The sequence below is a fragment of the Camellia sinensis genome, chromosome 2, assembly GCF_055761805.1.
Source record: "Camellia sinensis isolate YWXY chromosome 2, ASM5576180v1, whole genome shotgun sequence".
Classification (NCBI taxonomy): domain Eukaryota; kingdom Viridiplantae; phylum Streptophyta; class Magnoliopsida; order Ericales; family Theaceae; genus Camellia; species Camellia sinensis.
This window is the reverse complement of record NC_138962.1, coordinates 132,062,747-132,206,925: the sequence shown is the minus strand read 5'-3', so window position 1 is coordinate 132,206,925 and position 144,179 is coordinate 132,062,747.

Sequence of the window (144,179 nt, the reverse complement as noted above, 5' to 3'; positions counted from 1 at the left end):
CCATTTACATCATGGATTTAACATTTATTCCATTTCTCTATTCCAAACATGTATCTAGGTTTATTATGAATAAAACCCCAACCTTTGTAAAATTACACAAAAGCCCCCAAACTTTCACAAAATTACCAAACCAACCCCAACATCTCAAAATACCAAAATTTAAAGACAAAATCCATAGAGAGGAGTAGGATATCCCTACCTCGAAGTTTAAGCCAAAAAGAAGATGAAGACTCGAAGATCAACTTGCTCCAAATCCAAACTTTTTCAGATTAGAACGAAGCTCTCAACGCCCTCTATCTTTTTAACAAAGGCCCTAGGCTAGATTCACACTCTAGGGAGATCAATTCTTAGAGAGAGTGTAAGTTTAGAGAGAGAGTGTGCCGGATCAAGGGTTTGAAAGAAAAAAAAGTGAAAAAGTGATGTTTCAAAACGCTACTGTCCGCTGATATAAAACACGCTCGCTCGAGCGAAGCCTTCGTCGCTCGAGCGACCAGACATAGAAAAATCTCGCTCGAGCCAAAAACTCAAAAGTGCGCTCGAGCGAAAGAATGCTCGCTCGAGCCAACAACTCAAACCCTCAGGTCTGTAACCAGCAACACGCTCGAGCGACAGACCTCTCGCTCGAGCGAAGAACAAACCAGACCGCTCGAGCCAAGAAAAGCTCGCTCGAGCCAAGAAACACAACTCTCAGGTCCAGAACCAGATGCAACACTCGCTCGAGCGAAGCCACCCTGGCTCGACCCACCAGACACGAACCTCACTCTCGCTCGAGCGACAAACTCCTCGCTCGAGCGAAGGTCTAAAAATCTGGGCAGCAACACTAGGCTCCCAAACACAACCAACCTGTAACAAACCTGTCCAACACATCTTATAACTCAATATACAAAGTAAAGAGGATGCAATCAGATAATAAACAACTACCAACATCCACGGACACATGTCCGCATCACTGTACAACAAGGGTAAACCCGGGATCACTATAACCTCCCCCCCTTAAAGAATTTCGTCCCCGAAATTAAGCACAAGTTTTCAAAAACAAGTTTTTCTCCATTTTAAACAATGTTACACTTTAACATTCAACATTTCGACCCATTACCGGTCATCCCATCCCTTTAACAAGAGACATATCACAATATGTAAACAACATATGTACTTTCAACATGCATCAACATTATGCACTATCTTTCCACTTTCAACAATATATTCATCACATATAGTGTCACATTCAACTTCCATATGAGGCAAGTTCCAAAACATACTTCCAATAAACCAAACATTCTCAATGTTTCACAACTTAAGACATATATAAAAGCTCTTAAGTTCAACAAATGCAAAAATTAAATACAAGATCACATATCAACAAACAAGTCCGGATATTTCTCTCGGACTTCCAACTCACGTTCCCAAGTGGCTTCCTCCACTCCGTGATGTTTCCACAAGACTTTCACCAAAGGAATGGTCTTGCCACGCAGGACCTGATCCCGCCTATCCAAGACCCGAACCGGTCTCTCCTCATACGAGGCATCCTCATCTACCTCTAAATCGGTCCAATCCAGCACATGTGATGGATCTGGCTCATACTTCCGAAGCATACTCACATGAAACACGTCATGCACTCCGGACAACTGCGGCGGTAAGGCTAACCGATAAGCAACCTCACCAATCCTCTCAAGGATCTCAAAAGGACCAATAAACCGAGGGGATAACTTCCCACTCTTCCCAAATCTCATCAGGCCTCGTCTAGGTGATATCTTCAGAAAGACATGATCACCTACCTCAAACGCCAAAGGCCTCCTCCTACGGTCGGCATAACTCTTTTGTCGACTCTGGGCTGTAACAAGCCTCCTACGGATAAGCTCAACTTTCTCCGTCGTCTCCCTAACCAACTTCGGACCCAACAAAGGTGCATCACCCACCTCGGCCCAACAAACTGGAGACCTACACGGTCGGCCATACAAGGCCTCAAACGGTGCCATACCGATGCTAGACTGAAAACTGTTGTTGTAGGCAAACTCTACCAATGGCAAGTGCCTCTCCCACGTCCCACTGAAATCAAGGACACAACCCCGAAGCATATCCTCGAGGATCTGAATAGTACGCTCGGACTGCCCGTCAGTCTGAGGATGATAAGCCGTACTAAAGGTCAACTTAGTGCCCAAGGCACTCTGCAAACTCTGCCACAACCTAGCAGTAAAACGAGGATCTCTATCTGAGACGATCGTCACTGGGACCCCGTGCAATCTCACTACGTCCCGAATATACAAATCGGCAAGATGATCCACCGAATCTCTCACACGCATAGGAATAAAGTGCGCCGACTTAGTCAACCGGTCTACAACCACCCAAATAGCATCACTACCCCGTTGAGTCCTCGGAAGACCTACAACGAAGTCCATAGTGACATGCTCCCACTTCCACTCGGCAATAGGCAAGGGTTGCAACAAACCCGCTGGCCTCTGATGCTCGGCCTTCACTTGCTGGCAAGTAAAGCACTTCGATACGAAAACAGCCACATCTCTCTTCATACCCCGCCACCAAAACTGGCGACCTAAATCCTGATACATCTTAGTACCTCCCGGATGCACCGCAAGGCGCGAATGATGAAACTCTCGGAGTACCTCCTCTCGGCAAGACTCCGGTACAAACAAACGGTCTCGGTATCTCACACTCAGGTCGGGATACACCGTCAAACCCTTCTCAACTGTCCCACTGGAGATCTTCTCTCGGAGGGATTCTACCTCAAAGTCACCTCTCTGTGCCTCTAACACTCTAGTCACAAGTGTAGGCTGCGCAACAACAGAAAACAAGGCCGCAGCCTCAACAGATTCGCCCAGTAGCAAATCAAACTCGCCAAGTGCTCCCAACATCTCCCATTCTCGGATGGCTATACTAGCTACATCACTAATGGATTTCCTACTAAGGGCATCGGCCACAACATTGGCCTTTCCCGGATGATAGTGCAACTCAAAATCATAATCCTCGATGAACTCCATCCACCTCCTCTGCCTCAAATTCAAGTCTCTCTGGGTAAACAGATACTTCAAACTCTTATGATCCGAGAATACCTCGAACCTCTCGCCATAAAAGTAATGCCTCCAGATTTTCAAGGCAAAGATCACAGCCGCTAACTCTAGGTCGTGTGTGGGGTAATTTTTCTCGTGTATTTTCAACTGACGTGAGCCATAAGCTACCACTTTCCCTTCTTGCATCAACACACAACCCAAACCCTCTCGTGAGGCATCACAATAAACCGCATAACCCAACCCTCTTTCCGGAATAATCAACACCGGAGCGGTGGTCAATCTAACTTTCAGCTCTTGGAACGACTTTTCACAAGTCTCACTCCACACAAACTTGACTCCCTTCCGAGTCAGTCTAGTCAACGGTGACGCTAGCCTGGAGAAATCTTTCACAAACCGACGGTAATACCCAGCCAATCCCAGAAAACTGCACATCTCAAACACACTCTTAGGCTGTGCCCAATCTTGCACTGCCTCTGTCACGCCCCCAAACCGCCCCTAGTAGTTTGGTGCCGTGATGGCCAGTAACCCGAGGTTACCGAAGGCCGTCTTACAAAAATCACACACAATCAGAGTATAAAACATGGGGCTTACAAGTGCGGAAGCAGTATATATACATACAGAATCTAAATAGTCCATGAGAGCAGTGTATAAGTCCACCGAAATGACATACATCTTTATAAAGTCTTACAATTTACATACAAGAAGGAAATGAAATACAAAACACATCTTGACCAAAAGGCTTCTCAAGCCGACATATGCCAAACAAACAAAGAAAACATAAGCCGAGAAGCATAATCTTCAAGACGATGCAAAACACAAATCCAAAATATGTCGGCTATGCGCCCCACACACGTCGGCATCACGCCTAGGCCTCAATGCCTTCTTGTTCGTCACCTACATATATATAGAGAGGGTGAGCTTGGATACTCAGTGAATGATACTAGAAATAAAGGTTTTGCATGATTGATATCCGAGATTTCTTTCAAACAATACATAGCATACTTTACAATCAAGAGGGAGATCAAGTTCATAGCCGGCCTTTCAAGTTCTTTGGATGTTAATAACATCTACTTATTTCAAGGGGTGATGACATATCAAGACAAGAGTGCAGTTGCATTATAGTCCCCTGCAACTAAGGACTTTCAAGACAAGCTGTGCTGCGAAAGTTTATAGTCCTCTAGCACTAAGGACTGTCAAGACAAGCTGTGCTGCGAAAGTTTATAGTCCTCTAGCACTAAGGACTGTCAAGACAAGCTGTGCTGCGAAAGTTTATAGTCCTCTAGCACTAAGGACTGTCAAGACAAGCTGTGCTGCGAAAGTTTAGAGTCCTCTAGCACTAAGGACTGTCAAGACATGCCATCAAAACAAGATAGTGGTTGATATACAAATAGGGATGGGCATCATGCTAAATCAAATACTTTTCATCAAACAAAGCGAAACGAGATTCATCAAAACAAGTTTAACATAGCTTTATTAAAAATACCACTCACATAGTTTCTTCACACGTCGGGGTCGAGACAAGCCCAAGTCCTACAACACATGGCAAAGCCTATTGAATGCGTTTTCAAACAAGTCTCTCATGTACACAAATGTTTTCGGAAAACATGCTGGGCACCAACCAGGTCTAGGCCGAGGTTCCACACCTCCTTGCCGAGGTGTGTTCCCCGAGGGCCACATGCAAGGAAAAGAGGTCGGGAAACTCTGGGTTTCCCTCTGCTGATGAACATGAAGAACATGAGTGTGAAAACATGAAAAAAATACGAATGTTTAATCATAATCTGCCATCACAAATCTGGGATTTTCGTGCTATGAGTTTGAAAACATGGACCTGGGTACCCGTAGTTGAAAATCATGCAAGAACAAACACAAAACTTGAGTCTAGGCGAAAAGCTTTCGGATCAAAACAAGACTTTCTTGAAGAACACATGAATGTCATTTTCTCTTTCTAGAATCGAGCTTCAAAACGATGCATGGCTTACAAATCATTTTCAATCATGCAATGCAATAACATAAACATAAAGAACATCATGAGCAGATCAAGAATCTAACCTTAGAACACGGATCTAACGGTTCGATCTCTAGGAATCGAGCTTGAAGATCTACTTCTCTCTCAAGAACTCTTCTCCCTCTTCTAGAGCTTCTCTCTCTCTACAAGGCAAGTTTATGATACCAAATGATAGTTTTCTATACCCGGTTCTGGGGTTAACCCTCTGCTGAGACACGTGGCGGCGACTGGTTGGGTTCATCCTGAAAAGGTGGCTGACAGGCCAGACAAAGCATGGTGGAAGGGTGTTCAACAAGCAAAGCGGTATGGGCTTTCTGACAGACTATGACATCGGCTAACAACAAGGCATATCTAACAAGCTACACGGAGTGGCACTCCGGCAAGGGGTGACATCGGCTAACAAAGACTTCGGCAACTAAGGTGACAATGACCTCGGCTAGGAAGGACAACACTTGACTAAGCTGTGCCACATCTTGGCCTAGATGCGCCACACCTCGGCCTAGGTCATACCACTTCCAGGACGAGATCACTTGGGTGCAAGGTAACATCTCGGCTAAAGTGGTCAAGGCAAGGACTGAGGTCGACAAGGGGTTTCAAGATACTAATACTAGACTAAGGATGACCTCGGCATTGGAATAACGTCGGCTAGCATAACTCAGGCAAGGCGTAACCTAAGTTTCACATCAAGGAAGGAATAAGACAAGCATACTACACTTAGACAAATCACAAGGCTTCAAATCAAGACATGGATCGCATTAGCTCAAGCGAAACAAATCACAACATACACATGCAAGCTAAACAAGTCATAATCATACCGATGCTCATGAACACGATGAGGACATAAAGTGTGGGTTCCTACAGTCTACCCTCCTTAAAGAAGTTTGGTCCCCAAACTTAAGTTACCTTGTCCTACGAATAACTCCGGGTAACGGATTCTTATCTCCTCTTCCTTTTCCCATGTGGCTTCCTCGCCATAATGTTTCTCCCATTCGATTTTCACCATTGATATCGACTTGTTTCTCAACTGCCTCACTTGTCTGTCGATAATTCTCATCGGCTTCTCTTCGTAGCCCAAGTCTTCATTAACTACAACCCCGGAGTAATCTATTACATGCAGTGGGTCTCGGATATATTTTCTCAGCATCGAAACATGGAACACGCTGTGGACTTGGCTCAAATCTGGCGGCAAAGCGAGTCTGTAAGCAACGGTGTTAACTTTCTCAAGAATTTCAAACGGCCCAATATATCGGGGTGCAAGTTTACCCTTCTTCCCAAATCTCGAAACTCCTGTCATCGGCGAGACCTTCAAAAATACATGATCCCCAATTTCAAATTCTAACTCCCTCCTTCTTTGGTCGGCATAACACTTCTGTCGACTCTGTGCAGTTTTAATCCTCTGCTGAATGAGTTTGATCTTTTCAGTTGTCATATGAACCAACTCGGGGCCAATTAGAGCTTTGTCTCCTACTTCAGTCCAACATATCGGCGATTTACACTCCCTTCCATACAAAGCTTCATACGGCGCCATGCCTATGCTGGCTTGATAACTGTTGTTGTACGCGAACTCTACTAATGGCAAATGCGATTCCCAACTTCCCTGGAAGTCCAACACGCACAGTCTGAGCATGTCTTCGAGTGTCTGAATCGTTCTTTCTGTCTGCCCGTCGGTCTGGGGGTGAAAGGCTGTGCTAAATCTCAACTCTGTTCCCAAGGCTCCTTGTAGACTCTGCCAAAATCTAGAAATGAACTTCGGGTCTCGGTCTGACACAATGGACATCGGCACACCATGAAGCCTAACGATCTCATTCATGTACAATTCGGCAAGTCGGTTGGCATTGAATGTAGTCTTGACCGGCAAAAAGTGAGCTGACTTAGTAAACCTGTCGACTATAACCCAAATGGAATCCATACCTCTGTGCGTCCTCGGCAAACCCACTACGAAATCCATGGAGATGTGCTCCCATTTCCACTCAGGAATTGACAAGGGTTGAAGAAGTCCTGCTGGTCTCTGGTGTTCTGCCTTCACTCGCTGACAACACAGACACTGAGATACAAACTCGGCTATCTCTCTTTTCATATTTGGCCACCAAAAGGTCCGCTTTACGTCCCGATACATCTTGGTGCTCCCTGGATGAATGGCAAATTTGGAACTATGGGCCTCTTGCAAAATCTTCCTTTTTAACTCTGGTACGTCGGCTACACACAACCTTCCTTCGAACCTAAGCACCTGATTTTCCACTGTGTAACCTGGCCTCGGCTTGGAGACGAATTCATCAATTACCCTTTTTAGGAACTTATCTTCCATCTGCCTGTTCTTCACTTCCTCAACGATGGTCGGTTCCCCTGAGACCGTTGCCAGACACGCCAAACTTCCGACTAGTTTCCTGCTTAATGCGTCGGCTACGGAGTTTGCCTTACCTGGGTGATACTGAATCTGCATGTCGTAGTCCTTCAACAGCTCGAGCCATCTTCTCTGCCTCATATTTAACTCTTTCTGGGTGAACAAGTATTTCAGACTCTTGTGGTCGGTGAAAACTTGGCAAGATGTTCCGTACAGGTAATGACGCCAGATCTTCAGAGCAAAAACCACGGCAGCTAACTCCAGGTCATGGGTAGGATAATTCTTTTCATTGGGCTTCAACTGACGAGACGCGTACGCTATGACTTTACCTTTTTGCATTAAAACTCAACCCAAACCTTTGTGTGAAGCATCGCTGTAAATCTGAAATTCTTCATTAGCTGATGGTAGTACCAGAACTGGTGCTGTAACTAACCTCGTCTTCAGCTCCTGGAAAGCTGATTCTCTTTCGTCAGTCCATTCATAAGCTGCTTCCTTCTTCGTTAGTTGTGTCAATGGCACTGCAATCCTCGAGAAATCCTTCACAAACTTTCTGTAATAACCTGCCAAACCCAGGAAACTACGAACCTCGGACACGTTAGTCGGCGTCGGCCAATTCACAACGGCTTCAATCTTACTGGGGTCAACTGATATACCGTCTTCATTAATCACATGTCCTAGAAATGAAATGCTGGAAAGCCAAAACTCGCATTTACTTAACTTGGCGTACAACTTCTTATTTCTCAAGGTCTGCAGGGCAAGTCTCAGATGATTCTCGTGCTCGCTCGCACTCCCGGAATAGATCAATATGTCGTCGATAAAAATAATGACAAACTCATCTAGGTGCGGCTTAAAGACTCTGTTCATCAAGTCCATGAATGCTGCTGGGGCATTGGTTACTCCGAAGGGCATTACCAAAAATTCGTAGTGGCCATATCTTGTTCGAAAAGCGGTTTTCTCAATGTCCTCGGCTTTAACCTTCAACTGGTGGTAGCCTGACCTAAGGTCAATCTTGGAAAAGACTCGTGCTCCTCGTAGTTGATCAAGCAAATCATCGATTCTTGGCAATGGGTATTTGTTCTTAATGGTCACCTTATTAAGTTCTCTGTAGTCAATGCAAAGACGAAGGGTGCCGTCCTTTTTCTTAACAAATAGAACGGGTGCTCCTCACGGTGAAGTGCTCGGCCTGACGAATCCCTTATCCAACAATTCCTGTGGTTGCGATTTCAGTTCTCTAAGTTCAGCTGGAGCCATTCTGTAGGGTGTTTTGGAGATAGGTTGTGTTCCTGGCAAGACGTCCACAGTAAACTCTATTTCTCTATCGACAAGGTGGCCAGGCAACTCATTCGGAAAGACGTCGGGGAATTCCTCAACAACGGGTATGTCGGCTAACTCAACATTTCCATTCAGATCACTTAGTATGCTGCATAAATAACCCTTACATCCTTTTTGGATCAACTTGTAGGCCTTCATGGATGAGATTAAGTAAGGTGGGGGTACTACTCCTTTACCCTGGAAAATGACCTCGGCTTGACTTGGGGTCTTCAATGTGACGTTCTTAGTAACACAATTAATGGATGCATGATTCGCCACCAACCAATCCATTCCCAATATAACATCGAAGTGAGTCACGTTTAATGGCATCAAATCAACTAACAATTCTACACTCTCAATCATAGCAATACACGCCCTATAAATGGATGTAACAATCATATTTCTCCCAGATGGAGTAGACACAGATAATACATAATCAAGGGGTTCTAATTCTCTATCCAACTTCTCGGCGAATATAGTGGACACAAATGAATGCGTAGAACCCGAATCAATCAATACGTATGCATCTTGAGAACAAATTGAGAGGGTACCTGACACTACCGCCTCGGCATTCTGGGCGTCTCCTGGTACTAATGCAAAAACTCTGCCTTGCCTCGCCTGTATTCCCCCGACGTTATTCTTCTGTGCAGAGCCTGAGGCGCTTCCATTCCTCCTCCCATCATCGGTCCTTGCTTTCGGGCAGTCCTTCACGCGATGGCCTATCTCGCCGCACTCATAACAAGCTCCTGTTGCCCAACGACAAACCCCGAAATGTAGCTTTCCACAACTCGCGCACATCGGCTTAACGTTACCCTCTTGATTGGAGTTGCTGGAATTGTCCGTACTCATCTTCTTCTTGGCATTGAACGGAACTCGGCGATTATCATAACTCTGTCTCTTCCTCTGACCCTCACCTGAACTCTGGTATCGGTTCAATTTAGCTTCAGCCAGGATGGCCTTGTCCAGTACTCCGGCGTACGTCGGCATATTGAGCATATTGACCCGATCTTGTATCGGTCCACGCAACCCACTTTCGAACTTCCTCGCTTTTCGGTACTCGTCGTCAACCATATGAGGCGCATATCTCGCTAGTTCAGTAAAGGCACGATCGTATTCTGCGACCGTCTTGTTCCCTTGGATCAGATTCTGAAACTCCGTGGTCTTTCGGTCTCGGATGCTGAGGGGGAAATGCTTGTTGTAGAACAACTCCAAAAATTTTGCCCAAGTCAAACCCGGATTGCTTTCTCGGACCATCATCCACCACCTACGAGCATCGTCGTCTAATGTGAATGCTGCCAGAGATACCTTCTGGGCGTCTGTACTGGGGAAAACTTCAAACAACTTCTCCATCTCTAAAACCCATGCCTCGGCTTTCATTGGTTCTATGCCTCCCTGAAATCTCGGCGGTTTCATCTTCTTGAACTCTCTGATTAGAGTTATCGTGTCATTCCCATACAAAGCTTGCTGCGGAGGCACTTGTGGCACTGGAGGAGGTGGAGCTGCATATCGGCCATTCGTCTGTTCGGCATGCATAGAAATGGTACCAGTATCCTGCGGCCTAGGTTGTCTCTGCTCACGAACCAAGCCTTCGACTAACCTTTCCAATCTCTCCAACCTGTCTTCCGATCGATCTCGGCCAACCGGGGGTCTACCTCTCCTCATGATGCTAGGGGAGGGGATGCAAGATGAGACTCTTAGAATAAAATGAATAGATGAACGTGTGTGCAAGTGAACATGATCATGCCGATGTAACAAAATGCTCATGCCGAGATAATGCACACCTTGTCAAGTAGCAAGCAACATGATGCAATCTTAACATTCTTCTAAGGGACATCCTATGCTCTTTAGGACTCAAAGTGTGTGAATAACGTACTACAAGGATCTTGTGCTCTGATACCATTCTGTCACGCCCCCAAACCGCCCCTAGTAGTTTGGTGCCGTGATGGCCAGTAACCCGAGGTTACCGAAGGCCGTCTTACAAAAATCACACACAATCAGAGTATAAAACATGGGGCTTACAAGTGCGGAAGCAGTATATATACATACAGAATCTAAATAGTCCATGAGAGCAGTGTATAAGTCCACCGAAATGACATACATCTTTATAAAGTCTTACAATTTACATACAAGAAGGAAATGAAATACAAAACACATCTTGACCAAAAGGCTTCTCAAGCCGACATATGCCAAACAAACAAAGAAAACATAAGCCGAGAAGCATAATCTTCAAGACGATGCAAAACACAAATCCAAAATATGTCGGCTATGCGCCCCACACACGTCGGCATCACGCCTAGGCCTCAATGCCTTCTTGTTCGTCACCTACATATATATAGAGAGGGTGAGCTTGGATACTCAGTGAATGATACTAGAAATAAAGGTTTTGCATGATTGATATCCGAGATTTCTTTCAAACAATACATAGCATACTTTACAATCAAGAGGGAGATCAAGTTCATAGCCGGCCTTTCAAGTTCTTTGGATGTTAATAACATCTACTTATTTCAAGGGGTGATGACATATCAAGACAAGAGTGCAGTTGCATTATAGTCCCCTGCAACTAAGGACTTTCAAGACAAGCTGTGCTGCGAAAGTTTATAGTCCTCTAGCACTAAGGACTGTCAAGACAAGCTGTGCTGCGAAAGTTTATAGTCCTCTAGCACTAAGGACTGTCAAGACAAGCTGTGCTGCGAAAGTTTATAGTCCTCTAGCACTAAGGACTGTCAAGACAAGCTGTGCTGCGAAAGTTTATAGTCCTCTAGCACTAAGGACTGTCAAGACAAGCTGTGCTGCGAAAGTTTAGAGTCCTCTAGCACTAAGGACTGTCAAGACATGCCATCAAAACAAGATAGTGGTTGATATACAAATAGGGATGGGCATCATGCTAAATCAAATACTTTTCATCAAACAAAGCGAAACGAGATTCATCAAAACAAGTTTAACATAGCTTTATTAAAAATACCACTCACATAGTTTCTTCACACGTCGGGGTCGAGACAAGCCCAAGTCCTACAACACATGGCAAAGCCTATTGAATGCGTTTTCAAACAAGTCTCTCATGTACACAAATGTTTTCGGAAAACATGCTGGGCACCAACCAGGTCTAGGCCGAGGTTCCACACCTCCTTGCCGAGGTGTGTTCCCCGAGGGCCACATGCAAGGAAAAGAGGTCGGGAAACTCTGGGTTTCCCTCTGCTGATGAACATGAAGAACATGAGTGTGAAAACATGAAAAAAATACGAATGTTTAATCATAATCTGCCATCACAAATCTGGGATTTTCGTGCTATGAGTTTGAAAACATGGACCTGGGTACCCGTAGTTGAAAATCATGCAAGAACAAACACAAAACTTGAGTCTAGGCGAAAAGCTTTCGGATCAAAACAAGACTTTCTTGAAGAACACATGAATGTCATTTTCTCTTTCTATAATCGAGCTTCAAAACGATGCATGGCTTACAAATCATTTTCAATCATGCAATGCAATAACATAAACATAAAGAACATCATGAGCAGATCAAGAATCTAACCTTAGAACACGGATCTAACGGTTCGATCTCTAGGAATCGAGCTTGAAGATCTACTTCTCTCTCAAGAACTCTTCTCCCTCTTCTAGAGCTTCTCTCTCTCTACAAGGCAAGTTTATGATACCAAATGATAGTTTTCTATACCCGGTTCTGGGGTTAACCCTCTGCTGAGACACGTGGCGGCGACTGGTTGGGTTCATCCTGAAAAGGTGGCTGACAGGCCAGACAAAGCATGGTGGAAGGGTGTTCAACAAGCAAAGCGGTATGGGCTTTCTGACAGACTATGACATCGGCTAACAACAAGGCATATCTAACAAGCTACACGGAGTGGCACTCCGGCAAGGGGTGACATCGGCTAACAAAGACTTCGGCAACTAAGGTGACAATGACCTCGGCTAGGAAGGACAACACTTGACTAAGCTGTGCCACATCTTGGCCTAGATGCGCCACACCTCGGCCTAGGTCATACCACTTCCAGGACGAGATCACTTGGGTGCAAGGTAACATCTCGGCTAAAGTGGTCAAGGCAAGGACTGAGGTCGACAAGGGGTTTCAAGATACTAATACTAGACTAAGGATGACCTCGGCATTGGAATAACGTCGGCTAGCATAACTCAGGCAAGGCGTAACCTAAGTTTCACATCAAGGAAGGAATAAGACAAGCATACTACACTTAGACAAATCACAAGGCTTCAAATCAAGACATGGATCGCATTAGCTCAAGCGAAACAAATCACAACATACACATGCAAGCTAAACAAGTCATAATCATACCGATGCTCATGAACACGATGAGGACATAAAGTGTGGGTTCCTACAGTCTACCCTCCTTAAAGAAGTTTGGTCCCCAAACTTAAGTTACCTTGTCCTACGAATAACTCCGGGTAACGGATTCTTATCTCCTCTTCCTTTTCCCATGTGGCTTCCTCGCCATAATGTTTCTCCCATTCGATTTTCACCATTGATATCGACTTGTTTCTCAACTGCCTCACTTGTCTGTCGATAATTCTCATCGGCTTCTCTTCGTAGCCCAAGTCTTCATTAACTACAACCCCGGAGTAATCTATTACATGCAGTGGGTCTCGGATATATTTTCTCAGCATCGAAACATGGAACACGCTGTGGACTTGGCTCAAATCTGGCGGCAAAGCGAGTCTGTAAGCAACGGTGTTAACTTTCTCAAGAATTTCAAACGGCCCAATATATCGGGGTGCAAGTTTACCCTTCTTCCCAAATCTCGAAACTCCTGTCATCGGCGAGACCTTCAAAAATACATGATCCCCAATTTCAAATTCTAACTCCCTCCTTCTTTGGTCGGCATAACACTTCTGTCGACTCTGTGCAGTTTTAATCCTCTGCTGAATGAGTTTGATCTTTTCAGTTGTCATATGAACCAACTCGGGGCCAATTAGAGCTTTGTCTCCTACTTCAGTCCAACATATCGGCGATTTACACTCCCTTCCATACAAAGCTTCATACGGCGCCATGCCTATGCTGGCTTGATAACTGTTGTTGTACGCGAACTCTACTAATGGCAAATGCGATTCCCAACTTCCCTGGAAGTCCAACACGCACAGTCTGAGCATGTCTTCGAGTGTCTGAATCGTTCTTTCTGTCTGCCCGTCGGTCTGGGGGTGAAAGGCTGTGCTAAATCTCAACTCTGTTCCCAAGGCTCCTTGTAGACTCTGCCAAAATCTAGAAATGAACTTCGGGTCTCGGTCTGACACAATGGACATCGGCACACCATGAAGCCTAACGATCTCATTCATGTACAATTCGGCAAGTCGGTTGGCATTGAATGTAGTCTTGACCGGCAAAAAGTGAGCTGACTTAGTAAACCTGTCGACTATAACCCAAATGGAATCCATACCTCTGTGCGTCCTCGGCAAACCCACTACGAAATCCATGGAGATGTGCTCCCATTTCCACTCAGGAATTGACAAGGGTTGAAGAAGTCCTGCTGGTCTCTGGTGTTCTGCCTTCACTCGCTGACAACACAGACACTGAGATACAAACTCGGCTATCTCTCTTTTCATATTTGGCCACCAAAAGGTCCGCTTTACGTCCCGATACATCTTGGTGCTCCCTGGATGAATGGCAAATTTGGAACTATGGGCCTCTTGCAAAATCTTCCTTTTTAACTCTGGTACGTCGGCTACACACAACCTTCCTTCGAACCTAAGCACCTGATTTTCCACTGTGTAACCTGGCCTCGGCTTGGAGACGAATTCATCAATTACCCTTTTTAGGAACTTATCTTCCATCTGCCTGTTCTTCACTTCCTCAACGATGGTCGGTTCCGCTGAGACCGTTGCCAGACACGCCAAACTTCCGACTAGTTTCCTGCTTAATGCGTCGGCTACGGAGTTTGCCTTACCTGGGTGATACTGAATCTGCATGTCGTAGTCCTTCAACAGCTCGAGCCATCTTCTCTGCCTCATATTTAACTCTTTCTGGGTGAACAAGTATTTCAGACTCTTGTGGTCGGTGAAAACTTGGCAAGATGTTCCGTACAGGTAATGACGCCAGATCTTCAGAGCAAAAACCACGGCAGCTAACTCCAGGTCATGGGTAGGATAATTCTTTTCATTGGGCTTCAACTGACGAGACGCGTACGCTATGACTTTACCTTTTTGCATTAAAACTCAACCCAAACCTTTGTGTGAAGCATCGCTGTAAATCTGAAATTCTTCATTAGCTGATGGTAGTACCAGAACTGGTGCTGTAACTAACCTCGTCTTCAGCTCCTGGAAAGCTGATTCTCTTTCGTCGGTCCATTCATAAGCTGCTTCCTTCTTCGTTAGTTGTGTCAATGGCACTGCAATCCTCGAGAAATCCTTCACAAACTTTCTGTAATAACCTGCCAAACCCAGGAAACTACGAACCTCGGACACGTTAGTCGGCGTCGGCCAATTCACAACGGCTTCAATCTTACTGGGGTCAACTGATATACCGTCTTCATTAATCACATGTCCTAGAAATGAAATGCTGGAAAGCCAAAACTCGCATTTACTTAACTTGGCGTACAACTTCTTATTTCTCAAGGTCTGCAGGGCAAGTCTCAGATGATTCTCGTGCTCGCTCGCACTCCCGGAATAGATCAATATGTCGTCGATAAAAATAATGACAAACTCATCTAGGTGCGGCTTAAAGACTCTGTTCATCAAGTCCATGAATGCTGCTGGGGCATTGGTTACTCCGAAGGGCATTACCAAAAATTCGTAGTGGCCATATCTTGTTCGAAAAGCGGTTTTCTCAATGTCCTCGGCTTTAACCTTCAACTGGTGGTAGCCTGACCTAAGGTCAATCTTGGAAAAGACTCGTGCTCCTCGTAGTTGATCAAGCAAATCATCGATTCTTGGCAATGGGTATTTGTTCTTAATGGTCACCTTATTAAGTTCTCTGTAGTCAATGCAAAGACGAAGGGTGCCGTCCTTTTTCTTAACAAATAGAACGGGTGCTCCTCACGGTGAAGTGCTCGGCCTGACGAATCCCTTATCCAACAATTCCTGTGGTTGCGATTTCAGTTCTCTAAGTTCAGCTGGAGCCATTCTGTAGGGTGTTTTGGAGATAGGTTGTGTTCCTGGCAAGACGTCCACAGTAAACTCTATTTCTCTATCGACAAGGTGGCCAGGCAACTCATTCGGAAAGACGTCGGGGAATTCCTCAACAACGGGTATGTCGGCTAACTCAACATTTCCATTCAGATCACTTAGTATGCTGCATAAATAACCCTTACATCCTTTTTGGATCAACTTGTAGGCCTTCATGGATGAGATTAAGTAAGGTGGGGGTACTACTCCTTTACCCTGGAAAATGACCTCGGCTTGACTTGGGGTCTTCAATGTGACGTTCTTAGTAACACAATTAATGGATGCATGATTCGCCACCAACCAATCCATTCCCAATATAACATCGAAGTGAGTCACGTTTAATGGCATCAAATCAACTAACAATTCTACACTCTCAATCATAGCAATACACGCCCTATAAATGGATGTAACAATCATATTTCTCCCAGATGGAGTAGACACAGATAATACATAATCAAGGGGTTCTAATTCTCTATCCAACTTCTCGGCGAATATAGTGGACACAAATGAATGCGTAGAACCCGAATCAATCAATACGTATGCATCTTGAGAACAAATTGAGAGGGTACCTGACACTACCGCCTCGGCATTCTGGGCGTCTCCTGGTACTAATGCAAAAACTCTGCCTTGCCTCGCCTGTATTCCCCCGACGTTATTCTTCTGTGCAGAGCCTGAGGCGCTTCCATTCCTCCTCCCATCATCGGTCCTTGCTTTCGGGCAGTCCTTCACGCGATGGCCTATCTCGCCGCACTCATAACAAGCTCCTGTTGCCCAACGACAAACCCCGAAATGTAGCTTTCCACAACTCGCGCACATCGGCTTAACGTTACCCTCTTGATTGGAGTTGCTGGAATTGTCCGTACTCATCTTCTTCTTGGCATTGAACGGAACTCGGCGATTATCATAACTCTGTCTCTTCCTCTGACCCTCACCTGAACTCTGGTATCGGTTCAATTTAGCTTCAGCCAGGATGGCCTTGTCCAGTACTCCGGCGTACGTCGGCATATTGAGCATATTGACCCGATCTTGTATCGGTCCACGCAACCCACTTTCGAACTTCCTCGCTTTTCGGTACTCGTCGTCAACCATATGAGGCGCATATCTCGCTAGTTCAGTAAAGGCACGATCGTATTCTGCGACCGTCTTGTTCCCTTGGATCAGATTCTGAAACTCCGTGGTCTTTCGGTCTCGGACGCTGAGGGGGAAATGCTTGTTGTAGAACAACTCCAAAAATTTTGCCCAAGTCAAACCCGGATTGCTTTCTCGGACCATCATCCACCACCTACGAGCATCGTCGTCTAATGTGAATGCTGCCAGAGATACCTTCTGGGCGTCTGTACTGGGGAAAACTTCAAACAACTTCTCCATCTCTAAAACCCATGCCTCGGCTTTCATTGGTTCTATGCCTCCCTGAAATCTCGGCGGTTTCATCTTCTTGAACTCTCTGATTAGAGTTATCGTGTCGTTCCCATACAAAGCTTGCTGCGGAGGCACTTGTGGCACTGGAGGAGGTGGAGCTGCATATCGGCCATTCGTCTGTTCGGCATGCATAGAAATGGTACCAGTATCCTGCGGCCTAGGTTGTCTCTGCTCACGAACCAAGCCTTCGACTAACCTTTCCAATCTCTCCAACCTGTCTTCCGATCGATCTCGGCCAACCGGGGGTCTACCTCTCCTCATGATGCTAGGGGAGGGGATGCAAGATGAGACTCTTAGAATAAAATGAATAGATGAACGTGTGTGCAAGTGAACATGATCATGCCGATGTAACAAAATGCTCATGCCGAGATAATGCACACCTTGTCAAGTAGCAAGCAACATGATGCAATCTTAACATTCTTCTAAGGGACATCCTATGCTCTTTAGGACTCAAAGTGTGTGAATAACGTACTACAAGGATCTTGTGCTCTGATACCATTCTGTCACGCCCCCAAACCGCCCCTAGTAGTTTGGTGCCGTGATGGCCAGTAACCCGAGGTTACCGAAGGCCGTCTTACAAAAATCACACACAATCAGAGTATAAAACATGGGGCTTACAAGTGCGGAAGCAGTATATATACATACAGAATCTAAATAGTCCATGAGAGCAGTGTATAAGTCCACCGAAATGACATACATCTTTATAAAGTCTTACAATTTACATACAAGAAGGAAATGAAATACAAAACACATCTTGACCAAAAGGCTTCTCAAGCCGACATATGCCAAACAAACAAAGAAAACATAAGCCGAGAAGCATAATCTTCAAGACGATGCAAAACACAAATCCAAAATATGTCGGCTATGCGCCCCACACACGTCGGCATCACGCCTAGGCCTCAATGCCTTCTTGTTCGTCACCTACATATATATAGAGAGGGTGAGCTTGGATACTCAGTGAATGATACTAGAAATAAAGGTTTTGCATGATTGATATCCGAGATTTCTTTCAAACAATACATAGCATACTTTACAATCAAGAGGGAGATCAAGTTCATAGCCGGCCTTTCAAGTTCTTTGGATGTTAATAACATCTACTTATTTCAAGGGGTGATGACATATCAAGACAAGAGTGCAGTTGCATTATAGTCCCCTGCAACTAAGGACTTTCAAGACAAGCTGTGCTGCGAAAGTTTATAGTCCTCTAGCACTAAGGACTGTCAAGACAAGCTGTGCTGCGAAAGTTTATAGTCCTCTAGCACTAAGGACTGTCAAGACAAGCTGTGCTGCGAAAGTTTATAGTCCTCTAGCACTAAGGACTGTCAAGACAAGCTGTGCTGCGAAAGTTTATAGTCCTCTAGCACTAAGGACTGTCAAGACAAGCTGTGCTGCGAAAGTTTAGAGTCCTCTAGCACTAAGGACTGTCAAGACATGCCATCAAAACAAGATAGTGGTTGATATACAAATAGGGATGGGCATCATGCTAAATCAAATACTTTTCATCAAACAAAGCGAAACGAGATTCATCAAAACAAGTTTAACATAGCTTTATTAAAAATACCACTCACATAGTTTCTTCACACGTCGGGGTCGAGACAAGCCCAAGTCCTACAACACATGGCAAAGCCTATTGAATGCGTTTTCAAACAAGTCTCTCATGTACACAAATGTTTTCGGAAAACATGCTGGGCACCAACCAGGTCTAGGCCGAGGTTCCACACCTCCTTGCCGAGGTGTGTTCCCGAGGGCCACATGCAAGGAAAAGAGGTCGGGAAACTCTGGGTTTCCCTCTGCTGATGAACATGAAGAACATGAGTGTGAAAACATGAAAAAAATACGAATGTTTAATCATAATCTGCCATCACAAATCTGGGATTTTCGTGCTATGAGTTTGAAAACATGGACCTGGGTACCCGTAGTTGAAAATCATGCAAGAACAAACACAAAACTTGAGTCTAGGCGAAAAGCTTTCGGATCAAAACAAGACTTTCTTGAAGAACACATGAATGTCATTTTCTCTTTCTAGAATCGAGCTTCAAAACGATGCATGGCTTACAAATCATTTTCAATCATGCAATGCAATAACATAAACATAAAGAACATCATGAGCAGATCAAGAATCTAACCTTAGAACACGGATCTAACGGTTCGATCTCTAGGAATCGAGCTTGAAGATCTACTTCTCTCTCAAGAACTCTTCTCCCTCTTCTAGAGCTTCTCTCTCTCTACAAGGCAAGTTTATGATACCAAATGATAGTTTTCTATACCCGGTTCTGGGGTTAACCCTCTGCTGAGACACGTGGCGGCGACTGGTTGGGTTCATCCTGAAAAGGTGGCTGACAGGCCAGACAAAGCATGGTGGAAGGGTGTTCAACAAGCAAAGCGGTATGGGCTTTCTGACAGACTATGACATCGGCTAACAACAAGGCATATCTAACAAGCTACACGGAGTGGCACTCCGGCAAGGGGTGACATCGGCTAACAAAGACTTCGGCAACTAAGGTGACAATGACCTCGGCTAGGAAGGACAACACTTGACTAAGCTGTGCCACATCTTGGCCTAGATGCGCCACACCTCGGCCTAGGTCATACCACTTCCAGGACGAGATCACTTGGGTGCAAGGTAACATCTCGGCTAAAGTGGTCAAGGCAAGGACTGAGGTCGACAAGGGGTTTCAAGATACTAATACTAGACTAAGGATGACCTCGGCATTGGAATAACGTCGGCTAGCATAACTCAGGCAAGGCGTAACCTAAGTTTCACATCAAGGAAGGAATAAGACAAGCATACTACACTTAGACAAATCACAAGGCTTCAAATCAAGACATGGATCGCATTAGCTCAAGCGAAACAAATCACAACATACACATGCAAGCTAAACAAGTCATAATCATACCGATGCTCATGAACACGATGAGGACATAAAGTGTGGGTTCCTACAGCCTCAACCTTGGATGTATCAACAGACACCCCTTCCCTGGATACCACGTGGCCTAAGAATTTGACTTCCCTCAGCCAGAACTCACACTTCCCAAACTTGGCATACAGCCTATGGGCTCTAAGTAACTCAAGCACCACTCTCAAGTGTTCCTCGTGCTCCTCCTTAGTAGGCGAATAGATAAGGATGTCGTCCACAAAGACGACCACAAATCGGTCTAAGAACTCCCGAAAAATCCGGTTCATCAAGTCCATAAAGACTGCCGGTGCATTGGTAAGCCCAAATGGCATCACCAGAAACTCATAATGGCCATACCGCGTACGGAATGCCGTTTTCGGAATATCCTCTTCCCTGACCCTCAACTGGTGGTAACCCGATCTCAAGTCTATCTTAGAGAAACAACGGGAACCCTTCAACTGGTCAAACAAATCATCTATACGGGGCATAGGATACTTATTCTTAACCGTAGCCCGATTCAACTTCCGATAGTCAATACACAATCTCAAGGTACCATCTTTCTTTTTAACAAAGAGGGCCGGTGCTCCCCACGGCGAAACACTAGGGCGAACAAAACCCTTATCTAGCAATTCCTGGAGCTGAACTTTCAACTCAACTAACTCTGCTGGAGCAAAATGGTAAGGTGCCATAGAAATCGGCGCCGTACCAGGCACTAAATCAATAGAGAACTCTATCTCTCGGTGAGGTGGCAAACTAACAAGATCTTCGGGAAAGACATCCGAATACTCACAAACCACCCTCGGCAACACAAGCTGGGTCTCACCACTCTCACCACTCTCAAAGCTGGCAAGTAGACTACTAAGCTCACTTCGCCCTCGCGAATCATACCCCGGTGGAAAAACACTACCAACCCGGTCTCCCAAGAAATGGAACCACTCCCCGCTCAAGGTACATAACGTGACCCTCTGGCGGTAGCAATCGATAACAGCCCGGTATGACGATAACCAGTCCATACCCAAAATAACATCAAAACCCTTCATGGGCATGACAACAAACGGAAAAGGAAGCCTATAGTCGGCGACCTCAATATCACATCCTCTAACACCCTGTGTCAGAATCAACTCACCACCCAAAGGCGATACTACACAAATAGGAGATGCTAACTGTGCTAACTCCAATTCCAAAACAGATGCAAATGCAGCAGGTACAAAAGAATGAGATGCACCCGTGTCTATCAACACATTAGCAACCGAGTTGCAAAACAGAAAAGTACCTCTCACAACCGATGGAGCCGGTACTAAATCCTGCGCGGTAATAGCATACACGCGCCCCGTAGGCCCCTGGTCTACCTGCTCACCTCTCGGAGCAAAAGACTGCTGCACAGACTGTGATGACGAAGCTCCCGGATTGGCCCTCGAGGCCTGCACAGACTGAGCTGGCTGATAACTCTGCGTCTGCCTAGAACCAGACGCCGCCGAAGTGGCACTCAACTGCGGGCAAAACCTCTTCAGGTGCCCAGGCTGTCCACACTGATAACAAGACAAGGGCTGCCCCCTGCCCAAACTCTGACTCTGCGGTCTAGCTGAAGAAGAAGCAGCTCTCTGACCCCCACCCTTCTGCGGGCAAACAGAAACCTTGTGACCCAACGGCCACACTTGTAACAGGTGAAATCCCCCTGACCACCTCTCCCGGAGCCTGCACTCGGCACTGGGAAGGTCGATCTAGCAACACCACCCTGCGACTGCTGAGGGTTAAAACCCCTCTGCCTCCTGCCATCACCCTGACTATCCTGGCTCCTCTTGGAACCTCTCTGCCCCTCATCCTCCTCCTGCATCATGAGCTCCATATGAGCTGCAGCGTCCACTAGATGTCTATACTCTCGGATATAAGACCCACCAATCCTCAACTTGAGGCCCGCCTCAACTTCCGCTCAAACTCATAGCAACGGCGTTCCTCAGACGCCACCAGTTCAGGTGCAAACCTGGACAGACTGGTAAAAGTAGCCTCAAACTCGGCCACTGACAAGCCCTGCTGATTAAGCCGGCTAAACTGATCCCTCAGCTTCTCCCTAGCTACTGCAGACAAAAACCTCTCCTGAAAAGCATTTATAAACGCCTCCCAAGTACCACCAACACGAGCCTTCTCGTATTTCCACCATTGACCCGCATCTCCCTTCAGTTGGAAGGATGCCAAGGTCACTTTCAGTGCTCCGTCCTCGATGCCAAGCATCTCGAACGTCTTACTCATTTGCTCTAGCCACTCATCAGCCTTCAGTGGCTCCTTTGGATCCCCGATAAACTCATCCGGATTAGACCGAAAAAACTCCCTCTTCAAGAAGGAAGGCCCTGCCTCAGCTGCCTGATTCCCAGCTCTAAGAATACCCAAAGCTCCTGCTATCTCTCTGGCTAAGGCACTCATGGCCTGCTGACCCACTGGCTCGGCCACATTGGCCTGACCAACTCCCTCCTGCACAGCCGGAATCTCCCCCGGTAACGGTGCTTCCTGCCTCGCAGGTCTACCACGCCTAGCACCTCTTCCTCGTCTTGACATCCTAATAAAGGTAACACAGAACGTTAGCACATTCACAAATGTGCCAAAACTAAACACCCACGTCCTAATGCATGGACAACTGTAATTCATTCCACGTAAGCACATAAACACATAAGCACTTACGAATTTCATTTCCGGATAATGATAGTCCCGAGGTGTTACTAGAGTTCCGGTTAGAAATAGCATTGATCAAGTGCTTTTCCAACAAGACTCCCAGAAACCCAAGGATCCAATCAACATCCTAGAAACTAAATCCCATACCCACATAGTCACATAAGCATGTTATCAAGTAAACACATAGCATATGATACTACTTCTAAGTCTCTATCAAGCGAGACAAACCCATTGTGATCCTAATCACTTCCCACGTACCCAAAGTATTCGAACCCGGTACGCTCTGATACCAAGTTGTAACGCCCTCAAAATAACAACATTAAACCCATCATAAAACACATGCATTTACATATAAACTAACCACATTCTTTTATACATTAAAGTTCCATTACATAAGTATTACATGTTAACATCAAACAAAATGCCCTACGGGCTTACAGCTTTCCAAGTTAACACTTGGTTACAACAAAAGGGTACTAACTCGTTTACACATTAAGCCCTTGGCTTGAAGTTACATGTAATACATCAAAAGTTAAGCGACAAAAATATGTCCGCCTCTTGCCTCCCAGCTATGTCCTTGGAGGTGGCATGCTTCCTGCACCTGAAAATGATATTCCCATATAGGGTGAGCCACAGCCCAGTAGAAATACACTAAACCAACCATGAACAATGACTAAAACATTAGCAATTGATAGATGGCCAACACTGATACATTCACATAAATCACATATTTATGTCATACGACTTATGAGTCCAAGTTACTTTTCATTTTCCCTTTTTCAACAGATAGGCATATAAACTCTATCCACATACTCAACAGATATGTATAACAACAATATCCACATTCTTAGATATGCCAATAAGCTGTATCCACATTCTACAACAGATATGTATAACCACAATATCCACAGATAAGCATAAAAGCTATATCCACACATCACAAAGATAAGCATATAAGCTCTATCTTCACTTCTTTAGACAAGCATATGAGCTGTATCTACGGAGTTCATCTCCTATCTTCTCCCAACACTAACCGGTTTAGAGGTACATCCCCTATCTTCCCCTAAACCGCGGAGTACATCCCCTATCTCCTCCTCTACACATAACGTATATAAACACATTGGTTCTATATACAATCACCCAATACATACAGTTAATGCATTCTATCAACCGTCAAGTTCCATGACACATTTCATTGATTAGTTTCGGTTTGCCTAATCAACATGCATTGTCTACAACAATCACGACTATCCTCCACCGATAGCCCAAAGCAGTTATTTCTAAACAGCAAATAAATGCACAATGGATATTCAATCAACATTTCATTTCCTTACTCCTCACAATTAATTATCCCAATTAATTAAACAATGTAATTAGGTCAATTCCCATAATTAACATTTCAACCCTTAGGTTCCATTTACATCATGGATTTAACATTTATTCCATTTCTCTATTCCAAACATGTATCTAGGTTTATTATGAATAAAACCCCAACCTTTGTAAAATTACACAAAAGCCCCCAAACTTTCACAAAATTACCAAACCAACCCCAACATCTCAAAATACCAAAATTTAAAGACAAAATCCATAGAGAGGAGTAGGATATCCCTACCTCGAAGTTTAAGCCAAAAAGGAGATGAAGACTCGAAGATCAACTTGCTCCAAATCCAAACTTTTTCAGATTAGAACGAAGCTCTCAACGCCCTCTATCTTTTTAACAAAGGCCCTAGGCTAGATTCACACTCTAGGGAGATCAATTCTTAGAGAGAGTGTAAGTTTAGAGAGAGAGTGTGCCGGATCAAGGGTTTGAAAGAAAAAAAAGTGAAAAAGTGATGTTTCAAAACGCTACTGTCCGCTGATATAAAACACGCTCGCTCGAGCGAAGCCTTCGTCGCTCGAGCGACCAGACACAGAAAAATCTCGCTCGAGCCAAAAACTCAAAAGTGCGCTCGAGCGAACAACTCAAACCCTCAGGTCTGTAACCAGCAACACGCTCGAGCGACAGACTTCTCGCTCGAGCGAAGAATTCTCGCTCGAGCGAAGAACAAACCAGACCGCTCGAGCCAAGAAAAGCTCGCTCGAGCCAAGAAACACAACTCTCAGGTCCAGAACCAGATGCAACACTCGCTCGAGCGAAGCCACCCTGGCTCGACCCACCAGACACGAACCTCACTCTCGCTCGAGCGACAAACTCCTCGCTCGAGCGAAGGTCTAAAAATCTGGGCAGCAACACTAGGCTCCCAAACACAACCAACCTGTAACAAACCTGTCCAACACATCCTATAACTCAATATACAAAGTAAAGAGGATGCAATCAGATCATAAACAACTACCAACATCCACGGACACATGTCCGCATCACTGTACAACAAGGGTAAACCCGGGATCACTATAAAATTTATCTGTAAATTACTAGGTAAATTCCCAGTAAATTACTAAGTTAATTATCGATAAGTTCTCAAAAAATCCTTGGTCAATTACTTAGTAAATTATTCTGTAAATTCCAAGAAAATAACACAGTAAATTATCTGTAAATTATTTAATAAATTCTAAGCAAATTACTGGGTAAATTCTCAATAAATTACTCCTTAAATTCTCAGTGAATTAATGAGTGAATTATTCAGTAATTTATCAGTAAATTACTCGATAAATTCTCTGTAAATTACTCAGTAAATTATTGGTAAATTCTCTGTTAATTACTCAGTAAATTACCAGTAAATTACTGAGTAAATTCTCACTAAATTACTCAGGAAATTTCTCAGTAAATTACACGTACAATTCTCTTTCAATTATTCAGCAAATTCTTAGTAATTTATCAGAAAGTTCTGAGTAAATTCTCAAAAAATTACAAGAATATTTTTTGTGAATTAATCAGTAGATTATGAGTAAATTACTCAATAAATTCTCAGAAAATTCTATATAAATTCTTGGTAAATTCAAAGTAATTTCTTAGCAAATTATTCAGCAAATTACTCCGGAAATTCGCAAATAAATTACTCGTTAAGTTTTCAATAAATTCTCTATAAATTACTTTGTAAATTATTTGTAAATTTTCAGTAAATTATTTAATAAATTCTAAATAAATTACCCAGAAAATTTTCAATAATTTCCAAGAAAATTCTGTATAAATTCTTGGTAAATTACTCATAAAATTATCAAAAAAAAATTCGTGAATAACTTTGTTAATTCTCAGTAAATTACTCAGTAAATTATTCGAACATTAATTAGTGAATTTCCTGTAAATTCTCAGTAAATTATTCAATAAATTCAAAGTAAATTACTTAGTAAATTCCCAATAAATTAATCCAGAAAGTCTAAGTAAATTATCAATAAATTCTTAGTAACATACTCAGTAAATTCTCAATAAATTACTTAGAAATTTCCAACTAAATTACCCAGTGAAGAACTTAACAATTTACCAGTAAATTTCTTAGTCAATTCGCAGTAAAATCTCAATAAATTACTCAGTAAATTATCGGTAGATTCTTAGTAAATTACTCAGTAAATTCCCAGAAAATTCTCATTACATTACTCAGTAAAATTCTCAATAAATTACACGCAAAATTCTCAGAAAATTATTCAGTAAATTCTTAGAAAATCCTGTGTAAATTCTTAGAAAATCATTAGAAATTTTTCTGTGAATTGCTCAGTAAATTATGAGTAAATTACTCTGTAAATTCTCAGAAAATTTTGTATAAATTCTTGGTAAATTACTCAGTAGATTCACAGAATTTTTTTTAAAAATTACTCTGTAAATTATTCGTTAAATTTTCAGTAAATTCTCTATAAATTACTCAGTTAATTATCGGTGAATTACTCAATAAATAAAAAACTAAATTACTCTGAAAATTCTCAATAAATTATGAGTAAATTACTCATTAAATTCACAGTAAATTCTCAATAAATTACTCAGCAAATTACCAGTAAAGTTATCGTAAATTCGCGGTAAATAACTCGGTAAATTCTCAGTAAATTGCTTCGTAAATGATTGGTAAGTTCGTAGAAAATTACTCAACAAATTCTCAATAAATTCTCAATAAACTCTTAGTAATTTACTGAGTAAATTCTAAATAAATTACAAAGTAAATTCATAGTAAATTATTCGGTGAATTTCTCACTAAATTTATCTGTAAATTACTAGGTAAATTCCCAGTAAATTACTAAGTTAATTATCGATAAGTTCTCAAAAAGTCCTTGGTCAATTACTTAGTAAATTATTCTGTAAATTCCAAGAAAATAACACAGTAAATTATCTGTAAATTATTTAATAAATTCTAAGCAAATTACTGGGTAAATTCTCAATAAATTACTCCTTAAATTCTCAGTAAATTAATGAGTGAATTATTCAGTAATTTATCAGTAAATTACTCGATAAATTCTCTGTAAATTACTCAGTAAATTATTGGTAAATTCTCTGTTAATTACTCAGTAAATTACCAGTAAAGTACTCAGTAAATTCTCACTAAATTTCTCAGGAAATTTCTCAGTAAATTACACGTAAAATTCTCTTTAAATTATTCAGCAAATTCTTAGTAATTTATCAGAAAGTTCTGAGTAAATTCTCAAAAAATTACAAGAATATTTTTTGTGAATTAATCAGTAGATTATGAGTAAATTACTCAATAAATTCTCAGAAAATTCTATATAAATTCTTGGTAAATTCAAAGTAATTTCTTAGCAAATTATTCAGCAAATTACTCCGTAAATTCGTAAATAAATTACTCGTTAAGTTTTCAATAAATTCTCTATAAATTACTCTGTAAATTATTTGTAAATTTTCAGTAAATTATTTAATAAATTCTAAATAAATTACCCAGAAAATTTTCAATAATTTCCAAGAAAATTCTGTATATATTCTTGGTAAATTACACATAAAATTATCCAAAAAAAAAATTGTGAATTACTTTGTCAATTCTCAGTAAATTATTCGAACATTAATTAGTGAATTTCCTGTAAATTCTCAGTAAATTATTCAATAAATTCAAAGTAAATTACTTAGTAAATTCCCAATAAATTAATCCAGAAAGTCTAAGTAAATTATCAATAAATTCTTAGTAACATACTCAGTAAATTCTCAATAAATTACTTAGAAATTTCCAACTAAATTACCCAGTGAAGAACTTAACAATTTACCAGTAAATTTCTTAGTCAATTCGCAGTAAAATCTCAATAAATTACTCAGTAAATTATCGGTAGATTCTTAGTAAATTACTCAGTAAATTCTCCGAAAATTCTCATTACATTTGTCACGACCCCAAACCGCCCCTAGTAGTTTGGTGCCGTGATGGCCAGTAATCCGTAATTACCGAAGGCCAACTTTTCAAAACTTAACACAATCAGAGTATGGATATAGGGGGCTCACAAATGCGGAAGCAATAAATCAAATACAAGTGGTCCATAAGAGCTGTGCGTAGATTAAAGCAGTGCCAAACATTTCCAATTAACTTTACAACTTGAATACAACAAGGAAAGGAAAATACATGTTACATCTTGATCAAAAGGCTTCTTGAGCCGGCATATACAAAATACAGCTATTACAAGTCAAGAAGCATGATTTTCAAGATTTGCCGACATGCAAAGCAGGGCATCGCCGACGTAAATACAAAAGTAAAGCCGACATAAGCACGAATCCAAAACAAGCATCCAAAACGATCTAGGCGTCGCCGCCGTCCTGATCAACACCTACATATATATAGAGGGGTGAGTACAAAACTCAGTGAATGATACTACTAATAAAGGTTTTGCATGAATAAAGCCGAGATCCTTCAAAACAAACACATCAACTTTAGCAAGACGAGGGATGAACCGTATTCATCAATCAAATATTACAAGTATCCAAAGATGTTTACTGACGTAGGCAAGGCAAGGGATGAACCGTATTCATCAGTCAAGTATCATAACATCGGCGAAGCAAGGGATGAACCGTATTCATCATTCAAGTGTCATAACATCGGCGAAGCAAGGGATGAACCGTATTCGTCATTCAAGTGTCATAACATCAGCGAAGCAAGGGATGAACCGTATTCATCATTCAAATATCATAACATCGGCGAAGCAAGGGATGAACCGTATTCATCATTCAAGTGTCATAACATCGGCGAAGCAAGGGATGAACCGTATTCATCATTCAAATATCATAACATCGGCGAAGCAAGGGATGAACCGTATTCATCATTCAAGTGTCATAACATCGGCGAAGCAAGGGATGAACCGTATTCATCATTCAAATATCATAACATCGGCGAAGCAAGGGATGAACCGTATTCATCATTCAAGTATCATAGGCTGTACGATCCGTAATTCGTTTGGTCAATAGTATTGCGAAAGTTTAGGGTCCTCCAATACAAGGGACTTGTGCACTTGGTACCGCGAAAGTTTAGAGTCCTCCAGCACAAGGGACTTGTGTTACTTAGGCCCGTAGCCCGATTTAACAAGGACCATATCCTTTTATACTTAGTACTGCGAAAGTTTAGAGTCCTCCAGCACAAGGGACTTGTGTTACTTAGGCCCGTAGCCCGATTTAACAAGGACCATATCCTTTTCAAAGATGGCATCAACAAGGAGTATACTTGACTCATCAAACAAGAGCTATTTATTCATGCTATCAAATACTTTTGTCAAAACAAGCAAGCAAGATTTATCAAAACAAGTATAACATAGCTTTATCAATAATACCACTCACCTAGTTCTTCAGGTGTAGACTCAAGCAAATATCAAGGACCTACAATCACATGGCAAGTCACATTCTCAAAGCAAGCTCCAAATACATGCAAATGATCTCGGCATTCTTGCCAGATCCAAGTCAAAGACAAAGCAAAACAAGCTGGGAGTTTAATCACTGCTCCCGCTCATAAAAACACACCGGGTACTGACCAGGACTAAGCCGAGGTCCCGTTAAACAAAGTCAGGAAAAACCTGGGTTTCCTTTGAAGAATATGAAGAACATGATCATTTGAAAGATGGATGCAAGTTCACAACTTGTTACAAAAATCTGAGTTTTCATGCCAAGAGTTCAAAATATATGGACCTGGGTACCTATCAAAGAAAGGCATGCAAGAACAAACACAAAACATGGTTTTCGTTCCAAACTCCTCGATCAAAAGAGACCTTTTTTTCAAGAACACATGGAAAACCATTTTCTCTTTCCAAACCAACTTCAAAACGATGCATGACATGCAAAACAGATCCGATCATGCAATGCAGCTAGATATTCAGCAAGAACAACCAAAGGAGATCAAGATTCTAACCTCAAAACTCGGATCTAACGGTTCAAGCCACAAAGATCAAGCTTGGAAGACTACTCTCACTCAAGAACTCTTCTTCCTCCTCTCTAGAGCTTCTCTCTCTAAAACAAAGATTTGAGACAAGAAATGATTTGTTTCAAGGTCTGTCGGCTGCCTTAACAAACAGCTCGGACACGTGGCATTAACGGGTTGGTTCAGCTCCAAAAAGGTGATTGATAGACAAGACAAGTCTCTGACAAAGCGTATGCAGCAAGTTCGGGTAAGACACATCGGCAACAAGATGACATCGGCTCAAAACAAGGATCTAGCAACAGGATAACAGAACATCGGCTAGGGAGGACGACACTTGACTAAGCTGTGCCACACCTTGGCCGGGGTGTGCCACATCTCGGCCTAGGCCATACCTGCCTGCGGACAAGGTTCAAGTGCGAAACATCTCGGCAAGGAATGCCCGAGGTGAAGATGGGGTTAAACAAGACCTCAAGATAGTTCTAAGTACAAAGGGTCAAAGGCGGACTAAGCTCAAGATGACCTCGACCACACACACTAAGCAGAGAACAAACTCATGCAAGCAACTTTAAGCAAATCAAGGCAAGACAAAACTTTCAAATTATCATAACAAGCAAGACCATGCAAGAATGTATGCAAGTATGACAAGAGTAAGGTGAGGGTTGTTACATCCTACCCCCCTTAAGGAAGTTTGGTCCCCAAACTTAGATTACCTTGCTCAGAAAACAACTCCGGATAACGGATTCTCATATCCTCTTCCTTTTCCCACGTGGCTTCTGTGCCATAATGCTCCTTCCACTCGACCTTTACCATCGGTATCAATCTGTTCCTCAATTGCCTCACTTGTCGATCAATAATTCTCGTTGGCTTCTCTTCGTAGCCCAAATCTTCATTAATTGTGATCTCGGAATGATCGATTACATGCAGTGGATCTCGGATGTATTTTCTCAACATTGAAACATGAAACACATTGTGGACTTGGCTCAAATCTGGCGGTAAAGCAAGTCTGTAGGCAACAGGATTAATTCTCTCAAGAATTTCAAATGGCCCAATATAGCGAGGTGCTAACTTACCTTTCCTTCCAAATCTGGAAACTCCTTTCATCGGTGAGATCTTCAGGAATACGTGATTCCCAACTTCGAACTCTAACTCATTCCTTCTCTGGTCGGCGTAGCTCTTTTGTCGGCTTTGGGCAGCCCTAATCCTCTGTTGGACAAGTTTAATCTTTTCTGTTGTCACCTGAATCAATTCGGGACCAAGCAAAGTTCTGTCCCCGACTTCGGTCCAACATATCGGCGACCTACATTTTCTTCCATACAAGGCTTCATACGGCGCCATGCCAATGCTAGCTTGATAACTGTTATTGTAAGCGAATTCTACTAAGGGCAAATGTGTACCCCAACTTCCTTGGAAGTCCAACACACAAAGTCTAAGCATATCTTCAAGCGTCTGAATGGTTCTCTCTGTCTGCCCATCTGTCTGGGGATGAAAGGCCGTACTAAATCTCAGCTCGGCTCCAAAGGCTCTCTGAAGACTCTGCCAAAATCTAGAAACAAATTTAGGATCTCGGTCTGAAACAATTGACATCGGCACTCCATGAAGTCTGACAATCTCGTTCACATATAGCAAAGCAAGTTGGTTAGCGTTGAAGGTAGTCTTAACGGGTAGAAAGTGTGCTGACTTAGTTAACCTATCCACAACAACCCAAATTGAATCCATACCCTTAGGTGTTTTCGGCAAACCAGTCACAAAATCCATGGAGATGTGCTCCCATTTCCACTCAGGAATCGGCAAAGGTTGAAGAAGTCCTGCTGGTCTTTGATGTTCTGCTTTCACTTGCTGGCAATGTAAACACTGGGACACGAATTCGGCTATTTCTCTCTTCATATTTGGCCACCAGAAGGTCTGCTTCACATCTTGATACATTTTGGTGTTCCCTGGATGGACAGCAAACTTAGAACCATGAGCTTCCTGCAAAATCTTTTTCTTCAGCTCTGGGATGTCGGCCACACATAACCTTCCTTCAAACTTGAGTACTTGGTTTTCGATGGTATACCCTGGTCTCGGCCTTGTGTCAATCTCCTCGGCTATTTTCTTGAGGAAGTTATCTTCCCTCTGACTTGTCTTTACTTCGTCAACAATAGTCGGCTCCACTGACATCACGGTTAAACACGCCAAATTTCCATCTGACTTCCTGCTCAAAGCGTCGGCTACACTGTTAGCTTTCCCGGGGTGATATTGAATTTGCATATCATAGTCCTTCAACAATTCAAGCCACAGTCTCTGTCTCAGATTCAATTCCTTCTGAGTGAATAGATACTTTAAACTCTTATGATCTGTAAAAACCTGACAAGTAGCTCCATACAAATAGTGACGCCAAATCTTCAAAGCAAATACTACGGCCGCCAATTCTAAGTCATGGGTAGGATAGTTTTTCTCATGAGGTTTCAACTGACGAGACGCATAAGCTATAACCTTACCCTTTTGCATTAGTACACAACCCAAACCCTTATGTGATGCATCACTATAGACGTGAAACTCTTCGTTACCTGATGGTAGTACTAGTACTGGTGCTGTAATTAACCTCGCCTTCAGTTCCTGGAAGGCTGACTCCCGATCTTTAGTCCATTCATACAGTGTTCCTTTCTGAGTCAGTTGCGTCAATGGAATTGCAATCCTGGAGAAATCTTTCACAAACTTTCTGTAATAACCTGCCAAACCCAGAAAACTACGAATCTCGGACACATTAGTCGGCCTCGGCCAATTTACTACGGCTTCAACTTTGCTAGGATCCACTGCAATACCTTCTTCATTAATCACATGACCCAAAAATGAGATGGTAGAAAGCCAAAACTCACACTTGTTAAACTTCGCATACAATTTCCGTTTTCTCAAAATCTGTAAGGCAAGTCTCAAATGGTTTTCATGTTCAACATTACTCTTGGAATAGATCAATATATCATCAATGAAAACAACTACAAATTCATCTAAGTATGGTTTGAAGATTCGGTTCATTAAATCCATGAATGCAGCAGGAGCATTAGTCACTCCAAAAGGCATTACTAAAAACTCGTAGTGGCCATATCTTGTTCGAAAAGCAGTCTTCTCAACATCTTCGGCTTTAACTTTAAGCTGATGGTAACCAGACCTAAGGTCGATCTTGGAAAAGACTCGTGCTCCTTGTAACTGATCAAGCAAATCATCAATTCTAGGTAACGGGTACTTGTTCTTAATGGTGACTTTATTGAGTTCTCTATAGTCAATACAAAGACGGAGTGTGCCATCCTTCTTCTTAACAAATAAAACAGGTGCTCCCCATGGTGAAGTGCTCGGCCTAATAAATCCCTTATCTAATAACTCTTGTAATTGCAGTTTCAATTCTCTAAGTTCAGCGGGGGCCATCCTATAAGGTGGTTTGGAGATCGGCTGCGTTCCCGATATAATATCGACAGTAAACTCTATTTCTCTATCGGTCAAGTGGCCAGGCAATTCGTCTGGAAAGACGTCGGAGAAATCTTTAGCAACTGGGATGTCGGCTAAACTAACATTTCCATTCGGATCACTCAGTACACTACACAAGTAGCCTCGACACCCTTTTTGAATCAACTTACAGGCCTTAATGGACGAAATCAAGTATGGTGGGGGCACTATCCCTTCACCCTGGAAAATAACCTCGGCTAGGTTTGGGGGTCTCAGTGTGACACTTTTCGAAACACAATTAATAGATGCATTGTTTGCAACTAACCAGTCCATTCCCAGTATAATATCAAAATGAGCTAGGTCTAGAGGCATCAGATGTACTAACAGTTCAACATTCTCAATCACAACAACACATGCTCTGTAAATGGATGCAACAAACATAGATCTCCCAGATGGAGTAGATACAGACAACACATAATCAAGGGGCTCTAGTTCTCTATTAATTTTCTCGGCAAACTTAGTAGATATAAACGAATGAGTAGAACCCGAGTCAATCAACACATAAGCATCTTGGGAGCAAATTAGTAAAATACCTGACACCACTGCCTCAGCATTCTGAGTGTCTCCTGGTACTAATGCAAACACTCTGCCCTGTCTCATCTGTCCTCTCCCAGCATTTCCCTTCTGAACGGAACCCGAGGTATTCTCTCCTTTCTTGTTGTTATCAGCCTTTGTCTTGGGGCAATCCCTCACATAATGGCCCACCTCGCCACATTCATAACAGGCTCCAGACGTTCGTCGACAGATCCCGAAATGCTGTTTTCCACAATCCGAACACATCGGTTTAGTACTCCCTTCCTGCCTTAGGTTACTAGTACTGCCCATGTTTGTTCTCTTCTTGGTGCCCAGCTGTCCTCGGCGATTGTCATAGTTCTGCCTTTTTCGCTGGTTTTCTCCCGAGCTCTGGTATCGGTTCAAATTAGCTTCGGCCTGAATGGCTTTGTCCAATACTTCAGCATAAGTTGGCATATCAAGCAAGTTGACCCGGTCTTGAATCGGTCCACGAAGCCCACACTCGAACTTCCTGGCCGTCATATATTCATCGTTGGTCATGTGAGGTACAAACCTTACCAATTCAGTAAAAGCGCGGTCATATTCCGCCACTGTTCTGTTGCCTTGCGTCAGAGTATGAAATTCGGTAGCCTTGCGGTTTCGAACACTTAGGGGAAAATGTTTCTTATAAAACAACTCTAAGAATCGGGTCCAGGTCAAATCTGGATTGCTCCCTCTAACCATCATCCACCACCTGCGGGCGTCATCATCCAATGTGAATGCTGCCAACGTCACTTTCTGTGCGTCGGTGCTAGGGAAGATCTCGAATAACTTTTCCATTTCCAACACCCATGCTTCAGCCTTCATCGGCTCTATACCCCCAGAGAACCTTGGCGGTCTCATTTTCTTGAACTCCCTGATCAAAGCTATCATGCCATCCCCATATAAGGCTGGTTGCGGGGGAACCTGCGGCACTGGAGGAGGTGGAGGTGGAGCTACATTTCGGCCGTTGGTCTGCTCGGCCTGAGTCGACGTAGCACTAGCGAACTGCTGTCTGGTTTGCCTCAACTCGCGGGCCAAACCTTCAACTAATCTTTCCAATCTGTCCATTCTATCTTCGGGCTGATCTCGGCCAAGTGGTGGTCTACCTCTCCTCATGATGCTATGAGTGTGCAAAGTATGATTTTAAAACAATTAAGCAAATAACCACATAGGCAAATAGCAAATAAGCATATCAAGACAATGCACACTTCACTCAAACAACAAATACCATGATGCAACCCTAACATCTTTCTAAGGGAAATCCTATGCTCTTCAGGACTCAAAGTGTGTGAATAACGTATACCGAGGAACTTGTGCTCTGATACCACTCTGTCACGACCCCAAACCGCCCCTAGTAGTTTGGTGCCGTGATGGCCAGTAATCCGTAATTACCGAAGGCCAACTTTTCAAAACTTAACACAATCAGAGTATGGATATAGGGGGCTCACAAATGCGGAAGCAATAAATCAAATACAAGTGGTCCATAAGAGCTGTGCGTAGATTAAAGCAGTGCCAAACATTTCCAATTAACTTTACAACTTGAATACAACAAGGAAAGGAAAATACATGTTACATCTTGATCAAAAGGCTTCTTGAGCCGGCATATACAAAATACAGCTATTACAAGTCAAGAAGCATGATTTTCAAGATTTGCCGACATGCAAAGCAGGGCATCGCCGACGTAAATACAAAAGTAAAGCCGACATAAGCACGAATCCAAAACAAGCATCCAAAACGATCTAGGCGTCGCCGCCGTCCTGATCAACACCTACATATATATAGAGGGGTGAGTACAAAACTCAGTGAATGATACTACTAATAAAGGTTTTGCATGAATAAAGCCGAGATCCTTCAAAACAAACACATCAACTTTAGCAAGACGAGGGATGAACCGTATTCATCAATCAAATATTACAAGTATCCAAAGATGTTTACTGACGTAGGCAAGGCAAGGGATGAACCGTATTCATCAGTCAAGTATCATAACATCGGCGAAGCAAGGGATGAACCGTATTCATCATTCAAGTGTCATAACATCGGCGAAGCAAGGGATGAACCGTATTCGTCATTCAAGTGTCATAACATCAGCGAAGCAAGGGATGAACCGTATTCATCATTCAAATATCATAACATCGGCGAAGCAAGGGATGAACCGTATTCATCATTCAAGTGTCATAACATCGGCGAAGCAAGGGATGAACCGTATTCATCATTCAAATATCATAACATCGGCGAAGCAAGGGATGAACCGTATTCATCATTCAAGTGTCATAACATCGGCGAAGCAAGGGATGAACCGTATTCATCATTCAAATATCATAACATCGGCGAAGCAAGGGATGAACCGTATTCATCATTCAAGTATCATAGGCTGTACGATCCGTAATTCGTTTGGTCAATAGTATTGCGAAAGTTTAGGGTCCTCCAATACAAGGGACTTGTGCACTTGGTACCGCGAAAGTTTAGAGTCCTCCAGCACAAGGGACTTGTGTTACTTAGGCCCGTAGCCCGATTTAACAAGGACCATATCCTTTTATACTTAGTACTGCGAAAGTTTAGAGTCCTCCAGCACAAGGGACTTGTGTTACTTAGGCCCGTAGCCCGATTTAACAAGGACCATATCCTTTTCAAAGATGGCATCAACAAGGAGTATACTTGACTCATCAAACAAGAGCTATTTATTCATGCTATCAAATACTTTTGTCAAAACAAGCAAGCAAGATTTATCAAAACAAGTATAACATAGCTTTATCAATAATACCACTCACCTAGTTCTTCAGGTGTAGACTCAAGCAAATATCAAGGACCTACAATCACATGGCAAGTCACATTCTCAAAGCAAGCTCCAAATACATGCAAATGATCTCGGCATTCTTGCCAGATCCAAGTCAAAGACAAAGCAAAACAAGCTGGGAGTTTAATCACTGCTCCCGCTCATAAAAACACACCGGGTACTGACCAGGACTAAGCCGAGGTCCCGTTAAACAAAGTCAGGAAAAACCTGGGTTTCCTTTGAAGAATATGAAGAACATGATCATTTGAAAGATGGATGCAAGTTCACAACTTGTTACAAAAATCTGAGTTTTCATGCCAAGAGTTCAAAATATATGGACCTGGGTACCTATCAAAGAAAGGCATGCATGAACAAACACAAAACATGGTTTTCGTTCCAAACTCCTCGATCAAAAGAGACCTTTTTTTCAAGAACACATGGAAAACCATTTTCTCTTTCCAAACCAACTTCAAAACGATGCATGACATGCAAAACAGATCCGATCATGCAATGCAGCTAGATATTCAGCAAGAACAACCAAAGGAGATCAAGATTCTAACCTCAAAACTCGGATCTAACGGTTCAAGCCACAAAGATCAAGCTTGGAAGACTACTCTCACTCAAGAACTCTTCTTCCTCCTCTCTAGAGCTTCTCTCTCTAAAACAAAGATTTGAGACAAGAAATGATTTGTTTCAAGGTCTGTCGGCTGCCTTAACAAACAGCTCGGACACGTGGCATTAACGGGTTGGTTCAGCTCCAAAAAGGTGATTGATAGACAAGACAAGTCTCTGACAAAGCGTATGCAGCAAGTTCGGGTAAGACACATCGGCAACAAGATGACATCGGCTCAAAACAAGGATCCAGCAACAGGATAACAGAACATCGGCTAGGGAGGACGACACTTGACTAAGCTGTGCCACACCTTGGCCGGGGTGTGCCACATCTCGGCCTAGGCCATACCTGCCTGCGGACAAGGTTCAAGTGCGAAACATCTCGGCAAGGAATGCCCGAGGTGAAGATGGGTTAAACAAGACCTCAAGATAGTTCTAAGTACAAAGGGTCAAAGGCGGACTAAGCTCAAGATGACCTCGACCACACACACTAAGCAGAGAACAAACTCATGCAAGCAACTTTAAGCAAATCAAGGCAAGACAAAACTTTCAAATTATCATAACAAGCAAGACCATGCAAGAATGTATGCAAGTATGACAAGAGTAAGGTGAGGGTTGTTACAACATTACTCAGTAAAATTCTCAATAAATTACACGCAAAATTCTCAGAAAATTATTCAGTAAATTCTTAGAAAATCCTGTGTAAATTCTTAGAAAATCATTAGAAATTTTTCTGTGAATTGCACAGTCAATTATGAGTAAATTACACTGTAAATTCTCAGAAAATTTTGTATAAATTCTTGGTAAATTACTCAGTAAATTCACAGAATTTTTTTAAAAAATTACTCAGCAAATTACTCTGTGAATTATTCGTTAAATTTTCAATAAATTCTCTATAAATTACTCAGTTAATTATCGGTGAATTACTCAATAAATAAAAAACTAAATTACTTTGAAAATTTTCAATAAATTCTAAGAAAATTCTCAATAAATTATGAGTAAATTACTCATTAAATTCACAGTAAATTCTCAATAAATTACTCAGCAAATTACCAGTAAAGTTATCGTAAATTCGCGGTAAATAACTCGGTAAATTCTCAGTAAATTGCTTCGTAAATAATTGGTAAGTTCGTAGAAAATTACTCAACAAATTCTCAGTAAATTCTCAATAAACTCTTAGTAATTTACTGAGTAAATTCTAAATAAATTACAAAGTAAATTCATAGTAAATTATTCGGTGAATTACTCACTAAATTTATCTGTAAATTACTAGGTAAATTCCCAGTAAATTACTAAGTTAATTATCGATAAGTTCTCAAAAAATCCTTGGTCAATTACTTAGTAAATTACTCTGTAAATTCCAAGAAAATAGCACAGTAAATTATCTGTAAATTATTTAATAAATTCTAAGCAAATTACTAGGTAAATTCTCAATAAATTACTCCTTAAATTCTCAGTAAATTAATGAGTGAATTATTCAGTAATTTATCAGTAAATTACTCGATAAATTCTCTGTAAATTACTCAGTAAATTATTGGTAAATTCTCTGTTAATTACTCAGTAAATTACCAGTAAAGTACTTAGTAAATTCTCACTAAATTTCTCAGGAAATTTCTCAGTAAATTACACGTAAAATTCTCTTTAAATTATTCAGCAAATTCTTAGTAATTTATCAGAAAGTTCTGAGTAAATTCTCAAAAAATTACAAGAATATTTTTTGTGAATTAATCAGTAGATTATGAGTAAATTACTCAATAAATTCTCAGAAAATTCTATATAAATTCTTGGTAAATTCAAAGTAATTTCTTAGCAAATTATTCAGCAAATTACTCCGTAAATTCGTAAATAAATTACTCGTTAAGTTTTCAATAAATTCTCTATAAATTACTCTGTAAATTATTTGTAAATTTTCAGTAAATTATTTAATAAATTCTAAATAAATTACCCAGAAAATTTTCAATAATTTCCAAGAAAATTATGTATAAATTCTTGGTAAATTACTCATAAAATTATCAAAAAACAATTCGTGAATAACTTTGTTAATTCTCAGTAAATTACTCAGTAAATTATTCAATAAATTCAAAGTAAATTACTTAGTAAATTCCCAATAAATTAATCTAGAAAGTCTAAGTAAATTATCAATAAATTCTTAGTAACATACTCAGTAAATTCTCAATAAATTACTTAGAAATTTCCAACTAAATTACCTGTAACAACCCTCACCTTACTCTTGTCATACTTGCATACGTTCATGCATGATCTTGTCTTGATATGTTATTTTGCTAGTTTTGCCTTGCCTTGTTTTGTTTAAGTATTACTTGCATGATTTTGTTCTTTGCTCGGCGTGTAGCCGAGGTCATCTCGAGAGTTGACCAACCCTAAACCTTTGTACTTTGAAATATTGTGGAACCGCTTGGTCGATACCCTCTTCACCTCGGGCACGTTGCCGAGATGTTTTGCACTTAGTGAACCTTGTCCGCAGGCAGGTATGGCCTAAGCCGAGATGTGGCACAGCTTAGTCAAGTGTCGTCCTCCCTAGCCGATGTCTTTGTCACCCTGTTGCCAAGGCTTTGACCTTAGCCGATGTTGTTATTTGCCGATGTGTCTCACCCAGCTTGCTGCATACGCTTTGTCAGAGACTTGTCTTATCTATCAATCACCTTTTCGAGTTAGGCCAACCCGCTAGCGCCACGTGTCCGAGTTGATTGTTAAGACAGCCGGCAGGCCTAGAAACAAATCATTTCTTTGTCTCAAATCTTTGCCTTTAGAGAGAGAAGCTCTAGAGAGAAGGAAGAGAAGTTCTTGAGTGAGAGTAAGTCTTCCAAGCTTGATTTTCGTGGTTTGATCCGTTGGATCCGAGTTTTGAGGTAAGAACCTTGACCTACTTTGATTGTTGATATTGATCATCTAGTTGCATTGCATGATCAGATCTGTTTTGCATGTCATGCATTGTTTTGAAGTCGGTTTCGGAAGAAAAAGACAGTGTTCATGTGTTTTGAAGAAAAGTCTCGTTTTGATCTGAAAGATTGGAACCAGAACCATGTTTTTGTGTTTATTCTTGCATGACCTTCTTGTATGGGTACCCAGGTCCATGTTTTGAACTCATGGCATGAAAACTCAGATTTTTGTAACAAGTTGTGAACTTGCATCCATCTTCCAAATGATCATGTTCTTCATATTCTTCAGGGGGAAACCCAGGTCTTCCCGGCTTTGTTTTGATGGAGCCCTCGGGACCACACCTCGGCAAGGAGGTGTGGGACCTCGGCAAAGACCTGGTTGGTACCCAGTCTGTTTTCATGAAACGGGGGCAATGTTTAAACCCCCAGCATGTTTTGCTTTGTTATTGATTCGGATCTGGTTAGGATGCCGAGATCATTTGCATGCATATGAAGCTTGTTTTGAGAATGTGATTTGCCATGTGATTGTAGGACCTTGATCCTTGCTTTGAGCCTGCATCCGAGGAAAACTATGTGAGTGGTGCTTTTAATAAAGCTATGTTATACTGTTTTTGATAAGTCTTGTCTTGCTTCGTTTTGATGAAAGTATTTGTTAAGCATGAATGAATAGCCTTGTTATGATGTTATTCTTGAAAAGTCCCTTGTACTGGAGGACTCTAAACTTTCGCAGTATCAAGTACAAAAGTCCCTCATGCTGGAGGACTCTAAACTTTCGCAGCACTAAGTATAAAAGGATACGGTCCTTTCTTGGGAGCACTAGAATGTTAAATCGGGCTACGGGCCTAAGTAACAAGTGCCATAATGTTAAATCGGGCTACGGGCCTAAGTAATGCAAGTCCCTTGTGTTGGAGGACTATAAACTTTCGCAGTACCTTCGACTAATCGATTACGGATCGTACAGCCCTTGTTTTGCCACTGTCGGTTTACTGCGTGGACTTGCTTGTTTTGATAAGCTCTTGATGTGTTCTGTCGATGTTAGTAAGCATCCCTTGAGACTTGTGAGATTTGATTGATGAATACGGTTCATCCCTTGTTTTGATAGAGCTTGATGTGTTTTGCCTTGAAGGAATCTCGGCTAATATTTGTATGGCTCTTGGCATGTCTCGTTTTGAAAGACTTCGGCTATATTCATGCAAAACCTTTATTTCTAGTACCATTCACTGAGTATTTGTGCTCACCCCTCTCTATATATATGTAGGTGATGAGCAGGACGTCGGCGACGCCTAGAATGTGTTTTTGAAAGCTTGTTTTGGATCCATGATTATGTCGGCGTTATTTTGTATTCACGTCGGCACTTCTTGAAAATTTTGCTTCTTGGCTTGTACTCACTGTATTTTGTATATGTCGGCTCGAGAAGCCTTTTGATCAAGTTGTAACACATATTTTGTTTTGTTGTATTCAAGTTGTAAGATGATTGACATTACATTGGATCTATGCACTGCTCTTATGGACTACTTGTATTTCGATTTATTGCTTCCGCATTTGAGAGCCCCGTTTATTATACTCTGATCTTGCTAAACTTTCGAAAGTTGGCCTTCGGTAATCCCTTCGGTAATCCCGGATTACTGGCCATCACGGCACCAAACTACTAGGGGCGGTTTGGGGTCATGACAGAATGGTATCAGAGCACAAGTTCCTCGGTATACGTTAATCACACACTTTGAGTCCTAAAGAGCATAGGATTTCCCTTAGAAAGATGTTAGGGTTGCATCATGGTATTTGGTATTTGAGCGAGGTGTGCATTGTCTTGATATACTTATTTGTTGCTTGCCTACGGGGTTATTTGCTTACTTGTTTTAAAGTCATACTTTGCATGCTCATAGCATCATGAGGAGAGGTAGACCTCCGATTGGTCGGGACCAGCCCGAAGACAGAATGGACAGACTGGAAAGATTAGTTGAAGGTTTGGCCCGCGAATTGAGGCAAACAAGATAGCAGTTCGCCAGTGCTACGTCGACCCAGGCCGAGTAGACCAACGGCCAAAATGTAGTCCCGCCTCCACCTCCTCCAGTGCCGCAAGTTCCCCCGCAACCAGCCTTATATGGGGATGGAACGATAGCTTTGATCCGGGAGTTCAAGAAAATGAAACCACCGAGATTCTCTGGGGGTATAGAGCCGATGAAGGTTGAGGCATGGGTTTTGGAAATGGAAAAATTGTTCGAGGTCTTCCCTAGCACCGACGCTCAGAAAGTGACGTTGGCAGCATTCACATTAGATGATGACGCTCGCAGGTGGTAGATGATGGTGAGAGAGAGCAATCCAGATCTGACCTGGACTCGATTCTTAGAGTTATTCTACAACAAACATTTTCCCCTAAGTGTTCGAAACTGGAAGGCTACCGAATTTCATACTTTGACGCAAGGCAACCGAACAGTGGCGGAATACGACCGCGCTTTTACTGAATTGGCGAGGTTTGTGCCTCACATGGCCAACGATGAATACATGAAGGCCAGGAAGTTCGAGTGTGGGCCTCGTGGACCGATTCAAGACCGAGTAAATTTACACAATATGCCAACTTATGCCGAAGTATTGGACAAAGCCATTCAGGCCGAAGCTAACCTAAGTCGATACCAGAGCTCGGGAGAGAACCACCGGAAGAGACAGAACTATGACAACCGCCGAGGACAGCTGGGCACCAAGAAGAAGACGAACATGGGTAGTGCTAGTAACCTAAGGTAGGAAGGTAATGCTAAACCGACATGCTCGGACTGTGGGAGGCAACATTTCAGGGTTTGTCGCCGGACGTCTGGAGCTTGTTATGAATGTGGCGAGATGGGCCATTTTGTGAGAGATTGCCCCAAGACAAAGGCTGATAACAACAAGAAAGGTGAAAATACTCGAACTCCGTTCAGAAGGGAAATGCCGGGAAAGGACAGATGAGACAGGGCAGAGTATTTGCGTTAGTACCAGGAGACACTCAGAATGCTGAAACAGTGGTGTCAGGTATACTCCTAATTTGCTCCCAAGATGCCTATGTGTTGATTGATTCGGGTTCTACTCATTCGTTTATATCTACTAAGTTTGTCGAGAAAATTGATAGAGAACTAGGGCCCCTTGATTACATGTTATCTGTGTCTACTCCATCTGGGAGATCTATGATTGTTGCATCCATCTATAAAGCATGTGTTGTTGTGATTGAGAATGTGGAATTATTAGTAGATTTAATGCCTCTAGACATAGCCCATTTTGATGTTATACTAGGAATGGATTGGTTGGTCACAAATCATGCATCTATTAACTGTGCTTCAAAAAGTGTCACATTGAGACCCCCCCAACCTAGCCGAGGTTATTTTCCAGGGTAAAGGGATAGTGCCCCCACCGTACTTGATTTCGTCCATTAAGGCCTATAAGTTAATTCAGAAGGGGTGCCGAGGCTACTTGTGTAGTATACTGAGTGATCAGAATGGAAATGTTAATTTAGCCGACATCCCAGTTGTTAATGAATTTTCCGACGTCTTCCCAGACGAATTGCCTGGCCACTTAACCGATAGAGAAATAGAGTTTACTGTTGACATCATGTCGGGAACGCAGCCGATCTCCAAAACACCTTATAGGATGGCCCCAGCTGAACTTAGAGAATTGAAACTGCAACTACAAGAATTGTTGGATAAGGGATTTATTAGGCCGAGCACTTCACCATGGGGAGCACCTGTTTTATTTGTTAAGAAAAAGGATGGCACACTCCGTCTTTGCATCGATTATAGAGAACTTAATAAAGTCACTATCAAGAACAAGTACCCATTACCTAGGATTGATGATCTGCTTGACCAATTACAAGGAGCCCAAGTCTTTTCTAAGATTGACCTTAGGTCTGGTTACCATCAGCTTAAAGTTAAAGCCGAAGATGTTGAGAAGACCGCTTTTCGGACAAGATATGGTCACTACGAGTTTTTAGTAATGCCTTTTGGAGTGACCAATGCCCCTGCTACATTTATGGATTTAATGAACAGAGTCTTCAAGCCATATTTGGATGAGTTTGTAGTTGTCTTCATTGATGATATACTGATCTATTCCAAGAGTAAAACTGAACATAAAAACCATTTGAGACTTGCCTTACAGATTTTGAGGGACCGGAAATTGTATGCTAAGTTTAACAAGTGTGAATTTTGGCTTTCTGCTATTTCATTTTTGGGTCATGTGATTAGTAAATAGGGTATCTCGGTTGATCCTAGCAAAATTGAAGCCGTAGTAAATTGGCCGAGGCCGACTAATGTATCCGAGGTTCGTAGTTTTCTGGGTTTGGCAGGTTATTATAGGAAATTTGTGAAGGATTTCTCAAGGATTGCAATTCCATTGACGCAATTGACTAAGAAGGGAGCACCGTATGAATGGACTAAAGATCGGGAATCAGCTTTCCAGGAACTGAAGACGAGGTTAGTTACAGCACTAGTACTCGTACTTCCATCAAGTAATGAAGAGTTTCATGTCTATAGTGATGCATCGCATAAGGGTTTGGGTTGTGTGTTAATGCAAGGGGGTAAGGTTATAGCTTATGCGTCTCGCCAGTTGAAACCCCATGAGAAGAACTATCCTACCCACGATTTAGAATTAGCGGCCGTGGTATTTGCTTTGAAGATTTGGCGTCATTATTTGTATGGAGCCTCTTGTCAGGTGTTTACAGACCATAAGAGTTTAAAGTACCTGTTCACTCAGAAGGAATTGAATTTGAGACAGAGAAGGTGGCTTGAGTTGTTGAAGGACTATGATATGCAAATTCAATATCACCCTGGTAAAGCTAACAGTGTAGCCGACGCTTTGAGCAGAAAGTCAGATGGAAATTTGGCGTGTTTGACCATGATAGCAGTAGAGCCGACTATTGTTGATGAGGTAAAGACAAGACAGATGGAGGATAAATTCTTCAGGAAAGTAGCCGAGGAGATCGTTACAAAGCCGAGATCAGGTTATACCATCGAGAATCAAGTGCTTAAGTTTGAAGGAAGGTTATGTGTGGCCGACATCCCAGAGTTGAAAAGGAAAATTTTGTAGGAAGCTCACGGTTCTAAGTTTGCTGTTCATCCAGGGAACACCAAAATGTATCAAGATGTGAAGCAGACCTTCTGGTGGCCAAACATGAAAAGAGAAATAGCCGAATTCGTGTCCCAGTGTTTGCATTGTCAACAAGTGAAAGCAGAACATCAAAGACCGGCAGGACTTCTTCAACCTTTACCGATTCCTGAGTGGAAATGGGAACACATCTCCATGGATTTTGTGATTGGTTTGCCGAAGACACCGAAAGGTATGGATTCGATTTGGGTTGTTGTTGATAGATTAACTAAATCAGCACACTTTTTACCTGTTAAGACTACCTTCAGCGCCGATCAACTTGCCTTGATATATGTGAACGAGATTGTCAGACTTCATGGAGTGCCGATGTCAATTGTGTCAGACCGAGATCCTAAATTTGTTTTTAGATTTTGGCAGAGTCTACAGAGGGCTTTCGGAGCCGAGCTGAGATTTAGTACAGCTTTTCATCCCCAGACGGATGGGCAGACAGAGAGGACTATTCAGACACTTGAAGATATGCTTAGACTTTGTGTATTGGACTTCCTAGGAAGTTGGGGAACACATTTTCCCTTAGTGGAATTCGCTTACAACAACAGTTATCAAGCTAGCCTTGGCATGGCGCCGTATGAAGCCTTGTACGGAAGAAAATGTAGGTCGCCGATATGTTGGACCGAAGTCGGAGACAGAGCTCTGCTTGGCCCCGAATTGATTCAAGTGACAACAGAGAAGATTAAACTTATCCAACAGAGGATTAAAATTGCCTAGAGCCGACAAAAGAGCTACGCCGACCAGAGAAGGAATGAGTTAGAATTCGAAGTTGGGAACCATGTATTCCTGAAAGTTTCACCAATGAAAGGAGTTTCCAGATTTGGAAAGAAGGGTAAATTAGCACCTCGGTATATTGGACCGTTTGAAATTCTTGAGAGAATTAACCCCGTTGCCTACAGACTTGCTTTGCCGCCAGATTTGAGCCAAGTCCACAATGCGTTTCATGTTTCGATGTTGAAGAAGTACGTCCGAGATCCACTGCATATAATTGATCATTCCGAGATTTCGGTTAATGAGGATTTGGGCTACGAGGAGAAGCCAATAAGGATTATTGACAGACAAGTGAGGCAGTTGAGAAACAAATTGATACCGATGATAAAGGTCGAATGGAAGGAACATTATGGCACAGAGGCCACGTGGGAAAAGGAAGAGGATGTGAGAATCCGTTATCCAGAATTGTTCCTGGAACGAGGTAATTTAAGTTTGGGGACCAAACTTCTTTAAGGGGGGTAGGATGTAACAACCCTCACCTTACTCTTGTCATACTTGCATACGTTCATGCATGATCTTGTCTTGATATGTTATTTTGCTAGTTTTGCCTTGCCTTGTTTTGTTTAAGTATTACTTGCATGATTTTGTTCTTTGCTCGGCGTGTAGCCGAGGTCATCTCGAGATTTGACCAACCCTAAACCTTTGTACTTTGAAATATTGTGGAACCGCTTGGTCGATACCCTCTTCACCTTGGGCACGTTGCCGAGATGTTTTGCACTTAGTGAACCTTGTCCGCAGGCAGGTATGGCCTAGGCCGAGATGTGGCACACCCCGGCCAAGGTGTGGCACAGCTTAGTCAAGTGTCGTCCTCCCTAGCCGATGTCTTTGTCACCCTGTTGCCAAGGCTTTGACCTTAGCCGATGTTGTTATTTGCCGATGTGTCTCACCCAACTTGCTGCATACGCTTTGTTAGAGACTTGTCTTATCTATCAATCACCTTTTCGAGTTAGGCCAACCCGCTAGCGCCACGTGTCCGAGCTGATTGTTAAGACAGCCGGCAGGCCTAGAAACAAATCATTTCTTTGTCTCAAATCTTTGCCTTTAGAGAGAGAAGCTCTAGAGAGAAGGAAGAGAAGTTCTTGAGTGAGAGTAAGTCTTCCAAGCTTGATTTTCGTGGTTTGATCCGTTGGATCCGAGTTTTGAGGTAAGAACCTTGACCTACTTTGATTGTTGATATTGATCATCTAGTTGCATTGCATGATCGGATCTGTTTTGCATGTCATGCATTGCTTTGAAGTCGGTTTCGGAAGAAAAAGATAGTGTTCATGTGTTTTGAAGAAAAGTCTCATTTTGATCCGAAAGATTGGAACCAGAACCATGTTTTTGTGTTTATTCTTGCATGACCTTCTTGTATGGGTACCCAGGTCCATGTTTTGAACTCATGGCATGAAAACTCAGATTTTTGTAACAAGTTGTGAACTTGCATCCATCTTCCAAATGATCATGTTCTTCATATTCTTCAGGGGGAAACCCAGGTTTTCCCGGCTTTGTTTTGATGGAGCCCTCGGGACCACACCTTGGCAAGGAGGTGTGGGACCTCGGCAAAGACCTGGTTGGTACCCAGTCTGTTTTCATGAAACGGGGGCAATGTTTAAACCCCCAGCATGTTTTGCTTTGTTATTGATTCGGATCTGGTTAGGATGCCGAGATCATTTGCATGCATATGAAGCTTGTTTTGAGAATGTGATTTGCCATGTGATTGTAGGACCTTGATCCTTGCTTTGAGCCTGCATCCGAGGAAAACTATGTGAGTGGTGCTTTTAATAAAGCTATGTTATACTGTTTTTGATAAGTCTTGTCTTGCTTCATTTTGATGAAAGTATTTGTTAAGCATGAATGAATAGCCTTGTTATGATGTTATTCTTGAAAAGTCCCTTGTACTGAAGGACTCTAAACTTTCGCAGTATCAAGTACAAAAGTCCCTCATGCTGGAGGACTCTAAACTTTCGCAGCACTAAGTATAAAAGGATACGGTCCTTTCTTGGGAGCACTAGAATGTTAAATTGGGCTACGGGCCTAAGTAACAAGTGCCATAATGTTAAATCGGGCTACGGGCCTAAGTAACGCAAGTCCCTTGTGCTGGAGGACTATAAACTTTCGCAGTACCTTTGACTAATCGATTACGGATCGTACAGCCCTTGTTTTGCCACTGTCGGTTTACCGCGTGGACTTTCTTGTTTTGATAAGCTCTTGATGTGTTCTGCCGATGTTAGTAAGCATCCCTTGAGACTTGTGAGATTTGATTGATGAATACGGTTCATCCCTTGTTTTGATAGAGCTTGATGTGTTTTGCCTTGAAGGAATCTCGGCTAATATTTGTATGGCTCTTGGCATGTCTCGTTTTGAAAGACTTCGGCTATATTCATGCAAAACCTTTATTTCTAGTACCATTCACTGAGTATTTGTGCTCACCCCTCTCTATATATATGTAGGTGATGAGCAGGACGTCGGCGACGCCTAGAATGTGTTTTTGAAAGCTTGTTTTGGATCCATGATTATGTCGGCGTTATTTTGTATTCACGTCGGCACTTCTTGAAAATTTTGCTTCTTGGCTTGTACTCACTGTATTTTGTATATGTCGGCTCGAGAAGCCTTTTGATCAAGTTGTAACACATATTTTGTTTTGTTGTATTCAAGTTGTAAGATGATTGACATTACATTGGATCTATGCACTGCTCTTATGGACTACTTGTATTTCGATTTATTGCTTCCGCATTTGAGAGCCCCGTTTATTATACTCTGATCTTGCTAAACTTTCGAAAGTTGGCCTTCGGTAATCCCTTCGGTAATCCCGGATTACTGGCCATCACGGCACCAAACTACTAGGGGCGGTTTGGGGTCGTGACATTACCCAGTGAAGAACTTAACAATTTACCAGTAAATTTCTTAGTCAATTTGCAGTAAAATCTCAATAAATTACTCAGTAAATTATAAGTAGATTCTTAATAAATTACTCAGTAAATTCCCAGAAAATTCTCATTACATTAGTCAGCAAAATTCTCAATAAATTACACGCAAAATTCTCAGAAAATTATTCAGTAAATTCTTAGAAAATCCATGTGTAAATTCTTAGAAAATCATTAGAAATTTTTCTATGAATTGCTCAGTAAATTATGAGTAAATTACTCTGTAAATTCTCAGAAAATTTTGTATAAATTCTTGGTAAATTACTCAGTAAATTCACAGAATTTTTTTAAAAAATTACTCAGCAAATTACTCTGTAAATTATTCGTTAAATTTTCAATAAATTCTCTATAAATTACTCAGTTAATTATCGGTGAATTACTTAATAAATAAAAAACTAAATTACTCTGAAAATTTTCAATAAATTCTAAGAAAATTCTCAATAAATTATGAGTAAATTACTCATTAAATTCACAGTAAATTCTCAATAAATTACTCAGCAAATTACCAGTAAAGTTATCGTAAATTCGCGGTAAATAAATCGGTAAATTCTCAGTAAATTGCTTCGTAAATGATTGGTAAGTTCGTAGAAAATTACTCAACAAATTCTCAGTAAATTCTCAATAAACTCTTAGTAATTTACTGAGTAAATTCTAAATAAATTACAAAGTAAATTCATAGTAAATTATTCGGTGAATTACTCACTAAATTTATCTGTAAATTACTAGGTAAATTCCCAGTAAATTACTAAGTTAATTATCGATAAGTTCTCAAAAAATTCTTGGTCAATTACTTAGTAAATTACTCAGTAAATTATTAGAAAATTACTTTGTAAATTCCAAGAAAATAACAAAGTAAATTATCTGTAAATTATTTAATAAATTCTAAGCAAATTATTGGGTAAATTCTCAATAAATTACTCCTTAAATTCTCAGTAAATTAATGAGTGAATTATTCAGTAATTTATCAGTAAATTACTCGATAAATTCTCAGTAAATTACTCAGTAAATAATTTGTAAATTCTCTGTTAATTACTCAGTAAATTACCAGTAAATTATTTAGTAAATTCTCACTAAATTACTCAGGAAATTTCTCAGTAAATTACCTGTAAAATTCTCTATAAATTATTCAGCAAATTCTTAGTAATTTATCAGAAAATTCAGAATAAATTCTCCAAAAATTACAAGAATATTTTTTGTGAATTAATCAGTAAATTATGAGTAAATTACTCAATAAATTCTGTGAAAATTCTATATAAATTCTTGATAAATTCAAAGTAATTTCTTAGCAAATTATTCAGCAAATTACTTCGTAAATTCGTAAATAAATTACTCGTTAAGTTTTCAATAAATTCTCTATAAATTACCCTGTAAATTATCTGTAAATTTTCAGTAAATTATTTAACAAATTCTAAATAAATTGCTCAGAAAATTGTCAATAATTTCCAAGAAAATTCTGTATAAATTCTTGGTAAATTACTCAGAAAATTATCAAAAAAAAAAATTCGTCAATTACTTTGTTAATTCTCAGTAAATTACTCAGTAAATTATTCGAACATTAATTAGTGAATTTCTTTTAAATTCTCAGTAAATTATTCAATAAATTCTAAGTACATTACTTAGTAAATTCTCAATAAATTAATCCAGAAAGTCTAAGTAAATTATCAATAAATTCTTAGTAACATACTCAGTAAATTCTCAATAAATTACTTAGAAATTTCCAACTAAATTACCCAGTGAAGAACTTAACAATTTATCAGTAAATTTCTTAGTCAATTCGCAGTAAAATCTCAACAAATTACTCAGTAAATTATCGGTAGATTCTTAGTAAATTACTCAGTAAATTCCCAGTAAATTCTCATTACATTAGTCAGTAAAATTCTCAATAAATTACACGCAAAATTCTCAAAAAATTATTCAGTAAATTCTTAGAAAATTCTGTTTAAATTCTTAGAAAATCATTAGAAATTTTTTTGTGAATTGCTCAGTAAATTATGAGTAAATTACTCTGTAAATTCTCATAAAATTTTGTATAAATTCTTGTTAAATTACTCAGTAAATTCACAGAATTTTTTTAAAAACTTACTCAGCAAATTACTCTGTAAATTATTCGTTAAATTTGCAATAAATTCTCTATAAATTACTCAGTTAATTATCGATGAATTACTCAATAAATAAAAAACTAAATTACTCTGAAAATTTTCAATAAATTCTAAGAAAATTCTCAATAAATTATGAGTAAATTACTCATTAAATTCACGAAAATTTCCAATAAATTACTCAGCAAATTACCATTAACGTTATAGTAAATTCGTGGTAAATAACTCGGTAAATTCTCAGTAAATTGCTTCGTAAATGATTGGTAAGTTCCTTGAAAATTACTCAACAAATTCTCAATAAACTCTTAGTAATTTACTGAGTAAATTCTATATAAATTACTAAGTAAATTCATAGTAAATTATTCGGTGAATTACTCACTAAATTTATCTGTAAATTACTAGGTAAATTCTCAGTAAATTACTCAGTTAATTATGGATAAGTTCTCAAAAAATCCTTGGTCAATTACTTAGTAAGTTACTCAGTAAATTATTAGAAACTTACTCTGTAAATTCCAAGAAAATAACACAGTAAATTATCTGTAAATTATTTAATAAATTCTAAGCAAATTACTGGGTAACTTCTCAATAAATTACTCCTTAAATTCTCAGAAAATTAATGAGTGAATTATTCAGTAATTTATAACTAAATTACTCGATAAATTCTTTGTAAATTACTCAGTAAATTATTGGTAAATTCTCTGTTAATTATTCAGTAAATTACCAGTAAGTTACACGTAAAATTCTCTATAAATTATTTTGCAAATTCTTAGTAATTTATCAGAAAATTCTGAGTAAATTCTCAAAAAATTACAAGAATATTTTTTGTGAATTAATCAGTAAATTATGAGTAAATTACTCAATAAATTCTCAGAAAATTCTATATAAATTCTTGGTAAATTCAAAATAATTTCTTAGCAAATGATTCAGCAAATTACTCCGTAAATTCGTAAATAAATTACTCGTTAAGTTTTCAATAAATTCTCTGTAAATTACTCTGTAAATTATCTCTAAATTTTCAGTAAATTATTTAATAAATTCTAAATAAATTACTCAGAAAATTTTCAATAATTTCCAAGAAAATTCTATATAAATTCCTGGTAAATTACTCATAAAATTATCAAAAAAAAATTCGTGAATTACTTTGTTAATTCTCAGTAAATTACTCAGTAAATTATTCGAACATTAATTAGTGAATTTCCTGTAAATTCTCAGTAAATTATTCAATAAATTCTAAGTAAATTACTTAGTAAATTCTCAATAAATTAATCCAGAAAGTCTAAGTAAATTATCAATAAATTCTTAGTAACTTACTTAGTAAATTCTCAATAAATTACTTAGAAATTTCCAACTAAATTACCCAGTGAAGAACTTAACAATTTACCAGTAAATTTCTTAATCAATTCGCAGTAAAATCTCAATAAATTACTCAGTAAATTATCGGTAGATTTTTAGTAAATTACTTAGTAAATTCCCAGTAAATTCTCATTATATTACTCAGTAAAATTCTCAATAAATTACACGCAAAATTCTCGAAAACTTATTCAGTAAATTCTTAGAAAATCATTAGAAATTTTTTTGTGAATTGCTCAGTAAATTATGAGTAAATTACTCTGTAATTTCTCAGAAAATTTTGTATAAATTCTTGGTAAATTACTCAGTAAATTCACGGAATTTTTTTAAAAAATTACTCAGCAAATTACTCTGTAAATTATTCGTTAAATTTTCGATAAATTCTCGATAAATTACTCAGTTAATTATCAGTGAATTACTCAATAAATAAAAAAGTAAATTACTCTGAAAATTTTCAATAAATTCTAAGAAAAGTCTCAATAAATTATGAGTAAATTACTCATTAAATTCACAGTAAATTCTCAATAAATTACTCAGCAAATTACCGTTAAAGTTATAGTAAATTCGTGGTAAATAACTCGGTAAATTCTCAGTAAATTGCTTCGTAAATGATTGGTAAGTTCCTAGAAAATTACTCAACAAATTCTCAGAAAATTCTCAATAAACTATTAGTAATTTACTGAGTAAATTCTAAATAAATTACTCAGTAAATTCATAGTAAATTATTCGCTGAATTACTCACTAAATTTATCTGTAAATTACTAGGTAAATTCCCAGTAAATTACTCAGTTAATTATCGATAAGTTCTCCAAAAATTCTTGGTCAATTACTTAGTAAATTACTCAGTAAATTATTAGAAAATTACTCTGTAAATTCCAAGAAAATAACACAGTAAATTATCTGTAAATTATTTAATAAATTCTAAGCAAATTACTGGGTAAATTCTCAATAAATTACTCCTTAAATTCTCAGTACATTAATGAGTGAATTATTCAGTAATTTATCAGTAAATTACTCGATAAATTCTCTGTAAATTACTCAGTAAATTATTGGTAAATTCTTTGTTAATTACTTAGTAAATTACCAGTAAATTACTTAGTAAATTCTCACTAAATTACTCAGGAAATTTCTCAGTAAATTACACGTAAAATTCTCTATAAATTATTCAGCAAATTCTTAGTAATTTATCAGAAAATTCTGAGTAAATTCTCAAAAAATTACAAGAATATTTTTTGTGAATTAATCAGTAAATTATGAGTAAATTACTCAATAAATTCTCAGAAAATTCTATATAAATTCTTGGTAAATTCAAAGTAATTTCTTAGCAAATTATTCAGCAAATTACTCCGTAAATTCGTAAATAAATTACTCGTTAAGTTTTCAATAAATTCTCTATAAATTACTCTGTAAATTATTTGTAAATTTTCAGTAAATTATTTAATAAATTCTAAATAAATTACCCAGAAAATTTTCAATAATTTCCAAGAAAATTATGTATAAATTCATGGTAAATTACTCATAAAATTATCAAAACAAAATTCGTGAATTACTTTGTTAATTCTCAGTAAATTACTCAGTAAATTATTCGAACATTAATTAGTGAATTTCCTGTAAATTCTCAGTAAATTATTCGAACATTAATTAGTGAATTTCCTGTAAATTCTGAGTAAATTATTCAATAAATTCTAAGTAAATTACTTAGTAAATTCTCAATAAATTAATCCAGAAAGTCTATGTAAATTATCAATAAATTCTTAGTAACTTACTCAGTAAATTCTCAATAAATTACTTAGAAATTTCCAACTAAATTACCCAGTGAAGAACTTAACAATTTACTAGTAAATTTTTTAGTTAATTCGCAGTAAAATCTCAATAAATTACTCAGTAAATTATCGGTAGATTCTTAGTAAATTACTCAGTAAATTCCCAGAAAATTCTCATTACATTACTCAGTAAAATTCTCAGTAAATTACACGCAAAATTCTCAGAAAATTATTCAGTAAATTCTTAGAAAATCGTTAGAAATTTTTTTGTGAATTGCTTAGTAAATTATGAGTAAATTACTCTGTAAATTCTCAAAAAAATTTGTATAAATTCTTGGTAAATTACTCAGTAAATTCACAGAATTTTTTAAAAAAATTACTAAGCAAATTACTCTGTAATTTATTAGTTAAATTTTCAACAAATTCTCTATAAATTACTCAGTTAATTATCGGTGAATTACTCAATAAATAAAAAAGTAAATCACTCTGAAAATTTTCAATAAATTCTAAGAAAATTCTCAATAAATTATGAGTAAATTGCTCATTAAATTCACAGTAAATTCTCAATAAATTACTCAGCAAATTACCATTAAAGTTATAGTAAATTCGTGGTAAATAACTCGGTAAATTCTTAGTAAATTGCTTCGTAAATGATTGGTAAGTTCCTAGAAAATTACTCAACAAATTCTCAGTAAATTCTCAGTAAATTCTCAATAAACTCTTAGAAAATTTATTGAGTAAACTCTAAATAAATTACTAAGTAAATTCATAGTAAATTACTCACTAAATTTATCTATAAATTACTAGGTAAATTCCCAGTAAATTACTAAGTTAATTATCGATAAGTTCTCAAAAAATCCTTGGTCAATTACTTAGTAAATTTCTCAGTAAATTATTAGAAAATTACTCTGTAAATTCCAAGAAAATAACACAGTAAATTATCTGTAAATTATTTAATAAATTCTAAGCAAATTACTGGTAAATTCTCAATAAATTACTCCTTAAATTCTCAGTAAATTAATGCGTGAATTATTCAGTAATTTATCAGTAAATTAGTTGATAAATTCTCTGTAAATTACTCAGTAAATTATTGGTAAATTCTCTGTTAATTACTCAGTAAATTACCAGTAAATTATTTAGTAAATTCTCAGTAAATTACTCAGGAAATTTCTCAGTAAATTACACGTAAAATTCTCTATAAATTATTCTGCAAATTCTTAGTAATTTATCAGAAAATTCTGAGTAAATTCTCAAAAAATTACAAGAATATTTTTTGTGAATTAATTAGTAAATTATGAGTAAATTACTCAAAAAATTCTCAAAAAATTCTATATAAATTCTTGGTAAATTCAAAGTAATTTCTTAGCAAATTATTCAGCAAATTACTCTGTAAATTCGTAAATAAATTACCCGTTAAGTTTTCAATAAATTCTCTATAAATTACTCTGTAACTTATCTGTAAATTTTCAGTAAATTATTTAATAAATTCTAAATAAATTACTCAGAAAATTTTCGATAATTTCCAAGAAAATTCTGTATAAATTCTTGGTAAATTACTCAAAAAATTATCAAAAAAAAATTGTGAATTACTTTGTTAATTCTCAGTAAATTACTCAGTAAATTATTCGAACATTAATTAGTGAATTTCCTGTAAATTCACAGTAAATTATTCAATAAATTCTAAGTAAATTACTTAGTAAATTCTCAATAAATTAATCCAGAAAGTCTATGTAAATTATCAATAAATTCTTAGTAACTTACTTAGTAAGTTCTCAATAAATTACTTAGAAATTTCCAACTAAATTATCCAGTGAAGAACTTAACAATTTACCAGTAAATTTCTTAGTCAATTCGCAGTAAAATCTCAATAAATTACTCAGTAAATTATCGGTAGATTCTTATTAAATTACTCAGTAAATTCTCATTACATTACTCAGTAAAATTCTCAATAAATTACACGCAAAATTCTCAGAAAATTATTCAGTAAATTCATAGAAAATCCTGTGTAAATTCTTAGAAAATCGTTAGAAAGTTTTTTGTGAATTGCTCAGTAAATTATGAGTAAATTACTCTGTAAATTCTCAGAAAATTTTGTATAAATTCTTGGTAAATTACTCAGTAAATTCACAGATTTTTTTAAAAAAAATTACTTAGCAAATTACTCAGTAAATTATTCATTAAATTTTTAATAAATTCTCTATAAATTACTCAGTTAATTATCGGTGAATTATTTAATGAATAAAAAAGTAAATTACTCTGAAAATTTTTAATAAAATCTAAGAAAATTCTCAATAAATTATGAGTAAATTACTCATTAAATTCTCAATAAATTACTCAGCAAATTACCATTAAAGTTATAGTAAATTCGTGGTAAATAACTCGGTAAATTCTCAATAAATTACTTCATAAATGATTGGTAAGTTCCTAGAAAATTACTGAACAAATTCTCAGTAAATTCTCAATAAACTCTTACTAATTTACTGAGTAAATTATAAATAAATTACTAAGTAAATTCATAGTAAATTACTCACTAAATTTATCTATAAATTACTAGGTAAATTCCCAGTAAATTACTAAGTTAATTATCGATAAGTTCTCAAAAAATCCTTGGTCAATTACTTAGTAAATTACTCAGTAAATTGTTAGAAAATTACTCTATAAATTCCAAGAAAATAACACAGTAAATTATCTGTAAATTATTTAATAAATTCTAAGCAAATTACTGGGTAAATTCTCAATAAATTACTCCTTAAATTCTCCGTAAATTAATGCGTGAATTATTCGATAATTTATCAGTAAATTACTTGATAAATTCTCTGTAAATTACTCAGTAAATTATTGCTAAATTCTCTGTTAATTACTCAGTAAATTACCAGTAAATTATTTAGTAAATTCTCACTAAATTACTAAGGAAATTTCTCAGTAAATTACACGTAAAATTCTCTATAAATTATTCATCAAATTCTTAGTAATTTATCAGAAAATTCTGCGTAAATTCTCAAAAAATTACAAGAATATTTTTTGTGAATTAATCAGTAAATTATGAGTAAATTACTCAATAAATTCTCAGAAAATTCTATATAAATTCTTGGTAAATTCAAAGTAATTTCTTAACAAATTATTCAGCAAATTACTCCGTAAATTCATAAATAAATTACCCGTTAAGTTTTCAATAAATTCTCTATAAATTACTCTGTAAATTATCTGTAAATTTTCAGTAAATTATTTAATAAATTCTAAATAAAATACTCAGAAAATTTTCAATAATTTCCAAGAAAATTCTGCATATATTCTTGGTAAATTACACATAAAATTATCAAAAAAAAAAATTGTGAATTACTTTGTCAATTCTCAGTAAATTATTCGAACATTAATTAGTGAATTTCCTGTAAATTCTAAGTAAATTACTTAGTAAATTCTCAATAAATTAATCCAGAAAGTCTATGTAAATTATCAATAAATTCTCAGTAACTTACTCAGTAAATTCCCAATAAATTACTTAGAAATTTCCAACTAAATTACCCAGTGAAGAACCTAACAATTTACCAGTAAATTTCTTAGTCAATTCGCAGTAAAATCTCAATAAATATAGCGATTCCGGGTTTACCCTTGTTGTATAGTGATCCGGACATGTGTCCGTGGATGTTGGTAGTTGTTTATTATCTTGTTTACATCCTTTCTTACTTTGTATTTGAGTTATAGGATGTGTTGAGCGGGTTTGTTACAGGTTGGTTGAGTTTAGAAACCAAAACTAGTTGCCCAGATTTTTGGCCTGTACGCTCGAGCGGAGGTGTTGGCGCTCGAGCGTAGATTACATCCATCCAGTATCTTGTTGTGCAGTGTTGTGAGCTCGAGCGTAGGGATTGGGAGCTCGAGCGGAGGCCTGGTTCTGCAAAAGTGCTGGGCGAGTGCATTCTGCGCTCGAGCGGGAGGTTGGCCGCTCGAGCGGAAGTCTGTGAGTGGCCGCTCGAGCGGGGTGTTTTACGCTCGAGCGGAAGACTGGGTTTAAGTCCCGAAATTGTGACTTTTCAAATCACTTTTTCACTTTCTCTTCTCTCTCTTACTTTTCCAAAAACACCATTGTTGAGTCTTTCTCTCTAGATACTACCTTCTCTCTAGGTTTTGATCTAGTAGGAGTGATTTACTCACCTTTGGCCTTTACAAAAAAGTTGTTGATCGTCGAGGGCTTCATTTTAATCTGAAAATCACGGGTTTTGGAGCACGTTAGGTTTTGTCGTCTTCTCCTTTGGGACTCCGAATTTGAGGTAGGGATAACCTACTCCTCTCTATGGGTTTTGTCTTTAAATTTTGGTATTTTGAGATGTTGGGCTTGGTTTGGTAATTTTGTGAAAGTTTGGGGCTTTTGTGCAATTATACAAAAGTTGGGGTTTTATTCATAATAAACCTAGATGCATGTTTAGCATGAAAAAAATGGAATGATTGCTGAATCATTGAAGAAAATGGGACCTAAGGGTTGAAATGGTAATTATGGAAAATGGCCTAATTACATTGATTAATTAATTGGGATAATTAATTGGTGAGAAATGAGGAAATGAAATGTTGATTGAATATCCATTTGCGCATTTATTTTCTGTTTTAGAAATAACTGCTTGGGGCTATCGGTGGAGGATAGTCGTGATTGTTGTAGACAATGTATGTTGATTAGGCAAACTGAAACTAATCAATGAAATGTGTTATGGAACTTGACAGTTGCTAGAATACATTAATTGTTTGTATTGTGTGATTGTATATAGAACCAATGTGTTTATATACGTTATGTGTAGAGGAGGAGATAGGGGATGTACTCCGCGGTTTAGGGGAAGATAGGGGATGGACCTCTAAACCGGATAGGTATTTGGAGGAGATAGGGGATGTACTCCGTAGACAGAGCTCATATGCTTGTCTAGAGAAGTGAAGATAGAGCTCATATGCTTATCTTTGTGAAGTGAAGTGTGGATACAGCTTGTATGCTTATCTGTGGATATTGTTGATATACATATCTGTTGTAGAGTGTGGATACAGCTTGTATGCTTATCGGTGGATATTGTTGATATACATATCTGTTGAGAATGTGGATATAGCTTTTATGCTTATCTGAATGTGAGATATAGTTTTTATACATATCTGTGGAAATGATGATAGAGCTAGTATGCTTATCTGTTGTTAAAAGGAAAATGAAAAGTAATTGGGACTTGTAAGTCATTGACATAAATATGTAATTTATGTGATTGTATCAGTGTTGACCAACTATCAATTGCTAATGTTTTAGTCATTGTCCATGGTTGGTTTAGTGTATTTCTACTGGGCTGTGGCTCACCCTATATGGGAATATCATTTTCAGGTACAGGAAGCATGCCACCTCCAAGGACATAGCTGGGAGGCTAGTGGCGGGCATAGTTTTGTCGTTTTACTTTTGATGTATTACATGTAATTTCAAGCCAAGGGCTTAATGTGTAAACGAGTTAGAACTCTTTGTTGTAACCAAGTGTTAACTTGGAAAGCTGTAAGCCCGTAGGGCATTTTGTTATGAGGTTAACATGTAATACTTATGTCTTGGAATTCTAATGAATGAAAGGAATGCGGTTAGTTTATATGTAAATGCATGTCTTATCTGATGGGTTTAATGTTATTATTTTGAGGGCGTTACAACTTGGTATCAGAGCGTACCGGGTTCGAATACTTTGGGTACGTGGGAAGTGATTAGGATCACAATGGGTTTGTCTCGCTTGATAGAGACTTAGATGTGGTATCATATGCTATGTGCTCAATTGATAACATGCTTATGTGACTATGTGGGTATGGGATTTAATTTCTAGGATGTTGATTGGATCCTTGAGTTTCTGGGAGTCTTGTTGGAAAAGCACTTGATCAATGCTATTTCTAACCGGAACTCTAGTAACGCCTCGGGACTATCATTATCCGGAAATGAAGTTCGTAAGTGCTTATGTGTTTATGTGCTTATGTGGAGTGAATTACAGTTGTCCATGCACTAGGACGTGAGTGTTTAGTTTCGGCACATTTATGAATGTGCTAACGTTCTGTGTTGCCTTTATTAGGATGTCAGGACGAGGAAGAGGTGCTAGGCGTGGTAGACCTGCGAGGCAGGAAGTACCGTTACAGGGTGAGATTCCGGCAGTGCAGGAGGGAGTTGGTCAGGCCACTGTGGCTGAGCCAGTAGGTCAGCAGGCTATGGGTGCCTTGGCCAGAGAGTTAGTAGGAGCTTTGGGTATTCTTAGGGCTGAGAATCAGGCAGCTGAGGCAGGGCCGTCCTTCTTGAAGAGGGAGTTCTTTCGGTGTAATCCGGACGAGTTTATCGGGGATCCTAAAGAGCCGCTTAAGGCAGATGAATGGCTCGAACAGACAACGAAGACGTTTGAGATGCTTGGCATCGAGGACGGAGCACTGAAAGTGACCTTGGCATCCTTTCAACTGAAAGGAGATGCGGGTCAATGGTGGAAGTACGAGAAAGCTCGTGTTGGTGGTACTTGGGAGGCGTTTGTGAATGCTTTTCAGGAGAGGTTTTTGTCTGCAGTAGCAAGGGAGAAGCTGAGGGATCAGTTTAGCCGGCTTAATCAGCAGGGCTTGTCAGTGGCCGAGTTTGAGGCTACTTTTACCAGTTTGTCTAGGTTTGCACCTGAACTGGTGGCGTCTGAGGAACGCCGTTGCTATGAGTTTGAGCGGAAGTTGAGGCGGGGCCTCAAGTTGAGAATTGGTGGGTCTTATATTCGAGAGTATAGACACCTGGTAGATGCTGCAGCTCATATGGAGCTTATGATGCAGGAGGAGGATGAGGGTCAGAGAGGCTCCAAGAGGAGCCAGGATAGTCAGGGTGATGGCAGGAGACAGAAGGGTTATAACCCTCAGCAGTCGCAGGGTGGTGTTGCTAGATCGACCTTCCCAGTGCCGAGTGCAGGCTCCGGGAGAGGTGGTCAGGGGGATTTCACCTGTTACAAGTGTGGCCAGCTGGGTCACAAGGTATCTGTGTGCCCGCAGAAGGGTGGGGGTCAGAAAGCTGCTTCTTCTTCAGCTAGACCGCAGAGTCAGAGTTTGGGCAGGGGGCAGCTCTTGACTTGTTATCAGTGTGGACAACCTGGGCACATGAAGAGGTTTTGCCCACAGTTGAGTGCCACTTCGGGAGCGTCTGGTTCTAGGCAGACGCAGGGTTTTCAGCCAGCTCAGTCTGTGCAGGCCTCGAGGGCCAATCCGGGAGCTTCGTCATCCCAGTCTGTGCAGCAGTCTTTTGCTCCGAGAGGTGAGCAGGTAGACCAGGGGCCTACGGGGCGCGTGTATGCTGTTACCACGCAGGATTTAGTACCGGCTCCATCAGTAGTGAGAGGTACTTTTCTGTTTTGCAACTCAGTTGCTAATGTGTTGATAGACACGGGTGCATCTCATTCTTTTGTATCTGCTGCATTTGCATCTGTTTTGAAATTGGAGTTAGCACAGTTAGCATCTCCTATTTGTGTGGTATCGCCTTTGGGTGGTGAGTTGATCCTGAAACAGGGTGTTAGAGGATGTGATATAGAGGTCGCCGATTATAGGCTTCCTTTTCCGTTTGTTGTCATGCCCATGAAGGGTTTTGATGTTATTTTGGGTATGGACTGGTTATCGTCATACCGGGCTGTTATTGATTGCTACCGCCAGAGGGTTACATTATGTACCTTGAGCGGGGAGTGGTTCCATTTCTTGGGAGACCGGGTTGGTAGTGTTTTGCCACCGGGGTATGATTCGCGAGGGCGAAGTGAGCTTAGTAGTCTACTTGCCAGCTTTGAGAGTGGTGAGAGTGGTGAGACCCAGGTTGTGTTACCGAGGGTGGTGTGTGAGTATTCGGATGTCTTTCCCGAAGATCTTGTTAGTTTGCCACCTCACCGAGAGATAGAGTTCTCTATTGATTTAGTGTCTGGTACGGCGCCGATTTCTATGGCACCTTACCGTTTCGCTCCAGCAGAGTTGGTTGAGTTGAAAGTTCAGCTCCAGGAATTGCTCGATAAGGGCTTTGTTCGCCCTAGTGTTTCACCGTGGGGAGCACCGGCCCTCTTTGTTAAAAAGAAAGATGGTGCCTTGAGATTGTGTATAGACTACCGGAAGTTGAATCGGGCTACGGTTAAGAATAAGTATCCTATGCCCCGTATAGATGATTTGTTTGACCAGTTGAAGAGTTCCCGTTGTTTCTCTAAGATAGACTTGAGATCGGGTTACCATCAGTTGAGGGTCAGGGAGGAAGATATTCCGAAGACGGCATTCCGTACGCGGTATGGCCATTATGAGTTTCTGGTGATGCCATTTGGGCTTACCAATGCACCGGCAGTCTTTATGGACTTGATGAACCGGATTTTCCGGGAGTTCTTAGACCGCTTTGTGGTTGTTTTTGTGGACGATATCCTTATCTATTCGTCATCTAAGGAGGAGCACGAGGAACACTTGAGAGTGGTGCTTGAGTTACTTAGAGCCCATAGGCTGTATGCCAAGTTTGGGAAGTGTGAGTTCTGGCTGAGGGAAGTCAAATTCTTAGGCCACGTGGTATCCGGGGAAGGGGTGTCTGTTGATACATCCAAGGTTGAGGCAGTGCAAGATTGGGCACAGCCTAAGAGTGTGTTTGAGATCCGCAGTTTTCTGGGATTAGCTGGGTATTACCGTCGGTTTGTGAAAGATTTCTCCAGGTTAGCGTCACCGTTGACTAGACTGACTCGAAAGGGAGTCAAGTTTGTGTGGAGTGAGACTTGTGAAAAGTCGTTCCAAGAGTTGAAAATTAGATTGACCACCGCTCCGGTGTTGATTATTCCGGAGAGAGGGTTGGGTTATGCGGTTTATTGTGATGCCTCACGAGAGGGTTTGGGTTGTGTGTTGATGCAAGAGGGAAAAGTGGTAGCTTATGGCTCACGTCAGTTGAAAATACACGAGAAGAATTACCCCACACACGACCTAGAGTTAGCAGCTGTGATCTTTGCCTTGAAAATCTGGAGGCACTACCTTTATGGTGAGAGGTTCGAGGTATTCTCGGATCATAAGAGTTTGAAGTATCTGTTTACACAGAGAGACTTGAATCTGAGGCAGAGGAGATGGATGGAGTTCATCGAGGATTATGATTTTGAGTTACATTATCATCCGGGAAAGGCCAATGTTGTGGCCGATGCCCTTAGTAGGAAGACCATTAGTGATGTAGCTTGTATAGCCATCCGGGAATGGGAGATGTTGGGAGCACTTGGCGAGTTTGATTTGCTACTGGGCGAATCTGTTGAGGCTGCGGCCTTGTTTTCTGTTGTTGCGCAGCCTACACTTATGATTAGAGTGTTAGAGGCACAGAGAGGTGACCTTGAGGTAGAATCCCTCCGAGAGAGGATCTCCAGTGGGAAAGTTGAGAAGGGTTTGACGGTGTATCCCGACCTGAGTGTGAGATACCGAGACCGTTTGTTTGTACCGGAGTCTTGCCGAGAGGAAGTACTCCGAGAGTTTCACCATTCGCGCCTTGCGGTGCATCCGGGAGGTACTAAGATGTATCAGGATTTGGGTCGCCAGTTTTGGTGGCGGGGTATGAAAAGAGATGTGGCTGTCTTCGTATCGAAATGCCTTACTTGCCAGCAAGTGAAGGCCGAGCATCAGAGGCCAGCGGGTTTGTTGCAACCCTTGCCTATTGCCGAGTGGAAGTGGGAGCATGTCACTATGGACTTCGTTGTAGGTCTTCCGAGGACTCAGCGGGGTAGTGATGCTATTTGGGTGGTTGTAGACCGGTTGACTAAGTCGGCGCACTTCATTCCTATGCGCGTGAGAGATTCGGTAGATCATCTTGCCGACTTGTATATTCGGGACGTAGTGAGATTGCACGGGGTCCCAGTGACGATTGTCTCAGATAGAGATCCTCGTTTTACTGCTAGGTTGTGGCAGAGTTTGCAGAGTGCACTGGGCACTAAGTTGACCTTTAGTACGGCTTATCATCCTCAGACTGACGGGCAGTCCGAGCGTACTATTCAGATCCTCGAGGATATGCTTCGGGGTTGTGTCCTGGACTTCAGTGGGACGTGGGAGAGGCACTTGCCATTGGTAGAGTTTGCCTACAACAACAGTTTTCAGTCTAGCATCGGTATGGCACCGTTTGAGGCCTTGTATGGCCGACCGTGTAGGTCTCCAGTTTGTTGGGCCGAGGTGGGTGATGCACCTTTGTTGGGTCCGGAGTTGGTTAGGGAGACGACGGAGAAAGTTGAGCTTATCCGTAAGAGGCTTGTTACAGCCCAGAGTCGACAAAAGAGTTATGCCGATCGTAGGAGGAGGCCTTTGGCGTTTGAGGTAGGTGATCATGTCTTTCTGAAGATATCACCTAGGCGAGGTCTGATGAGGTTTGGGAAGAGTGGGAAGTTGTCCCCTCGGTTTATTGGTCCTTTTGAGATCCTTGAGAGGATAGGTGAGGTTGCTTATCGGTTAGCCTTACCGCCGCAGTTGTCCGGAGTGCATGATGTGTTTCATGTGAGTATGCTTCGGAAGTATGAACCAGATCCATCACATGTGTTGGATTGGACTAATTTAGAGGTAGATGAGGATGCCTCGTATGAGGAGAGACCGGTTCGGGTCTTGGATAGGCGGGATCAGGTCCTGCGTGGCAAGACCATTCCTTTGGTGAAAGTCTTGTGGAAACATCACGGAGTGGAGGAAGCCACTTGGGAACGTGAGTTGGAAGTCCGTGAGAAATATCCGGACTTGTTTGTTGATATGTAATCTTGTATTTAAATTTTACATTTTGTTGAACTTAAGAGCTTTTATATATGTCTTAAGTTGTGAAACATTGAAAATGTTTTGGTTATTGGAAGTATGTTTTGCAACTTGCCTCATACGGAAGTTGAATGTGATACTATATGTGTTGAATATATTGTTGAAATTGGAAAGATAGTGCATAATGTTGATGCATGTTGATAATACATATGTGGTTTACATATTGTGATATGTCTCTTGTTAAAGGGATGGGATGACCGGTAATGGGTCGAATTGTTGAATGTTAAAGTGTAACATTGTTTAAAATGGAGAAAACTTGTTTTGAAAACTTGTGTTTAATTTCGGGGACGAAATTCTTTAAGGGGGGGAGGTTATAGCGATTCCGGGTTTACCCTTGTTGTATAGTGATCCGGACATGTGTCCGTGGATGTTGGTAGTTGTTTATTATCTTGTTTACATCCTTTCTTACTTTGTATTTGAGTTATAGGATGTGTTGAGCGGGTTTGTTACAGGTTGGTTGAGTTTAGAAACCAAAACTAGTTGCCCAGATTTTTGGCCTGTACGCTCGAGCGGAGGTGTTGGCGCTCGAGCGTAGATTACATCCATCCAGTATCTTGTTGTGCAGTGTTGTGAGCTCGAGCGTAGGGATTGGGAGCTCGAGCGGAGGCCTGGTTCTGCAAAAGTGCTGGGCGAGTGCATTCTGCGCTCGAGCGGGAGGTTGGCCGCTCGAGCGGAAGTCTGTGAGTGGCCGCTCGAGCGGGGTGTTTTACGCTCGAGCGGAAGACTGGGTTTAAGTCCCGAAATTGTGACTTTTCAAATCACTTTTTCACTTTCTCTTCTCTCTCTTACTTTTCCAAAAACACCATTGTTGAGTCTTTCTCTCTAGATACTACCTTCTCTCTAGGTTTTGATCTAGTAGGAGTGATTTACTCACCTTTGGCCTTTACAAAAAAGTTGTTGATCGTCGAGGGCTTCATTTTAATCTGAAAATCACGGGTTTTGGAGCACGTTAGGTTTTGTCGTCTTCTCCTTTGGGACTCCGAATTTGAGGTAGGGATAACCTACTCCTCTCTATGGGTTTTGTCTTTAAATTTTGGTATTTTGAGATGTTGGGCTTGGTTTGGTAATTTTGTGAAAGTTTGGGGCTTTTGTGCAATTATACAAAAGTTGGGGTTTTATTCATAATAAACCTAGATGCATGTTTAGCATGAAAAAAATGGAATGATTGCTGAATCATTGAAGAAAATGGGACCTAAGGGTTGAAATGGTAATTATGGAAAATGGCCTAATTACATTGATTAATTAATTGGGATAATTAATTGGTGAGAAATGAGGAAATGAAATGTTGATTGAATATCCATTTGCGCATTTATTTTCTGTTTTAGAAATAACTGCTTGGGGCTATCGGTGGAGGATAGTCGTGATTGTTGTAGACAATGTATGTTGATTAGGCAAACTGAAACTAATCAATGAAATGTGTTATGGAACTTGACAGTTGCTAGAATACATTAATTGTTTGTATTGTGTGATTGTATATAGAACCAATGTGTTTATATACGTTATGTGTAGAGGAGGAGATAGGGGATGTACTCCGCGGTTTAGGGGAAGATAGGGGATGGACCTCTAAACCGGATAGGTATTTGGAGGAGATAGGGGATGTACTCCGTAGACAGAGCTCATATGCTTGTCTAGAGAAGTGAAGATAGAGCTCATATGCTTATCTTTGTGAAGTGAAGTGTGGATACAGCTTGTATGCTTATCTGTGGATATTGTTGATATACATATCTGTTGTAGAGTGTGGATACAGCTTGTATGCTTATCGGTGGATATTGTTGATATACATATCTGTTGAGAATGTGGATATAGCTTTTATGCTTATCTGAATGTGAGATATAGTTTTTATACATATCTGTGGAAATGATGATAGAGCTAGTATGCTTATCTGTTGTTAAAAGGAAAATGAAAAGTAATTGGGACTTGTAAGTCATTGACATAAATATGTAATTTATGTGATTGTATCAGTGTTGACCAACTATCAATTGCTAATGTTTTAGTCATTGTCCATGGTTGGTTTAGTGTATTTCTACTGGGCTGTGGCTCACCCTATATGGGAATATCATTTTCAGGTACAGGAAGCATGCCACCTCCAAGGACATAGCTGGGAGGCTAGTGGCGGGCATAGTTTTGTCGTTTTACTTTTGATGTATTACATGTAATTTCAAGCCAAGGGCTTAATGTGTAAACGAGTTAGAACTCTTTGTTGTAACCAAGTGTTAACTTGGAAAGCTGTAAGCCCGTAGGGCATTTTGTTATGAGGTTAACATGTAATACTTATGTCTTGGAATTCTAATGAATGAAAGGAATGCGGTTAGTTTATATGTAAATGCATGTCTTATCTGATGGGTTTAATGTTATTATTTTGAGGGCGTTACAACTTGGTATCAGAGCGTACCGGGTTCGAATACTTTGGGTACGTGGGAAGTGATTAGGATCACAATGGGTTTGTCTCGCTTGATAGAGACTTAGATGTGGTATCATATGCTATGTGCTCAATTGATAACATGCTTATGTGACTATGTGGGTATGGGATTTAATTTCTAGGATGTTGATTGGATCCTTGAGTTTCTGGGAGTCTTGTTGGAAAAGCACTTGATCAATGCTATTTCTAACCGGAACTCTAGTAACGCCTCGGGACTATCATTATCCGGAAATGAAGTTCGTAAGTGCTTATGTGTTTATGTGCTTATGTGGAGTGAATTACAGTTGTCCATGCACTAGGACGTGAGTGTTTAGTTTCGGCACATTTATGAATGTGCTAACGTTCTGTGTTGCCTTTATTAGGATGTCAGGACGAGGAAGAGGTGCTAGGCGTGGTAGACCTGCGAGGCAGGAAGTACCGTTACAGGGTGAGATTCCGGCAGTGCAGGAGGGAGTTGGTCAGGCCACTGTGGCTGAGCCAGTAGGTCAGCAGGCTATGGGTGCCTTGGCCAGAGAGTTAGTAGGAGCTTTGGGTATTCTTAGGGCTGAGAATCAGGCAGCTGAGGCAGGGCCGTCCTTCTTGAAGAGGGAGTTCTTTCGGTGTAATCCGGACGAGTTTATCGGGGATCCTAAAGAGCCGCTTAAGGCAGATGAATGGCTCGAACAGACAACGAAGACGTTTGAGATGCTTGGCATCGAGGACGGAGCACTGAAAGTGACCTTGGCATCCTTTCAACTGAAAGGAGATGCGGGTCAATGGTGGAAGTACGAGAAAGCTCGTGTTGGTGGTACTTGGGAGGCGTTTGTGAATGCTTTTCAGGAGAGGTTTTTGTCTGCAGTAGCAAGGGAGAAGCTGAGGGATCAGTTTAGCCGGCTTAATCAGCAGGGCTTGTCAGTGGCCGAGTTTGAGGCTACTTTTACCAGTTTGTCTAGGTTTGCACCTGAACTGGTGGCGTCTGAGGAACGCCGTTGCTATGAGTTTGAGCGGAAGTTGAGGCGGGGCCTCAAGTTGAGAATTGGTGGGTCTTATATTCGAGAGTATAGACACCTGGTAGATGCTGCAGCTCATATGGAGCTTATGATGCAGGAGGAGGATGAGGGTCAGAGAGGCTCCAAGAGGAGCCAGGATAGTCAGGGTGATGGCAGGAGACAGAAGGGTTATAACCCTCAGCAGTCGCAGGGTGGTGTTGCTAGATCGACCTTCCCAGTGCCGAGTGCAGGCTCCGGGAGAGGTGGTCAGGGGGATTTCACCTGTTACAAGTGTGGCCAGCTGGGTCACAAGGTATCTGTGTGCCCGCAGAAGGGTGGGGGTCAGAAAGCTGCTTCTTCTTCAGCTAGACCGCAGAGTCAGAGTTTGGGCAGGGGGCAGCTCTTGACTTGTTATCAGTGTGGACAACCTGGGCACATGAAGAGGTTTTGCCCACAGTTGAGTGCCACTTCGGGAGCGTCTGGTTCTAGGCAGACGCAGGGTTTTCAGCCAGCTCAGTCTGTGCAGGCCTCGAGGGCCAATCCGGGAGCTTCGTCATCCCAGTCTGTGCAGCAGTCTTTTGCTCCGAGAGGTGAGCAGGTAGACCAGGGGCCTACGGGGCGCGTGTATGCTGTTACCACGCAGGATTTAGTACCGGCTCCATCAGTAGTGAGAGGTACTTTTCTGTTTTGCAACTCAGTTGCTAATGTGTTGATAGACACGGGTGCATCTCATTCTTTTGTATCTGCTGCATTTGCATCTGTTTTGAAATTGGAGTTAGCACAGTTAGCATCTCCTATTTGTGTGGTATCGCCTTTGGGTGGTGAGTTGATCCTGAAACAGGGTGTTAGAGGATGTGATATAGAGGTCGCCGATTATAGGCTTCCTTTTCCGTTTGTTGTCATGCCCATGAAGGGTTTTGATGTTATTTTGGGTATGGACTGGTTATCGTCATACCGGGCTGTTATTGATTGCTACCGCCAGAGGGTTACATTATGTACCTTGAGCGGGGAGTGGTTCCATTTCTTGGGAGACCGGGTTGGTAGTGTTTTGCCACCGGGGTATGATTCGCGAGGGCGAAGTGAGCTTAGTAGTCTACTTGCCAGCTTTGAGAGTGGTGAGAGTGGTGAGACCCAGGTTGTGTTACCGAGGGTGGTGTGTGAGTATTCGGATGTCTTTCCCGAAGATCTTGTTAGTTTGCCACCTCACCGAGAGATAGAGTTCTCTATTGATTTAGTGTCTGGTACGGCGCCGATTTCTATGGCACCTTACCGTTTCGCTCCAGCAGAGTTGGTTGAGTTGAAAGTTCAGCTCCAGGAATTGCTCGATAAGGGCTTTGTTCGCCCTAGTGTTTCACCGTGGGGAGCACCGGCCCTCTTTGTTAAAAAGAAAGATGGTGCCTTGAGATTGTGTATAGACTACCGGAAGTTGAATCGGGCTACGGTTAAGAATAAGTATCCTATGCCCCGTATAGATGATTTGTTTGACCAGTTGAAGAGTTCCCGTTGTTTCTCTAAGATAGACTTGAGATCGGGTTACCATCAGTTGAGGGTCAGGGAGGAAGATATTCCGAAGACGGCATTCCGTACGCGGTATGGCCATTATGAGTTTCTGGTGATGCCATTTGGGCTTACCAATGCACCGGCAGTCTTTATGGACTTGATGAACCGGATTTTCCGGGAGTTCTTAGACCGCTTTGTGGTTGTTTTTGTGGACGATATCCTTATCTATTCGTCATCTAAGGAGGAGCACGAGGAACACTTGAGAGTGGTGCTTGAGTTACTTAGAGCCCATAGGCTGTATGCCAAGTTTGGGAAGTGTGAGTTCTGGCTGAGGGAAGTCAAATTCTTAGGCCACGTGGTATCCGGGGAAGGGGTGTCTGTTGATACATCCAAGGTTGAGGCAGTGCAAGATTGGGCACAGCCTAAGAGTGTGTTTGAGATCCGCAGTTTTCTGGGATTAGCTGGGTATTACCGTCGGTTTGTGAAAGATTTCTCCAGGTTAGCGTCACCGTTGACTAGACTGACTCGAAAGGGAGTCAAGTTTGTGTGGAGTGAGACTTGTGAAAAGTCGTTCCAAGAGTTGAAAATTAGATTGACCACCGCTCCGGTGTTGATTATTCCGGAGAGAGGGTTGGGTTATGCGGTTTATTGTGATGCCTCACGAGAGGGTTTGGGTTGTGTGTTGATGCAAGAGGGAAAAGTGGTAGCTTATGGCTCACGTCAGTTGAAAATACACGAGAAGAATTACCCCACACACGACCTAGAGTTAGCAGCTGTGATCTTTGCCTTGAAAATCTGGAGGCACTACCTTTATGGTGAGAGGTTCGAGGTATTCTCGGATCATAAGAGTTTGAAGTATCTGTTTACACAGAGAGACTTGAATCTGAGGCAGAGGAGATGGATGGAGTTCATCGAGGATTATGATTTTGAGTTACATTATCATCCGGGAAAGGCCAATGTTGTGGCCGATGCCCTTAGTAGGAAGACCATTAGTGATGTAGCTTGTATAGCCATCCGGGAATGGGAGATGTTGGGAGCACTTGGCGAGTTTGATTTGCTACTGGGCGAATCTGTTGAGGCTGCGGCCTTGTTTTCTGTTGTTGCGCAGCCTACACTTATGATTAGAGTGTTAGAGGCACAGAGAGGTGACCTTGAGGTAGAATCCCTCCGAGAGAGGATCTCCAGTGGGAAAGTTGAGAAGGGTTTGACGGTGTATCCCGACCTGAGTGTGAGATACCGAGACCGTTTGTTTGTACCGGAGTCTTGCCGAGAGGAAGTACTCCGAGAGTTTCACCATTCGCGCCTTGCGGTGCATCCGGGAGGTACTAAGATGTATCAGGATTTGGGTCGCCAGTTTTGGTGGCGGGGTATGAAAAGAGATGTGGCTGTCTTCGTATCGAAATGCCTTACTTGCCAGCAAGTGAAGGCCGAGCATCAGAGGCCAGCGGGTTTGTTGCAACCCTTGCCTATTGCCGAGTGGAAGTGGGAGCATGTCACTATGGACTTCGTTGTAGGTCTTCCGAGGACTCAGCGGGGTAGTGATGCTATTTGGGTGGTTGTAGACCGGTTGACTAAGTCGGCGCACTTCATTCCTATGCGCGTGAGAGATTCGGTAGATCATCTTGCCGACTTGTATATTCGGGACGTAGTGAGATTGCACGGGGTCCCAGTGACGATTGTCTCAGATAGAGATCCTCGTTTTACTGCTAGGTTGTGGCAGAGTTTGCAGAGTGCACTGGGCACTAAGTTGACCTTTAGTACGGCTTATCATCCTCAGACTGACGGGCAGTCCGAGCGTACTATTCAGATCCTCGAGGATATGCTTCGGGGTTGTGTCCTGGACTTCAGTGGGACGTGGGAGAGGCACTTGCCATTGGTAGAGTTTGCCTACAACAACAGTTTTCAGTCTAGCATCGGTATGGCACCGTTTGAGGCCTTGTATGGCCGACCGTGTAGGTCTCCAGTTTGTTGGGCCGAGGTGGGTGATGCACCTTTGTTGGGTCCGGAGTTGGTTAGGGAGACGACGGAGAAAGTTGAGCTTATCCGTAAGAGGCTTGTTACAGCCCAGAGTCGACAAAAGAGTTATGCCGATCGTAGGAGGAGGCCTTTGGCGTTTGAGGTAGGTGATCATGTCTTTCTGAAGATATCACCTAGGCGAGGTCTGATGAGGTTTGGGAAGAGTGGGAAGTTGTCCCCTCGGTTTATTGGTCCTTTTGAGATCCTTGAGAGGATAGGTGAGGTTGCTTATCGGTTAGCCTTACCGCCGCAGTTGTCCGGAGTGCATGATGTGTTTCATGTGAGTATGCTTCGGAAGTATGAACCAGATCCATCACATGTGTTGGATTGGACTAATTTAGAGGTAGATGAGGATGCCTCGTATGAGGAGAGACCGGTTCGGGTCTTGGATAGGCGGGATCAGGTCCTGCGTGGCAAGACCATTCCTTTGGTGAAAGTCTTGTGGAAACATCACGGAGTGGAGGAAGCCACTTGGGAACGTGAGTTGGAAGTCCGTGAGAAATATCCGGACTTGTTTGTTGATATGTAATCTTGTATTTAAATTTTACATTTTGTTGAACTTAAGAGCTTTTATATATGTCTTAAGTTGTGAAACATTGAAAATGTTTTGGTTATTGGAAGTATGTTTTGCAACTTGCCTCATACGGAAGTTGAATGTGATACTATATGTGTTGAATATATTGTTGAAATTGGAAAGATAGTGCATAATGTTGATGCATGTTGATAATACATATGTGGTTTACATATTGTGATATGTCTCTTGTTAAAGGGATGGGATGACCGGTAATGGGTCGAATTGTTGAATGTTAAAGTGTAACATTGTTTAAAATGGAGAAAACTTGTTTTGAAAACTTGTGTTTAATTTCGGGGACGAAATTCTTTAAGGGGGGGAGGTTATAGCGATTCCGGGTTTACCCTTGTTGTATAGTGATCCGGACATGTGTCCGTGGATGTTGGTAGTTGTTTATTATCTTGTTTACATCCTTTCTTACTTTGTATTTGAGTTATAGGATGTGTTGAGCGGGTTTGTTACAGGTTGGTTGAGTTTAGAAACCAAAACTAGTTGCCCAGATTTTTGGCCTGTACGCTCGAGCGGAGGTGTTGGCGCTCGAGCGTAGATTACATCCATCCAGTATCTTGTTGTGCAGTGTTGTGAGCTCGAGCGTAGGGATTGGGAGCTCGAGCGGAGGCCTGGTTCTGCAAAAGTGCTGGGCGAGTGCATTCTGCGCTCGAGCGGGAGGTTGGCCGCTCGAGCGGAAGTCTGTGAGTGGCCGCTCGAGCGGGGTGTTTTACGCTCGAGCGGAAGACTGGGTTTAAGTCCCGAAATTGTGACTTTTCAAATCACTTTTTCACTTTCTCTTCTCTCTCTTACTTTTCCAAAAACACCATTGTTGAGTCTTTCTCTCTAGATACTACCTTCTCTCTAGGTTTTGATCTAGTAGGAGTGATTTACTCACCTTTGGCCTTTACAAAAAAGTTGTTGATCGTCGAGGGCTTCATTTTAATCTGAAAATCACGGGTTTTGGAGCACGTTAGGTTTTGTCGTCTTCTCCTTTGGGACTCCGAATTTGAGGTAGGGATAACCTACTCCTCTCTATGGGTTTTGTCTTTAAATTTTGGTATTTTGAGATGTTGGGCTTGGTTTGGTAATTTTGTGAAAGTTTGGGGCTTTTGTGCAATTATACAAAAGTTGGGGTTTTATTCATAATAAACCTAGATGCATGTTTAGCATGAAAAAAATGGAATGATTGCTGAATCATTGAAGAAAATGGGACCTAAGGGTTGAAATGGTAATTATGGAAAATGGCCTAATTACATTGATTAATTAATTGGGATAATTAATTGGTGAGAAATGAGGAAATGAAATGTTGATTGAATATCCATTTGCGCATTTATTTTCTGTTTTAGAAATAACTGCTTGGGGCTATCGGTGGAGGATAGTCGTGATTGTTGTAGACAATGTATGTTGATTAGGCAAACTGAAACTAATCAATGAAATGTGTTATGGAACTTGACAGTTGCTAGAATACATTAATTGTTTGTATTGTGTGATTGTATATAGAACCAATGTGTTTATATACGTTATGTGTAGAGGAGGAGATAGGGGATGTACTCCGCGGTTTAGGGGAAGATAGGGGATGGACCTCTAAACCGGATAGGTATTTGGAGGAGATAGGGGATGTACTCCGTAGACAGAGCTCATATGCTTGTCTAGAGAAGTGAAGATAGAGCTCATATGCTTATCTTTGTGAAGTGAAGTGTGGATACAGCTTGTATGCTTATCTGTGGATATTGTTGATATACATATCTGTTGTAGAGTGTGGATACAGCTTGTATGCTTATCGGTGGATATTGTTGATATACATATCTGTTGAGAATGTGGATATAGCTTTTATGCTTATCTGAATGTGAGATATAGTTTTTATACATATCTGTGGAAATGATGATAGAGCTAGTATGCTTATCTGTTGTTAAAAGGAAAATGAAAAGTAATTGGGACTTGTAAGTCATTGACATAAATATGTAATTTATGTGATTGTATCAGTGTTGACCAACTATCAATTGCTAATGTTTTAGTCATTGTCCATGGTTGGTTTAGTGTATTTCTACTGGGCTGTGGCTCACCCTATATGGGAATATCATTTTCAGGTACAGGAAGCATGCCACCTCCAAGGACATAGCTGGGAGGCTAGTGGCGGGCATAGTTTTGTCGTTTTACTTTTGATGTATTACATGTAATTTCAAGCCAAGGGCTTAATGTGTAAACGAGTTAGAACTCTTTGTTGTAACCAAGTGTTAACTTGGAAAGCTGTAAGCCCGTAGGGCATTTTGTTATGAGGTTAACATGTAATACTTATGTCTTGGAATTCTAATGAATGAAAGGAATGCGGTTAGTTTATATGTAAATGCATGTCTTATCTGATGGGTTTAATGTTATTATTTTGAGGGCGTTACAATAAATTACTCAGAAAATTATCGGTAGATTCTTAGTAAATTACTCAGCAAATTCCCAGTAAATTCTCATTACATTACTCAGTAAAATTCTCAATAAATTACACGCAAAATTCTCAGAAAATTATTCAGTAAATTCTTCGAAAATCCTGTGTAAATTCTTAGAAAATCGTTAGAAATTTTTTTGTGATTTGCTCAGTAAATTATGAGTAAATTACTCTGTAAATTCTCAGAAAATTTTGTATAAATTCTTGAAAAATTACTCAGTAAATTAAAAGAATTTTTTTAAAAAATTACCCAGCAAATTACTCTGTAAATTATTAGTTAAATTTTCAACAAATTCTCTATAAATTACTCAGTTAATTATCGGTGAATTACTCAATAAATAAAAAAGTAAATTACTCTGAAAATTTTCAATAAATTCTAAGAAAATTCTCAATAAATTATGAGTAAATTACTCATTAAATGCACAGTAAATTCTCAATAAATTACTCAGCAAATTACCATTAAAGTTATAGTAAATTCGTGGTAAATAACTCGGTAAATTCTCAGTAAATTGCTTCGTAAATGATTGGTAAGTTCCTAGAAAATTACTCAACAAATTCTCAGTAAATTCTCAATAAACTCTTAGTAATTTACTGAGTAAATTCTAAATAAATTACTAAGTAAATTCATAGTAAATTACTTACTAAATTTATCTATAAATTACTAGGTAAATTCCCAGTAAATTACTAAGTTAATTATCGATAAGTTCTCAAAAAATCCTTGGTCAATTACTTAGTAAATTACTCAGTAAATTCCAAGAAAATAACACAGTAAATTATCTGTAAATTATTTAATAAATTCTAAGCAAATTACTGGGTAAATTCTCAATAAATTACTCCTTAAATTCCCAGTAAATTAATGCGTGAATTATTCAGTAATTTATCAGTAAATTTGTCGATAAATTCTCTGTAAATTACTCAGTAAATTATTGGTAAATTCTCTGTTAATTACTCAGTAAATTGCCAGTAAATTATTTAGTAAATTCTCACTAAATTACTCAGGAAATTTCTCAGTAAATTACACGTAAAATTCTCTATAAATTATTCTGCAAATTATAAGTAATTTATTAGAAAATTCTGAGTAAATTCTCAAAAAATTACAAGAAAATTTTTTGTGAATTAATCAGTAAATTATGAGTAAATTACTCAATAAATTCTCTGAAAAATCTATATAAATTCTTGGTAATTTCAAAGTAATTTCTTAGCAAATGATTCAGCAAATTACTTCGTAAATTCGTAAATAAATTACTCGTTAAGTTTTCAATAAATTTTCTGTAAAATACTCGGTAAATTTTCAGTAAATTATTTAATAAATTCTAAATAAATTACTCATAAAATTTTCAATAATTTCCAAGAAAATTCTGTATAAATTCTTGGTAAATTACTCATAAAATTATCAGAAAAAAAATTCGTGAATTACTTTGTTAATTCTCAGTAAATTACTCAGTAAATTATTCGAACGTTAATTAGTGAATTTCCTGTAAATTCTCAGTAAATTATTCAATAAATTCTAAGTAAATTACTTAGTAAATTCTCAATAAATTAATCCAGAAAGTCTAAGTAAATTATCAATAAATTCTTAGTAACTTACTTAGTAAATTCTCAATAAATTACTTAGAAATTTCCAACTAAATTACCCAGTGAAGAACTTAACAATTTACCAGTAAATTTCTTAATCAATTCGCAGTAAAATCTCAATAAATTACTCAGTAAATTATCCGTAGATTCTTAGTAAATTACTTAGTAAATTCTCATTACATTACTTAGTAAAATTCTCAATAAATTACACGCAAAATTCTCAGAAACTTATTCAGTAAATTCTTAGAAAATCATTAGAAATTTTTTTGTGAATTGCTCAGTAAATTTTGTATAAATTCTTGGTAAATTACTCATTAAATTCACAGAATTTTTTTAAAAAATTACTCAGCAAATTACTCTGTAAATTATTAGTTAAATTTTCAACAAATTCTCTATAAATTACTCAGTTAATTGTCGGTGAATTACTCAATAAATAAAAAAGTAAATTACTCTGAAAATTTTCAATAAATTCTAAGAAAATTCTCAATAAATTATGAGTAAGTTACTCATTAAATTCACAGTAAATTCTCAATAAATTACTCAGCAAATTACCATTAAAGCTATAGTAAATTCGTGGTAAATAACTCTGTAAATTCTTAGTAAATTGCTTCGTAAATGATTGGTAAGTTCCTAGAAAATTACTCAACAAATTCTCAATAAACTCTTAGTAATTTACTGAGTAAATTCTAAATAAATTACTAAGTAAATTCATTGTAAATTGTTCGGTGAATTACTCACTAAATTTATCTGTAAATTTCTAGGTAAATTCCCAGTAAATTACTCAGTTAATCATCGATAAGTTCTCAATAAATCTGTGGTCAATTACTTAGTAAATTACTCGGTAAATTATTAGAAAATTACTCTGTAAATTCCAAGAAAATAACACAGTAAATTATCTGTAAATTATTTAATAAATTCTTAGGAAATTACTGGGTAAATTCTCAATAAATTAATCCTTAAATTCTCAGTAAATTAATGAGTGAATTATTCTGTAATTTATCAGTAAATTATTGGTAAATTCTCTGTTAATTACTCAGTAAATTACCAGTAAATTACTTAGTAAATTCTCACTAAATTACACAGCAAATTTCACAGTAAATTACACGTAAAATTCTCTCTAAATTATTCAGCAAATTCATAGTAATTTATCAGAAAATTCTGAGTAAATTCTCAAAAAATTACAAGAATATTTTTTGTGAATTAATCAGTAAATTATGAGTAAATTACTCAATAAATTCTCAGAAAATTCTATATAAATTCTTGGAAAATTCAAAGTAATTTCTTAGCAAATTATTCAGCAAATTACTCCGTAAATTCGTAAAAAAATTGCCCGTTAAGTTTTCAATAAATTATCTATAAATTACTCTGTAAATTATCTATAAATTTTCAGTAAATTATTTAATAAATTCTAAATAAATAACCCAGAAAATTTTCAATAATTTCCAAGAAAATTCTGTATAAATTCTGGGTAAATTACTCATAAAATTATCAGAAAAAAAATTCGTGAATAACTTTGTTAATTCTCAGTAAATTACTCAGTAAATTATTTGAATACTAATTAGTGAATTTCTTGTAAATTCTCAGTAAATTATTCAATAAATTCTAAGTAAATTGCTTAGTAAATTCTCAATAAATTAATCCAGAAAGTCTATGTAAATTATCAATAAATTCTTAGTAACTTACTCAGTAAATTCTCAATAAATTACTTAGAAATTTCCAACTAAATTACCCAATGAAGAACTTAACAATTTACCAGTAAATTTCTTAGTCAATTCGCAGTAAAATCTCAATAAATTACTCAGTAAATTATCGGTAGATTCTTAGTAAATTACTTAGTAAATTCCCAGTAAATTCTCATTACATTACTCAGTAAAATTCTCAATAAATTACACGCAAAATTCTCAGAAAATTATTCAGTAAATTCTTAGAAAATCCTGTGTAAATTCTTAGAAAATCATTAGAAATTTTTCTGTGAATTGCTCAGTAAATTATGAGTAAATTACTCTGTAAATTCTCAGAAAATTTTGTATAAATTCTTGGTAAATTACTTAGTAAATTCACAGAATTTTTTTAAAAAATTACTCAGCAAATTACTCTGTAAATTATTCGTTAAATTTTCAATAATTTCTCAATAAATTACTCAGTTAATTATCGGTGAATTACTCAATAAATAAAAAAGTAAATTACTCTGAAAATTTTCAGTAAATTCTAAGAAAATTCTCAATAAATTATGAGTAAATTACTCATTAAATTCACAGTAAATTCTCAATAATTACTCAGCAAATTACCATTAAAGCTATAGTAAATTTGTGGTAAATAACTCGGTAAATTCTCAGTAAATTGCTTCGTAAATGATTGGTAAATTCCTAGAAAATTACTCAACAAATTCTCAGTAAATTCTCAATAAACCCTTAGTAATTTACTGAGTAAATTCTAAATAAATTACAAAGTAAATTGATAGTAAATTATTCGGTGAATTACTCACTAAATTTATCTGTAAATTACTAGGTAAATTCCAAGTAAATTACTCAGTTAATTATCGATAAGTTCTCAAAAATCCTTGGTCAATTACTTAGTAAATTACTCGATAAATTATTAGAAAATTACTCTGTAAATTCCAAGAAAACAACACAGTAAATTACCTGTAAATTATTTATTAAATTCTAAGCAAATTACTGGGTAAATTCTCAATAAATTACACCTTAAATTCTCAGTAAAATAATGTGTGAATTATTCAGTAATTTAGCAGTAAATTACTCGATAAATTCTCTGTAAATTACTCAGTAAATTATTGGTAAATTCTCTGTTAATTACTCAGTAAATTATTGGTAAATTCTCACTAAATTACTCAGTAAATTACCAGTAAGTTACACGTAAAATTCTCTATAAATTATTCTGCAAATTCTTAGTAATTTATCAGAAAATTCTGAGTAAATTCTCAAAAAATTACAAGAATATTTTTTGTGACTTAATCAGTAAATTATGAGTAAATTACTCAATAAATTCTCTGAAAATTCTATATAAATTCTTGGTAATTTCAAAGTAATTTCTTAGCAAATGATTCAGCAAATTACTCCGTAAATTCGTAAATAAATTACTCGTTAAGTTTTCAATAAATTCTCTGTAAAATACTCTGTAATTATCTGTAAATGTTCAGTAAATTATTTAATAAATTCTAAATAAATTACTCAGAAAATTTTCAATAATTTCCAAGAAAATTCTATATAAGTTCCTGGTAAATTACTCATAAAATTATCCAAAAAACATTCGTGAATTACTTTGTTAATTCTCAGTAAATTACTCAGTAAATTATTCGAACATTAATTAGTGAATTTCCAGTAAATTCTCAGTAAATTATTCAATAAATTCTAAGTAAATTACTTAGTAAATTCTCAATAAATTAATCCAGAAAGTCTAAGTAAATTATCAATAAATTCTTAGTAACTTACTTAGTAAATTCTCAATAAATTACTTAGAAATTTCCAACTAAATTACCCAGTGAAGAACTTAACAATTTACCAGTAAATTTCTTAATCAATTCGCAGTAAAATCTCAATAAATTACTCAGTAAATTATCGGTAGATTCTTAGTAAATTGCTTAGTAAATTCCCAGTAAATTCTCATTATATTACTCAGTAAAATTCTCAATAAATTACACGCAAAATTCTCAGAAACTTATTCAGTAAATTCTTAGAAAATCCTGTGTAAATTCTTAGAAAATCATTAGAAATTTTTTTGTGATTTGCTCAGTAAATTATGAGTAAATTACTCTGTAAATTCTCAGAAAATTTTGTATAAATTCTTGGTAAATTACTCAGTAAATTCACAGAATTTTTTAAAAAAATTACCCAGCAAATTACTCTGTAAATTATTCGTTAAATTTTCAATAAATTCTCTATAAATTACTCAGTTAATTATCGGTGAATTACTCAACAAATAAAAAAGTAAATTACTCTGAAAATTTTCAATAAATTCTAAGAAAATTCTCAATAAATTATGAGTAAATTACTCATTAAATTCACAGTAAATTCTCAATAAATTACTCAGCAAATTACCATTAAAGTTGTAGTAAATTCGGGGTAAATAACTCGGTAAATTCTCAGTAAATTGCTTCGTAAATGATTAGTCAGTTCCTAGAAAATTACTCAACAAATTCTCAGTAAATTCTCAATAAACTCTTAGTAATTTACTGAGTAAATTCTAAATAAATTACTAAGTAAATTCATAATAAATTATTCGGTGAATTACTCACTAAATTTATCTGTAAATTACTAGGTAAATTCCCAGTAAATTACTCAGTTAATTATCGATAAGTTCTCAAAAAATCCTTGGTCAATTACTTAGTAAATTGCTCAGTAAATTATTAGAAAATTACTCTATAAATTCCAAGAAAATAACACAGTAAATTATCTGTAAATTATTTAATAAATTCTAAGCAAATTACTAGGTAAATTCTCAATAAATTACACTATAAATTCTCAGTAAATTAATGAGTGAATTATTCAGTAATTTTTAAGTAAATTACTCGATAAATTCTCTGTAAATAACTCAGTAAATTATTGGTAAATTCTCACTAAATTACTCAGTAAATTACCAGTAAATTACACGTAAAATTCTCTACAAATTATTCAGCAAATTATTAGTAATTTATCAGAAAATTCTGAGTAAATTCTAAAAAAATTACAAGAATATTTTTTGTGAATTAATCAGTAAATTATGAGTAAATTACTCAATAAATTCTCAGAAAATTCTATTTAAATTCTTGGTAAATTCAAAGTAATTTCTTAGTAAATTAGTCAGCAAATTACTCCGTAAATTCGTAAATAAATTACTCGTTAAGTTTTCAATAAATTCTCTATAAATTACTTTGTAAATTATCTGTAAATTTTTTGTAAATTATTTAATAAATTCTAAATAAATTACTCAGAAAATTTTCAATAATTTCTATAGCGATCCCGGGTTTATCCTTGTTGTACAGTGATCCGGACATGGGTCCGTGGATGTTGGTAGTTGTTTATTATCTTGTTTGCATCCTCTTTACTTCATATTTGAATTATAGGATGTGTTGGGCAGGTTTGTTACAGGTTGGTTGTGTTTGGGAGCCTAGTGTTGCTGCCCAGATTTTTGGACCTTCGCTCGAGCGAGGAGTTGGTCGCTCGAGCGAGAGTGAGGTTCGTGTCTGGTGGGTCGAGCCAGGGTGGATTCGCTCGAGCGAGTGTTGCGCCTAGTTCTGGACCTGAGAGTTGCCTTTCTTGGCTCGAGCGAGCTTCCTTCGCTCGAGCGGTCTGGGTTTTTCTTCGCTCGATCGAGAACTTCTTGGCTCGAGAGAGAGTTTTCTGTGTCTGGTCACTCGAGCGACCAAGTCTTCGCTCGAGCGAGAGTGTTTTATATCAGCGGACAGTAGCGATTTTAAACTTCACTTTTTCACTTTCTTTTTGATCCAAAACCTAGATCCGAGACCCTCTCTCTCTACACTTATATTCTCTCTAAGAATTGATCTCCCTAGAGTGTGAATCTAGCCTAGGGCCTTTGTTAAAAAGATAGAGGGCATTGAGAGCTTCCTTTTAATCTGAAAAAGTTGGGATTTGGAGCACATTGGTCTTCGAGTCTTCATCTCCTTTTTGGCTCAAACTTCGAGGTAGGGATATCCTACTCCTTTCTATGGATTTTGTCTCTAAATTTTGGTATTTTGAGATGTTGGGGTTGGTTTGGTAATTTTGTGAAAGTTTGGGGCTTTTGTGTGATTTTACAAAAGTTGGGGTTTTATTCATAATAAACCTAGATGCATGTTTGGCATAGGGGAATGGAATTGATGTTAAATCATTGATGAAAATGGGACCTAAGGGTTGAAATGTTAATTATGGGAATTGACCTAATTACATTGTTTAATTAATTGGGATAATTAATTGTGAGGAGTAAGGAAATGAAATGTTGATTGAATATCCATTGTGCATTTATTTTCTGTTTAGAAATAACTGCTTTGGGCTATCGGTGGAGGATAGTCGTGATTGTTGTAGACAATGCATGATGATTAGGCAAACTAAAACTAATCAATGAAATGTGTCATGGAACTTGACGGTTGATAGAATACATTAACTGTATATATTGAGTGATTGTATATAGAACCAATGTGTTTATATACGTTATGTGTAGAGGAGGAGATAGGGGATGTACTCCGCGGTTTAGGGGAAGATAGGGGATGTACCTCTAAACCGGATAGTGTTGGGAGAAGATAGGGGATGAACTCCGTAGATACAGCTCATATGCTTGTCTAGTAGTGAAGATAGAGCTTATATGCTTATCTTTGTGAAGTGTGGATATAGCTTTTATGCTTATCTGTGGATATTGTGGTTATACATATCTGTTGTAGAATGTGGATATAGCTTATATGCTTATCTGTGAATGTGGATATTGTTGTTATACATATCTGTTGAGTATGTGGATAGAGTTTATATGCCTATCTATTGAAAAAGGGGAAAATGAAAGGTAACTTGGACTCATAAGTCGCATGACATAAATATATGATTTATGTGATTGTATCAGTGTTGGCCATCTATCAATTGCTAATATTTTAGTCATTGTTCATGGTTGGTTTAGTGTATTTCTACTGGGCTGTGGCTCACCCTAAATGGGAATATCATTTTCAGGTGCAGGAAGCATGCCACCTCCAAGGACATAGCTTGGGAGGCTAGAGGAGGACTTAATGTTGTCGTTTTACTTTTTGGTGTATTACATGTAAATACAAGCCAAGGGCTTAATGTGTATGAGTTAGTGCTCTTTTGTTGTAACCAAGTATTAACTTGGAAAGCTGTAAGCCCGTAGGGCATTTTGTTTTGATGTTAACATGTAATACTAATGTAATGGAACTCTAATGAATAAGAGAATGTGGTTAGTTTATATATCAACGCATGTCTAAATTGTTGGGTTTATTGTTATTATTTTGAGGACGTTACAACTTGGTATCAGAGCGTACCAGGTTCGAATACTTTGGGTACGTGGGAAGTGATTAGTATCACAATGGGTTTGTCTCGCTTGATAGAGACTTAGATGTAGTATCATATGCTATGTGCTTACTTGATAACATGCTTATGTGACTATGTGGGTATGGGATTTAATTTCTAGGATGTTGATTGGATCCTTGGGTTTCTGTGAGTCTTGTTGGAAAAGCACTTGATCAATGCTGTTTCTAACCGGAACTCTAGTAACGCCTCGGGACTATCATTATCCGAAAATGAAATTCGTAAGTGCTTATGTGTTTATGTACTTACGTGGAGTGAATTACAGTTGTCCATGCATTAGGACGTGAGTGTTTAGTTTCGGCACATTTGTGAATGTGCTAACATTCTGTGTTACCTTTAATAGGATGTCAGGACGAGGAAGAGGTGCTAGGCGTGGTAGACCTGCGAGGCAGGAAGTACCGTTACAGGGTGAGATTCCGGCAGTGCAGGAGGGAGTTGGTCAGGCCAATGTAGCCGAGCCAGTGGGTCAGCAGGCTATGGGTGCCTTGGCCAGAGAGATAGCAGGAGCTTTGGGTATTCTTAGAGCTGGGAATCAGGCATCTGAGGCAGGGCCTTCTTTCTTGAAGAGGGAGTTCTTCCGGTCTAATCCGGATGAGTTTATTGGGGATCCGAAGGAGCCACTGAAGGCTGATGAGTGGCTAGAGCAAATGAGTAAGACGTTCAAGATGCTTGGCATCGAGGACGGAGCACTGAAAGTGACCTTGGCATCCTTCCAACTGAAGGGAGATGCGGGTCAATGGTGGAAGTACGAGAAGGCTCGTGTTGGTGGTACTTGGGAGGCGTTTGTGAATGCTTTTCAGGAGAGGTTTTTGTCTGCAGTAGCTAGGGAGAAGCTGAGGGATCAGTTTAGCCGGCTGAATCAGCAGGGCTTGTCAGTGGCCGAGTTTGAGGCTACCTTTACCAGTTTGTCCAGGTTTGCACCTGAACTGGTGGCGTCTGAGGAACGCCGTTGCTATGAGTTTGAGCGGAAGTTGAGGCGGGGCCTCAAGTTGAGAGTTGGTAGGTCTTACATCCGAGAGTATAGACACCTGGTAGATGCTGCAGCTCATATGGAGCTCATGATGCAGGAGGAGGATGAGGGGCAGAGAGGCTCCAAGAGGAGCCAGGATAGTCAGGGTGATGGCAGGAGGCAGAGGGGTTCTAACCCTCAGCAGTCGCAGGGTGGTGTTGCTAGATCGACCTTCCCAGTGCCGAGTGCAGGCTCAGGGAGAGGTGGTCAGGGGGATTTCACTTGTTACAAGTGTGGCCAGTTGGGTCACAAGGTTTCAGTTTGCCCGCTGAAGGGTGGGGGTCAGAGAGCTGCTTCTTCTTCAGCTAGACCGCAGAGTCAGAGTTTGGGCAGGGGGCAGCCCTTGTCTTGTTATCAGTGTGGACAGCCTGGGCACCTGAAGAGGTTTTGCCCGCAGTTGAGTGCCACTTCGGGAGCGTCTGGTTCTAGGCAGACGCAGGGTTTTCAACCAGCTCAGTCTGTGCAGGCCTCGAGGGCCAATCCGGGAGCTTCGTCATCCCAGTCTGTGCAGCAGTCTTTTGCTCCGAGAGGTGAGCAGGTAGACCAGGGGCCTACGGGGCGCGTGTATGCTATTACCGCGCAGGATTTAGTACCGGCTCCATCAGTGGTGAGAGGTACTTTTCTGTTTTGCAACTCGGTTGCTAATGTGTTGATAGACACGGGTGCATTTCATTCTTTTGTATCTGCTGCATTTGCATCGGTTTTGGAATTGGAGTTAGCACAGTTAGCATCTCCTATTTGTGTGGTATCGCCTTTGGGTGGTGAGTTGATCCTGAAACAGGGTGTTAGAGGATGTGATATAGAGGTCGCCGACTATAGGCTTCCTTTTCCGTTTGTTGTCATGCCTATGAAGGGTTTTGATGTTATTTTGGGTATGGACTGGCTATCGTCATACCGGGCAGTTATCGATTGCTACCGCCAGAGGGTCACATTATGTACCTTAAGCGGGGAGTGGTTCCATTTCTTGGGAGACCGGGTTGGTTGTGTTTTGCCACCGGGGTATGATTCGCGAGGGCGAAGTGAGCTTAGTAGTCTACTTGCTAGCTTGGGGAGTAGTGAGTGTGATGAGACACAGATTGTGTTGCCGAGGGTGGTTTGTGAGTATTCGGATGTCTTTCCCGAAGATCTTGTTAGTTTGCCGCCTTACCGTGAGATAGAGTTTTCTATTGATTTAGTGCCCGGCACGGCGCCGATTTCTATGGCACCTTACCGTTTTGCTCCAGCAGAGTTGGTTGAGTTGAAAGTTCAGCTCCAGGAATTGCTCGATAAGGGCTTTGTTCGCCCTAGTGTTTCGCCGTGGGGAGCGCCGGCCCTCTTTGTTAAAAAGAAAGATGGTGCCTTGAGATTGTGTATTGACTACCGGAAGTTGAATCGGGCTACGGTTAAGAATAAGTATCCTATGCCCCGTATAGATGATTTGTTTGACCAGTTGAAGGGTTCCCGTTGTTTCTCTAAGATAGACTTGAGATCGGGCTACCATCAGTTGAGGGTCAGGGAAGAGGATATTCCGAAAACGGCATTCCGTACGCGGTATGGCCATTATGAGTTTCTGGTGATGCCATTTGGGCTTACCAATGCACCGGCAGTCTTTATGGACTTGATGAACCGGATTTTCTGGGAGTTCTTAGATCGATTTGTGGTCGTCTTTGTGGACGACATCCTTATCTATTCGCCTTCAGAGGAGGAGCACGAGGAACACTTGAGAGTGGTGCTTGAGTTGCTTAGAGCCCATAGGCTGTATGCCAAGTTTGGGAAGTGTGAGTTCTGGCTGAGGGAAGTCAAATTCTTAGGCCACGTGGTATCCGGGGAAGGGGTGTCTGTTGATACATCCAAGGTTGAGGCAGTGCAAGATTGGGCACAGCCTAAGAGTGTGCTTGAGATCCGCAGTTTTCTGGGATTAGCTGGGTATTACCGTCGGTTTGTGAAAGATTTCTCCAGGTTAGCGTCACCGTTGACTAGACTGACTCGGAAGGGAGTCAAGTTTGTGTGGAGTGAGACTTGTGAAAAGTCGTTCCAAGAGCTGAAAGGTAGATTGACCACCGCTCCGGTGTTGATTATTCCGGAGAGAGGGTTGGGTTATGCGGTTTATTGCGATGCCTCACGAGAGGGTTTGGGTTGTGTGTTGATGCAAGAGGGGAAAGTAGTAGCTTATGGCTCACGTCAGTTGAAGATACACGAGAAGAATTACCCCACACACGACCTAGAGTTAGCAGCAGTGATCTTTGCCTTAAAAATTTGGAGGCACTACCTTTATGGTGAGAGGTTCGAGGTATTCTCGAATCATAAGAGTTTGAAGTATCTGTTTACACAGAGAGACTTGAATTTGAGGCAGAGGAGATGGATGGAGTTCATCGAGGATTATGATTTTGAGTTGCATTATCATCCGGGAAAGGCCAATGTCGTGGCCGATGCCCTTAGTAGGAAAACCATTAGTGATGTAGCTTGTATAGCCATCCGGGAATGGGAGATGTTGGGAGCACTTGGCGAGTTTGATTTGCTATTGGGCGAATCTGTTGAGGCTGCTGCCTTGTTTTCCGTTGTTGCGCAGCCTACTCTTATGACTAGAGTGTTAGAGGCACAGAGAGGTGACCTTGAGGCAGAATCCCTCCGAGAGAAGATCTCCAGTGGGAAAGTTGAGAAGGGTCTGACGGTGTATCCCGACTTGAGTGTGAGATACCGGAACCGTTTGTTTGTACCGGAGGCTCGCCGAGAGGAAGTACTCCGAGAGTTTCATCATTCGCGCCTTGCGGTGCATCCGGGAGGTGCTAAGATGTATCAGGACTTGGGTCGCCAGTTTTGGTGGCGGGGTATGAAAAGAGATGTGGCGGTTTTCGTATCGAAGTGCCTTACTTGCCAGCAAGTGAAGGCCGAGCATCAGAGGCCAGCGGGTTTGTTGCAACCCTTGCCTATTGCCGAGTGGAAGTGGGAGCATGTCACTATGGACTTCGTTGTAGGTCTTCCGAGGACTCAGCGGGGTAGTGATGCTATTTGGGTGGTTGTAGATCGGTTGACTAAATCGGCGCACTTTATTCCTATGCGCGTGAGAGATTCGGTTGATCATCTTGCCGACTTGTATATTCGGGACGTAGTGAGATTGCACGGGGTCCCAGTGACGATTGTCTCAGATAGAGATCCTCATTTTACTGCTAGGTTGTGGCAGAGTTTGCAGAGTGCCTTGGGCACTAAGTTGACTTTTAGTACGGCTTATCATCCTCAGACTGACGGGCAGTCCGAGCGTACTATTCAGATCCTTGAGGATATGCTTCGGGGTTGTGTCCTGGATTTCAGTGGGACGTGGGAGAGGCACTTGCCATTGGTAGAATTTGCCTACAACAACAGTTTTCAGTCTAGCATCGGTATGGCACCGTTTGAGGCCTTGTATGGCCGACCGTGTAGGTCTCCAGTTTGTTGGGCCGAGGTGGGTGATGCACCTTTGTTGGGTCCGGAGTTGGTTAGGGAGACGACGGAGAAAGTTGAGCTTATCCGTAAGAGGCTTGTTACAGCCCAGAGTCGGCAGAAATCTTATGCTGACCGTAGGAGGAGGCCCTTGGCGTTTGAGGTAGGTGATCATGTCTTTCTGAAGATATCACCTAGGCGAGGCCTGATGAGGTTTGGGAAGAGTGGGAAGTTATCCCCTCGGTTTATTGGTCCTTTTGAGATCCTTGAGAGGATTGGCGAGGTTGCTTATCGGTTAGCCTTACCGCCGCAGTTGTCCGGAGTGCATGACGTGTTTCATGTGAGTATGCTTCGGAAGTATGAGCCAGATCCATCACATGTGTTGGATTGGACCGATTTAGAGGTAGATGAGGATGCCTCGTATGAGGAGAGACCGGTTCGGGTCTTGGATAGGCGGGATCAGGTCCTGCGTGGCAAGACCATTCCTTTGGTGAAAGTCTTGTGGAAACATCACGGAGTGGAGGAGGCCACTTGGGAACGTGAGTTGGGAGTCCGTGAGAAATATCCGGACTTGTTTGTTGATATGTGATCTTGTATTTAAATTTTGCATTTTATTGAACTTAAGAGCTTTTATATATGTCTTAAGTTGTGAAACATTGGAAATGTTTGGTTTATTGGAAGTATGTTTTGGAACTTGCCTCATATGGAAGTTAGATGTGACATTATATATGTTGATTATATTGTTGAAATTGGAAAGATAATGCATAATGTTGATGCATGTTGAAAATACATATGTGATTTACATATTGTGATATGTCTCTTGTTAAAGGGATGCGATGACCGGTAATGGGTCGAATTGTTGAATGTTAAATTGTAACATTGTTTAAAATGGAGAACAAACTTGTTTTTGAAACCTGTGCTTAATTTCGGGGACGAAATTCTTTAAGGGGGGGAGGTTATAGCGATCCCGGGTTTATCCTTGTTGTACAGTGATCTGGACATGGGTCCGTGGATGTTGGTAGTTGTTTATTATCTTGTTTGCATCCTCTTTACTTCATATTTGAATTATAGGATGTGTTGGGCAGGTTTGTTACAGGTTGGTTGTGTTTGGGAGCCTAGTGTTGCTGCCCAGATTTTTGGACCTTCGCTCGAGCGAGGAGTTGGTCGCTCGAGCGAGAGTGAGGTTCGTGTCTGGTGGGTCGAGCCAGGGTGGATTCGCTCGAGCGAGTGTTGCATCTGGTTCTGGACCTGAGAGTTGCCTTTCTTGGCTCGAGCGAGCTTCCTTCGCTCGAGCGGTCTGGGTTTTTCTTCGCTCGATCGAGAACTTCTTGGCTCGAGCGAGAGTTTTCTGTGTCTGGTCACTCGAGCGACCAAGTCTTCGCTCGAGCGAGAGTGTTTTATATCAGCGGACAGTAGCGATTTTAAACTTCACTTTTTCACTTTCTTTTTGATCCAAAACCTAGATCCGAGACCCTCTCTCTCTACACTTATATTCTCTCTAAGAATTGATCTCCCTAGAGTGTGAATCTAGCCTAGGGCCTTTGTTAAAAAGATAGAGGGCATTGAGAGCTTCCTTTTAATCTGAAAAAGTTGGGATTTGGAGCACGTTGGTCTTCGAGTCTTCATCTCCTTTTTGGCTCAAACTTCGAGGTAGGGATATCCTACTCCTCTCTATGGATTTTGTCTCTAAATTTTGGTATTTTGAGATGTTGGGGTTGGTTTGGTAATTTTGTGAAAGTTTGGGGCTTTTGTGTGATTTTACAAAAGTTGGGGTTTTATTCATAATAAACCTAGATGCATGTTTGGCATAGGGGAATGGAATTGATGTTAAATCATTGATGAAAATGGGACCTAAGGGTTGAAATGTTAATTATGGGAATTGACCTAATTACATTGTTTAATTAATTGAGATAATTAATTGTGAGGAGTAAGGAAATGAAATGTTGATTGAATATCCATTGTGCATTTATTTTCTGTTTAGAAATAACTGCTTTGGGCTATCGGTGGAGGATAGTCGTGATTGTTGTAGACAATGCATGATGATTAGGCAAACTAAAACTAATCAATGAAATGTGTCATGGAACTTGACGGTTGATAGAATACATTAACTGTATGTATTGAGTGATTGTATATAGAACCAATGTGTTTATATACGTTATGTGTAGAGGAGGAGATAGGGGATGTACTCCGCGGTTTAGGGGAAGATAGGGGATGTACCTCTAAACCGGATAGTGTTGGGAGAAGATAGGGGATGAACTCCGTAGATACAGCTCATATGCTTGTCTAGTAGTGAAGATAGAGCTTATATGCTTATCTTTGTGAAGTGTGGATATAGCTTTTATGCTTATCTGTGGATATTGTGGTTATACATATCTGTTGTAGAATGTGGATATAGCTTATATGCTTATCTGTGAATGTGGATATTGTTGTTATACATATCTGTTGAGTATGTGGATAGAGTTTATATGCCTATCTATTGAAAAAGGGGAAAATGAAAGGTAACTTGGACTCATAAGTCGCATGACATAAATATATGATTTATGTGATTGTATCAGTGTTGGCCATCTATCAATTGCTAATATTTTAGTCATTGTTCATGGTTGGTTTAGTGTATTTCTACTGGGCTGTGGCTCACCCTAAATGGGAATATCATTTTCAGGTGCAGGAAGCATGCCACCTCCAAGGACATAGCTTGGGAGGCTAGAGGAGGACTTAATGTTGTCGTTTTACTTTTTGGTGTATTACATGTAAATACAAGCCAAGGGCTTAATGTGTATGAGTTAGTGCTCTTTTGTTGTAACCAAGTATTAACTTGGAAAGCTGTAAGCCCGTAGGGCATTTTGTTTTGATGTTAACATGTAATACTAATGTAATGGAACTCTAATGAATAAGAGAATGTGGTTAGTTTATATATCAACGCATGTCTAAATTGTTGGGTTTATTGTTATTATTTTGAGGACGTTACAACTTGGTATCAGAGCGTACCGGGTTCGAATACTTTGGGTACGTGGGAAGTGATTAGTATCACAATGGGTTTGTCTCGCTTGATAGAGACTTAGATGTAGTATCATATGCTATGTGCTTACTTGATAACATGCTTATGTGACTATGTGGGTATGGGATTTAATTTCTAGGATGTTGATTGGATCCTTGGGTTTCTGTGAGTCTTGTTGGAAAAGCACTTGATCAATGCTGTTTCTAACCGGAACTCTAGTAACGCCTCGGGACTATCATTATCCGAAAATGAAATTCGTAAGTGCTTATGTGTTTATGTACTTACGTGGAGTGAATTACAGTTGTCCATGCATTAGGACGTGAGTGTTTAGTTTCGGCACATTTGTGAATGTGCTAACATTCTGTGTTACCTTTAATAGGATGTCAGGACGAGGAAGAGGTGCTAGGCGTGGTAGACCTGCGAGGCAGGAAGTACCGTTACAGGGTGAGATTCCGGCAGTGCAGGAGGGAGTTGGTCAGGCCAATGTAGCCGAGCCAGTGGGTCAGCAGGCTATGGGTGCCTTGGCCAGAGAGATAGCAGGAGCTTTGGGTATTCTTAGAGCTGGGAATCAGGCATCTGAGGCAGGGCCTTCTTTCTTGAAGAGGGAGTTCTTCCGGTCTAATCCGGATGAGTTTATTGGGGATCCGAAGGAGCCACTGAAGGCTGATGAGTGGCTAGAGCAAATGAGTAAGACGTTCAAGATGCTTGGCATCGAGGACGGAGCACTGAAAGTGACCTTGGCATCCTTCCAACTGAAGGGAGATGCGGGTCAATGGTGGAAGTACGAGAAGGCTCGTGTTGGTGGTACTTGGGAGGCGTTTGTGAATGCTTTTCAGGAGAGGTTTTTGTCTGCAGTAGCTAGGGAGAAGCTGAGGGATCAGTTTAGCCGGCTGAATCAGCAGGGCTTGTCAGTGGCCGAGTTTGAGGCTACCTTTACCAGTTTGTCCAGGTTTGCACCTGAACTGGTGGCGTCTGAGGAACGCCGTTGCTATGAGTTTGAGCGGAAGTTGAGGCGGGGCCTCAAGTTGAGAGTTGGTAGGTCTTACATCCGAGAGTATAGACACCTGGTAGATGCTGCAGCTCATATGGAGCTCATGATGCAGGAGGAGGATGAGGGGCAGAGAGGCTCCAAGAGGAGCCAGGATAGTCAGGGTGATGGCAGGAGGCAGAGGGGTTCTAACCCTCAGCAGTCGCAGGGTGGTGTTGCTAGATCGACCTTCCCAGTGCCGAGTGCAGGCTCAGGGAGAGGTGGTCAGGGGGATTTCACTTGTTACAAGTGTGGCCAGTTGGGTCACAAGGTTTCAGTTTGCCCGCTGAAGGGTGGGGGTCAGAGAGCTGCTTCTTCTTCAGCTAGACCGCAGAGTCAGAGTTTGGGCAGGGGGCAGCCCTTGTCTTGTTATCAGTGTGGACAGCCTGGGCACCTGAAGAGGTTTTGCCCGCAGTTGAGTGCCACTTCGGGAGCGTCTGGTTCTAGGCAGACGCAGGGTTTTCAACCAGCTCAGTCTGTGCAGGCCTCGAGGGCCAATCCGGGAGCTTCGTCATCCCAGTCTGTGCAGCAGTCTTTTGCTCCGAGAGGTGAGCAGGTAGACCAGGGGCCTACGGGGCGCGTGTATGCTATTACCGCGCAGGATTTAGTACCGGCTCCATCAGTGGTGAGAGGTACTTTTCTGTTTTGCAACTCGGTTGCTAATGTGTTGATAGACACGGGTGCATTTCATTCTTTTGTATCTGCTGCATTTGCATCGGTTTTGGAATTGGAGTTAGCACAGTTAGCATCTCCTATTTGTGTGGTATCGCCTTTGGGTGGTGAGTTGATCCTGAAACAGGGTGTTAGAGGATGTGATATAGAGGTCGCCGACTATAGGCTTCCTTTTCCGTTTGTTGTCATGCCTATGAAGGGTTTTGATGTTATTTTGGGTATGGACTGGCTATCGTCATACCGGGCAGTTATCGATTGCTACCGCCAGAGGGTCACATTATGTACCTTAAGCGGGGAGTGGTTCCATTTCTTGGGAGACCGGGTTGGTTGTGTTTTGCCACCGGGGTATGATTCGCGAGGGCGAAGTGAGCTTAGTAGTCTACTTGCTAGCTTGGGGAGTAGTGAGTGTGATGAGACACAGATTGTGTTGCCGAGGGTGGTTTGTGAGTATTCGGATGTCTTTCCCGAAGATCTTGTTAGTTTGCCGCCTTACCGTGAGATAGAGTTTTCTATTGATTTAGTGCCCGGCACGGCGCCGATTTCTATGGCACCTTACCGTTTTGCTCCAGCAGAGTTGGTTGAGTTGAAAGTTCAGCTCCAGGAATTGCTCGATAAGGGCTTTGTTCGCCCTAGTGTTTCGCCGTGGGGAGCGCCGGCCCTCTTTGTTAAAAAGAAAGATGGTGCCTTGAGATTGTGTATTGACTACCGGAAGTTGAATCGGGCTACGGTTAAGAATAAGTATCCTATGCCCCGTATAGATGATTTGTTTGACCAGTTGAAGGGTTCCCGTTGTTTCTCTAAGATAGACTTGAGATCGGGCTACCATCAGTTGAGGGTCAGGGAAGAGGATATTCCGAAAACGGCATTCCGTACGCGGTATGGCCATTATGAGTTTCTGGTGATGCCATTTGGGCTTACCAATGCACCGGCAGTCTTTATGGACTTGATGAACCGGATTTTCTGGGAGTTCTTAGATCGATTTGTGGTCGTCTTTGTGGACGACATCCTTATCTATTCGCCTTCAGAGGAGGAGCACGAGGAACACTTGAGAGTGGTGCTTGAGTTGCTTAGAGCCCATAGGCTGTATGCCAAGTTTGGGAAGTGTGAGTTCTGGCTGAGGGAAGTCAAATTCTTAGGCCACGTGGTATCCGGGGAAGGGGTGTCTGTTGATACATCCAAGGTTGAGGCAGTGCAAGATTGGGCACAGCCTAAGAGTGTGCTTGAGATCCGCAGTTTTCTGGGATTAGCTGGGTATTACCGTCGGTTTGTGAAAGATTTCTCCAGGTTAGCGTCACCGTTGACTAGACTGACTCGGAAGGGAGTCAAGTTTGTGTGGAGTGAGACTTGTGAAAAGTCGTTCCAAGAGCTGAAAGGTAGATTGACCACCGCTCCGGTGTTGATTATTCCGGAGAGAGGGTTGGGTTATGCGGTTTATTGCGATGCCTCACGAGAGGGTTTGGGTTGTGTGTTGATGCAAGAGGGGAAAGTAGTAGCTTATGGCTCACGTCAGTTGAAGATACACGAGAAGAATTACCCCACACACGACCTAGAGTTAGCAGCAGTGATCTTTGCCTTAAAAATTTGGAGGCACTACCTTTATGGTGAGAGGTTCGAGGTATTCTCGAATCATAAGAGTTTGAAGTATCTGTTTACACAGAGAGACTTGAATTTGAGGCAGAGGAGATGGATGGAGTTCATCGAGGATTATGATTTTGAGTTGCATTATCATCCGGGAAAGGCCAATGTCGTGGCCGATGCCCTTAGTAGGAAAACCATTAGTGATGTAGCTTGTATAGCCATCCGGGAATGGGAGATGTTGGGAGCACTTGGCGAGTTTGATTTGCTATTGGGCGAATCTGTTGAGGCTGCTGCCTTGTTTTCCGTTGTTGCGCAGCCTACTCTTATGACTAGAGTGTTAGAGGCACAGAGAGGTGACCTTGAGGCAGAATCCCTCCGAGAGAAGATCTCCAGTGGGAAAGTTGAGAAGGGTCTGACGGTGTATCCCGACTTGAGTGTGAGATACCGGAACCGTTTGTTTGTACCGGAGGCTCGCCGAGAGGAAGTACTCCGAGAGTTTCATCATTCGCGCCTTGCGGTGCATCCGGGAGGTGCTAAGATGTATCAGGACTTGGGTCGCCAGTTTTGGTGGCGGGGTATGAAAAGAGATGTGGCGGTTTTCGTATCGAAGTGCCTTACTTGCCAGCAAGTGAAGGCCGAGCATCAGAGGCCAGCGGGTTTGTTGCAACCCTTGCCTATTGCCGAGTGGAAGTGGGAGCATGTCACTATGGACTTCGTTGTAGGTCTTCCGAGGACTCAGCGGGGTAGTGATGCTATTTGGGTGGTTGTAGATCGGTTGACTAAATCGGCGCACTTTATTCCTATGCGCGTGAGAGATTCGGTTGATCATCTTGCCGACTTGTATATTCGGGACGTAGTGAGATTGCACGGGGTCCCAGTGACGATTGTCTCAGATAGAGATCCTCATTTTACTGCTAGGTTGTGGCAGAGTTTGCAGAGTGCCTTGGGCACTAAGTTGACTTTTAGTACGGCTTATCATCCTCAGACTGACGGGCAGTCCGAGCGTACTATTCAGATCCTTGAGGATATGCTTCGGGGTTGTGTCCTGGATTTCAGTGGGACGTGGGAGAGGCACTTGCCATTGGTAGAATTTGCCTACAACAACAGTTTTCAGTCTAGCATCGGTATGGCACCGTTTGAGGCCTTGTATGGCCGACCGTGTAGGTCTCCAGTTTGTTGGGCCGAGGTGGGTGATGCACCTTTGTTGGGTCCGGAGTTGGTTAGGGAGACGACGGAGAAAGTTGAGCTTATCCGTAAGAGGCTTGTTACAGCCCAGAGTCGGCAGAAATCTTATGCTGACCGTAGGAGGAGGCCCTTGGCGTTTGAGGTAGGTGATCATGTCTTTCTGAAGATATCACCTAGGCGAGGCCTGATGAGGTTTGGGAAGAGTGGGAAGTTATCCCCTCGGTTTATTGGTCCTTTTGAGATCCTTGAGAGGATTGGCGAGGTTGCTTATCGGTTAGCCTTACCGCCGCAGTTGTCCGGAGTGCATGACGTGTTTCATGTGAGTATGCTTCGGAAGTATGAGCCAGATCCATCACATGTGTTGGATTGGACCGATTTAGAGGTAGATGAGGATGCCTCGTATGAGGAGAGACCGGTTCGGGTCTTGGATAGGCGGGATCAGGTCCTGCGTGGCAAGACCATTCCTTTGGTGAAAGTCTTGTGGAAACATCACGGAGTGGAGGAGGCCACTTGGGAACGTGAGTTGGGAGTCCGTGAGAAATATCCGGACTTGTTTGTTGATATGTGATCTTGTATTTAAATTTTGCATTTTATTGAACTTAAGAGCTTTTATATATGTCTTAAGTTGTGAAACATTGGAAATGTTTGGTTTATTGGAAGTATGTTTTGGAACTTGCCTCATATGGAAGTTAGATGTGACATTATATATGTTGATTATATTGTTGAAATTGGAAAGATAATGCATAATGTTGATGCATGTTGAAAATACATATGTGATTTACATATTGTGATATGTCTCTTGTTAAAGGGATGCGATGACCGGTAATGGGTCGAATTGTTGAATGTTAAATTGTAACATTGTTTAAAATGGAGAACAAACTTGTTTTTGAAACCTGTGCTTAATTTCGGGGACGAAATTCTTTAAGGGGGGGAGGTTATAGCGATCCCGGGTTTATCCTTGTTGTACAGTGATCTGGACATGGGTCCGTGGATGTTGGTAGTTGTTTATTATCTTGTTTGCATCCTCTTTACTTCATATTTGAATTATAGGATGTGTTGGGCAGGTTTGTTACAGGTTGGTTGTGTTTGGGAGCCTAGTGTTGCTGCCCAGATTTTTGGACCTTCGCTCGAGCGAGGAGTTGGTCGCTCGAGCGAGAGTGAGGTTCGTGTCTGGTGGGTCGAGCCAGGGTGGATTCGCTCGAGCGAGTGTTGCATCTGGTTCTGGACCTGAGAGTTGCCTTTCTTGGCTCGAGCGAGCTTCCTTCGCTCGAGCGGTCTGGGTTTTTCTTCGCTCGATCGAGAACTTCTTGGCTCGAGCGAGAGTTTTCTGTGTCTGGTCACTCGAGCGACCAAGTCTTCGCTCGAGCGAGAGTGTTTTATATCAGCGGACAGTAGCGATTTTAAACTTCACTTTTTCACTTTCTTTTTGATCCAAAACCTAGATCCGAGACCCTCTCTCTCTACACTTATATTCTCTCTAAGAATTGATCTCCCTAGAGTGTGAATCTAGCCTAGGGCCTTTGTTAAAAAGATAGAGGGCATTGAGAGCTTCCTTTTAATCTGAAAAAGTTGGGATTTGGAGCACGTTGGTCTTCGAGTCTTCATCTCCTTTTTGGCTCAAACTTCGAGGTAGGGATATCCTACTCCTCTCTATGGATTTTGTCTCTAAATTTTGGTATTTTGAGATGTTGGGGTTGGTTTGGTAATTTTGTGAAAGTTTGGGGCTTTTGTGTGATTTTACAAAAGTTGGGGTTTTATTCATAATAAACCTAGATGCATGTTTGGCATAGGGGAATGGAATTGATGTTAAATCATTGATGAAAATGGGACCTAAGGGTTGAAATGTTAATTATGGGAATTGACCTAATTACATTGTTTAATTAATTGAGATAATTAATTGTGAGGAGTAAGGAAATGAAATGTTGATTGAATATCCATTGTGCATTTATTTTCTGTTTAGAAATAACTGCTTTGGGCTATCGGTGGAGGATAGTCGTGATTGTTGTAGACAATGCATGATGATTAGGCAAACTAAAACTAATCAATGAAATGTGTCATGGAACTTGACGGTTGATAGAATACATTAACTGTATGTATTGAGTGATTGTATATAGAACCAATGTGTTTATATACGTTATGTGTAGAGGAGGAGATAGGGGATGTACTCCGCGGTTTAGGGGAAGATAGGGGATGTACCTCTAAACCGGATAGTGTTGGGAGAAGATAGGGGATGAACTCCGTAGATACAGCTCATATGCTTGTCTAGTAGTGAAGATAGAGCTTATATGCTTATCTTTGTGAAGTGTGGATATAGCTTTTATGCTTATCTGTGGATATTGTGGTTATACATATCTGTTGTAGAATGTGGATATAGCTTATATGCTTATCTGTGAATGTGGATATTGTTGTTATACATATCTGTTGAGTATGTGGATAGAGTTTATATGCCTATCTATTGAAAAAGGGGAAAATGAAAGGTAACTTGGACTCATAAGTCGCATGACATAAATATATGATTTATGTGATTGTATCAGTGTTGGCCATCTATCAATTGCTAATATTTTAGTCATTGTTCATGGTTGGTTTAGTGTATTTCTACTGGGCTGTGGCTCACCCTATATGGGAATATCATTTTCAGGTGCAAGAAGCATGCCACCTCCAAGGACATAGCTTGGGAGGCTAGAGGAGGACTTAATGTTGTCGTTTTACTTTTTGGTGTATTACATGTAAATACAAGCCAAGGGCTTAATGTGTATGAGTTAGTACTCTTTTGTTGTAACCAAGTATTAACTTGGAAAGCTGTAAGCCCGTAGGGCATTTTGTTTTGATGTTAACATGTAATACTAATGTAATGGAACTCTAATGAATAAGAGAATGTGGTTAGTTTATATATCAACGCATGTCTAAATTGTTGGGTTTATTGTTATTATTTTGAGGACGTTACAATTTCCAAGAAAATTCTGTATAAATTCTTGGTAAATTACTCATAAAATTATCAAAAAAAAATTCGTGAATTACTTTTTTAATTCTAGGTAAATTACTCAGTAAATTTTTCGAACATTAATTAGTGAATTTCCTGTAAATTCTCAGTAAATTATTCAATAAATTCTAAGTACATTACTTAGTAAATTCTTAATAAATTAATCTAGAAAGTCTAAGTAAATTATCAATAAATTCTTAGTAACTTACTCAGTAAATTCTCAATAAATTACTTAAAAATTTCTAACTAAATTACCCAGTGAAGAACTTAACAATTTATCAGTAAATTTCTTAGTCAATTCGCAGTAAAATCTCAATAAATTACTCAGTAAATTATCGGTAGATTCTTAGTAAATTACTCAATAAATTCTCATTACATTACTCAGTAAAATTCTCAGAAAATTATTCAGTAAATTCTTAGAAAATTCTGTGTAAGTTCTTAGAAAATCAATAGAAATTTTTTTGTGAATTGCTCAGTAAATTATGAGTAAATTACTCTGTAAATTCTCAAAAAATTTTGTCTAAATTCTTGGTAAATTACTCAGTAAATTCACATAATTTTTTAAAAAAATTACCTAGCAAATTACTCTGTAAATTATTCGTTAAATTTTTAATAAATTCTCTATAAATTACTCAGTTAATTATCGGTGAATTACTCAACAAATAAAAAAGTAAATTACACTGAAAATTTTCAATAAATTCAAAGAAAATTCTCAATAAATTATGAGTAAATTACTCATTAAATTCACAGTAAATTCTCAATAAATTACTCAGCAAATTACCATTAAAGCTATAGTAAATTCGTGGTAAATAACTCGGTAAATTCTCAGTAAATTGCTTCGTAAATGATTGGTAAGTTCCTAGAAAATTACTCAACAAATTCTCAGTAAATTCTCAATAAACTCTTAGTAATTTACTGAGTAAATGCTAAATAAATTACTAAGTAAATTGATAGTACATTATTCGGTGAATTACTCACTAAATTTATCTGTAAATTACTAGGTAAATTCTCAGTAAATTACTCAGTTAATTATCGATAAGTTCTCAAAAAATCCTTGGTCAATTATTTAGTAAATTACTCAGTAAATTATAAGAAAATTACTCTGTAAATTCCAAGAAAATAACACAGTAAATTATCTGTAAATTATTTAATAAATTCTACGCAAATTACTGGGTAAATTCTCAATAAATTACTCCTTAAATTCTCAGTAAATTAATTAGTGAATTATTCAGTAATTTATCAGTAAATTACTCGATAAATTCTCTGTAAATTACTCAGTAAATTATTGGTAAATTCTCTGTTAATTACTCAGTAAATTACCAGTAAGTTACACGTAAAATTCTCAATGAATTATTCTGCAAATTCTTAGTAATTTATCAGAAAATTCTGAGTAAATTCTCAAAAAATTACAAGAATATTTTTTGTGACTTAATCAGTAAATTATGAGTAAATTACTCAATAAATTCTCTGAAAATTCTATATAAATTCTTGGTAATTTCAAAGTAATTTCTTAGCAAATGATTCAGTAAATTACTCCGTAAATTCGTAAATAAATTACTCGTTAAGTTTTCAATAAATTCTCTGTAAAATACTCTGTAAATTATCTGTAAATTTTCAGTAAATTATTTAATAAATTCTAAATAAATTACTCAGAAAATTTTCAATAATTTCCAAGAAAATTCTATAAAAATTCCTGGTAAATTACTCATAAAATTATCCAAACAAAATTCGTGAATTACTTTGTTAATTCTCAGTAAATTACTTAGTAAATTATTCGAACATTAATTAGTGAATTTCCCGTAAATTCTCAGTAAATTATTCAATAAATTCTAAGTAAATTACTTAGTAAATTCTCAATAAATTAATTCAGAAACTCTAAGTAAATTATCAATAAATTCTTAGGAACTTACTTAGTAAATTCTCAATAAATTACTTAGAAATTTCCAACTAAATTACCCAGTGAAGAACTTAACAGTTTACCGGTAAATTTCTTAATCAATTCGCAGTAAAATCTCAATAAATTACTCAGTAAATTATCGGTAGATTCTTAGTAAATTGCTTAGTAAATTCGCAGTAAATTCTCATTACACTACTCAGTAAAATTCTCAATAAATTACACGCAAAATTCTCAGAAAATTATTCAGTAAATTCTTAGAAAATTCTATGTAAATTCTTAGAAAATCATTAGAAATTTTTTAGTGAATTGCTCAGTAAATTATGAGTAAATTACTCTGTAAATTCTCAGAAAATTTTGTATAAATTCTTGGTAAATTACTTAGTAAATTCACAGAATTTTTTAAAAAAATTACTCAGCAAATTACTCAGTAAATTATTCGTTAAATTTTCAATAAATTTTCTATAAATTACTCAGTTAATTATCGGTGAATTACTCAATAAATAAAAAAGTAAATTACTCTGAAAATTTTCAGTAAATTCTAAGAAAATTCTCAATAAATTATGAGTAATTTACTCATTAAATTCACAGTAAATTCTCAATAAATTACTCAGCAAATTACCATTAAAGCTATAGTAAATTCGTGGTAAATAACTCGGTAAATTCTCAGTAAATTGCTTCGTAAATGATTGGTAAGTTCTTAGAAAATTACTCAACAAATTCTCAGTAAATTCTCAATAAACCCTTAGTAATTTACTAAGTAAATTCTAAATAAATTACTAAGTAAATTGATAGTAAATTATTCGGTGAATTACTCACTAAATTTATCTGTAAATTACTAGGTAAATTCCTAGTAAATTACTCAGTTAATTATCGATAAGTTCTCAAAAAATCCTTGGTCAATTACTTAGTAAATTACTCAGTAAATTATTAGAAAATTACTCTGTAAATTCCAAGAAAATAACACAGTAAATTATCTGTAAATTATTTAATAAATTCTAAGCAAATTACTGGGTAAATTCTCAATAAATTACTCCTTAAATTCTCAGTAAATTAAGGAGTGAATTATTCAGTAATTTATCAGTAAATTACTCGATAAATTCTCTGTAAATTACTCAGTATATTATTGGTAAATTCTCTGTTAATTACTCAGTAAATTATTGGTAAATTCTCACTAAATTACTCAGTAAATTACCAGTAAGTTACATGTAAAATTCTTTATAAATTATTCTGCAAATTCTTAGTAATTTATCAGAAAATTCTGAGTAAATTCTCAAAAAATTACAAGAATATTTTTTGTGAATTAATCAGTAAATTATGAGTAAATTACTCAATAAATTCTCTGAAAATTGTATATAAATTCTTGGTAATTTCAAAGTAATTTCTTAGCAAATGATTCAGCAAATTACTCCGTAAATTCGTAAATAAATTACTCGTTAAGTTTTCAATAAATTCTCTATAAAATACTCTGTAAATTATCTGTAAATTTTCAGTAAATTATTTAATAAATTCTAAATAAATTACTCAGAAAATTTTCAATAATTTCCAAGAAAATTCTATATAAATTCCTGGTAAATTACTCATAAAATTATCAAAAAAAAATTCGTGAATTACTTTGTTAATTCTCAGTAAATTACTTAGTAAATTATTCGAACATTAATTAGTGAATTTCCTGTAAATTCTCAGTAAATTATTCAATAAATTCTAAGTAAATTACTTAGTAAATTCTCAATAAATTAATCCAGAAAGTCTAAGTAAATTATCAATAAATTCTTAGTAACTTACTTAGTAAATTCTCAATAAATTACTTAGAAATTTCCAACTAAATTACCCAGTGAAGAACTTAACAATTTACCAGTAAATTTCTTAATCAATTCGCAGTAAAATCTCAATAAATTACTCAGTAAATTATCGGTAGATTCTTAGTAAATTACTTAGTAAATTCCCAGTAAATTCTCATTACATTACTCAGTAACATTCTCAATAAATTACACGCAAAATTCTCGGAAACTTATTCAGTAAATTCTTAGAAAATCCTATGTAAATTCTTAGAAAATCATTAGAAATTTTTTTGTGAATTGCTCAGTAAATTATGAGTAAATTACTCTGTAAATTCTCAGAAAATTTTGTATAAATTCTTGGTAAATTACTTATTAAATTCACAGAATTTTTTTTAAAAATTACTTAGCAAATTACCCTGTAAATTATTAGTTAAATTTTCAACAAATTCTCTATAAATTACTCAGTTAATTATCGGTGAATTACTCAATAAATAAAAAAGTAAATTACTCTGAAAATTTTCAATAAATTCTAAGAAAATTCTCAATAAATTATGAGTAAATTACTCATTAAATTCACAGTAAATTTTCAATAAATTACTCAGCAAATTACCATTAAAGCTATAGTAAATTTGTCACGCCCCCAAACCGCCCCTAGTGGTTTGATGCCGTGATGGCCAGTGACTCGAGGTTACCGAAGGCCGGCTTACAAAAGATCACACACAATCAGAGTATGAAATAAGGGGCTCGCAAGTGCGGAAGCAATATATATACAAAAGTCTGAGTAGTCCATGAGAGCCGTGCATAAGTTCAATGGAATGACATACATTTTTTTCAACAAGTCTTAAAACTTAAATACAATAAGGAAATGAGTTACAAAAATACATCTTGACCAAAAGGCTTCTCAAGCCAACATATACAAATTACACATGACACAAAGCTAAGAAGCATTATCTTCAAGACGTCACAAAATGCAAATCCAAAACACGTCGGCACAGCACTCAAAACACATCTAGGCCTCAATGCCTTCTTGCTCATCACCTACATATATATAGAGAGGGTGAGCTTGGATACTCAGTGAATGATATTAGAAATAAAGGTTTTGCATGATTAATATCCGAGATTCCTTCAAAAAGCATACATAGCATATTTTACAAGCAAGGGGAAAAATCAAGTTCGTTGCCGGTCTTTCAAATTCCTTGGATGTTAATAACATCTACATATTACAAGTGCGATGACATATCAAGACAAGAGTGCAGTTGCATTATAGTCCCCTGCAACTAAGGACTTTCAAGACAAGAGTGCAGTTGCATTATAGTCTCCTGCAACTAAGGACTTTCAAGACATGTCATCAAAACAAGATAGTGTTCGATATACAAATAGGGATAGTCATTCATGCTAAATCAAATACTTTTCGTCAAACAAAGCAAAACGAGATTTATCGAAACAAGTATAACATAGCTTTATTAAAAACACCACTCACATAGCTCTTCAAACGTCGGGATCGAGACAAGTCCAAGTCCTACGAACACATGGCAAGGCCTATTGAATGCACTTTCAAACAAGCTTCATATGTATACAAATGATTTCGGAAAACATGCTGGGCACTAACCAGGTCTAGGCCGAGGTTCCACACCTCCTTGCCGAGGTGTGTCCCCGAGGGCCACATGCAAGAGAAAGAGGTCGGGAAATTCTGGGTTTCCCTCTGTTGATGAACATGAAGAACATGAGTACGAAAACATGAAGAACATGAATGTTCATTTACAACCTGTTAGTGACGAAATCTGGGATTTTCATGCTACGAGTTTGAAAACATGGACCTGGGCACCCGTACTTGAAGTTCTTGCGGAAATAAACACAACAACATGATTTTCTATGCAAGCTTTCGGATCAAAACAAGACTTTTTCTTCAAGAACGTATGAACATCATTTTCTCTTTCTAAAATTGGTTTCAAATCAATGCATGACATGCAGAATGGGTTCGATCATGCAATGCAACTAGATAAACACAAGGAACAACAAAAGTAAGTCAAGGATCTAACCTCAGTACACGAATCTAACGCTTCGATCTCTCGGAATCAAGCTTGAAGACTTACTTCTCACTCTAAAACTCCTTCTTTCTCCTAGAGCTTCTCTCTCTAAAAGGCAAGGTTAAGATACCAAATGATGAGTGTTCTCACTCGGTTCTGGGCTTAATCCCTCTGTTGGGACACGTGGCAGCGACTGGTTGGGTTTTCCCTGCAAAGGTGGCTGACAGACCAGACAAAGCATGGGGAAAGGGTGTTCAACAAGTAAAGCGGTATGGGCTCTCTGACGAGGCAATGACGTCGGCTAATAACAAGGCGTATCTAACAAGCTACACGGAACGGTACTCCGGCAAGGGGTGACATCGGCTAACAAAGGGCTTTGGCAACTAAGGTGACAGTGACCTCGGCTAGGAAAGACGACACTTGACTAAGCTGTGCCACATCTTGGCCTAGATGTGCCACACCTCGGTCTAGGTCGCACCACTCCAGGACGAGATCACTTGGGCGTAAAGGTAACATCTCGGCCAGTGCGTCAAAGCAAGGATGATGGTCAACAAAAGGGGTTCCAAGATACTTCTAGGCTGAGGATGACCTCGGCTCGGAATGGTCTAGGCGTAACATAACCTAGGCTTGGAATAACGTCGGCTAATCACAACTTGGGCAAGGCGTGGCCTAGGTTTCACATCAAGGAAGGGGCACGGCAAGCACACAACACTTAGACAATTCACAAAGGTATCGAAACAAGGCATGGATCTCACTCACTTAAGCAGAACAAGTCACAAACATACACATGCAACTTAACAAGCCATTATCATACAGATGCTTATGAACACGATTAAGACATAAAATGTGGGTTCTTACAAAATTCGTGGTAAATAACTCGGTAAATTCTCAGTAAATTGCTTCGTAAATGATTGGTAAGTTCCTAGAAAATTACTCAACAAATTCTCAGTAAATTCTCAATAAACTCTTAGTAATTTACTAAGTAAATTCTAAATAAATTACTAAGTAAATTCATAGTAAATTATTTGGTGAATTACTCACTAAATTTATCTGTAAATTACTAGGTAAATTCCCAGTAAATTACTAAGTTAATTATCAATAAGTTCTCAAAAAATCCTTGGTCAATTACTTAGTAAATTACTCAGTAAATTATTAGAAAATTACTCTGTAAATTCCAAGAATATAACACAGTAAATTATCTGTAAATTATTTAATATATTCTAAGCAAATTACTGGGTAAATTCTCAATAAATTACTCCTGAAATTCTCAGTAAATTAATGCGCGAATTATTCAGTAATTTATCAGCAAATTACTCGAGAAATTCTCTGTAAATTACTCAGTAAATTCTCTGTTAATTACTTAGTAAATTACCAGTAAATTACTTAGTAAATTCTCACTAAATTACTCACGAAATTTCTCACTAAATTACACGTAAAATTCTGTATAAATTATTCAGCAAATTCTTAGTAATTTATCAAAAAATTCTAAGTAAATTCCCAAAAAATTACAAGAATATTTTTTCTGCATTAATCAGTAAATTACGAGTAAATTACCCAATAAATTCTCCAAAAATTCTATATAAATTCTCGGTAAATTCAAAGTAATTTCTTAGTAAATTATTCAGCAAATTACTCCGTAAATTCGTAAATAAATTACTCGTTAAGTTTTCAATAAATTCTCTATAAATTACTTTGTAAATTATCTGTAAATTTTTAGTAAATTATTTAACAAATTCTAAATAAATTACTCAGAAAATTTTCAATAATTTCCAAGAAAATTCTGTATAAATTCTTGGTAAATTACTCATAAAATTATCAAAAATAAAATTCGTAAATTACTTTGTTAATTCTCAGTAAATTACTCAGTAAATTATTCGAACATTAATTAGTGAATTTCTTCTAAATTCTCAGTAAATTATTCAATAAATTCTAAGTGTAACGCCCTCAAAATAATAGCTTTAAACCCATTAAATAAGACATGCATTGATATTCAAAAGCTCCACATTCTTTCATTTAACAGAGTTTCATTACAAAAAGTATTACATGTTCACAACAAAAGCAAATGCCCTATGGGCTTACAGCTTTCCAAGTTAACACTTGGTTACAACAAAAGAGTACTAACTCAAACACGTTAAGCCCTTGGCTTGAATTTACATGTAATACATCAAGTAAAACAACAAAAGGTCCGCCTCTGGCCTCCCAAGCTACGTCTTTGGAGGTGGCATGCTACCTGTACCTGAAAATGATATTCCCATATAGGGTGAGCCACAGCCCAGTAGAAATACACTAAACCAACCATGAACAATGACTAAAAGATTAGCAACTGTTAGACGGTCAACACTGACACTTCCATTTACATCTCCCTACGTTTCCATGACAGCCAAGTCTATGTTACAATTCACTTTTCGTTTTTGTTCAACTTTGAGTTTGAAAACAAGGCTCAGTACTCTGGCCAGAACGTTTGATGAGATTATAGTTCATCACTAGAACACTTTCGAAATCCAAGGTGGATACACATTATGGTGTTGTATCAATAACACATAAACTACTCCCATACTTCGCAAACAATGATGATATACATTTTAGTGCTATATCAAATCAAACAAACTTTTCAACAGATAAGCATATGAGCTGTATCAACACTTCAACCGATAAGCATATGAGCTGTATCAACACTTCAACAACCGGTTTAGAGGTACATCCCCCATCTTCCCCTAAACCATTAACCGGTTTAGAGGTACATCCCCCATCTTCCCCTAAACCGTGGAGTACATCCCCTATCTCCTCCCATACACAAGTAATGCATATAAACACAGAATCACATATGCAATCAATCAATACATAAAATTAATGTATTCTATCAACCGACATGCTCTATGACACATCCAATTGATTAGTTTTAGTTTGCCTAATCATCAAGCATTGTCTACAACAATCAACACTACCCTCCACCGGTAGCCCAAAGCAATTATTTCTAAGCAGGAAATAAATGCACAATGGATATTCAATCGACATTTCAATTTGGTGAGTGATAAATAATTCAACTACACCCTTTAACCCCATGCACTCCCAATCTCAACAATTCCATTTCATTTCCTCATTTCCCACAATTAATTATCTCAATTAATTAAACAATGTAATTAGGTCATTTTCCATAATTACCATTACCACCCTTAGGTCCCATTTTCATCAATGATTCAACATTTATTCCATTTCTCTATACCAAACATGCATCTAGGTTTATTACAAATAAAACCCCAACTTTTGTAAAATAACACAAAAGGCCCAAACTTTCACAAAATTACCAAACCAACCCCAACATCTCAAATTACCAAAATTTAAAGACAAAATCCATAGAGAGGAGTAGGATATCCCTACCTCAAATCAGAGCTCCAAGGGAGAAGATGAGTAATACTCAGAAGTGCTCCAAATCCCAAATTTCTCAGATCTTAACAAAGCCCTCGACGATCAACACACTTCTTACAAAGGCCCAAGGTGAGGAAAACACTCTAGGTAGATCAATCCTAAGAGAGAAGTTCGGTTTTAGAGTGAGGTGCTCTCCAATGGAGGTTTTGAAAAAGTAAGAGAGAGAAAGGAAAACAAAAAGTGATCAAAAAGGTGGTTTCACGAACTGATATAAAAGCAGGTCCGCTCGAGCGTACAACACCCCGCTCGAGCGTACAGACACAGGTTCACGCTCGAGCGTCCAAAGATCCGCTCGAGCGCCGAGTGCACTCTCCCAGAATTTTCTGCAGACGACCAAAATGCTGAGAGAAGGAAATTCACGCTCGAGCGTCCAAACTGCCGCTCGAGCGGAGAGACCAAAACCTGGGCAAAATTTCTAAGTTTTAAAACACGACCCACTTATTCCCAACCTGCCCAACACAACCCAAAATTCTAATTAAAAGAGTAAGGGAAAGAAATGAGGATAAGATAACAACGAATCTACGGAACCGAGTCCGGATTATAGTTAAACAACAACAGGAAATATCGGGACCGCTATAACCTCCCCCCCTTAAAGAATTTCGTCCCCGAAATTAAGGGTACGCCAAAACACAAGGCCAACTGATAACAGAGCATTCAACAATCGAGCCCCAAGGAAAGAAATTACTTTCAAAACAAGCCTCCGACTCACTCTACCAAGGAAAAGACCAACCAAGGGAACACATTCTTTACAACCACACCTTAGGTACGCAAGCCTCAACAAACCAAACCTCCCCCGAAACAATTCACCAACAACCGACTAGCATTCCAAGCTAAGTCACTACTCAACAACACGACCAAAGCAAATCTTTAGAGTAGATAATAAGAAAACATTTTCTTGTTCAGGAGGCATTTCCCAAAGATGTTTAAATTTTCAACGTTAACGTTCCAGGATGAATCTTGTATTTTCCATACGAAAACTAAAAAGCTTTGTAAACATTTTTCACAAATACGCTGTTACCCAAAACGCAGAGTTATCCACAGTTTATTTGCCCAAAAGAGTAATCTGGAATTCTTAAAAAGAAAATCCTTGAATTTAATCAACTTTTCAACAACGCATTTAGATGACCCCAAACACTAGGAAAATTTTGTTTTCCATTTCTTTCCAAATTAACACTATCAACAACCATCACTCACGTAGTGATGACACAACCAACACGGAACACAACATTTCTATAATGATAATTAATAGAAATAACAACCGTACTATCAACACATAAGGTATAAGAAATTCATGGTTTTGCAATTTTATCCCGCCTCCCTTTACTTAACCACTTTATAATCATAAACACGGCTCAGAAACACACAAATGATACACATTATAGTGCTGTATCAACATCAAACTAGACACCATACATTCATAATGTATAAAAAGCCAATCATTCACAATGATCAATCAATACATATATTAGATGTATTATTCCAACCGTCAGACTCAACGACAAAACATGTTCGATTAATTTCAGTTTTCCTTAATCAACATACGGAGTCTACAACGAACGAGACTAAACTCAAGGTGACCAATGCCACCCCAACACCCGATACCGACAAGCTGACTAGTCAACTCAATAAACTCTACACTCAGTAATCCACACACTGATGTGCTACTCAGACCACTAACCCCAACCACAGAGTTCTCTACACGAACCACAAATTTTGGAATCTCATCGGATTTCCTAAAATTTAACCGCCTCAACATCGCGTCTAAGGGAATCACCATCCCCCGCCATGGTTATCTAGCAAGCCTGCTCACTTCCTTGACCGAAGACCGACATGGTCAACCTCAATCACAACATCCCGAATACGAAGGACTACTTTGACCCACGCTATACTCATTACTTTAGAACAAGAATTGCTCTTAATTCAAAGAATGCTGGCAGCATCCACTCATAACCCACACCCAACAATGGATAACCAATCACAATATGAACACTACCCCTATACAACCAAGGGGGTCACCACGGACTCACTATCTAGCAAGGCCCAACACACGAACCAGCATACAGGTACCACTCCCACTAACTCGAGATACAAATCTCACGTTCCCTCGAACATTCTCATATAGTCTTGCCAACACCGCGCAACTCTCGAAACCATCCCATCTAACACATTCAACCGTACTAGGCAAAACCTCCTTATTTTGCAAGCCCTCTTACTCCTACACCGAATCCTCCAATAACTCATAGGGTCCACTCGTTACTCTATATCTTACTTGTCACTCATCTCGAGAGTACCATCAAGAGGCCCGGCCTCCGTGCTAAACCACTAGTCCACACTACCGCTAGGCAACCATCATGAACCAAACCCCGACACCGTCACAAGTCGCCGATAGGGCTTCCAAAGATTCACTCTTCTAACTTTCCAGAGGGGTAAAAGTCCTCGCCTCCCTCGTCATTAACCCACATCTTCATCTGCAAACACCATACCACTGTGACTCCACCCACGGGTCACACTCTAACCATGGGCTATATACCCAATTAACGCTTCTAATAATATCCTCTGACTTGACCAGTGCTAAGGTACGAACTTATCACATTCAATCCAAATAAAGAAATTTGAAAACTTAGGGAGACATCCATTATACTACAGCCCGAGGTATAGTACCAGCTACTCACAACACATCGCTCCCGATACAACAATCACAACCTTATATAGAGACTGACATCCCTTCACTTGAAACGGCCAATCAGTACACCTGCAATCTTGACAACGTTACTTACCACGAAGGTACGAGTCCAACCTTGACAAAATTATGTGCCATGCCCCCGTAGGACACCATATTAAATACGTGTTACATCTAGTATTAATCGTACACTTCACATCCTCTCAAGTTCACTCGACAGTAGATCAAAAGCTATACCACGCACAAAACTTTAAATGGGTAGTACCCATGTAATTCCACACACTCGGCAAGTAAAACAGTTCTCGCGCCAATATTACCTTGGCTAGGATACGTACCCCTCGGTGGTTCTTCCAAATTTTGAAAACATGGCTCTCTAGCCCTCATCCTCCCCAAATCAAATCACAAGCATAAATATTTTTTTTATTATAACAACTTATACGTTAATAAAATTTTAGAGCTACGACATGCTCCAATTCACCCACTCTAGGGAAATTAACAAACAAAGCATATATGTATATATAGATAAACAAACAGATTGGTTACACAACGGAACCCAATGATCACAAAACAATAATCCACTGATTACAAAACGGATTAGTCAAAACAAAACCATCCCATCAGTATTACTACTACTACCGTCCCTTGTTGGACCGCCGAAGTTGGTCATCCCCGAACATAAGGCAACCTACGAGCTTACAAGTCACGGACAAGAACCACTGGTATGCCCCCTCTGCCCACACCTGGAACAACTACAAACTTCCCTAGCTGGGGCTTGGGAACTCGACTCTACCGAGGCCCTCGCAATCTGGCCTGCTAGTCCCCCAAAACGATACTGTTCCTGCCCAGTCGAAAGAAACTGAGCCTGGCTAGGTTGCAAAACCCCTAAAGAAGCTCCCGACTGAGTACAAAAACGTCGAATATGACCCGGCTGATTACACACCCAACAGGTAGGTGGTGCCTGAGCACGAGATTGGTTCAGAATCTGGGCTGATGAAGACCCCAACAACTGCCTCCCCACTGAGCATTTAATCGGTCCAAAACCCGGCTGGTTGGATGATCCTGGTGGTACAACTACTGGTTGAACTGCTAACCCCACCCCTTTCTTCTGTGGGCAAACCGAAACCCTGTGGCCCAGCAGACCACATCTGAAACAAATGATGCCCCTCTGCTTATTTTCCCCCGAACCTAAATCTGACACTGGAAGGGCAGTTCTAGCCCGTCCTTCCTGTTGCGAGTTTAAAACCCTCTGCCTCTTAAAAGGCCTACCAACACCCTGAGTCACAGGAGTCGCCGAGATGGCTTCCTCCCCACTCTGCCCCATTGCTAGCACTGCAGCCTCTACATGGGCGGCCGCCTCAACAAGCGCCCTATATCTTTTATGCCAAGACCCCGCTATCCTTACACGGATGTCGTCACGCAGCTTACTCTCAAACTCGAAACAACGTAAGTACTCCGTCTCCACCAATTCTGGAGCAAACCTCGACAGATTAGCAAACCATCTTTCGAACCGCACTAAAGGTGTAGTACCTTGGCGTAATTCCACAAATTGTTTCCGCAGCTCTTCCTGAGCGGAAGGAGGGAAATCGCAACTTCCTCGCCTAGGCATCCTAGTAAAAGTAACGGAGACACGTTAGCACACTCATACATGTGCCGAAGCTAAACACTTACATCCTAACACATGGATAACTGTAATTCACTCCACATAAGCACATAAACATGTAAGCACTTACGAATTTCATTTCCAGATAATGATAGTCCCGAGGCGTTACTAGAGTTCCGATCAGAAACAGCATTGATCAAGTGCCTTTCCAACAGGACTCCCAGAAACCCAAGGATCCAATCAACATCCAAGAAACTACATTCCATACCCAAATAGCCACATAAACATGTTATCACAAAAGTACATAACATTACGTCTAAGTCTCTAACAAGCGAGAGAAACCCATTGTGATACTAATCACTTCCCACGTACCCAAAGTATTCGAACCCGGTACGCTCTGATACCAAGTTGTAACGCCCTCAAAATAATAGCTTTAAACCCATTAAATAAGACATGCATTGATATTCAAAAGCTCCACATTCTTTCATTTAACAGAGTTTCATTACAAAAAGTATTACATGTTCACAACAAAAGCAAATGCCCTATGGGCTTACAGCTTTCCAAGTTAACACTTGGTTACAACAAAAGAGTACTAACTCAAACACGTTAAGCCCTTGGCTTGAATTTACATGTAATACATCAAGTAAAACAACAAAAGGTCCGCCTCTGGCCTCCCAAGCTACGTCTTTGGAGGTGGCATGCTACCTGTACCTGAAAATGATATTCCCATATAGGGTGAGCCACAGCCCAGTAGAAATACACTAAACCAACCATGAACAATGACTAAAAGATTAGCAACTGTTAGACGGTCAACACTGACACTTCCATTTACATCTCCCTACGTTTCCATGACAGCCAAGTCTATGTTACAATTCACTTTTCGTTTTTGTTCAACTTTGAGTTTGAAAACAAGGCTCAGTACTCTGGCCAGAACGTTTGATGAGATTATAGTTCATCACTAGAACACTTTCGAAATCCAAGGTGGATACACATTATGGTGTTGTATCAATAACACATAAACTACTCCCATACTTCGCAAACAATGATGATATACATTTTAGTGCTATATCAAATCAAACAAACTTTTCAACAGATAAGCATATGAGCTGTATCAACACTTCAACCGATAAGCATATGAGCTGTATCAACACTTCAACAACCGGTTTAGAGGTACATCCCCCATCTTCCCCTAAACCATTAACCGGTTTAGAGGTACATCCCCCATCTTCCCCTAAACCGTGGAGTACATCCCCTATCTCCTCCCATACACAAGTAATGCATATAAACACAGAATCACATATGCAATCAATCAATACATAAAATTAATGTATTCTATCAACCGACATGCTCTATGACACATCCAATTGATTAGTTTTAGTTTGCCTAATCATCAAGCATTGTCTACAACAATCAACACTACCCTCCACCGGTAGCCCAAAGCAATTATTTCTAAGCAGGAAATAAATGCACAATGGATATTCAATCGACATTTCAATTTGGTGAGTGATAAATAATTCAACTACACCCTTTAACCCCATGCACTCCCAATCTCAACAATTCCATTTCATTTCCTCATTTCCCACAATTAATTATCTCAATTAATTAAACAATGTAATTAGGTCATTTTCCATAATTACCATTACCACCCTTAGGTCCCATTTTCATCAATGATTCAACATTTATTCCATTTCTCTATACCAAACATGCATCTAGGTTTATTACAAATAAAACCCCAACTTTTGTAAAATAACACAAAAGGCCCAAACTTTCACAAAATTACCAAACCAACCCCAACATCTCAAATTACCAAAATTTAAAGACAAAATCCATAGAGAGGAGTAGGATATCCCTACCTCAAATCAGAGCTCCAAGGGAGAAGATGAGTAATACTCAGAAGTGCTCCAAATCCCAAATTTCTCAGATCTTAACAAAGCCCTCGACGATCAACACACTTCTTACAAAGGCCCAAGGTGAGGAAAACACTCTAGGTAGATCAATCCTAAGAGAGAAGTTCGGTTTTAGAGTGAGGTGCTCTCCAATGGAGGTTTTGAAAAAGTAAGAGAGAGAAAGGAAAACAAAAAGTGATCAAAAAGGTGGTTTCACGAACTGATATAAAAGCAGGTCCGCTCGAGCGTACAACACCCCGCTCGAGCGTACAGACACAGGTTCACGCTCGAGCGTCCAAAGATCCGCTCGAGCGCCGAGTGCACTCTCCCAGAATTTTCTGCAGACGACCAAAATGCTGAGAGAAGGAAATTCACGCTCGAGCGTCCAAACTGCCGCTCGAGCGGAGAGACCAAAACCTGGGCAAAATTTCTAAGTTTTAAAACACGACCCACTTATTCCCAACCTGCCCAACACAACCCAAAATTCTAATTAAAAGAGTAAGGGAAAGAAATGAGGATAAGATAACAACGAATCTACGGAACCGAGTCCGGATTATAGTTAAACAACAACAGGAAATATCGGGACCGCTATACTAAGTAAATTACTTAGTAAATTCTCAATAAATTAATCCAGAAAGTCTAAGTAAATTATCAATAAATTCTTAGTAACTTACTCAGTAAATTCTCAATAAATTACATAGAAATTTCCAACTAAATTACCCAGTGAAGAACTTAACAATTTATCAGTAAATTTCATAGTCAATTCGCAGTAAAATCTCAATAAATTACTCAGTAAATTATCGGTAGATTCTTAGTAAATTACTCAATAAATTCCCAGTAAATTCTCATTACATTACTTAGTAAAATTCTCAATAAATTACATGCAAAATTCTCAGAAAATTATTCAGTAAATTCTCAGAAAATTCTGTGTAAATTCTTAGAAAATCATTAGAAATTTTTTTGTGAATTACTCAGTAAATTATAAGTAAATTACTCTGTAAATTCTCAGAAAATTTTGTATAAATTCTTGGTAAATTACTCAGTAAATTCACAGAATTTTTTAAAAAAATTACCCAGCAAATTACTATGTATATTATTCGTTAAATTTTCAATAAATTCTCTATAAATTACTCAGTTAATTATCAGTGAATTACTCAATAAATAAAAAAGTAAATTACTCTGAAAATTTTCAATAAATTCTAAGAAAATTCTCAATAAATTATGAGTAAATTACTCATTAAATTCACAGTAAATTCTCAACAAATTACGCAGCAAATTACCATTAAAGTTATAGTAAATTCGTGGTAAATAACTCGGTAAATTCTCAGTAAATTGCTTCGTAAATGATTGGTAAGTTCCTAGAAAATTACTCAACAAATTCTCAGTAAATTCTCAATAAACTCTTAGTAATTTACTGAGTAAATTCTAAATAAATTACAAAGTACATTCATAGTAAATTATTCGGTGAATTACACACTAAATTTATCTGTAAATTACTAGGTAAATTCCCCGCAAATTACTCAGTTAATTATCGATAAGTTCTCAAAAAATTCTTGGTCAATTACTTAGTAAATTACTCAGTAAATTATTAGAAAATTACTCTGTAAATTCCAAGAAAATAACACAGTAAATTATCTGTAAATTATTTAATAAATTACTAAGCAAATTACTGGGTAACTTCTCAATAAATTACTCCTTAAATTCTCAGTAAATTAATGAGTGAATTATTCAGTAATTTTTAAGTAAATTATTGGTAAATTCTCTGTAAATTACTCAGTAAATTATTGGTAAATTCTCTGTTAATTACTCAGTAAATTATTTAGTAAATTTTCACTAAATTACTCAGGAAATTTCTCAGTAAATTACACTTAAAATTCTCTATAAATTATTCAGCAAATTCTTAGTAATTTATCAGAAAATTCTGAGTAAATTCTCATAAAATTACAAGAATATTTTTTGTGAATTAATCAGTAAATTATGAGTACATTACTCAATAAATTCTCAGAAAATTCTATATAAATTCTTGGTAAATTCAAAGTAATTTCTTAGTAAATTATTCAGCAAATTACTTTGTAAATTCGTAAATAAATTACTCGTTAAGTTTTCAATAAATTCTCTATAAATTACTTTGTAAATTATCTGTAAATTTTTAGTAAATTATTTAATAAATTCTAAATAAATTACTCAGAAAATTTTCAATAATTTCCAAGAAAATTCTGTATAAATTCTTGGTAAATTACTCATAAAATTATCAAAAAAAAATTCGTAAATTACTTTGTTAATTCTCAGTAAATTATTCGAACATTAATTAGTGAATTTTCTGTAAATTCTCAGTAAATTATTCAATAAATTCTAAGTAAATTACTTAGTAAATTCTCAATAAATTAATCCAGAAAATCTAAGTAAATTATCAATAAATTCTTAGTAACTTACTTAGTAAATTCACAATAAATTACATAGAAATTTCCAACTAAATTACCCAGGGAAGAACTTAACAATTTATCGGTAAATTTCTTAGTCAATTCGCAGTAAAATCTCAATAAATTACTCAGTAAATTATCGGTAGATTCTTAGTAAATTACTCAATAAATTCCCAGTAAATTCTCATTACATTACTTAGTAAAATTCTCATTAAATTATTCAGTAAATTCTTAGAAAATTCTGTGTAAATTCTTAGAAAATCATTAGAAATTTTTTTGTGAATTGCTCAGTAAATTATGAGTAAATTACTCTGTAAATTCTCAGAAAATTTTGTATAAATTCTTGGTAAATTACTCAGTAAATTCACAGAATTTTTTTAAAAAATTACTCAGCAAATTACTCTGTATATTATTCGTTAAATTTTCAAGAAATTCTCTATAAATTACTCAGTTAATTATCGGTGAATTACTCAATAAATAAAAAAGTAAATTACTTTGAAAATTTTCAATAAATTCTAAGAAAATTCTCAATAAATTATGAGTAAATTACTCATTAAATTCACAGTAAATTCTCAATAAATTACTCAGCAAATTACCATTAAAGTTATAGTAAATTCGTAGTAAATAACTCGGTAAATTCTCAGTAGATTGCTTCGTAAATGATTGGTAAGTTCCTAGAAAATTACTCAACAAATTCTCAGTAAATTCTCAATAAACTCTTAGTAATTTAATGAGTAAATTCTAAATAAATTACTAAGTAAATTATTCGGTGAATTACTCACTAAATTTATCTGTAAATTACTAGGTAAATTCCCAGCAAATTACCCAGTTAATTATCGATAAGTTCTCAAAAAATTCTTGGTCAATTACTTAGTAAATTACTCAATAAATTATTAGAAAATTACTCTGTAAATTCCAAGAAAATGACACAGTAAATTATCTGTAAATTATTTAATAAATTCTAAGCAAATTACTGTGTAACTTCTCAATAAATTACTCCTTAAATTCTCAGTAAATTAATGAGTGAATTATTCAGTAATTTTTAAGTAAATTATTGGTAAATTTCTGTAAATTACTCAGTAAATTATTGGTAAATTCTCAGTTAATTACTCAGTAAATTATTTAGTAAATTCCCACTAAATTACTCGAGAAATTTCTCAGTAAATTACACTTGAAATTCTTTATAAATTATTCAGCAAATTCTTAGTAATTTAACAGAAAATTCTGAGTAAATTCTCATAAAATTACAAGAATATTTTTTGTGAATTAATCAGTAAATTATGAGTACATTACTCAATAAATTCTCAGAAAATTCTATATAAATTCTCGGTAAATTCAAAGTAATTTCTTAGTAAATTATTCAGCAAATTACTCCGTAAATTCGTAAATAAATTACTCGTTAAGTTTTCAATAAATTCTATTTAAATTACTTTGTAAATTATCTGTAAATTTTCAGTAAATTATTTAATAAATTCTGTATAAATTCTTAGTAAATTACTCATAAAATTATCAAAAAAAAATCGTGAATTACTTTATTAATTCTTAGTAAATTATTCGAACATTAATTAGTGAATTTCCTATAAATTCTCAGTAAATTATTCAATAAATTCTAAATAAATTACTTAGTAAATTCTCAATAAATTAATCCAGAAAGTCTAAGTAAATTATCATTAAATTCTTAGTAACTTACTCAGTAAATTCTCAATAAATTGCTTAGAAATTTCCAACTAAATTACCCAGTGAAGAACTTAACAATTTATCAGTCAATTTCTTAGTCAATTCGCAGTAAAATCTCAATAAATTACTCAGTAAATTATCGGTAGATTCTTAGTAAATTACTCAGTAAATTCTCATTGCATTACTTAGTAAAATTCTCAAAAAATTACACGCAAAATTCTCGGAAAATTATTCAGTAAATTCTTAGAAAATCCTGTGTAAATTCTTAGAAAATCATTAGAAATTTTTTTGTGAATTGCTCAGTAAATTATGAGTAAATTACTCTGTAAATTCTCAGAAAATTTTGTATAAATTCTTGGTAAATTACTTAGTAAATTCACAGAATTTTAAAAAAAAATTACTCAGAAAATTACTCTGTAAATTATTCGTTAAATTTTCAATAAATTCTCTATAAATTACTCAGTTAATTATCGGTGAATTACTCAATAAATAAAAAAGTAAATTACTCTGAAAATTTTCAATAAATTCTAAGAAAATTCTCAATAAATTATGAGTAAATTACTCATTAAATTCATAGTAAATTCTCAACAAATTACTCAGCAAATTACCATTAAAGTTATAGTAAATTCGTGGTAAATAACTCGGTAAATTCTCAGTAAATTGCTTCGTAAATGGTTGGTAAGTTCCTAGAAAATTACTCAACAAATTCTTAGTAAATTCTAAATAAATTACTAAGTAAATTCATAGTAAATTATTCGGTGAATTACTCACTAAATATATCTGTAAATTACGAGGTAAATTCCCAGCAAATTACTCAGTTAATTATCGATAAGTTCTCAAAAAATTCTTTGTCAATTACTTAGTAAATTACTCAGTAAATTATTAGAAAATTACTCTGTAAATTCCAGGAAAATAACACAGTAAATTATATTTAAATTATTTAATAAATTCTAAGCAAATTACTGGGTAAATTCTCAATAAATTACTCCTTAAATTCTAAGTAAATTAATGAGTGAATTATTCAGTAATTTATAAGTAAACTACTCGATAAATTCTCTGTTAATTACTCAGCAAATTATTTAGTAAATTCTAACTAAATTACTAAGGAAATTTCTCAGTAAATTACACGTAAAATTCTCTATAAATTATTCAGCAAATTCTTAGTAATTTATCAGAAAATTCTGAGTAAATTCTCAAAAAATTACAAGAATATTTTTTGTGAATTAATTAGTAAATTATGAGTAAATTACTCAATAAATTCTCAGAAAATTTTATATAAATTCTGGGTAAATTCAAAGTAATTTCTTAGTAAATTATTCAGCAAATTACACCGTAAATTCGTAAATAAATTACTCGTTAAGTTTTCAATAAATTCTCTTTAAATTACTTTGTAAATTATCTGTAAATTTTCAGTAAATTATTTAATAAATTCTGTATAAATTCTTGGTAAATTACTCATAAAATTATCAAAAAAAAAATTCGTGAATTACTTTGTTAATGTTTAGTAAATTATTCGAACATTAATTAGTGAATTTCCTGTAAATTCTCAGTAAATTATTCAATAAATTATAAGTAAATTACTTAGTAAATTCTCAATAAATTAATCCAGAAAGTCTAAGTAAATTATCAATAAATTCTTAGTAACTTACTCAGTAAATTCTCAATAAATTACTTAGAAATTTCCAACTAAATTACCCAGTGAAGAACTTAACAATTTATCAGTAAATTTCATAGTCAATTCGCAGTAAAATCTCAATAAATTACTCAGTAAATTATCGGTAGATTCTTAGTAAATTACTCAGTAAATTCTCATTACATTACTTAACAAAATTCTCAATAAATTACACGCAAAATTCTCGGAAAATTATTCAGTAAATTCTCAATAAATTATTTAGAAATTTCCAACTAAATTGCCCAGTGAAGAACTTAACAATTTATCAGTAAATTTCTTAGTCAATTCCCAGTAAAATCTCAGTAAATTACTCAGTAAATTTTCAGTAAATTCTCATTACATTACTTAGTGAAATTCTCAATATATTACAAGCAAAATTCTCAGAAAATTATTCAGTAAATTCTTAGAAAATCTTGTGTAAATTCTTAGAAAATCATTAGAATTTTTTTGTGAATTGCTCAGTAAATTATAAGTAAATTACTCTGTAATTTCTCAGAAAATTTTGTATAAATTCTTGGTAAATTACTCAGTAAATTCACAGAATTTTTTTAAAAAATTACTCAGCAAATTACTCTGTAAATTATTCGTTAAATTTTCAATAAATTCTCTATAAATTACTGAGTTAATTATCGGTGAATTACTCATTAAATAAAAAAGTAAATTACTCTGAAAATTTTCAATAAATTCTAAAAAAATTCTCGATAAATTATGAGTAAATTACTCATTAAATTCACAATAAATTCTAAATAAATTACTTAGCAAATTACCATTAAAGTAATAGTAAATTCGTGGTAAATAACTCGGTAAATTCTCTGTAAATTGCTTCGTAAATGATTGGTAAGTTCCGAGAAAATTACTCAACAAATTCTCAGCAAATTCTCAATAAACTCTAAGTAATTTACAGAGTAAATTCTAAATGAATTACTAAGCAAATTCATAGTAAATTATTCGGTGAATTACTCATTAAATTTATCTGTAAATTACTAGGTAAATTCCCAGTAAATTACTCAGTTAATTATCGATAAGTTCTCAAAAAATCCTTGATCAATTACTTAGTAAATTACACAGTAAATTATTAGAAAATTACTCTGTAAATTCCAAGAAAATAACACAGTAAATTATCTGCAAATTATTTAATAAATTCTAAGCAAATTGCTGGGTAAATTCTCAATAAATTACACCTTAAATTCTAAGTAAATTAATGAGTGAAATATTCAGTAATTTATCAGTAAATTACTCGATAAATTCTCTGTAAATTACTCAGTAAATTATTTGTAAATTCTCTATTAATTACTCAATAAATTACCAGTAAATTATTTAGTAGATTCTCACTAAATTACTCAGGAAATTTCTCAGTAAATTAGACGTAAAGTTCTCTATAAATTATTCAGCAAATTCTTAGTAATTGAACAGAAAATTCTAAATAAATTGTCATAAAATTACAAGAATATTTTTTGTGAATTAATCAGTAAATTATGAGTACATTACTCAATAAATTCTCAGAAAATTCTATATAAATTCTTGGTAAATTCAAAGTAATTTCTTAGTAAATTATTCAGCAAATTACTCCGTAAATTCGTAAATAAATTACTCGTTAAGTTTTCAATAAATTCTCCATAAATTACTTTGTAAATTATTTGTAAATTTTTAATAAATTATTTAATAAATTCTAAATAAATTACTCAGAAAATTTTGAATAATTTCCAAGAAAATTCTGTATAAATTCTTGGTAAATTTCTCATAAAATTATCAAAAAAAAAAATTCGTGAATTACTTTGTTAATTCTCAGTAAATTACTCAGTAAATTATTTGAACATTAATTAGTGAATTTCCTGTAAATTCTCAGTAAATTATTCAATAAATTCTAAGTAAATTACTTAGTAAATTCTCAACAAATTAATCCAGAAAGTCTAAGTAAATTATCAATAAATTCTTAGTAAGTTACTCAGAAAATTCTCAATAAATTACTTAGAAATTTCCAACTAAATTACCCAGTGAAGAACTTAACAATTTACCAGTAAATTTCTTAGACAATTCGCAGTAAAATCTCAATAAAGTACTCAGTAAATTATCGGTAGATTCTTAGTAAATTACTCAGTAAATTCTCATTACATTACTCAGTAAAATTCTCAATAAATTACACGCAAAATTCTCAAAAAATTATTTAGTAAATTCTTAGAAAATCCTGGGTAAATTCTTAGAAAATCATTAGAAATTTTTTTGTGAATTGCTCAGTAAATTATGAGTAAATTACTCTGTAAATTCTCAGAAAATTTTGTATAAATTCTTGGTAAATTACTCAGTAAATTCACAGAATTTTTTTAAAAAATTACTCAGCAAATTACTCTATAAATTATTCGTTAAATTTTCAATAAATTCTCTATAAATTACTGAGTTAATTATCGGTGAATTACTCATTAAATAAAAAAGTAAATTACTCGAAACATTTTCAATAAATTCTAAAAAAATTCTCGATAAATTATGAGTAAATTACTCATTAAATTCACAGTAAATTCTCAATAAATTACTCGGCAAATTACCATTAAAGTTAAAGTAAATTCGTGGTAAATAACTCGGTAAATTCTCAGTAAATTGCTTCGTAAATGATTGGTAAGTTTCGAGAAAATTACTCAACAAATTCTTAGCAAATTCTCAACAAACTCTTAGTAATTTACTGAGTAAATTCTAAATGAATTACTAAGCAAATTCATAGTAAATTATTCAGTGAATTACTCACTAAATTTATCTGTAAATTACAAGGTAAATTCCCTGTAAATTAGTCAGTTAATTATCGATAAGTTCTCAAAAAATCCTTGGTCAATTACTTAGTAAATTACTCAGTAAATTACCCTGTAAATTCCAACAAAATAACACAGTAAATTATCTGCAAATTATTTAATAAATTCTAAGCAAATTACTGGGTAAATTCTCAATAAATTTCTCCTTAAATTCTCAGTAAATTAATGAGTGAATTATTCAGTCATTTATCAGTAAATTACTCGATAAATTCTCTGTAAATTACTCAGTAAATTATTGGTAAATTCTCTGTTAATTACTCAGTAAATTACCAGTAAATTACTTAGTAAATTCTCACTAAATTACTCCGGAAATTTCTCACTAAATTACACGTAAAATTCTCTATAAATTATTCAGCAAATTCTTAGTAATTTATCACAAAATTCTGACTAACTTCCCAAAAAATTACAAGAATATTTTTTCTGCATTAATCAGTAAATTATGAGTAAATTACTCAATAAATTCTCCAAAAATTCTATATAAATTCTCGGTAAATTCAAAGTAATTTCTTAGTAAATTATTCAGCAAATTACTCCGTAAATTCGTAAATAAATTACTCGTTAAGTTTTCAATAAATTCTCTATAAATTACTTTGTAAATTATCTGCAAATTTTCAGTAAATTATTTAATAAATTCTAAATAAATTACTCAGAAAATTTTCAATAATTTCCAAGAAAATTCTGCTTAAATTCTTGGTAAATTGCTCAGTAAATTCTCAAAAAAAAATTCGTGAATTACTTTGTTAATTCTCAGTAAATTACTCAGTAAATTATTCGAACATTAATTAGTGAATTTCCTGTAAATTCTCAGTAAATTATTCAATAAATTGTAAGTAAATTATTTAGTAAATTCTCAATAAATTAATCCAGAAAGTCTAAGTAAATTATCAATAAATTCTTAGTAACTTACTCCATAAATTCTCAATAAATTACTTAGAAATTTCCAACTAAATTATCCAGTGAAGAACTTAACAATTTATCAGTAAATTTCTTAGTCAATTCGCAGTAAAATCTCAATAAATTACTCGGGAAATTATCGGTAGATTCTTAGTAAATTACTCAGTAAATTCTCATTACATTACTTAATAAAATTCTCAATAAATTACACGCAAAATTCTCGGAAAATTATTCAGTAAATTCTTAGAAAATCCTGTGTAAATTCTTAGAAAATCATTAGAAATTTTTTTGTGAATTGCTCTGTAAATTATTAGTAAATAACTCTGTAATTTTTTAGAAAATTTTGTATAAATTCTTGGTAAATTACTCATTAAATTCACAGAAATTTTTTAAAAAATTACTCAACAAATTACTCTGTAAATTATTCGTTAAATTTTCAATAAATTCTCTATAAATTTCTCAGTTAATTATCGGTGAATTACTCATTAAATAAAAAAGTAAATTACGCTGAAAAGTTTTAACAAATTCTAAGAAAATTGTCAATAAATTATGAGTAAATTACTCATTAAATTCACAGTAAATTCTCAATAAATTACTCAGTGAATTACAGTTAAAGTTATATTAAATTCGTGGTAAATAACTCGGTAAATTCTCAGTAAATTGCTTCGTAAATGATTGGTAAGTTCCGAGAAAATTACTCAACAAATTCTCAGTAAATTCTCAATAAATTCTTAGTAATTTACTGAGTAAATTCTAAATGAATTACTAAGCAAATTCATAGTAAATTATTCGGTGAATTACTCACTAAATTTATCTGTAAATTACTAGGTAAATTCCCAGTAAATTAGTCAGTTAATTATCAATAAGTTCTCAAAAAATCCTTGGTCAATTACTTAGTAAATTACTCAGTAAATTATTAGAAAATTACTCTGTAAATTCCATGAAAATAACACAATAAATTATCTGCAAATTATTTAATAAATTCTATGCAAATTACTGGGTGAATTCCCAATAAATTACTCCTTAAATTCTCAGTAAATTAATGAGTGAAATATTCAGTAATTTATCAGTAAATTACTCGATAAATTCTCTATAAATTACTCAGTAAATTATTGGTAAATTCTCTGTTAATTACTTAATAAATTACCAGTAAATTACTTAGGAAATTCTCACTAAATTACTCAGGAAATTTCTCAGTAAATTACACGTAAAATTCTCTATAAATTATTCCGCAAATTCTTAGAAATTTATCAGAAAGTTCTGAGTAAATTCTCAAAAAATTACAATAATATTTTTTGTAAATTAATCAGTAAATTATGAGCAAATTACTCAATAAATTCTCAGAAAATTCTATATAAATTCTTAGTAAATTCAAAGTAATTTCTTAGTAAATTATTCAGCAAATTACTCCGTAAATTCGTAAATAAATTACTCGTAAAGTTTTCAATAAATTGTCTATAAATTACTTTGTAAATTATCTGTAAATTTTCAGTAAATTATTTAATAAATTCTAAATAAATTACTCAGAAAATTTTCAATAATTTGTTAGAAAACTTTGCATAAATTCTTGGTAAATTGCTCAGTAAATTCTCAAAAAAAATTCGTGAATTACTTTGTTAATTCTTAGTAAATTACTCAGTATATTATTCGAACATTAATTAGTGAATTTCCTGTAAATTTTCAGTAAATTTTTCAATAAATTCTAAGTAAATTACTTAGCAAATTCTCAATAAATTAATCCAGAGAGTCTAAGTAAATTACCAATAAATTCTTAGTAACTTACTCAGTAAATTCTCAATAAATTACTTAGAAATTTCCAACTAAATTACCCAGCGAAGAACTTAACAATTTATCAGTAAATTTCTTAGTCAATTCGCAGTAAAATCTCAATAAATTACTCAGTAAATCATCGGTAGATTCTTAGTAAATTACTCAATAAATTCTTAGTAAATTCTCATTACATTACTCAGCAAAATTCTCAAAAAATTACACGCAAAATTCTCAGAAAATTATTCAGTAAATTCTTAGTAAATTATTAGAAAATTCTGTGTAAATTCTTTGAAAATCATTAGAAATTTTTTTGTGAATTACTCAGTAAATTATGAGTAAATTACTCTGTAAATTCTCAGAAAATTTTGTATAAATTCTTGGTAAATTACTCAGTAAATTCATAGAATTTTTTTTTATAAAATTACTCAGCAAATTACTCTGTAAATTATTCGTTAAATTTTCAATAAATTCTACATAAATTACTCAGTTAATTATCGGTGAATTACTCAATAAATTCAAAGTAAATTACTCTGAAAATTTTCAATAAATTATGAGTAAATTACTCATTAAATTTACAGTAAATTCTCAATAAATTACTCAGCAAATTACCGTTAAAACAATAGTAAATTTGTGGTAAATAACTCGGTAAATTCACAATAAATTGCTTCATAAATGATTGGTAAGTTCCTTCAAAATTACTCAACAAATTCTCGTTAAACTCTTAGTAATTTACTGAGTAAATTCTAAATAAATTACTAAGTAAATTCATTGTAAATTATTCGGTGAATTACTCACTAAATTTATCTGTAAATTACTAGGTAAATTCTCAGAAAATTATTCAGTAAATTCTTATAAAATTCTGTGTAAATTCTAAGATTATGAGTAAATTACTCTGTAATTTCTCAGAAAATTTTGTATAAATTCTTGGTAAATTACTCATTAAATTCACAGAATTTTTTTAAAAAATTACTCAGCAAATTACTCTGTAAATTATTCGTTAAATTTTCAATAAATTCTCTATAAATTATTCAGTTAATTATCGGTGAATTACTCAATGAATAAAAAAGTAAATTACCTTGATAATTTTCAATAAATACTAAGAAAATTCTCAATAAATTATGAGTAAATTACTCATTTAATTCACAGTAAATTCTCAATAAATTACTCAGCAAATTACCATTAAAGTTATAGTAAATTCGTGGTAAATAAATCGGTAAATTCTCAGTAAATTGCTTCGTAAATGATTGGTAAGTTCCTAGAAAATTACTCAACAAATTCTCAGTAAATTCTCAATAAACTCTTAGTAATTTACTGAGTAAATTCTAAATGAATTACTAAGTAAATTCATAGTAAATTATTCGGTGAATTACTCAATAAATTTATCTGTAAATTACTAGGTAAATTCTCAGTAAATTACTCAGTTAATTATCGATAAGTTCTCACAAAATCCTTGGTCAATTACTTAGTAAATTACTCAGTAAATTATTAGAAAATTACTCTGTAAATTCCAAGAAAATAACACAGTAAATTATCTGTAAAATATTTAATAAATTCTAAGCAAATTACTGAGTGAATTCTCAATAAATTACTCCTTAAATTCTCAGTAAATTAATGAGTGAATTATTCAGTAATTTATCAGTAAATTACTCGATAAATTCTCTGTAAATTACTCAGTAAATTATTGGTAAATTCTCTGTTAATTACTCAGTAAATTACCAGTAAATTCTCACTAAATTATTCAGGAAATATCTCAGAAAATTACACATAAAATTCTCTATAAATTATTCAGCTAATTCTTAGTAATTTATCAGAAAATTCTGAGTAAATTCTCAAAAAATTACAAGAATATTTTTTGTGAATTAATCAGTAAATTATGAGTAAATTACTCAATAAATTCTATATAAATTCTTGGAAAATTCAAAGTGATTTCTTCGTAAATTATTCAGCAAATTACTCCGTAAATTTGTAAATAAATTACTCGTTAAGTTTTCAATAAATTCTCTATAAATTACTTTGTAAATTATCTGTAAATTTTCAGTAAATTATTTAATAAATTCTAAATAAATCACTCAGAAAATTTTCAATAATTTCCAAGAAAATTCTGCATAAATTCTTAGTAAATTGCTCAGTAAATTCTCAAAAAAAAATTCGTGAATTACTTTGTTAATTCTCAGTACATTACTCAGTAAATTATTCAAACATTAATTAGTGAATTTCCGGTAAATTTTCAGAAAATTTTTCAATAAATTCTAAGTAAATTACTTAGTAAATTCTCAATAAATTAATCCAGAAAGTCTAAGTAAATTATCAATAAATTCTTAGTAATTTACTCAATAAATTCTCAATAAATTACATAGAAATTTCCAACTAAATTACCCAGTGAAGAACTTAACAATTTATCAGTAAATTTCTTAGTCAATTCGCAGTAAAATCTCAATAAATTACTCGGGAAATTATCAGTAGATTCTTAGTAAATTACTCAATAAATTCTCAGTAAATTCTAATTACATTACTCAGTAAAATTTTCAATAAATTACACGCAAAATTCTCAGAAAATTATTCAGTAAATTCTTATAAAATTCTGTGTAAATTCTTAGAAAATCTTTAGAAATTTTTTTTGTGAATTGCTCAGTAAATTATGTGTAAATTATTCTGTAAATTCTCAGAAAATTTTGCATAAATTCTTGGTAAATTACTCAGTAAATTCACAGAATTTTTTAAAAAATTACTCAGCAAATTACTCTGTAAATTATTCGTTAAATTTTCAAAAAATTCTCTATAAATTACTCAGTTAATTATCGGTGAATTACTCAATTAATAAAAAAGTAAATTACTTAGAAAATTTTCAATAAATTCTAAGAAAATTCTCAATAAATTATGAGTAAATTAGTCATTAAATTCGCAGGAAATTCTCAATAAATTACTCAGCAAATTACCATTAAAGTTATAGTGAATTCGTGGTAAATAACTCGGTAAATTCTCAGTAAATTGTTTCGTAAATGATTGGTAAGTTCCTAGAAAATTACTCAACAAATTCTCAGTAAATTCTCAATAAACTCTTAGTAATTTACTGAGTAAATTCTAAATGAATTACTAAGTAAATTCATAGTAAATTATTCGGTGAATTACTCAGTAAATTTATCTGTAAATTGCTAGGTAAATTCTCAGTAAATTACTCAGTTAATTATCGATAAGTTCTCAAAAAATCCTTGGTCAATTACTTAGTAAATTACTCAGTAAATTATTAGAAAATTACTCTGTAAATTCCAAGAAAATAACACTGTAAATTATTTAATAAATTCTAAGAAAATTACAAGGTAAATTCTCAATAAATTGCTCCCTAAATTCTCAGTCAATTAATGAATGAATTATTCAATAATTTTTCAGTAAATTACTCGATAAATTCTCTGTAAATTACTCAGTAAATTATTGGTAAATTCTCTGTTAATTACTCTGTAAATTACTTAGTAAATTCTCACTAAATTACTCAGGAAATTTCTCAGTAAATTACACGTAAAATTCTCTATAAATTATTCAGCAAATTCTTAGTAATTTATCAGAAAATTCTGAGTAAATTCTCAAAAAATTACAAGAATATTTTTTGTGAATTAATCAGTAAATTATGAGTAAATTACTCAATAAATTCTCAGAAAATTCTATATAAATTCCTGGTAAATTCAAAGTAATTTCTTAGTAAATTATTCAGCAAATTACTCCGTAAATTCGTCAATAAATTACTCGTTAAGTTTTCAATAAATTCTCTATAAATTACTTTGTAAATTACCTGTAAATTTTCAGGAAATTATTTAATAATTTCTAAATAAATTACTCAGAAACTTTTCAATAATTTCCAAGAAAATTCTGCATAAATTCTTGGTAAATTGCTCAGTAAATTCTCAAAAAAAAATTCGTGAATTACTTTGTTAATTCTCAGTAAATTACTCAGTAAATTATTCGAACATTAATTAGTGAATTTTCTGTAAATTCTCTGTAAATTTTTCAATAAATTCTAAGTAAATTACTTAGTAAACTCTCAATAAATTAATCCAGAAAGTCTAAGTAAATTATGAATAAATTCTTAGTAACTTACTCAGTAAATTCTCAATAAATTACTTAGAAATTTCCAACTAAATTACCCAGTGAAGAACTTCACAATTTATCAGTAAATTTCTTAGTCAATTCGCAGTAAAATCTCAATAAATTATCGGTAGATTCTTAGTAAATTACGTAATAAATTCTCAGTAAATTTTCATTACATTACTCAGTAAAATTCTCAATAAATTACACGCAAAATTCTCAGAAAATTATTCAGTAAATTCTTATAAAATTTTGTGTAAATTCTTAGAAAATCATTAGAATTTTTTTTGTGAATTGCTCAGTAAATTATGTGTAAATTGTTCTGTAAATTCTCAGAAAATTTTTTATTAATTATTGGTAAATTACTCAGTAAATTCACAGAATTTTTTTAAAAAATTACTCAGCAAATTACTCAGTAAATTATTCGTTAAATTTTCAATAAATTCTCTATAAATTACTCAGTTAATTATCGGTGAATTACTCAATAAATAAAAAAGTAAATTACTCTGAAAATTTTCAATAAATTCTAAGAAAATTCTCAATAAATTATGAGTAAATTATTCATTAAATTCACAGTAAATTCTCAACAAATTTCTCAGCAAATTACCATTAAAGTTATAGTGAATTCGTGGTAAATAACTCGGTAAATTCTCATTAAATTTCTTCGTAAATGATTGGTAAGTTCCTAGAAAATTACTCAACAAATTCTCAGTAAATTCTCAATAAATTCTTAGTAATTTACTGAGTGAATTCTAAATGCATTACTAAGTAAATTCATAGTAAATTATTCGGTGAATTACTCACTAAATTTATCTGTAAATTACTAGGTAAATTCTCAGTAAATTACTCAGTTAATTATTGATAAGTTCTCAAAAAATCCTTGGTCAATTACTTAGTAAATTACTCAGAAAATTATTAGAAAATTACTGTGTAAATTCCAAGAAAATAACACAGTAAATTATCTGTAAATTATTTAATAAATTCTAAGAAAATTACAGGGTAAATTCTCAATAAATTACTCCCTAAATTCTCAGTCAATTAATGAATGAATTATTCAATAATTTATCAGAAAATTACTCGATAAATTCTCTGTAAATTACTCAGTAAATTATTGGTAAATTCTCTGTTAATTACTCAGTAAATTACTTAGTAAATTCTCACTAAATTATTCAGGAAATTTCTCAGTAAATTACACGTAAAATTCTCTATAAATTATTCAGTAAATTCTGAGTAATTTATCAGAACATTCTGAGTAAATTCTCAAAAAATTACAAGAATATTTTTTGTGAATTAATCAGTAAATTACGAGTAAATTACTCAATAAATTCTCAGAAAATTCTATATAAATTCCTGTTAAATTCAAAGTAATTTCTTAGTAAATTATTCATCAAATTACTCCGTAAATTCGTAAATAAATCACTCGTTAAGTTTTCAATAAATTCTCTATAAATTAATTTTTAAATTATCTGTAAATTTTCAGTAAATTATTTAATAAATTCTAAATAAAAATTTTCAATAATTTAAAAGAAAATTCTGCATAAATTCTTGGTAAATTGCTCAGTAAATTCTCAAAAAATAATTCGTGAATTACTTTGTCAATTCTCAGTAAATTACTCAGTAAATTATTCGAACATTAATTAGTGAATTTCCTGGAAATTCTCAGTAAATTTTTCCATAAATTCTAAGTAAATTACTTAGTAAATTCCCAATAAATTAATCCAGAAAGTCTAAGTAAATTATCAATAAATTCTTAGTAACTTACTCAGTAAATTCTCAATAAATTACTTAGAAATTTCCAACTAAATTACCCAGTGAAGAACTTAACAATTTATCAGTAAATTTCTTAGTCAATTCGCAGTAAAATCCCAATAAATTACTCGGTAAATTATCGGTAGATTCTTAGTAAATTACTCAATAAATTCTCAGTAAATTCTCATTAAATTACTCAGTAAAATTCTCAATAAATTACACGCAAAATTCTCAGAAAATTATTCAGTAAATTCTTATAAAATTTTGTGTAAATTCTTAGAAAATCATTAGAAATTTTTTTGTGAATTGCTCAGTAAATTATGTGTAAATTATTCTGTAAATTCTCAGAAAATTTTGCATAAATTCTTGGTAAATTACTCAGTAAATTAACAGAATTTTTTTAAAAAATTACTCAGCAAATTACTCTGTAAATTATTCATTAAATTTTAAATAAATTCTCTATAAATTACTCAGTTAATTATTGGTCAATTACTCAATAAATAAAAAAGTAAATTACTCTGAAAATTTTCAATAAATTCTAAGAAAATTCTCAATAAATTATGAGTAAATTACTCATTAAATTCATAGTAAATTCTCAATAAATTACTCAGCAAATTACCATTAAAGTTATAGTGAATTCGTGGTAAATAACTCGGTAAATTCTCATTAAATTTCTTTGTAAATGATTGGTAAGTTCCTAGAAAATTACACAACAAATTCTCAGTGAATTCTCAATAACTCTTAGTAATTTGCTGAGTAAATTCTAAATGAATTACTAAGTAAATTCATAGTAAATTATTCGGTGAATTACTCACTAAATTTATCAGTAAATTACTAGGTAAATTCCTAGTAAATTACTTAGTTAATTATCGATAAGTTCTCAAAAAATCCTTGGTCAATTACTTAGTAAATTACTCAGTAAATTATTAGAAAATTACTTTGTAAATTCCAAGAAAATAACACAGCAATTTATCTATAAATTATTTAATAAATTCTAAGAAAATTACAGGGTAAATTCTCAATAAATTAGTCCTTAAATTCTCCGTCAATTAATGAATGAATTATTCAGTAATTTATCAGTAAATTACTCGATAAATTCTCTTTAAATTACTTAGTAAATTATTGGTAAATTCTCTGTTAATTACTCAGTAAATTACTTAGTAAATTCTCACTAAATTACTCAGGAAATTTCTAAGTAAATTACACGTAAAATTCTCTATAAATTATTCAGCAAATTCTTAGTAATTTATCAGAAAATTCTGAGTAAATTCTCAAAAAATTACAAGAATATTTTTTGTGAATTAATCAGTAAATTACGAGTAAATTACTCAATAAATTCTCAGAAAATTCTATATAAATTCCTGGTAAATTCAAAGTAATTTCTTAGTAAATTATTCAACAAATTACTCCGTATACTCCGTAAATTCATAAATAAATTACTCGTTAAGTTTTCAATAAATTGTCTATAAATTTCTTTGTAAATTATCTGTAAATTTTCAGTAAATTATTTAATAAATTCTAAATAAATTACTCAGAAAATTTTCAATAATTTCCAAGAAAATTCTGCATAAATTCTTGGTAAATTGCTCAGTAAATTCTCAAAAAAAAATTCGTGAATTACTTTGTTAATTCTCAGTAAATTACTCAGTAAATTATTCGAACATTAATTACGGAATTTCCTGTAAATTCTCAGTAAATTTTTCAACAAATTCTAAGTAAATTACTTAGTAAATTCTCAATAAATTAATCTAGAAAGTCTAAGTAAATTATCAATAAATTCTTAGTAACTTACTCAGTAAATTCTCAATAAATTACTTACAAATTTCCAACTAAATTACCCGGTGAAGAACTTAACAATTTATCAGTAAATTTCTTAGTCAATTCGCAGTAAAATCTCAATAAATTACTCAGTAAATTCTCATTACATTTCAGTAAAATTCTCAATAAATTACACGCAAAATTCTCAGAAAATTATTCAGTAAATTCTTAGAAAATTCTGTGTAAATTCTTAGAAAATCATTAGAAATTTTTTCGTCAATTGCTTAGTAAATTATGTGTAAATTATTCTGTAAATTCTCAGAAAATTTTGTATAAATTCTTGGTAAATTACTCAGTAAATTCACAGAATTTTTTTAAAAAATTACTCAGCAAATTACTCTGTAAATTATTCGTTAAATTTTCAATAAATTCTTTATAAATTACTCAGTTAATTATCGGTGAATTACTCAATAAATAAAAAAGTAAATTACTCTGAAAATTTTCAATAAATTCTAAAAAAATTCTCAATAAATTATGAGTAAATTACTCATTAAATTCACAATTAATTCTCAATAAATTACTCAGCAAATTACCATTAAAGTTATAGTGAATTCGTGGTAAATAACTCGGTAAATTCTTATTAAATTTCTTCGTAAATGATTGGTAAGTTCCTAGAAAATTACTCAACAAATTCTCAGTAAATTCTCAATAAATTCCTAGTAATTTACTGAGTAAATTCTAAATGAATTACTAAGTAAATTCTTAGTAAATTATTCGGTGAATTACTCACTAAATTTATCTAAAAATTACTAGGTAAATTCTCAGTAAATTACTCAGTTAATTATCGATAAGTTCTCAAAAAATCCTTGGTCAATTACTTAGTAAATTACTCAGTAAATTATTAGAAAATTACTCTGTAAATTCCAAGAAAATAACACAGTATATTATCTGTAAATTATTTAATAAATTCTACGAAAATTACAGGGTAAATTCTCAATAAATTACACCTTAAATTCTCAATCAATTAATGAATGAATTATTCAGTAATTTATCAGTAAATTACTCAATAAATTCTCTGTAAATTACTTAGTAAATTCTCACTAAATTATTCAGGAAATTTCTCAGTAAATTACACGTAAAATTCTCTATAAATTATTCAGTAAATTCTTAGTGATTTATCAGAAAATTCTGAGTAAATTCTCAAAAAATTAAAAGAATATTTTTGTGAAAATTACAGGGTAAATTCTCAATAAATTACTCCTTAAATTCTCAATCAATTAATGAATGAATTATTCAATAATTTATCAGTAAATTACTCGATAAATTCTCTGTAAATTACTCAGTAAATTATTGGTAAATTCCCTGTTAATTACTTAGTAAATTCTCACTAAATTATTCAGGAAATTTCTTAGTGAATTACACGTAAAATTCTCTATAAATTATTCAGTAAATTCTTAGTAATTTATCAGAAAATTCTGAGTAAATTCTCAAACAATTACAAGAATATTTTTTGTGAATTAATCAGTAAATTACGAGTAAATTACTCAACAAATTCTCGGAAAATTCTATATAAATTCCTGGTAAATTCAAAGTAATTTCTTAGTAAATTATTCAGCAAATTACTCCGTAAATTCGTAAATAAATTACTCGTTAAGTTTTCAATAAATTCTCTATAAATTACTTTGTAAATTATCTGTAAATTTTCAGTAAATTATTAAATAAATTCTAAATAAATTACTCAGAAAATTTTCAATAATTTCCAAGAAAATTCTACATAAATTCTTGGTAAATTGCTCAGTAAATTCTCAAAAAAAAAAAATCGTGAATTACTTTGTTAATTCTCAGTAAATTACTCAGTAAATTATTCGAACATTAATTAGTGAATTTCCTGTAAATTCTCAGTAAATTTTTCAACAAATTCTAAGTAAATTACTTAGTAAATTCTCAATAAATTAATCCAGAAAGTCTAAGTAAATTATGAATAAATTCTTAGTAACTTACTCAGTAAATTCTCAATAAATTACTTAGAAATTTCCAACTAAATTACCCAGTGAAGAACTTAACAATTTATCAGTAAATTTCTTAGTCAATTCGCAGTAAAATCTCAATAAATTACTCAGTAAATTATCTGTAGATTCTTAGTAAATTACTCAATAAATTCTCATTACATTGCTGAGTAAAATTCTCAATAAATTACAAGCAAAATTCTCAGAAAATTATTCAGTAAATTCTTAGAAAATTATGTGTAAATTCTTGGAAAATCATTAGAAATTTTTTTGTGAATTACTCAGTAATTTATGAGTAAATTACTCTGTAAATTTTCAGAAAATTTTGTATAAATTCTTGGTAAATTACTCAGTAAATTCACAGAATTTTTTTAAAAAATTACTTAGCAAATTACGCTGTAAATTATTCGTTAAATTTTCAATAAATTCTCTATAAATTACTGAGTTAATTATCGGTGAATTACTCAATAAATTCAAAGTAAATTACGCTGAAAATTTTCAATAAATTCTAAGAAAATGCTCAATAAATTATGAGTAAATTACTCATTAAATTCACAGTAAATTCTCAATAACTTACTCAGCAAATTACCAATAAAGTTATAGTAAATTCGTGGTAAATAACTCGGTAAATTCTCAGTAAATTGCTTCGTAAATGATTGGCAAGTTCCTAGAAAATTACTCAACAAATTCTCAATAAACTCTTAGTAATTTACTGAGTAAATTCTAAATAAATTACTAAGTAAATCCATAGTAAATTATTCGGTGAATTACTCAATAAATTTATCTATAAATTACAAGGTAAATTCCCAGTAAATTACTCAGTTAATCATCGATAAGTTCTCAAAAAATTTTTGGTCAATTACTTAGTAAATTACTCAGTAAATTAATAGAAAATTACTCTGTAAATTCCAAGAAAATAACACAGTAAATTATCTGTAAATTCTTAGTAAATTATTTAATAAATTCTAAGCAAATTTCTGGATAAATTCTCAATAAATTACTCCATAAATTCTCAGTAAATTACAAGTAAATTAATGAGTGAATTATTCAGTAATTTATCAATAAATTACTCGATAAATTCTCTGTAAATTACTCAGTAAATTATCGGTATATTCTCTGTTAAATACTCAGTAAATTACCAGTAAATTACTTAGCAAATTCTTACTAAATTACTCAGGAAATTTCTCAGTAAATTACACGTAAAATTCTCTATAAATTATTCTGCAAATTCTTAGTAATTTATCATAAAATTCTTAGTAAATTCTCAAAAAATTACAAGAATATTTTTTGTGAATTAATCAGTAAATTATGAGTAAATTACTCAATAAATTCTCAGAAAATTCTATATAAATTCTTGGTAAATTCAAAGTAATTTCTTAGTAAATTATTCAGCAAATTACTCCTTAAATTCTCAATAAATTACTTGTTAAGTTTTCAATAAATTCTCTATAAATTACTTTGTAAATTATCTGTAAATTTTCAGTAAATTATTTAATAAATTCTAAATAAATTACTTAGAAAATTTTCAATAATTTCCAAGAAAATTCTGTATAAATTCTTGGTAAATTACTCAGTAAATTCTCAAAAAAAAAATTCGTGAATTACTTTGTTAATTCTCAGTAAATTATTCGAACATTAATTAGTGAATTTCCTGTAAATTCTCAGTAAATTACATTATAAATTCTCAGTAAATTATTCAATAAATTCTAAGTAAATTACTTAGTAAATTCTCAATAAATTAATCCGTAAAGTCAATTCGCAGTAAAATCTCAATAAATTACTCAGTAAATTATCGGTAGATTCTTAGTAAATTACTCAATAAATTCCCAGTAAATTCTCATTACATTACTCACTAAAATTCACAATAAATTACATGCAAAATTGCCAAAAAATTATTCAGTAAATTCTTAGTAAATTATTAGAAAATTTTGTGTAAATTCTTAGAAAATCATTAGAAATTTTTTTGTGAATTACTTAGTAAATTATGAGTAAATTACTCTGTAAATTCTTAGAAATTTTGTACAAATTCTTGGTAAATTACTCAGTAAATTCACAGAATTTTTTAAAAAAATTACTTAGCAAATTACTCTGTAAATTATTCGTTAAATTTTCAATAAATTATCTACAAATTACTCAGTTAATTATCGGTGAATTACCTAATAAATTCAAAGTAAATTACTCTGAAAATTTTCAATAAATCGTAAGAAAATACTCAATAAATTATGAGTAAATTACTCATTAAATTCACAGTAAGTTCTCAACAAATTACCCAGCAAATTACCTTTAAAACTATAGTAAATTCGTGGTAAATATCTCGGTAAATTCTCAGTAAATTGCTTCGTAAATGATTGGTAAGTTCCTAGATAATTACTCAACAAATTCTCAATAAACTCTTAGTAATTTACTGAATAAATTCTAAATAAATTATTAAGTAAATTCATAGTAAATTATTCGGTGAATTACTCACTAAATTTATCTGTAAATTACTATGTAAATTCTCAGTTAATTACCGATAATTTCTCAAAAAATTCTTGGTCAATTACTTAGTTAATTACTCAGTAAATTATTAGAAAATTACTCTGTAAATTCCAAGAAAATAACACAGTAAATTATCTGTAAATTCTTAGTAAATTATTTAATAAATTCTAAACAAATTACTGAGTAAATTCTCAATAAATTACTCCTTAAATTACAAGTAAATTAATGAGTGAATTATTCAGTAATTTATCAGTAAATTACTCGATAAATTCTCTGTTAAATACTCAGTAAATTACTAGTAAATTACTTAGTAAATTCTCACTAAATTACTCAGGAAATTTGTCAATAAATTGGACGTAAAATTCTCTATAAATTATTCAGCAAATTCTTAGTAATTTATCAGAAAATTCTTAGTAAATTCTCAAAAAATTACAAGAATATTTTTTGTGAATTAATTAGTAAATTATGAGTAAATTACACAATAAATTCTAAAAAAATTCTATATAAATTCTTGATAAATTCAAAGTAATTTCTTAGTAAATTATTCAACAAATTACTCCGTAAATTCTCAATAAATTACTCGTTAAGTTTTCAATAAATTCTCTATAAATTACTTTGTTAATTATCTGTAAATTTTCAGTAAATTATTTAATAAATTCTAAATAAATTACTCAGAAAGTTTTCAATAATTTCCAAGAAAATTCTGTATAAATTTTTGGTAAATTACTCAGTAAATTCTCAAAAAAAAATTCGTGAATTACTTTGTTAATTCTCAGTAAATTACTTGGTAAATTATTCGAACATTAATTAGTGAATTTCCTGTAAATTCTCAGTAAATTACTTTATAAATTCTCAGTAAATTATTCAATAAATTCTAAGTAAATTACTTAGTAAATTCTCAATAAATTAATCCATAAAGTCTAAGTAAATTGTCAATAAATTCTTAGTAACTTACTCAGTAAATTCTCAATAAATTACTTAGAAATTTCCAACTAAATTATCAAGTGAAGAAGTTAACAATTTATCAGTAAATTTCTTAGTCAATTCGCAGTAAAATCTCAATAAATTACTCAATAAATTATCGGTAGATTCTTAGTAAATTACTCAATAAATTCTCATTACATTACTCAGTAAAATTCTCAATAAATTACACGCAAAATTCTAAGAAAATTATTCAGTAAATTCTTAGAAAATTCTGTGTAAATTCTTAGAAAATCATTAGAATTTTTTTTGTGAATTGCTCAGTAAATTATGTGTAAATTATTCTATAAATTCTCAGAAAATTTTGTATAAATTCTTGGTAAATTACTCAGTAAGTTCACATAATTTTTTTAAAAAATTACTCAGCAAATTACTCTGTAAATTATTCGTTAAATTTTCAATAAATTCTCTATAAATTGCTCAGTTAATTATCGGTGAATTACTCAATAAATTCAAAGTAAATTACTCTGAAAATTTTCAATAAATTCTAAGAAAATTCTCAATAAATTATGAGTAAATTACTCATTAAATTCACAGTAAATTGTCAATAAATCACTCAGCAAATTACCATTAAAGTTATAGTAAATTCGTGGTAAATAACTCGGTAAATTCTCAGTAAATTGCTTCGTAAATGATTGGTGAGTTCCTAGAAAATTACTCAACAAATTCTCAATAAACTCTTAGTAATTTACTGAGTAAATTCTAAATGAATTACCAAGTAAATTCATAGTAAATTATTCGATGAATTACTCACTAAATTTATCTATAAATTACTAGGTAAATTCTCAGTAAATTACTCAGTTAATTATCGATAAGTTCTCAAAAAATTCTTGGTCAATTACTTAGTAAATTACTCAGTAAATTATTAGAAAATTACTCTGTAAATTCCAAGAAAATAACACAGTAAATTATCTGTAAATTCTTAGTAAATTATTTAATAAATTCTAAGCCAATTACTGAGTAAATTCTCAATAAATTACTCCTTAAATTCTCAGTAAATTACAAGTAAATTAATGAGTGAATTATTTAGTAATTTATCAGTAAATTACTCGATAAATTCTCTGTAAATTACCAGTAAATTACTTAGTAAATTCTCACTAAATTACTCAGGAAATTTCTCAGTAAATTACACGTAAAATTCTCTATAAATTATTCAGCAAATTCTTAGTAATTTATCAGAAAATTCTTAGTAAATTCTCAAAAAATTACAAAAATATTTTTTGTGAATTGATGAGTAAATTATGAGTAAATTACTCAATAAATTCTCAAAAAATTCTATATAAATTCTTGATAAATTCAAAGTAATTTCTTAGTAAATTATTCCGCAAATTACTCCGTAAATTCTCATTAAATTACTCGTTAAGTTTTCAATAAATTTTCTATAAATTACTTTGCAAATTTTCAGTAAATTATTTAATAAATTCTAAATAAATTACTCAGAAAGTTTTCAATAATTTCCAAGAAAATTCTGTACAAATTCTTGGTAAATTACTCAGTAAATTCTGAAAAAAAAAATCGTGAATTACTTTGTTAATTCTCAGTAAATTACATTATAAATTCTCAGTAAATTATTCAATAAATTCTAAGTAAATTACTTAGTAAATTCTCAATAAATTAATCCATAAAATCAATTCGCAGTAAAATCTCAATAAATTACTCAGTAAATTATCGGTAGATTCTTAGTAAATTACTCAATAATTTCTCATTACATTATTCAGTAAAATTCTCAATAAATTACACGCAAAATTCTCAGAAAATTATTTAGTAAATTCTTAGAAAATTCATTGTAAATTCTTAGAAAATCATTAGAAATTTTTTTGTGAATTACTCAGTAAATTATGAGTAAATTACTCTGTAAATTCTCAGAAAATTTTGTATAAATTCTTGGTAAATTACTCAGTAAATTCACAGAATTTTTTTAAAAAATTACTCAGCAAATTACTCTGTAAATTATTCGTTAAATTTTCAATAAATTCTCTATAAATTACTCAGTTACTTATCGGTGAATTACTCAATAAATTCAAAGTAAAATTACTTTGAAAATTTTCAATAAATTCTAAGAAAATTCTCAATAAATTATGAGTAAATTACTCATTAAATTCACAATTAATTCTCAATAAATTACTCAGCAAATTACCATTAAAACGATAGTAAATTCGTGGTATATAACTTGGTAAATTCTCAGTAAATTGTTTCATAAATGATTGATAAGTTCTTAGCAAATTACTCAATAAATTCTCAATAAACTCTTAGTAACTTACTGAGTAAATTCTTAATGAATTACTAAGTAAATTCATAGTAAATTATTCGACGAATTACTCAGTAAATTTATCTGTAAATTACTAGGTAAATTCTCAGTAAATTACTCAGTTAATTATCAATAAGTTCTCAAAAAAATCTTGGTCAATTACTTAGTAAATTACTCAGTAAATTATTAGAAAATTACTCTATAAATTCCAAGAAAATAACACAGTAAATTATCTGTAAATTCTTAGTAACTTATTTAATAAATTCTAAGCAAATTACTACGTAAATTCTCAATAAATTACTCCTTAAATTCTCTGTAAATTACAAGTAAATTAATGAGTGAATTATTTAGTAATTTATCAGTAAATTACTCGATAAATTCTCTGTAAATTACTCCATAAATTATTGGTAAATTCTCTGTTAAATACTCAGTAAAATACCAATAAATTACTTAGTAAGTTCCCACTAAATTACTCAGGAAATTTCTCAGTAAATTACACGTAAAATTCTCTATAAATTATTAAACAAATTCTTAGTAATTTATCAAAAAATTCTTAGTAAATTCTCAAAAAATTACAAGAATATTTTTTGTGAATTAATCAGTAAATTATGAGTAAATTACTCAATAAATTCTTAGAAAATTCTATATAAATTATTGGTAAATTCAATGTAATTTCTTAGTAAATTATTCAGCAAATTACTTCGTAAATTCTCAATAAATTACTCGTTAAGTCTTAAATAAATTCTCTATAAATTTCTTTGTAAATTATCTGTAAATTTTCAGTAAATTGTTTAATAAATTCTAAATAAATTACTCAGAAAATTTTCAATAATTTCCAAGAAAATTCTGTATAAATTCTTGGTAAATTACTCAGTAAATTCATAGTAAATTACTCATAAAATTATCAAAAAAAATTTGTGAATTACTTTGTTAATTCTCAGTAAATTACTCAGTAAATTATTCAAACATTAATTAGTGAATTTCCTATAAATTCTCAGTAAATTACTTTATAAATTCTCAGTAAATTATTCAATAAATTACTTAGAAATTTCCAACTAAATTACCCAGTGAAGAACTTAACAATTTATCAGTAAATTTCTTAGTGAATTCGCTGTAAAATCTCAATAAATTACTCAGTAAATCATCGGTAGATTCTTAGTAAATTACTCAATAAATTCTCAGTAAATTCTAATTACATTACTCAGTAAAATTCTCAATAAATTACACGCAAAATTCTCAAAAAATTATTCAGTAAATTCTTAGTAAATTATTAGAAAATTCTGTGTAAATTCTTGGAAAATCATTAGAAATTTTTTTTGTGAATTACTCAGTAAATTATGAGAAATTACTCTGTAAATTCTCAGAAAATTTTGTATAAATTCTTGGGTAAATTACTCAGTAAATTCATAGAATTTTTTTTTTAAAAAATTACTCAGCAAATTACTCTATAAATTATTCGTTAAATTTTCAATAAATTCTCTATAAATTGCTCAGTTAATTATCGGTGAATTACTCAATAAATTCAAAGTAAATTACTCTGAAAATTTTCAATAAATTCTAAGAAAATTCTCAATAAATTATGAGTAAATTACTCATTAAATTCACAGTAAATTGTCAATAAATCACTCAGCAAATTACCATTAAAGTTATAGTAAATTCGTGGTAAATAACTCGGAAAATTCTCAGTAAATTGCTTCGTAAACGATTGGTAAGTTCCTAGAAAATTACTCAACAAATTCTCAATAAACTCTTAGTAATTTACTGAGTAAATTCTAAATGAATTACTAAGTAAATTCATAGTAAATTATTCGATGAATTACTCACTAAATTTATCTATAAATTACTAGGTAAATTCTCAGTAAATTACTCAGTTAATTATCGATAAGTTCTCAAAAAATTCTTGGTCAATTACTTAGTAAATTACTCAGTAAATTATTAGAAAATTACTCTGTAAATTCCAAGAAAATAACACAGTAAATTATCTGTAAATTCTTAGTAAATTATTTAATAAATTCTAAGCCAATTACTGAGTAAATTCTCAATAAATTACTCCTTAAATTCTCAGTAAATTACAAGTAAATTAATGAGTGAATTATTTAGTAATTTATCAGTAAATTACTCGATAAATTCTCTGTAAATTACTCGGTAAATTATTGGTAAATTCTCACTAAATTACTCAGGAAATTTCTCAGTAAATTACACGTAAAATTCTCTATAAATTATTAAGCAAATTCTTAGTAATTTATCCGAAAATTCTTAGTAAATTCTCAAAAAATTACAAGAATATTTTTTGTGAATTGATGAGTAAATTATGAGTAAATTACTCAATAAATTCTCAGAAAATTCTATATAAATTATTAGTAAATTCAAAGTAAATTCTTAGTAAATTATTCAGCAAATTACTTCGTAAATTCTCAATAAATTACTCGTTAAGTCTTCAATAAATTCTCTATAAATTACTTTGTAAATTAGCTGTAAATTTTCAGTAAATTATTTAATAAATTCTAAATAAATTACTCAGAAAATTTTCAATAATTTCCAAGAAAATTATGTATAAATTCTAGGTAAATTACTCAGTAAATTCATAGTAAATTACTCATAAAATTATCAAAAAAAATTCGTCTATTACTTTTTTAATTCTCAGTAAATTACTCAGTAAATTATTCGAACATTAATTAGTGAATTTCCTGTAAATTCTCAGTAAATTACTTTATAAATTCTCAGTAAATTATTCAATAAATTACTTAGAAATTTCCAACTAAATTACCCAGTGAAGAACTTAACAATTTATCAGTACATTTCTTAGTCAATTCGCAGTAAAATCTCAATAAATTACTCAGTAAATCATCGGTAGATTCTTAGTAAATTACTCAATAAATTCTCAATAAATTCTCATTACATTACTCAGTAAAATTCTCAATAAATTACACGCAAAATTCTCAGAAAATTATTCAGTAAATTCTTAGTAAATTATTAGAAAATTCTGTGTAATTTCTTAGAAAATCATTAGAAATTTTTTTGTGAATTACTCAGTAAATTATGAGTAAATTACTCTTTAAATTCTCAAAAAATTTTGTATAAATTCTTGGTAAATTACTCAGTAAATTCACAGAATTTTTTTTTTAAAAATTACTCAACAAATTACTCTGTAAATTATTCGTTAAATTTTCAATAGATTCTCTATAAATTACTCAGTTAATTATCGGTGAATTACTCAATAAATTCAAAGTAAATTACTCTGAAAATTTTCAATAAATTCTAAGAAAATTCTCAATAAATTATGAGTAAATTACTCATTAAATTCACAGTAAATTCTAAATAAATTACTCAGGAAATTACCATTAAAACTATAGTAAATTCTTGGTAAATAACTCGGAAAATTCTCAGTAAATTGCTTCGTAAACGATTGGTAAGTTCCTAGAAAATTACTCAACAAATTCTCAATAAACTCTTAGTAATTTACTGAGTTAATTCTAAATGAATTACTAAGTAAATTCATAGTAAATTATTCGGTGAATTACTCGCTAAATCTATCTGTAAATTACTAGGTAAATTCTCAGTAAATTACTCAGTTAATTATCGATAAGTTCTCAAAAAATTCTTGGTTAGTTACTTAGTAAATTACTCAATAAATTATTAGAAAATTACTCTGTAAATTCCAAGAAAATAACACAGTAAATTAACTGTAAATTCTTAGTAAATTATTTAATAAATTCTAAGCAAATTACTGAGTAAATTCTCAATAAATTACTCCTTAAATTCTCAGTAAATTACAAGTAAATTAATGAGTGAATTATTCAGTAATTTATCAGTAAATTACTCGGTAAATTATTGGTAAATTCTCTGTTAATTACTCAGTAAATTACCAGTAAATTACTTAGTAAATTCTCACTAAATTACTCAGGAAATTTCTCAGTAAATTACACGTAAAAT